Below are 139,593 nucleotides of genomic sequence, written 5' to 3'. Positions count from 1 at the left end.
TTTTCCTAAAGGTTTTAGCGGTCCTTTTTGGTACTTTCTTTTTTAATGGAACTATGTGGTCAACGAAACTATAAAAACCAGTTAGCAACATGAAAGTTTAATAACTTGTTTCAACCATGGAATTGGTTTTTATAATTTAGTAACAAAGCCATGAATTATAAAGAATAAAAGCAAAAGAATTAAAACAAGCTTGGTTATCTAAATAATTCTATTGTTTCTGTTTATTACAATAAGATGTTGTCCGACAAATTATTTCAGTCTTTGTTAGATTTCTTTGCATCTTAATGAACCTCTGGTTATGTAAATCATTATATTGTGTTTGTTTCTGTATATTGCACTGAGATTTTGTCGGACAATTTATTTCAATCTTTGCTAGATTTCTTTGCCGATATAGTTGGTTATTTATTTTTTTTACACTGCAGCTGTGTTTTTCAATGCACATATGTATTGTGATCATCGACATCTCGCAAAAATTCCACTAAAACAGAGTTACCGCCTGGAACTTGTACTTAGATGTTAGCGTTTGTTCAATCATATTAATATGTTGTTGTTTTTATTCCGAATGTGCTGTTGTTCTGAGTCATTAAAGGATGCAACATATACTTTCTTTTAATTATTGAACATACTGATCCAAGATTTCTTCATTTTTTTTCCGACCAAGATAAAGCTTTTTTTTTATAAAAAAGTAAAATCACAAAAATACTGAACTCCGAGGAAAATTCAATCGGAAAGTCCCTAATCACATGGCAAAATCAAATGACAAAACATATCAAACGAATGGACAACAACTGTCATATTCCTGACTTGGTACAGGCATTTTCAAATGTAGAAAATGGTGGATTGAACCTGTCATTTCAACGAACATGGAAAGTTTATAAAAACTGTTTATTTCAGTGTCCACATGACCACATTTTGAACGCATTGATATGTTATTAAAGAACCCTGGTTTCTTGATCAGTGTGATTTGCTTCGCTAATGAGCTAGCTATAATACCAAACAAACTATGCTAACTAATTGATTACCTTGATTTAGATCCTTGTTGCGGAAATCCGAATGAACATTTCTTTTTTTCGTTACTAATTAATTTTTGTTTCAAGGTAAAATTAGTGTTTGATTTTTGCTTTTACCTAATATGTAAAAAAAATTAGTTCGAATGAACAATCCTTAGTCATATTAAATTTGCTTGAATTATAAACGCAGCTGTGCGACAAATGACGGACTAACAATTATGTTGAATATAACCGTGATGGTTTTATTCCCAGAAAGGAGAAGAAACGGATAATGTAAAGTTTTGGTAAAGCTTTTATTCGGCTCAATGCAGTGATATTCAGTATACGTTGTTCCGATACTTTATTGACAATTTGTATATTTTATCAACTAATAATTTAAATCACGTGATATTATTTGAGGCAATTTTAAACACAAAATGCCGATATATTTTGATAATAACTCAATGCAAGAGTTGAGGTCTATTAAACACAAAAATAAAGTTATTAGAGCTTGCACATTTACACACCAAAATGGTGTTTTATATACAGGGAGCAACTTCAGCCATTTAAAGAAATTATCAGAAATTAAGAACTGTTAGTGGAAGCATAATTTGATTCCTTTTTTTTTGCATCGACTGCATCGATTGTTACTAGAGCGAAACATGGTTAGTCCTTCGTGGTGTCGTTGTCATCATTAAGATGAAAGTTCAGCGTGGAGTTAAAACAAAAATCTAAACAATAAAATATAAAATATTTCATTTTCATATTTTCAAAAATAAATGGATTGAATTGGTTTTTTTTTAATATGTATCCTCATGTTTATGTATAGTCTCCTTTTAAAGTTTTACTTCATCAATAACTTGGCAAATCTTCGTTGAAATTACAAAGTTTGGAAAAAATATTCTTTATGGTCAAGAGATATGTCCTTTGATTATTCGTTTTTTTGGAGGTTTTGACTGATAAATGGCTCATTTATTTATTATAAGTCATCATTACACTTTAATCTTTACTGTTTAGTCCATTGTTGGTAATGTATTTTTGGCGTGGCTCGCTTTGTACACATCCCGTCCTTGTCTTATTGTGCTATGGTCTTTTTCGTATTCTTGTTTTTCATGTTTGCTAGTGTGCTTTGTCTATCATGTCTATAGAGTATCTATATGCCATTGTTTTGTTGTTGTTGACATATTTATTTATTTTATAGTGATTCAGATTATAACACAATGTTGACATTTTTACCTACACAGCTACTTTAGTTCAAACAATCTTGATGTACATTTCAAAGGATGCATATAAACTGTACATTACCAAAGATGTATACAAAATGTACATCTGCAAAGTTGTATATAAACTGCACATCTGTATAGATGTATATAAACTATAAATTTTTAAAGAGGTATATAAACTACATTTTGAAAGCTTTATACAAACCTCACCTCTGTGAAAATGTACATTAACTGCACATTTTAAAGCTGTGTATAAACTGTACATTTTAAAGATGTGTATAAACTGCACACGCCTCTGCTGGTGGACTAATAGTCCCCGAGGGTATCACCAGCCCAGTAGCCAGTACTTCGGTACTTGCATGAAAAGACGGATTTTGAAATTTCCTGTTACAAAATTTTGGAAATTATTTAAAATTAAGGAATGTATCTCCCTCATGCAAAGCTCTGATTCCTTGCCCGGCTTTGGATATACTTTTTGTCTTTTTTGGTTTATAGCTCTTCAACTTTTTAATAAACTTTGGATTTTCAAATATTTTAGCCTCGAGCTTCACCGAGGAGACATTGATTGTCGAAATGAGCATCATCTGGTGCAGAAAAATTGGTACCGTTTATGTTATTAAAGCTGTGTATAAACTGTACATCTGTTTATATTTGTGAAAACGTTACATTAACTGCATTTGATGAGATATATGTATTATGTATTTGGGATAAGATGCTTAAATATGTAGATCTTATGAACAGATGTGCAGTTTATATACAGCTTTTAAAATGTAAAGTTTATATGCATTGTAACAGATGTTCAGTTTATTTACAACTTTACAGATATACAGTTTTACAAATGTATAGATTATATACAGTTTTACAGATATACCAGCGTACTGATTCGTGATAATTTGTATAACGATCAAGATTATTATTTCAGTTTGACTACCACATGTCAAGATAAGATTCATTTGACATCTTACTGATGAAGGATATTAGTTATCCGAAATATTTAACATTTGCTCATGATTTTATTTTTTTTTTGGTGATATTGTACCCTTTTAGACTTGTTATACATTTTATATATATATCTTTAGAAATGTACATCAAGATTGCTTGTACTAAAGTAGCTGTGTATTATGTCTGTTTGTTTTGTTCACGCATTGTTGTCATTATAATGAAATTTTATGCGACTGTCATTCAAGTGAGAGGTTAAGCAAGTTATTAAACCAGGTTTAATCCACAATCTTTTACATAAGAAAATGCATGCCTGTTCCAAGTCAGGGATATTACAGTTGTTACACATTCGTTTGATGTGGTTGAGCTTTTTGTTTTCCCATTTGATAAGGGACTTTCCTTCTGAATTTTCCTTGGAGTTCGGTATTTTATTTATGTTACTTTTTACACTGTGAGCGACAGTTACAGGCGAGCAAGAGACTGTGGCGGAAATCAATTCAACTCAATTCGACATTTCATTTATTATATCATATCTGAACAACATATTAGTACATTGTTAAAATAAGTGAGGACTGATAAGCAAAGGTTCTTGTTAGATCAGCAAAAAGAATTTTGGCCTTTTTATTCCAAACGATATATAAATCAAATCAAATCAAATAAAAAATAGATATAGAAAAGTACCAAAATGAATGTGAAAGGTTGAGTAACGAAAAGTTGCTTAATTTTCATTTCTTCTAAAGATGTTAAATATGGTAAGTTAAAAGATTGCACAGATGATAAATAGGTGATTAATGCGCAAACCTTTTCGAAATAGAGCAAACCTTTGCGAGATAACGCGAATAAACTTCTCATAGATACCAGGATTACAATTTTGTCCTCCAGGCGCGCGTTTCATCAACAAAAGGCTCATCACTGACGCTCGTATCAACAATTTCAAAAAGACCTAACAGCACAGTGTTAAAAGAAAATTAAGGACTAAAAAATCCGAACGGTTTGTCAAAATACAGCTGAGGTTATCTATTCCTGGTGTAGCAAACACGTTTAACCTCGCCTCATGATATATGTGCCGTCTCCGTGTAATTCAGTGGTTGTCGTTTTTTGCTATTTAACATACTTCTTTTCGTTTATAGATTTGTACATAATAAGGACGTTGGTTTTTCTTGTTTGAATTGGTCTTAATAGCTGGCTATGTGTTGTTGGCATTGACGGTCGGACAGACGATCGAACGGACTGGTTACCGTATACCATAATACGTCCCTTCTTTCGTATAGATACAAGTGTTGTAATTTTACGAGGTTATGACATCTTATATCTAATCTATGATTGGTTAAAAACTATCTGAAAAGAATTAACTTATTTCTCGAAAAAGGTCAATGAAGGAACGATCAGACGAAAATACCGTCGAAGGATCAAAACCAAAATTTAGTACTTGCTAAGTAAATATAAACAGATGTCAATAAAAACAACAACACATGCATATCAACAACCAATATATTCAACAAACTGCGACAAAAATAAGACTTTGTTACATGTGAATCCACATGATCCAGTACTAGTGTTAATTTTTTTACATACTAGTAATGACAAATTGAAACACACCTGTCTATAGTTGAAACTTATCAAAGATACCAGGCTCATAATTTGATACGCTTGAACCAAAGTTTCACATGAACTATATCTCCTCTGAAACAACTACTCCAATTGGAACCACACAGTCATCATTTACATGGGTATCTAGTTTTAAAATGTGACTGATGATCCAGTCTACCAACCATCATGGTCGACACGGCTAAACATAGAACATGAGGGTAAAATGTGACTGATGATCCAGTCTACCAACCATTATGGTCGACACGGCTAAACATAGAACATGAGGGTAAAATGTGACTGATGATCCAGTCTATCAACCATCATGGTAGACACGGCTTAACATAGAATATGAGGGTAAAATGTTACTGATGATCCAGTCTACCAACCATCATGGTCGACACGGATAAACATAGAACATGAGGATAAAATGTGACTGATGATCCAGTCTACCAACCATCATGGTCGACACGGCTAAACATAGAACATGAGGGTAAAATGCAAGCTTTGTCTATTATATTTAAAATTGCTATAGATAGATAATGGGCCAGGGTTTTGTTTAAGAACATCTCGTCCGTTTCTTCATAAAGTGTTTAGGAAAGTATCAAGCCCTTAAAGATACATGACCGAAACCCTGGGTGGAATTTTTATAGGAGATATTTGCCGCCCCTGATGACGACGGCCAAAACTTAAATAAGGAAAATTTGTAAACAACGAAAGTGTTAGCAAATTCTGCTAATTTATCAGCATGGTAAAAATTGTCAGTCGATTCCTTATATGAGTTATTGTCTTTTAATGATATTTTTATCCCATATATAAACAAAACTTGAAGAGCAAAGATTATCGACAAGAAAAGATCTGCAAGTAAGTCAACATTGCCGAAATTGTCAGTTTACTCCTTTAAGCAGTTATTTTCCTTAATTGACGATTTTTTACGGGTTATATGTGTTAGGGCAAATGGGTCTAGATATACAATTAATTTCAGGTAGGCGACAATGGTAGTCTTTGCATCCATTTCTCTGTCCTTATCATAAACTTTGATATATATGATGGCTCGTTTCGAAGCTGAGACATTTTAACAGATGTAGTTAAATTTTCGGACACAAAGTAAGATTAAATTTTTCACAAATTGAGCAACCCCGAAATGCCCCACGTGATGCCGCTTCAGCAAGTGAAAAGTCCCTATTTTCACACAGTTAAATTCCTGAAAATGCAGTTCTTTACAAACATTAAATAACTCCAAAATGTTTACATCTTTATTGCACAGTCTTCCGCTTTTCAAATACCGCACATGGTTAAGCTATGTCAATTACTTAAAATAGCATCATGTTCAATGTCATTGCATACAGGTTTTTTAATTTCTGTTAATAGTTAAGTACCTCACTATGCGGCGCATTAGGGATATTGACCCAAATCTATAGAAGATAAAGAAAAAACTGTAAATAGCGAAAATCAAACCCCTGACCTTTGTCCATGATGATACTATGGCAAATTTTGAATATAAAATAGATATCTCGTTGAAGAAGTGTAGATATTTCTTCTGCACTTCAGTTCGCGCTAGTACTGAAACGGATATCTGTCCATCTACTTAAATAATTTACTATTTTAAGGATGTTACGCAAAAGATTCCCGAGTCGCGCGTTGCTTTCAAATGGGCCAAGACTATTCGAGAGAAGGTGTATTGCATTGGTATGTTTGTGAGTGGAACTCTTCTGGCATGTGCTTGTTGTTTTACTCTTTGGCAAAGATCACACCCTCTGATACAGTCTAAAACGGTTAGAAAAATACCCGGAAGACATATGGTGACTCATATTTCACTTGGCCAAATACTCGGTGTAAAATGTCCTTCTAATGTCATACATGTCAATTTAAACATATCCTGACATCGAAGTAACATCATAACTGCCATTTGTGTTCTGTTTAAGTGTCCAGATTAAATCATCCTTTTTTACTCTAAGGGACTATGCACTATGTGTGCATACCTTCCAAAATTAAGATATTAAAAGAAATATCGGGTTCAGATTATATGTCTGTTTTTTTTTGTGATTGATTGCTTCAAAACGTCATTTCAATGAAAAATGATTTTGTACTCATTAAACGTTATAACAATCCGATAACTAAATAGTTTGCATTATTTTAATATCAAAATAGGGTAAAATATCAGTTAATCAGGCATAACACTTCAATTCATTAATACTTCATTTATGGTATTCATTAGTGAAAATAACTTATATAAAAGGCATATGATGTATATGAACGCACACTTTCTTTGAAAAGTCCTATAGAGGATGCATTTACTTGGAAGTTTTATAATTTCTTTAATATTTTATGGTTAGTATTTTTTAGTCTAAAACATTTTTACTAAGACCTTTAAATTCATTTGTATATGTCTATTATATGATTATTTCTGTTGTCACTGTACATTTTATACAGTTATAGTATTACTCTTATTATTGTCATCTTTAACATGTAATAATTTTATTTAAAAGTAATTCTAATTATAGCAATGATTTTTTTATATCTTTATCATTTTTTATTTTACTATTTATTATTTATCAAGTTAATTGTTTATTTTCATTGCTAGTTCATTCATGAAAACAATTATCTCCAATATGTATAGCTAAAATATGTTAAACAAATTGTCAAATAGTAAAAATCTGTATTATTAATAAATCTAAAGTCTTCTTAAATTATTATTTCACAGAACTATATGGAGAATTACGGAATGATTTATGTGCTAACACCTTGACATCTCTTAGACGCTGTGACAGTGATGCAATGGGAGTCTATAACAAAAGATCTAATCCCGCACCGATTTACATTTTTCAAAGTTATGTTTATGAAGAAGTGTGCGAAATAAGGTAATAGCATTTTCTCTTTTTTGAATTGATGGTCTTATTATTTGTTCGTATGTTTAAAGTATATATGTGAATATTTTGTTCTCGTCTATTCCATTATACCTGAAAATGATATTTCGAAATCGCATTTCAGGGTCGATTAGGAATCAAACTTTACGACAGACATTTATGTTTATTGTTAAAGTTCAATTGTTACAGTATTTACATCCTGATCTCAGAGAAAACCATGCAAAAATTCAAAATATGTCCAGAAGCAACTTTTAATATTTGTTTTTTTTTTATGTTTTTTTGTTGGAAGGTCCAATGACTAAGCACCACTTTGAAAGTGTTTCTATTTATATCTTATATCTGTTTGTGCTATTTTTAGAAACAGGTGTTTCTGTTTTTAGCAAATGGGACATCCGAACATCTTTGAAATTTCATTATAATTGCACAATTTTGAAACTTAGAAAAAAATATTCTGTCATTATATAATGATATATTCTATGATAGAATCACAAAATATATGTTACAAATTATAGAAAAATCTCTTTATATTGTCTTTTGTGTGAAAATTGGAATTCTGTCAATATTTTAAAGTTGTGTCAGTTAAGAGAAATGCATATGAGACGTGTTTTCTAAGACTTATGACTTTCAAAATAACGGTTAATACTTTTTGATAAAAGGGATTATTGTGTAATAAATTATTGATGTTTAATAGCTTTTACTGGTGATGTGATTATAGGCTGTAATTGTACGAATTTGATGCAAAATACATGAAAGTTAAAGAATTTATTTAACACATTTTGTAATATAGGTTAATATTTTTTAGCCATATGTTTCAAAATGTTGAAATAAATAATCCCATAAAAATTTTACAAGAATTAATTGAAATTCATATCAGAATTTGTTTTTAAGGTAAACAATAACTATTAACATTTTACTGTTTGTGGTATAAACACATTTTTCTTTAAATGAATAAATATATCATTGCTTTTCTATATAGTTAAATTACAGTGAAGTTGTCATATTTAATTATACTGATATACATGTGTAATAAGAGATGTGTTATACAGTCAAAAAATAGATAATGGTATCCTACTCATATAATATGTCACAACAATGTTCCTTCAAACATAATTCTTCTTGTGGGAGTTCCCAATATCCCATCATCTGAGGATGTCATACACATTTTCAAATGTGAGAAGCCAGTTTCACAGCATATTCGTGGGGTAGCCTGTGATACAGATTTACAAATACCAGAGGGCCTTCTTATCTTGTATAGATTTGGGAAGTTTTCACTTGATTCTTCACCTCTCGATACGTATATGTGTCCAAGACATAGAGACAATATTGGGATATATTTGAGACGATAACAAAGGAGATGCCAGTCAACATTCCATCCAACTAATGGCACTGCGTAATTTGAAAGAGGTATCCAGGTAGAAACAACAAAACAAGTATGGATGGAAAGTGGAGTGTATATTCTAGTTGGTGCAGGTAAGCATATGGAGTTTCATGTTTATAACAACAGTGACAGCGTTTTTGTCTCTAATATAAATAACATGCAAACTATAATCGTATATACATTTATAGGCCAAACACAAAAGTATACATATGTAAATACTTTCTCCAAGTGTTGTTATCTTTCTTCTTTTGCATTTTGTTTATATGGCAAGTGTATGGAGTATAGCAAGTGAATTGGCAGACCTACACTCTTGTCATGCGTTGCTAATTGCTATAAAAAGTGCCAACAATAAAACTTTTAACATAACATGCTAGATTTGAAAAGTAATTCCTATATGATTATTTTAATGTAATCTTCAATTTAATTTGGGAATAGGATACTGTCAATCTAGTTTGTTCCAGATGAAAGAGATGAGCTAACCTTATTGTGTCAGGTCATTTTAGTTGAATGTTTAAGAAAATAGCTTGAGAGAAATTTGTTATCACAGTGCCCACTATCTAAACGAACAGAGCAAAGGGAAACTACTAATCTCACAAAAATGTCCAATATCTTAGTGTTAGAAGGTTTATTTTAAACAAAAACAAAAAAAAATCTTTTAATTGTTAATTTCTGTGTCATTTGGTCTCTTTTGAAGAGTTGTCTCATTGGCAATCATACCACATCTTTTTTTATATGTAGATTGCATTTTGATAAATTTGATATAAGTGTACTTGTATCATCCATGATTGTATATATTCCGTTCATACATTCTAAATTTTCATGCTGTAGTTGTAATATATCATACAATAAAAATGCTTGAATTGAACTGATTTTGATAATTATTTTTAATTTCAATATACTAACGATAAAAATGATAAAGGGACGACCATTCGATCCTTTATGGATTGGGGTTTTGGGGATTGGCGCTGCAGGATATTTTGAAAATGGAATATTCCTTTTTGAAACTACAGCTTAATAATAATATGTAAACATGTACATATATTTTAAGTAGCAATGCCAACCACAAATTATTTCCATGCTTGTATAAACTTCCTTCCCTTTTTTTTAAGTCCCCTCTTCCTCCAATATCAAATTGTACAACTGTATTAATTAGAAATAATATAATATAATTTTGTTTGAATTAACTCTGATTAATGTAGAAAACCAGTATTGTACATGTTAATATATATATATATATTTATCATATCTAAATAAAAATTGAAAAATAAAAATAAAAAAATAAAAAACTGGTTTTTATCTTTTTCAGGAATTTGTAATGCATGCAGGCGAAAGCATTAACCAACATTTGAATAAAGCCAAAATTGATTTGTAAGAATTTTAATACATGTATTTCGAATGGAAATATAACAATTATTAATAAAGATATTCACCCAAAACGTGTTTGATTGTGAAGAGGACAGTACATTCCTTCGCGATTGATGAATAAAAGTCAATTTATCACAATTAGAGTTACTTCGGGTGCCGTTTAAGTAAGTACCGTGTATGACCAATTATCGATCCTAAGACTGCTACGCGTCTCCTCGGCCTTGATGCTATCAATGTTATAATGTTGTTGCTTGGAATTGCTCGCCATTCTGGTTGCAACATTTGTCGGAGCTGATCAAGGGTCTGATCTGGGTGTTAACGCTTGCTCACACGTTTATCCAGTTGGTCCCATAAATGCTCAATAGGATTCAAGCCCGGTGATTTGGAAGGCCAAGGTAGCACATTGATGTTATTCTGCTCAATTTAGTCCATTCTTTAACGCGCTGTTGGAGGCCTAGCATTGTCCTACTGGAATAACTTCCTCGGTCAATAACATGCATAAGGTGAGGTTGGAGTATTTCGTCTCTGTACCCACATAATGACTCTTTCTCCACCGAAGCTGTCTACTTCTTGGACACACGAGGAAGCAATGCCTTTGAAGACACGATTTCTTCCATCACGTTTCTGAAGCATAAAACGGGACTCATCACTGAACCAGATTTTGCGCCAGTCGCGGAATGTCCAGCCCTCAATCTATTACACCATCGGATTCTATTCCGTCTGAGTAATGGCCTCAAAACGGATCCAAAATACGGCCTCCTTGGTTTAATGCATGTTGTCGCAGTCGATTGCAGACTGTTTGTGAGTTGATATTATCAATCCTGGTATCTCACCTGCAGTAGCTTTTGCTGCAATGGTTCGAATCCGAAGCTGAAATACCCCGATGTAGCGATCTTGTCCAGGATTCGTTAGGCGAGGTCGTTCACTCCTCGGGCAGTCCTAAGTACAGCCATTCTGCTGGTATATGTTCAAAAGTCGCGAAATTGTGCTCTGGTTAACACTCTCAATTCTTGCTACTTCACTTTGGGACACTACGGCCTAATCACGATGACGATATTTCGAATAGCAGGGTCCAACCTTGACATGGCAGCGTTTCAACGTTGTGATAAATTAAATCTTCAAACCTAGTCCTTATATGCGCAAAAATGTAAAAGATGAGTTGACCACAAAATTCTCTTGAAAAACGTTCTCAAAATTTCGAGGCGAAACGGGTTCTATGCACTCTTAGTGAGCCTCAAAATGCATGTAGCAGAGAGCCAAATCAAAAGAACGGACATTAAAACTTACCTGTAAAAATTCGAAGATGCAATTGCCCGTTTCATTTTACCTTGTAAAATATATGTTTTGCAGTGTGAAAAATTCATCCGAGCTATGCGTGTCTATTTTTGAACAGTATTTATTTTCCAGTATTTTATGTTATTCTTTTATGGACCATTTGTAGATAATGATATGTTAATTATAGAATTATGTTTTTATATAACACAATTATTAATGAAAAGGAAATATTTCCAGAATTTGTTTGCCTTTTCTGATCTATGTACTGTTCACACAAACCAAGGGTATATTGTCAAGATAAAACATGTACAATGTTTTCATCTTAAAGATTTTTAATTGACTTTCATTTTAACTATGATATATTTTGCCTTGACGTTTTTTTTTTTTAAATATGTGGCTGGATGAAAGTATTATGTTGGTTCTTTTTTTAAATTTCAGTAGCAGTTCATATTGAATAAGTACCGTCTAAACTTTTAATGCTCTTTAATATGATTACTAAGACTTGATTGATTGGGATATTAATGGTATTACTGAAATTGTAACTTAATATATAGTAAGTATCAGATTAATAATAATTCAAATGCTATTTTAATGCCCTTTGAAAATTATCAACAAAATCTCGGTTTTCCCTGAAGTTTAGCTATGTTTTTTTCTCGATCTGTGCTTGTAAAATACAACCTGATAACTGTACCACATATTTTTTAATTAATTTCTAACAACAGAAATCTTTTATTTGAAAAATACTCTTAAATTGAAGTAGGTGCCCAATACAGAAAATGCACGTATATTCCTCCGCCCCCTTTTCCCCCTTAAATAGGTATTCAGAAAAAATCATATCGAATGGAACATAAACTTGCTGGCATACATTAAACATTCTTTATTAAGGCACTATTTAAGTTAAGGCCAGGTATACGTAAATGCATACCTCTAGCGAAATTTGGGATAAAAACGTGCGTCGTTAGTTACGCGAGTTATCTCCCCTACTCCAAGAAAGGAAATTGGGCACATGAAAGAGAAATGACTTCGAACGGTCTATCATGAATCCAAACAAGTATTCCTGTGCAATCTCAAAACTTCAAAGAATTTATCAGCATGACTCCAATCAGAAATCTGAGTATCCTATTGTGAGTAAGTCTGATTCCATTACCACTGTTTTTGTTTTAGACACACAAGAGCAGGTACACAATACGACTCGTGTTTATTTCAAAAGAAAGTAAAACCGTCGAAACAACAAAATTATAACCAAATAAACCAGTGAAAGTTTTGCTTCTAGTCGTATCAAACTCGTTCAAATCATACCAGAATTGACTCCACAATATTTTTTGAAAAAAAAAATTTTTTTGGAATGAAATTTACAGTGAAGCGTAAGATTGTAGGTAACGAATAATTATATTGCATGTAAATTTTTGTTTTGAACTAGAAAGATGTTGGCATGTCCAATTTTTATGCAATAGAAAATTTAGGATGATTTATATTTATGTGAAAAGTATAAAAGATACTAAGGGTTAATCGACCACTAGTGCAACATTTTTAAGTCGAAGAACAAAACCAACAGTAAAAAAAAACATTACACATACACTAAGAATTGAGCACTATAACATTAATCTCAGAATAAGTAAATTCTATGTCATCCAAATCTCATTTCTCAAGGTGCAGAAAATAAACAGGTGTCTTCTATTCCGTCTGCTATTTTTTGGGGAAAGTAAAATCTTAATTAAGAACCATGGTTGAAACTGAAACTACAAATGTATTGAGAACATGTTGTTTTTTCTTTATCGAATTCCAATTTCGATGGGATAGCGAAATTTGTATTCTATTGTAATCATTTTGTGTATCATTCGGAAGTAGTGAATACAATTTGAAGTAAAATTTTTCTTCTCAAGTCTCAATTGAAGATTATGATAGAATAGAGTATAAGAGTATAAGGTAGATGAAGAAAGGGGAGGGGTGAAGAAAATAATGTTACAATGTCGGGGCCTTTAATAACTGACTATAAGTTATGCATTTTTTCTCATTATTGAAGGCCGTATGGTTACCTATAATAATTGCTTACATCCACTTAATTCAGTAAAGTAGCGGGGGTAGCCGGGGTGTCTGAATGTCCGATGATAGATAATTCGTAAACTTCTGTTAAAGACTTCTCGGTCAATGTAATTTCAAATTTCAATATAAAAATTCCCCCAAAATTTTAGATATACTTTAAGACACTTAACTCGTTGATAGGTCAATCTTTAAATTTCAAGTTTCAGGTATTTTTTTGTATATTGAATGATACTTGGTAAAATATTTTTGAAACAAAAAAAGTATTTTTGAAACGAGACCAAAACGAACGCTCAGAAAAAAAACACCCGATCTACCTTAAACTGTCGCAGATAGTTGTCTCCTTTTCAATCATACCACATCTCCTTATTTTTATATCTATAACAAGTCTAAACGGGTACAACATCACCAAAAAAAAAAAAAAAAAATCATGAACAAATGTTTAATATTTCGGATAACCATGGATGTATTATATTGACAGGAACTCCAACGAAAAATTAGCACATTCCCATCCCACTGATTTCTTTGAGAAAATAAAAGGTTCCGACTCAGTTTGTCAAGCACGTGCTAACTCCTTTGTGGGGTATCTGTGATGCCGCCTTCGCCTGTTCCGTTTACTGAAGCTGATCTTATCACGTGATTTGTTATCGAATGTCTTATTTACCTACCAATGTAAATAAACACGGAAACTCCCATGGTTATTTGTGGATCGCCACATGAATGATGACACCTGTTCCCGTTCAATTAATGAAGGCGAAAGCTGAAAAGATCTAAAAAATCGGTCCATATTTAACAGAATGACATAAGAAAATTAATTGCTTTCGGAAAGAAGTCAAGATTATTTTTCGTTTTGTTTAATATGTTTTAATCATTGGAACTTGGAAATCGGGAAATATTCGGTTATAAAAAGTACATGTACCTGAAGAAGGGTGTTTGCATACAATAATGTGATGCGCATGTAGTGTGGAGGATGGCGAATGATGACTCAAATTTCAAGTTAAAGGTTGTGAATTTTTATCGAGTGCTACAAAAGTATTTATAATTTTCTCTATCGTCTCAATTAATGTAGAAGAATGTATTTTGATATAACAAATCTATGGCTTCCATGAATTATTTCTTAAATCAAACGTATTTATCGAACATGTTTTAAAAACTAATAAAGATTAATAATTATACACACGTGATGAACTCTACATAGCATATATCAGGTTACGAGACAGATACCATATTACACATTTTGTAATAATTCAAAAGATAAAAACAATGTTCAACCAAGTCCGAGATTGCTCTCACGTCTGACGAATTTTTTTTAAGAATAGCTCAACTTCAAATATGTCTTGGTGCATTTAAAGAACGATCAAGCAGTTTAATATTTTTTTGTTCTTTAAAAGATTATATCATGGGAACCAAATTAGAAATTTTGTATGTGAAATGCTTAAAAGTTCTAAAACATCTTACCACGTATGTTAAACAATTCATGTTTTTGTTTCTTGTTGAAATGCATGAAATATTTGCCATTGGACTTTCAGTAAACAATTAATCAAAATATTTGTCAAAGTAAGCAGTAAACATCAATTATAGATGCAGGTTGCAACTTTTTTTTCCTTGCACAAGACATTTATTGTTATTCAAGCCAATATCAAAATAAGGAGATATGGTATGATTGCCCATGCGCTATTTCATTATGCCAAAATATGATATTTTTTCCGATCAAAGCACTTAAACACACCACCATACAGGGAACCAAATTTTGAATTAAAATTTTTGTTGAAAATTCATGAAATATTTTGGCATTTTACATTCAGTAAACACTTAATCAAATTATCTGTCAAAGTTAGCAGTAATCTTCATGTTTATAAGCATGTTCGGCCAGCGGACCTCTCATGAATAAAAATCTTACGATTAAAATTGATTGTAAATAAAACTGAAATGTTCATTCATGACTTGTGAGTATTTTAACCCTTCAGATTTTTTGTGAAAACAGTCGCGGGGTTTTCTTTTCTTTCTCTTTATTTGTTTTAACGCAGCAAAACCCATAGAAACTGACATATTTCCTTGACAATTAAATACACACCCGGTTATTCGGTATATTCCGTAATTACGATCAATGACGAAGTTCCAAAAATTTTATTGAACCCATGCATCCCGATATGACATGTCGAGTCAATTAACAGATAGTTAACGAATTTGCGGCATCGCACTATAAACGTTTGAAGTCGGTTTTTTGAGTTCCTGTCAATATAATACTTCCATGGGATAACTAATATCCTTCATCAGGAAGATGTAAAATGATCTTGACATGTGGTAGTCAAACTGAAATTATAATCTTGAACGTTATACAAATTTAAGAATCAATACGCTGGTACACATGTAAATTTTTTAAAAACTCTGTGGAGTAGTTAATTACGTACGCTTCGCATTAAGACATTTTCACTAGAGCAGTTAAGGTATAAATATTGAAGTGTTTATAAGCCCACCCCTTTATGAAAAATATAAACTTTTCCAAATCAGCAAACTTTGACGTGGTATAATTTTTTTTTTGTTCCTCAAAACCCTAAGCACAGTAATTTATGAATCCAGTATTGGTTAGAAGTTTTATCAATTCATGATATTCATTTTAAAAAATTAAGTGTTATTTCAGGAGCCATACACTCTTAAAATTTCAGAATTTTGGGAATTTTCATTTTATTGGCATAATTTTAAAAAGTTATTGACCGTAAACACCGACAAGTCTGTTTCATACCTTGACCAACACGTAAACATTGACAATAAAAGTAGCTTAGAAACGAAAACTTTGCGTAAAGAGAATTGATAGCACAAAATAGTTGGTTTCAGTTTATGTAAAACATGGCTTTTAATAGTTTTCTTCACATTTTGCCATAAAAGGGCGCGGCCAAAATATAGTTTTGCCAGTTGCTTATCCTAGTAGAGAGCAGGGAGTAATTACCGGAACTGCCCTTCTTTTAGACCACCACATACCTAACATTTCCTTTGAATTTAATGGATTATGATTATAAGGAGAAAGGTTCCTTAAGCTCAATATAGTTCTCCCCAAAATATTTAAATTAAATAACATTTCAAAATCAATGAAACTCGAAATTCAACCTTTGCCTAATATTTTATAACCCCCAGAAATTTTGTTAGGAAATCGAGGATTCTTTATATTTCTCATTGAATAATTTTTGTCTTGCAATATTTTTTTCTCAGAATCATGACCAAACTTTTAGAATGTTGGAGCAATGTCACAAACATGTGTCCAGATTACCGGGATGACAATCCTCTCATATGGAACGAAGAATCATTCAAATCATTTATAATTGGCACGTGTTTAAACAGAAATGGTAAGCTCAAGACCTGAAATTACTTACTATTTTTGGATACAGGTAAATAAGCAAAAAAACAAAAAACAAAAAACAAAAAACAAAAAACTAAAAAAAAAAAAACATGAGGTTTATCGATTTTAGAATTTTGCAGTCAATGAATCTATAACATATTTCATAAATAATGATGCATTGGGTTCAATTTAGTGTCATTGTTTGTAATACTTATTTTTTCTCCTTCTATCAGTTAGTTTATCAAAATTGTTAGGCAACCGACCAGAATTATTTGCAACATGTAAACATCATTTCCTAAGAAGTTTTCAGTAATGTATCTTAGTATACATAAGGGTACTTGTATTGTTTCTGTACTGAGATAGCCGAATTATATATGATTTTTTTTGTTATATTTATTAGCCGTTGATAATTGATGTTTATTTCTCCTCATCTGTGTTCTTCAATGTAACAAGATCGACATCAAAGAATTCCTCTGAAATCAATGCAAGTGACCGCCTTGAACATGTATTGAGATGTTCCATGATGAAGGCATCATTGTGACTATTTGATGAAGAAAATCAATTGTTCCTTCGCTTTAACTTATTTGTTCAAAAGTGTGTAGTAGTTTTTACTCTTTGGTGAATACACCATATCCTTTCTTTTCATTTTTTATACTAATGAATTAACAATATATTTAATAATTTCCGACCGAGATCATGCATACCGAAACGAAATTAAATATTATCAATAAAAAAATAATTCTAAATTGTATATTTCAGTGTTAGAAGATGGAATGACGTGCCTTCGTCCAAAACTATATGATGTGAAACTTTATGTCAACGAGAACTGCATTTCTAACGAATTATTAATGAATGCAACGGACGGCTATAAAAACACTTCAGGATGGACATGGCAACAGTATTGTAGGTTTGTACTGTTTACCGTTAATCTGTATTAATCTAAATAAAGTAAATTTTTGAAAGCCATTTAAAACATTCAAAACACAGAATGAAAATGAAAAATGAAAATACCACTTGATGATTTTTACCTCTAGAAGAGCGCAAAGCAAATGTGAATTTCCAATCGCTTCTTGGCATTCATATAGTTGAAAAATATATAACGTTTGTGTATATTTTCACATCATGCAAAACCGACGCTGTCAATATTTTTTTCTTCTTCAGCCGTATGATTACTGGAATCCAATGTTCTGTTAACAAAACACAAGAATTCGGATGTTCCGATGAGTTTTATGATTTCTTATTACATTCTTCATATGTCCGTCTGCCAGTAGAGTGTCTTGAACCTAATTCAAGTAAGTTTAAATGGCTTGTTATGTACACAGAAATACCAACAAAGCTCCCAGAAAGACAGAACAGAAAAGATAAAGAGGAACCGAATACCACTACTGATGATACTGTTAGTTCTGCAACTTGCAATTACATGTCACATGTTTCAATAATAGCACTGAATTTGATTTATACTTGTTACAAGCTGTATAAAGTAACGATTAAAAATTAACTTTCTGATTTAAAGATCACGAAGAACAACATTCGTGCACCTTTTTAATAGGCAGTTTTTGCTTTTGTTGCTCCCACATGACCACATTTTGAACGAATATATATTTAGAGTACCCTGGTTCCTGTCTAGTTTGCTTTACTTCATCAATGAGCTAAGAAGACTGTTAAGCTGTGCTGACCGATTGATAACCTTGATTTAGATCCCTAGTCGATGGGAAATCCAAAAGAACAATTTTTGGGTTTTTTTTCATTGCCATTTCATATTTGTTTCAAAATAAAATCAATGTATGTATTTTTTTTTTATCTCAAATAAATTTAAAAAAAAAGCAGTTACCTCGAATCAACAATCGTTAAAGAATTCTTATCAAATTGGCTATAATTGAAAACGCATCTGTCCGCAAAGAAAAGAAAAACGTTTAGTAAGATTAAAATTTTACCCGAAATTTACCACATTTTCATCAACAGCAAAATTATTGCGTGTATCATCACGATATTTTATCACTCGGATTAACGCTATAAGACGCAGTGCATTTGTGTGCCAAATGCCCTGTGTGAAATATAAGTGGTTTTGAAGAAATTAGCAATTAAAATCACAAATTAAGTCAACATTTTTGCATTGATCAAACACGGATTATCTCGTGCCATTAATAATTTTGTTGCTTACATTATGAGATCATTAACAAGAACAGTTGTAACTCAATACATTTCTCGTTTTGCTTGTTGTGTTGTTGATTTATTTGTGTTGAATGGCCAGTTAACTCTGTAGATTGTTATTTTGTTCGGAGGAATATGTTTTATGTCGGTTTTGCAAAACTTTACACTTTGTATTGCATGTATTTTTTGTTATAATTGTGGTATAATAATCGGTCGGTTTCATTTCACACCCGGAATATGGCAGATCAAGTCTATGTTATGGTCTTGCATGATGTTTTCTACCTAAATCACCCTCAGTATGATGACAACAAAAATGAACCACCGTTCATGCTATAATTTATACACCAGCAGGCACAACTACAGTAATTTCAAAGCTGAATATGTCTGTTCAATCCATCTACCACGTTTCAAATAGGAATGTTTGGGTTTTTTTTTCTGTGAAAATAATACATGTAAAAAAGAACAATATATCAAATTATATAATCAGCTATAAAAGGCGCCGACAAAACGAATTGTGAAACAATCCAAACAAAAAAATAACGGTATCATTTATGACAACAACAAAAACCAATTAATTTCAATGTTAAAGTATTTGCATTGTTAGTTTTTACTACTGATGTTCTCTTTCGCTAAGCTCACTCTAATAAAAACTGTCCTTGTTTATTTATAAATGAAAATTTGAAAACAAAGCAGTTAGAATAAATAAATCATGATAGCATGTACAGCGATACTAATATAGAAAGACAGTCAAATAAACTCATCAAGGAAACGAGGCTTATAGTGTTCCTCGCCAGACGCGCGTCTCGTCTACAAAAGACAATTAGCAACACAATTATATTATCACAACCTACAATACAGATATTATATCAGAGAAGAAAACACTAAAATGTTTTATAAGTCCACTTTATATATAAGACAATGCCCATGAATGATGATTTTTACACGTTTTGACAAAAACCATAGTGATTAGAGATAATCTGTAACCAAAAACAATGATCTAAGTCAAGAATTATTTTCTAGTTTTCAATGTTGGAAATGCACATAGATCCAGGTGATCGAAAGAGGCCCTTTTGAATATTTAGTTGTTTGTTTATACGACTGTTTATTTACTTCATAATGTGGTACTAAATCACCAAACGTAGCAAAAGCTTTTAAACAACTATTAAATTGTATTTCAGCGTGTTAATTCATCGCACTTTACCTCTTATCATCGTACATTAGTTTAAACATCGTATGTTAGCGTCCACTCCCCACTTTATAATATTAATACTGTTACATAATGCCACCAAATATAAAGTTGTTATGTGCCCATACTTTTCCAATCCAATATATACTCAAATGATAATACAGAACAAGGAAATTAAATACAAAATATCAAATTTGGCAGAATGTTTTTACATGATAACTCCTCAAATATGGAATGTGTTGTTATTTTCTTAACAACTTTTACCTGAGATCATGTATGGTATAATTTAGATTTTTTTCCTAAACATTTTGGACAAAAGTTACCCCTATTGTTCTTCTCCTTGTCTCTTTTAAAAAACTGTTTTTTTATTATAATGCAGTTACATGTTACAACAGTTCTCGTGCTCTCGTTTTATGATAACGACTTTTTTAAAATCATTCAAAAGAGTTTTGCTTGATTTCAATAAGAAAACAAAATGGTATGTATTTTCCCTAAACTAATATTCAGACTGTTCCAAATCGTCGGGTGGATATACGTTTGGATGGTGTTTTTAATATGAGGGTTAGGCAAAGGTCTTTCGATTGAGTTGTTTTGTAAATTATATTGATAATTTGTTAAACATAAAAGACAGGCGAAAGATACAATGGGACATCCAAACTCAAAAGTCGAAAAACAAACTGGCAATGCCATGACAAATCGACAATAAACAAACAACAGTACATAAAATAGAATATAGAAAACTAAAGACTGAGTAACACGAACCCCAACACAAACCGGGGATGATCTCAGGTGCTTCGATTAAGTAAGAAGATCGTGCTCCACTAGGCACATCCGTCTTGTTTCTCATGTAAGTACTATTAACTTTCTTTGTAAATAAAATGTTCATCAACAGGTTCTTGGCATTAATGTCCTAGATTCTAGAATGAACAAGGTATGATAAAAGCCATTTTTTGGCCCCTAAAATAATTGCAAAAATGATATTTTGTTTCATTCCTTTCAAATAAAATTGAGAATGGAAATGGGGAATATGTCAAAGAGACAACAACCCGACCAAAGAGCAGACAACAGCTGAAGGCCACAATGGGTCTTCAACGCAGCGAGAAAATCCCGCACCTGGAGGTGGTCCTCAGCTGGCCCCTCAATATAATTGTGTACTAGTTCAGTGAAAATGGACGTCACACTAAACTCCAAAACATATAAATGAACTAAAATTAAAAAAACATACAAGACTAACAACGGCCAGAGGCTCCTGACTTGGGACAGGCGCAAAAATGCGGCGGGGTTAAACATGTTTTGTGAGATCTCAACCCTCCCCTATACCTCTAGCGAATGTAGAATAAAGAAACACAAAACACTTTTATTCAAAAGCATTACCAGAAATAAAATCTTAGTGCAATCGTATATCTCGCTTGGATATTTGACTCAATAAAAGTGAAAAGATTCCATAAGAATTTTACAAAGGTCAGAAACCGAATTACAGTGTTATTTCTCAAAGAAGATATAAAGAGATGTATGAAATTTTGTAGATAGTAATAATATTAATATGTATAGAAAGATTCACCAAAACAGTTAGATAGAACACGAAAATAAAAGACATAAATGCATCACTGTGATTATTTGTGTATGTCTTTAGCTTAATATTTTCTTCATCAACACCGTTTTATTATCTTTCATGCAAGCTGCTTGTTAAATAAAGGCAACAGTAGTATACCGCTGTTCAACAGTCATAAATTGATTAAGCGAAAACAAATCCGGGTTACAAACTAAAACCGAGAGAAACACATCAACTATAAGAGGAAAACAACGGAACAACAGCAACACTGAACTGCAACAAAAACAAACGCCAAAATACATAGAAACGGACTATTTGATAAAACTGACATATTCCTGACTTGGTACAGGACATTTTAAGACAAAATGGTGGGTTGAGCCTGGTTTTAGGGCTTGCCAAACCTCCCGCTTATATGGCAATGTTAAAAATACCGCTAAAATGACAATATTACGTGACAGGAATACAGTTCAAATAAATGCAAGAACACCCAGGACAGAGAAATACATAAATAAACAATAATATAGTACATTTCAACATGTAAACCACAGAATAACCACGGACACCTCTCATGAGTTTACTACAGTAAACCAGTCCACCACAAGCGAGGTATAAACTGCGCGTCACACGAATGTATCAACGCCACAAAAAGTAACGTATTTTTATGGACGTTTGTATTATCACAGGTAAATTTCTAAAAATAGAATAAATTTGTTTTATTTTTACAAGAATATAAAATTTGGATTGAATTTGTTATGGTGTTATTTTATTTATTTTCTAACCATGACAAGAATATCAATATGGACTTGTGTTTGTTATGGTGTTATTATTTGTATTTTCTAACCATGTCGGTTTTTCTTTTTAATCAAAACTGTGCATAAACAAAAAAATCCTCTGCATAAAGTAGCTTTAAACTTAAAATTATATAAATGAATTAGCTGATTTATTATGTTAACTTTTATATACATGCATATAATTAATAAAATTAAAATAACTGTTATATAAGGCAAGATAATGTAAGACCAAGCAGTAAACACACTTGAAAACAAACAACATGAAACAAAAACACAGTAGACGAACCAAAAGTAACTCGACTATACTGACAAATAAGACAATATGTGGAAGATACCGAAAATACAGAATTTATACCACAAACGATAAGAAATAACACAAAATCGAACCGGACTTACAAAGAAACATCATAACTAAATACATGTATGTTGAAAGTATAAATACCGAGACACGACGTATAGCAATGCGAATTCACACTCGGGAAAACAGTCATATTCGGGAATAGGTCACGTTCGGTTCTTGGCAGACCAGACGACGTAGATGGTAAACAGCAATCTAAGACGTGGTTAAAATGTCGTTAGATAGTTTAAACACAGACATATCGTATAGATCAACCAATTCGTGATGGTGTCCATAAAATTTACGGAGTTATTTTTAAATCTTTCCTCTTCATGACTCTGTTGGAGCAGTTTTTGCGTAAGGAGCACATTCTTGTATATGAAGTCAGTTTGGTGTGAACATACACGAGCATAACGTATCAATTAAGATGTGTAAACATCATACAATTAAACCAGATTCTGATTTTATTTTGTAATCCAACGAATACTGTGCATTAAGTAGATATAAGAAGATGTGGTATGAGTGCCAATGAGACAACTCTCCATCCAAGTCAAATTTTATAAAAGTAAACCATTATAGGTCACAGTACGGTCTTCAACACGGAGCCTTGGCTCACACCGAACAGTAAGCTATAAAGGGCCCCAAAAATTACTAGTGTAAAACCATTCAAACGGGAAAACCAACGGTCTAATCTATATAAAAAACGAGAAACGAGAAACACTTATGAACCACATCAACAAACGACAACTACTGAACATCAGATTAAGGCCAGTTTTGGTATAAGACAATGATGTTTTTTAGAAATACTTCTTTCCTGATATTATGGGAAATACATAATATAAAGAAATATAAATGAAAAATTTACTTTTGATTTGATGACTTTTTGATATGCTCACACAGCCAAATAATTTTAGTGAAGCTTTCCTACATATAAAGGAATAAAGAAAGGAAATGTTACTCTAAAGTGTGATGGTAATGTTTTTGTTGCCGTTTGTCTTAAGTATGATATTATGACTTTTAGAATTGCAGCAGTGATTTGTTTTCTCGTTTGTATTGTTTCACATTTGTCATTTCGGGGCCTTTTATAGCTGACTATGCGGTATGGGCTTTGCTCATTGTTGAAGGCCGTACGGTGACCTATAGTTGTTAATTTCTGTGTCATTTGGTCTCTTGAGAAGAGTTGTCTCATTGACAATCATACCACATCTTCTTTTCTATATTCAATACAAAGCTGAGTCTCAACTCACTTGTGATATATTTTCGCAGTGACATAGCTAGGTAGGTCTATGGATACTTGTCTCATTGGCAAGTCTTGTGTTATTTTGGGAGTCAATACATATTGGGAACATTCTGATGTTCAGTTTCAGCCTTAGGTAGTATTACCATTGTTCTTAAGTCAAGCAATGACAAGATGGTTGGCTGGAACAGACGCACAATACGTTATAAAATATATAAATTCACTTTTCAGCCTTTGTATCTTTGTACTTTAGTACTATAGTGTATCCTGAAGATAAAAAAACGCAGCAAATCTATCTTATTCACATAAAGTTTTAAATGTTCTGTTCCTTATCATTTTTAAAATGTGTTTTTAGAATTCCCATACAAAAGTCCATTTTAGCATTGATGACTCAATTGATTAAATCAATATTCAGCAACATGCAAATAAGACCGTTGAGTGTAGTTGATTGACATTTAATACATTTCAACATTCAATTACATGTACATATATTTTAGTGGATTGGATATATGGTGATCACAATTGCTAACAGTGGTGACAGAAGATACATTCGAATCAGGGGCATAAAAAAGAACAAAGAAAGTTTACCACAAATACCAACTATCAAGGAACGTACATCTGGTACACCGAAAACCTATCTCTGAACATGAAGATGAAAGAGTTTTAGCCAATTTGCATTCATCATGCTTTTGAGCTCTTTGTCGTTCCTACATCTCATAAGTTTGTCACTGTGATACAGACCTTTAGATGCAATGTTAAATAATGTCAATCAAATGTTCACTTTAGCTTTGTGGACAATCCTTTTGGGTACCTTTGGTGTATGTGATAAAACCGCATCGAGTAAGCTAACGTTCTCTGTTACTATAAGTTTTGGGCTTTTGAGGTCGTCAATAATTTTAAATATGCTTATTCATGTTGGGTTTATAGATGTTGATTTTATCATATACTTGTAGAAAATAATGGTATAATTGTACCCCTTGAGAAAACTAAAAAATTGAAAACAACAAGTTTAATAATTTCATGCGTCCGAAGCGCTTTTCTGGATTTACCTTCATCAGGAACGCTCAAAGCCAAACATTTGAAATTTCGAGGGATGTATAATTACCGAAACAGTTTAAGAGCTATATGACAAAAATACATAAAACAAATAGCCAAATTCATCTAAGGTCAACTTTGCCTGAGGGAGTTAATTTATACATATATTTATTAAATAAATTTGAAGAATTGTCTTAGCCGTGTGATATGACTTTTGTTATCAACTGCTTCTTGTATATATCAACTGTTTCCGGTTAATATCAACTGCTTCCGGTTATTATATGTCAATTTAGACACGTTTATGACATCGAAGTAACATTATAACTGCCATTTGTGTTCATATTAAGTGTCCAGATTAAGTCATTTTTTTTTAAATTCTAATGTACTAAAAATGGGTGGTGTCATACCTACCAAATTAAGATATTAAAAGAAATATTGGAGTCAGATCATATGTCAGTTTTTTTTTTATTAATTGCAAAAACTTAAAATGTGATTTCAGAGAAAAACTATTTTTTAGTATTTGATCGTTATGACAATCCGATAACTGATTAATTTCAGTTATTTTCACATTAAAATGAGGGAAAATAACAATTAATGAGGTATAACACTTCAATTCATTAATACTTCAATTATGATATTCATTATTGAGAATAATTGATAGAAAAGGAAATATGATGTATGTGAACGAACACTTTCTTTGGAAAGCACTATAGAGAATGCATTTACTTGGAAGTCTTTCTATTTCTTTAATACTTTCGGTTGGTATTTTAGTTATAAGCATTTTCACTGAGACATTCATATCAATTTTTATATACTTTTTATATAAATATCATTATTGTAACTGTTCAGTATATACTATTATAGTATTATTCTGATTATTGATATCTTTGACATGTAATAATAAAATTAAAAGTAAATATAATAAAAGGAATGCATTTTACCTTGTTTTTAATTAATTTTTACTTAAATGTTATTAACTTGTACGGTTACTTTTATTTAGTACTGTTATTTTCATTCCTGAAAACAATTATCTCTGATTTTCAATATGTATAAAATTGAGAATGGAATGTCAAAGAGACAACAAAGCGACTAAAGAGCATATAACAGCCGAAGGCCAGCAAATGGGTCTTCAACGCAGCGAGAAAATCCCGCACCCGGAGGTGGGCCTCAGCTGGCCCCTAAATAATGTGTACTAGTTCAGTGAAAATGGACGTCATACTAAACTCCAAAACATATAAATGAACTAAAATAAAAAAAAAACATACAAGACAAACAAAGGCCAGAGGCTCATGACTTGGGACAGGCGCAAAAATGCGGCGGGGTTAAACATGTTTTGTGAGATATCAACCCTCCCCTATACCTCTAGCCAATGTAGAATAAAGAAAGACACAGCAATACGCATAGTAAAACCCAGTTTAGAAGAAGTCCGAGTCCGATGTCAGAATAGGTAAAAAAAGAAACTAAGCAAAATGACAATGATACATAAATGAACAAAGGACTACTAGCAGTAACTGACATGCCAGCTCCAGACCTCAATTAAACTGATTGAAAGATTATGTCTTCATCATATGAAATTCAAGCACAATCCCTCCCGTTAGGGGTTTAGTATCATACCATCATAAAATGTATGAGAAGAACATTACCCGTATCATGCCAACAACTTGTTTTAGAATAAATGTGTTTATTTCCGATGCAAAGACCCTATGAGCGAATAAATATTAATACCAAAATATGCAATCCTTAATGACCTGACATTAGTATCGTAACTATACCCCTTCTGAATAAGTCTGTTTGAAGGTTTGGTTAGCTTTTGAGGTGAATACCGACATTTTTGTGCTTTGTAAAGAATATTACCATAAAAGATTGGATGTGAAATACCTGAATGTATAAGATGTCTGCATGTTGATTTATATTTACGAATGATGTCCGTGTACCGATGATAAAATTTAGTAAATGTTTTGACTAGTTTGTGATATCGAAAACCCTGGTGTAACAATTTTTCAGTAATACAGAGATTTCTTTAGTTAAAATCAAATACGCTGTTATATATACGAGCGAATCGAACAAGTTGAGATATATAAACACCATAAGATGGTGACAAGGGAACATCACCAACTAAAAATGGATAATTAACAATAGGAAATGAAAAATCATCTCTTTTATCATAAATTTTGGTATTAAGCTTCCCGTTAAAGATAAAGATATAGTTAAAATAGTTTAAGCTATTTCTCAAATAGTAATTATCCGTATAAGTAATAAGTCAAAAGACTTCTTAAATAATTATTTCACAAAGCTATACAGTGGATTACGGAATGATCTATGTAATGGAGACTCAGTATCCATTTACAACTGGATAGTTGATGCAGTGGGCAAATCTATAATATACGAGCATTCTCCACCGTCCTACATTTTTCATAGTCCGGTTTTTACCTCATTGTATGAAATAAGGTAAGAACATGTCCTCCTTCTTTAAATCATTGATCTTTAGACTATCTATCCGTATGTTTATATTATATCGAAATAGTACCTTAATCGCAGCAGTCGGGGTCGGTTAATTAAACTTTACGACAAACACCACATTCAAGAAGTATGTCGTATTATATCCCGTTGATACGGAACTTCAGCGTTTGCATGTTATATCATGATTCGTGGAAAACGTGTTGCCACTGACAGGGAAACTATTGAATCAAGGGTTCGTAATGATAAGATTGAAGGCATATAACTTGGTTGATCATTTCCCACCTAATTTTCTCGTTTATTGTATCACCGACTTACAGGTGATGTATGTACATCAGGAGACGCGTACTCTGTCGACACACCTGGTCGATCTCCTGTTTTAATTCATTTTCCTCGTTATTATTTAGGTCTTTCCACTTTTCCCTGGAAAGACCTTTTGATTTTGCTTTTGATTTTGTTCTGATTATTATTTTTCTTCTTCTTCCTCCATATCCTTTTCTGGTGGTATAAAGTTGTTTCGCAAAATGTCACGTAGATATTTTAGATATTATATCGAACAGTTATTGCGCTTTTGAAACTCACCCTGTCAAACCGAATATTCTTTTTATTGTAAGAGTTATCTCCCCTAACAATGTTTTTCTTGTTAGTGTATCTACTCCATAACCAAAAAAGATAACAAAATAGTTCTTTGTCCTATATGTTCGTTACATTCTCAGAAATTTTTGGCTGATTTGGATCGAAGCAATCCTGTGTGGTCTTATAGGAGTTATCTACATTTACCAAATTAATTTGTCGTTATGTTTTTGAAACTCATAAACCGTTAGCCGTATAAACAAAGGGTCTTTTTACTTGAGGTCCTTGGGTCCTAACTTAGAAAATGAAGTCAAGGTCAAAGGTCAAGGTCATGTTCTCAATTTTGACATTGTTTTTGCATATTCTCTGAAACTTTTAAAGATATATATAAAAGAACTGGTGCAAAATATGTGCTTTATTGTGATAAAGATATGATACATTTGGTCTGAAACAATCCAATGACATCTAAAAAGGAGTAATTATCCCTGAAATGTTTTATTGTTTGGTAAATTGATTATTACGTCAATTTGGTACATGATAGAGCCATAAGGTCTTTACCAAAATGTTTGGTGACATATGACCTTGAAAAACATCCACCGGAATAAACCAGTAGTAGCCATTTTTGCACTTATTTCAAGGAAAAGTACCTAAAAATTATATATTTTTAAATTAGGCATACATAAACCTATCATACATAAACCTTATATGGCAATGTTAAAAAATATCACTAAAATGACAACACGCGACAGGAATACAGTACAAACAATCGCAAGAACACTCAACACAGAGAAACTCATAAATAAATAATATAATAGTACATTTCAACATGTAACCGCAGAATAACAACGGACATCTTCCTTTAACAACAGCACAGCACAGCACAAACAGGGACGTATTTTTGTGACGTAAATGTATATATAATATATAGAAACCATATATTTCTGGAATCAGTGTGAATAAAGCTGTTATATGAGACTGGAAGTAACATTTTTTTAAACCGGAAGTTGACAATTATCTCGTATATTTTAAGTCCAAAGTATATAGAAATCATACATTGTATTAATCAGTATGAAGAAACTTATGATTGGACGCCAATAGTAACTTTGAGTAAATTTAAAGAAGCTTCTTATCAGTTATTTAGAAATGTAACGTGGAAAGACCTTCAACTATTCTCTGAACAACTGGTCTTTAATTTTTACCGTGATTTGTTTCGTCTTAATGGTTTTATGAGGTTTATGGGTTTCGAGATTGCATGTTAGTAACGTAAGCGCGTCACTGTTTTTGATATCCTGTGGTGTTTTTCGTTTATGGAAAATGTTCGTTGTTGTTCTGTGGTTTGCATGTTGTGTCGACTATTATATTTTTTGTTTGTGGGTTTCTCTGTTATGAATGTTCTTGCGTGTGTTTGTGCTGTTTCCTGTCACGTAGTGTTTAAGCGATATTTTTTAACATTGTCATAAAGCGGGAGGTTTAGCATCCGATGAAACCAGGTTCAACCCACCATTTTTTCTTAAAAAGTCCTGTACCAAGTCAGGAACATGGCAGTTGTTATCAAATAGTTCGTTTCTATGTGTGTTGGCGTCTGTTTTTGTTGCATTTCGGTGTTCCTTTTGATGCGACTGTCATTCAAGTGAGAGGTTTAGCTAGCTATAAAACCAGGTTCAGTCCACCATTTTCTACATAAGAAAATGCCTATTCCAAGTCAGGAACATGACAGTTGTTATCCATTCGTTTGATGTGTTTGAGCTTTTGATTTTGCCATTTGATTAGGGACTTTCCTTTTTGAATTTTCCTCGGAGTTCAGTATTTTTGTGATTTTATTTTTTCCTGTTGTTCCTTTGTTTTCCTCTTATAGTTAATGTGTTTCCCTCGGTTTTAGTTTGCAACCCGGATTTGTTTTCTCTCAATCGATTTATGACTTTTGAACACCGGTATACTACTGTTGCCTTTATTTCTGAGATTTGAACATCGGAAAACTATTGTTGCCACTAATTTATAACGAAAGGTTTGCCTGTAGTGAGTAACACGACGGACGCCAATGGTGGAACAGAGTCTATTTACCTTTCCATAGCACCTGAGTTCAACCCAAGTTTGTTACGGGTTTTAAGTACATGTTATGATTGTGTCAATTTATTTTCTTGAGGAACTGAGTTTTATTTCAATCTTTCACATTTAGTCAGGTTTTAGGCTTCAATAATTAACGGATGGTTAATATATTTGGTAATGTCTTAGGGTTCAGAAAAGTCGCCTATGTCAAGCCGCTGCTATGTGATGCTTGATCATGCTCATTTTTCCTCAATCTTTAGAATTCTATGTTGTGTTTAGTAAACTGTTGTTTGTCTCTTGATCGTTGTTCATTTTTTGCCATGGCATTGTAAGTTTGTTTTCGACTTTTTGTCTTATTTTTCGTATGAAACCGGATGTAACGTACTATGATTTGGTGGTATCACACCTTGAAAACGAAGTAAAAAAATAGTTAGTAGGAAATATTTACCCTTACTGTCCTTCCTTTAGACCACCACATAAATTACATTTCCTTGGAATTTATTGTACCATGCTTGTAAGGAGAAATGATCCAAATGGTCAATATGAATCTTCCAAAACACTTATGGTAAATTTTTGTATTCTTGTCTTTCATTTTTTTCTAATGTGCTTTGTCTATATGTCTTTTTGTGTTTCTTTGTTGACATATTTGTTTGTTTTATAGTGATTAAGGTTATAACACAATGTTAACTGCTGTACCGTTTGAGCTTTTGATTTTGCTATTTGATTAGGGACTTTCCGTTTTGAATTTCCTCGGAGTTGAGTCGGTATTTTTGTTATTTCACTTTTTACACTTAAATTGGGTAACCTTTCAATATCAAGGATTTTCGGCACTCGAATTGTAACCTTTGCTTAATAATTTATAACCTTCAGAAATTTTGTCAATATGCTGTCAATATTTCATTTTATCCTACAGCCGTATGATTAGTGGAATCCAATTTTCTGTTAACAAAACACAAGAGTTCAGATGTTCCGATGAGTTTTATGATTTCTTGTCATTTTTCCTACGTCCGTCTGCCAGTAGAATGTCTTGAACCTAATTCAAGTAAGTTTAAATGGCTTGATATGTACACAGAAATACCAACAAAGCTCCCAGAAAACCAGAACAAAACAGATAAAAAGGAACCGAATACCATTATTGATGAAATCGTATACGTTTCTTTAGCAACTTGTAACTACATGTCACATGTTTCAATAATAGCACTGAATCTGATTTTCACTGGTAACAAGCAGCATGGATTCACCATCGAAACTTTATTGTCTGATTTAAGACTCACGAAGAACAACAATTGTGCACATATTTAGAGGTAGTTATTGCTTTAATTGATGTTGCTTGACCACATTTTGCATTTTTTAACACATTTTTATATTGTTGGAGTACCCTGTGTTCCTGACCAGTCTTATTTGCGTCGTTAGTGAGCTATATTACTCTGCTGAGTAATTAATCACCTTGATAAAGATCCTTGTTCATGTGGAATCCCGAATAGTGCCGTTGATGTTGTCCATATGTAGGTTCACTTTAAGGTTAATGTTTTTTTAAACAATATGTTATTTTCATTTTTTTTTCTCATATTTTCGTAATAAATGAATCTAATTTATTGTTTTATTTTTGCTCTTATATTTATATGCAGTCTTGTTTTAACGTTTTAGGACATCGATAAATGTGTCAAATCTTCATTGAATTTACAAAGTGTTGGGATAAAAGCTTCTTCTTTATAAAGAGATGAAATCTTAACAGCATTCGTTTTTTATGGGTTTTCTTTACTGGTAAATGGACCAAGTTATTTTTTAATGGTCATCACTACACTTTTATAATGTCAGCTACAATGACGGGCGAGAAACAGCTTTCCGAGAAATCCTTTGAATATTTTATTCACCCCCAGTTTTTGGTGGGGTTCGTGTTGCTTAGTCTTTAGTTTTCTATGTTCTCTCATCTGTACTATTATTTGTCTGTTTGTCTTTTTATTTTTGGTCATGGCGTTGTCAGTTTGTTTTCGATCTATGAGTTTGACTGTCCCTCTGGTATCTTTCGTCCCTCTTTTATTTTGTTTAGATAGATGCTATATATCTAACACATCCGTTTTGTGATCACCTCGATCCCACGATAACGAAAAAGTTCAATTCAACTCAATTCAACATTTTAATACAATTCCTTATCAAAACAAACTTATTAGTGCATTATATAACTTTACAATGAATGAACAATATACATGTATGTGCATATCAACAAGAAGGTCATTATTTTGAAGTATAAAACAAAATATAACGTCAGATCATTAAAAACGATTCGTTTATCATGAAAGCTGTTATTATTTACAGTATATTTCATTTCTACGACGTATACGTGAGTTAAGATAATAAGCACATCTTACAATCAAATGAGGAGTAAAAACAAAGCATTGATATCTGCTGTAATAAAGAGACATAAAAATAACTTTCAAGTGCTGAACTTTTTAAGATAGATATTGTCTATCATCCTAATATAATGCACATTTTAAATAATTATACGGCATTCATCTTCTATTAAGATTTGACAAATATCACACACTCAATCTCGTAAAAAACCCCATTTCGATGAGTTTTATTAACCATAATTGATTTTCAAATCTTAAAATATTTGAAAAAAACAGCGATTTTCAGCCAAACTACAAAACCAGTCAATTTCCGAATTTGATATTAATTTTCAATTTATTGAGTTCAACTCTATGTTGAAAAGGGTAATTGACATGTCAAAAAAATACCAACAGTGCTCCCACAAACGACTATATTTTTTATGTTATTATTGTCTTTATTTTGTGATGTTGATGTTAATGTGATGGTTTTTGTGTCGTTGTACCAGGGTTAGTTGATTAAACGTGCATTGGCCTATAGAACACTAACATTAAAATTAACTGTCTATCCAGATTGAACAAGTAAAGGCAACAGTAGTATACCGCTGTTCGAAACTCATAAATCGATAGAGATAAAAACAAATCCGGGTTACAAACTAAAACTGAGGGAAACGCATCAAATATAAGGGGAGAACAACGACACAAAAAAAAACACAACATTAAAATGTAACACACACAGAAACGAACTATAATATAACAATGGCCATTTTCCTGACTTGGTACAGGACATTTTAAGAAAAAAATGGTGGGTTGAACCTGGTTTTGTGGCATGCCAAACCTCCCGCTTTTATGGCAACGTCAAACACAACACCAAAACGACAACATCACATGACAGGACCACACTACAAATAAATGGGAGAACATATGGGACAAAGCAACACACGAATAATAGCTAACAAAAGGTACTAGGCTTAAAATTCAATACGCCAGACGTGCGTTTCGTCCACACAAGACCAACCAGTGACGCTCAGATGAAAAAAGTTTGAAAGCCAAAACAAGTACAAAGCTGAAGAGCACCGAGGACCAAAACTTCCAAAAAGTAGCGCCTAACACGGCCAGGGTTTTCTGCCTGGGACAAGAACATCCTTATTATTTAGAATAATTTATAATTTTGCAAACAGTAAATTTTATAAAATGACTATATAATAGATATACATGATAAAACCGAAGTGGGGACTAACTACAGAATAAAAACGGATACATTACATAAAACAACTTAATCCAACACATAAAAATACACAGCCGAGTTAGCCAAAGCTTCAACGCACAAAGTGACGTCACATTTGAAATTCTAAAAAACCACACAATGTGACGTCACATTTGAATTTGTAAAAACATTTCCCAAAAATAAGATAGGATTAGGATTAATTCAAGATTAGATTTGTAATACTGACATTACATTTACAATGAAAATTACAATACTTATTAATATCAAATTGTGGAAGTAATTAGATAATTAATTGTATTATCTAGCTATGTCGGTGTTTCTTCTGAATCAAACTGTAAACAAAATATATCGTATAAATTTCGTTGAACCAAACTAAAATCTAATAAATGAAGGGGTGATTAATTATCTTTACCATAACACACGAATATAACAGAAAAGACGTTAAGACATTTGACAAAATCCGACGAGAATAACAAATATAACATCAAAATTAAATAAATGAATTTGGGATAGAAAAGTACCGTGACACGTCTTATAGCAATGCGGTTTCACACTCAGCAAAACAGTCACAATCGGGAATAAGTCACGTTCGGTTATTAAAAGATCAGACGACGTAATGACAAACCACAATCTAACACGTGGTAAAAATGTCCTTAGTTAGTTTGGACAAAGACACATCGTATGGATCAACCAATTCGTGATGGTGTCCGTAAAATTTACGGAGTGTCATTTTTAATCTGTCCTCCTCATGACTTTGTTGGAGCAGTTTCTGCGTAAGGAGCACACTCCTGTATATGAAGTCCGTATAGTATGAACAAGCACGAGAATAACGTATCAATTGAGATATGTAAACACCATACGAAGGGGCAGAGGGTATGTTACTGCTGAGAAATGGGAAATTGATAATTGGGAAGTTGAAATCGTCCCGTTTATTATAGATTTTCGTGTGAAGTCATCCATCTGTGTCAATATTGAGGAAAAGATCATATGAAGATAATGACCGATCAGACGATAAGAAGTAAACTATTTATTAACACCATGTGTTTTCTTTGGACGTTTGACTTTGAAACTTTTAAACAGACGTGTATAGGTAATAATCACTTTTCAGATACATTCATTGACATTTGCGGAATAAAAAAACATGTTGTAAAAGCTTTGCATCAATGTTATAGAGTGTTAAGCTGATCTTAAACGTATATGATAATATTTTTAACGCATATATAGACTGAGATGTACACCTTTTACTTATGTAAAACAGTTATCATTGACATATGGTTGAAAAGGAGGAGGAATGTAGGTTTTAAAAAAGCTAAACTGGTTTTAGCAATTAAGTTCTTGTTCGACATATAATAGTAGTGATACACCTCTAGAATTTTTTTGTTATTTTTCTTTTATATAACAGAAAGAACTTTTGACTAGAAAAATCATAAAGCATTCTGAAAACATTACTGCATACTCAAATTATTAGAAGGATATGTCTTTCGATCGGAGAACAAACATAGTAGGAAACGTTTACACAAAATGTATATTTACAGTGATTGGTGTATTTTTTGTAAATTTGCTAAGAAATATTTTTTTCTAAATAAACGAATTAATCAAATACATGAAAAGATGATAATGTAGAGACTTTTCACATTGTCAATTGGAAGTATTTCTCCACATTTGTGCATAATTGCAATGTAAATATTTTCGTGATCTGCAGAAAAAATAGGTTTACCAAAATTACGGAACTCCAAGGTAAATTGAAAAAGGCGAAGTCAATAAAAACTGAAAAATCAAACGTTTGACTTTATTAACCAACGGAACGATTGGAAACAACTGTTATAATCCTGACTTGTTACAGTCATTTTCCGAAGTAAAAGTTTGGGTTAAATCTGGTTTTAACGCAAGGTAATGACAAGGGTTTATAGCTCCGTTATATTGACAATATTAAGTGAGCAACACAAACAGACATAATTGGAAAACGTGACGATAATTGGGATCCACCAGCCAATACAGTGTAAAATACACCACATACATTCAAACGTAAAATACACCACATACATTCAAACGTAAAATACACCACATACATTCAAACGTAAAATACACCACATACATTCAAACGTAAAATACACCACATACATTCAAACGTAAAATACACCACATACATTCAAACGTAAAATACACCACATACATTCAAACGTAAAATACACCACATACATTCAAACGTAAAATACACCACATACATTCAAACGTAAAATACACCACACATATTCAAACGTAAAATACACCACATACATTCAAACGTAAAATACACCACATACATTCAAACACAACAGATTTAAGCATTCAAACAAACAGGCAAATGTACTAAAGAAAACAGTCAATTAAGTGGATAAGTTGTTATAAATTTTGAAATTATTTTAAAACTTAAAACTTTCTCTGCAGTGGTGTTTGCAGGTGATGTTAGTACTTACACTTTGTTTCATTGATTAATTTATTTTATTTTAAAGACACAAAATATTTTTCAAATGTCAATAATAGAATTCTCTGTAATTATAAATTCTATATTTGAATTATTTTGACTTAAAAAACAAATCATATTACAATAATCAACAAAAACAATACCAAAATCATAAAAATCATAATGAAGAATGCCTTATACATCGTGACAACGTCGTCAGAGTATTACAATGTATGTACAAAACTTTGAAACTTCAAATTAGACATCGGTGATATGAAGTTGTTTGCTTCCTCGTTTGCTTCTTTGGCCGATAGTCGTCTCCTTGACAATAATAACATATCTCCTCTTTTTGAAAAGAATAGTGTATTGGAATATATCTCCCACTCGCCTTTCTTTCGTATGCAGATTTGATGCTCGTTGTTTTTTCGCAAGTCTGGGAATATAAAGAAAGTTATTTGGCGGGAAGATTATTCACATTTTGGTCAGAGTCTGTACACTGCCATCGCAACTTGTTTAAGTTAGTGTTCATAGTTTATCAAAGCCTTTCTTGTTACCCAATTGGCCTAAATAGTTGTTTAAATCTGAAAATTGATTGGTTTACCATATCGAAATAGAAGAACCAATATAAAAGATTTAACTAATTGTGAACGTGGATGCCTAGTACAATTTAATTTTCAGAATGTTAATGTTTTGTCATTCGGAATTAATCTGTATATATTGTCCAAATATATTTTTATATTCTTTATAATTGTTGATGAATTCAAAAAATAAATTCCAGGGTAAAACTGTTCAGGTACATACGGGAAATTCACACAAATGGCGTTATTAATATTTCTCTGCCATTCGTCTGATCGATCATTATCGTTATATTTCATTGCTCTTTAGGGAGAAATACGTAAGTATCGTTAGCTGTCATTCATTACCTATAATAAACTTTCAACTGTATGCCAAAAAGAATATTAATTGCTTCTTTTCATCAATTGTTCCATAGGTCAAATCACGAGTTAATTAACAGAGGTTCAACATAACTAACAAACACTAATATCAACACAATCATTAATAATAATAATAATAATAATAACACCAAGGAAGATATGATGTGACTGTCAAGAAGACAGGTATCCATAGACCAAACGACAAAGATGTGAACAATAACAAATCACCTTCGAACAAAACCAATACCCGAATAGTTAACTATGTTTTTCAAAATGTACAACAATTCAACCAAAATAACACTTTAAGATAATAGTTCGTTCGACGCGCTTTATGGATCTATCTTCATTAGGAACGAAAAAAAAACTAGAAATTCAAAAATGTATAAATTCTTAAATAGTTGAGAAACTGTATGACCAAATAGCCTAAGCGAATATCAAAAAAGTAGCTAAGATTAAATTTTCTGCTATTCATGACGACTTCAGTATGTACACTTAAGAGATTTATCCTACCGAACTGACCTTAAATAAAGCTAATGCTAGCAATGAACACTGCCCTTTCCTGGATCTTGATGTCTATATCTTTAACGGGAAGCTTAATACCAAAATTTATGACAAAAGAGATGATTTTTCATTTCCTATTGTTAATTATCCATTTTTAGTTGGTGACGTTCCCTTGTCACCATCTTATGGTGTTTATATATCTCAACTTGTTCGATTCGCTCGTGTATGTAACAACGTATTTGATTTTAACGAAAGAAATCTCTATATTACTGAAAAATTATATAATTATTACACCAGGGTTTTCGATATCACAAACTAGTCAAAACATTTACTAAATTTTATCATCGGTACAAGGACATCATTCGGAAATATAAATTAACATGCAGACATCTTATACGTTCAGGTATTTCACATCCAATATTTTATGGTAATATTCTTTACAAAGCACAAAAATGTCGGCATTCACCTCAAAAGCTAACCAAACCTTTAGACAGACTTATTCGGATGGGATATAGTTACAATACTGTTGTCAAGTCATTAAGGATTGCATATTTTGGTAATAATATTGATTCACTCATAGGGTCTTTGCATCGGAAATAAACACATTTATTCTAAAACCAGTTGTTGGCATGATACGGGTTATGTTCTTCTCATGTATTTTATGATGGTATGATACTAAACCCCTAATGGGAGGGATTGTACTTGATTTTCATATGATGAAGACATAATTTTTCAATCAGTTTAATTGAGGTCTGGAGCTGGCATGTCAGTAACTGATAGTAGTCCTTTGTTAATTTATGTATCATTGTCATTTTGCTTAGTTTCTTTTGTTACCGATTCTGACATCGGACTCGGACTTCTTTTAAACTGAGTTTTACTGTGCGTATTGCTGTGTGTTTCTTTATTCTACATGGGCTAGAGGTATAGGGGGGATTGAGATCCACAAAACATGTTTAACCCCGCCGCATTTTTGCGCCTGTCCCAAGTCAGGAGCCTCTGGCCTTTGTTAGTTTTGTATGTTTTTTAATTTTAGTTCATTTATATGTTTTGGAGTTTAGTATGACGTCTATTTTCACTGAACTAGTACACATTTTTATTTAGGGGCCAGCTGAGGACCACCTCCGGGTGCGGGATTTTCTCGCTGCGTTGAAGACCCATTGGTAGCCTTCGGCTGTTATCTGCTCTTTGGTCGGGTTGTTGTCTCTTTGGCATATTCCCCATTTCCATTCTCAATTTTATTAACTGTCATTCGAAACAACACTCCAGTCAAAATGCCACAATTGGAAAAACATGTAGTACACAACCGCTAAAATTACAGAAAAGATGACTATTTGTTATCTTAAGTCTTAACTCTGCAAAAATATGTCGTTAGTGAGTTGAGAAGAAGACATATTGTACCAGTCAACCAGTAAGTGTCGATATCAGTCGTTATTCGTCATAACTCGAATGAAGTCTCTATAGTGTCATCATGCACATGTAAGGTGTCAATTTAGATATGTGAAAGTCATATTAGGGTACGTCACTTTTGAGAAATGGAAGGTTGAAATCATCACATCTGTTATAAATTCTAATTTAAAGTCGTCTATTTGTGATAATACGGAGAAATATATCAAGATATGAATGAGACCTTCTAGTTTAAGTAGTATCATTAACATCAAGTTCAGTGGGATACATGAGATGAAAGCACTCACTGACACGCTGGTTCCCGAGTGACAGAACGCAATCAATATATCTCAAAATGAAATTAAAGAAAAATTGCAAGAAGGATTTTTTTTTTGTCTTTGAGAAGATTATGTATGAATTGTGTTGCATAACCGCGTTGGTACTACGAACCAAGATGGTCACGCTGAAGTGCGATGGTTTGACGCTGAATATAAAAAAGAAGATGTGGTATGATTGCCAAGGAGACAACTCTCCACAAGACACAAAATAACACAGAAATTAACAACTATAGGTCACCGTATGGCCTTCAACAATGGGAAAGCCAATACCTCATAGTCAGCTATAAAAAGCCCCGAAATGACAAATGTAAAACAATTCAAACGAGAAGACTAACGAGAAGTCCGTTGATATCTACGCCGAAATGCGATGGGTCACATCAACTATATTTTCAATGTTTTTCATGTTCACATGCCGATGTAGCCTAAGTAGTCAATTTGTTTTTTAAGTAGTTTTTTAAGCATCGTGAATATCCGTATCCGTTCAATTTAAAACAGCCATGATAAATTGTCATTGCATTTCCAGTGGAAAGAGATTCATGAGAGAAACAAAGTGAAGATAAACTTTTAACACAGAATTATGTCTAAGTACAGCAAAATTAAAGAGGAAGAAACGTAACTAAGCACATGACTATAATGAAATTTATTTTTATATTTCTAATTCTAACACTGTTTAAAATATATTGTAACAGGCTTGCTACAGGATAATCATTCTTTCATTTCAACCATACCCATACATATAATCGATACCGAAACGCCATAAATGTTTTATAAATGTATCAAATGTATATACTAACTAATAAAAAATCTACTTTTTAAGAACATTGCACATCTGTATATTTAAAACTTTTATATAGACCGTCGCACATCAGCGAAAAGACCATCACACTTTGGCGAAAACCATCACACTTCAGCGTGACTACCACTCTTCAGAGTCCCAATTGCACATCCGACCCTTACATATGTACAAAAAAGAAGTCGCCCCGATGGGAACCACAATTGGAACCCATTGGAAAACCACAATTAGAGGCTATTGGAAAAAACAAGTTGTATTTAAGTGTTTTATAATCATTTAAGGACGAAAACAAACATCTTCACACGAAGACATATTCTATAAATCACAAATATCCTCTATCTTACCTGAGATGTGTAGCATTAATTGTGGTTATTAACAATGGACTGCTAGGGAAGTTCAATTTTTCTACTTGCTAGTCAAGTTAACACTTGGTAGTCAAGGTATATAACTCAATGTCACAAGTTGACCATAATATTTCATATTGTGTACTTGCAAAGGTTCATGTTTACGATTGTTTTACATGTAATTTTGAAAAATCCATAAATCAGGAAACGAAAAAAAAAATCTTTTAGAACTCCAGAAGATGACTTTGTAATTTTCAAAATTTCATAAATTTATACAGCGTTAATCATATAAATACAATTAAGCTGTTGGATATTATGAAAACTATCATCAATTAAATCGTATTCATTTTATAGTTGATTTCTAAAGGAAGGTGTAAGGGTAATGGTTAAATTGTAAAGACCAGTCGAATGAAAGGTACAGGTGCTGCCCGTGTAACAAGAGCAATGAATTCAACAAAAATAAAGGTACTGCTGTTATGTTTGATAGGCCGTGTACATCATATTCAGGAGAACCATCTGAAGTCAAATATGTCAACCGTCAATGGAAGTCTACTCTCAGTCAGATACTGCGGCTGAAAAGAAGAATGACTCCATTTATTACTACTGAAACTCTAAATGCCTAAGTTTTACAATCAAGAAAGCAGTTAAGAAGCAGAAAAGATTATTTATGATTCACAAGATCAGAATAATGAATTTAAAAACCTTTTATGTTGGAAGTCTATAAAAACAATTTTACACTTTTAAAAATGATACTTTGCAAGCTGATGCTTTTATTTTCAAAACAAGTAATTTCTAGCGGTTACTTTAGAACTACTTATTTTTTTAAACCCATCTTCAGTTCATTTAAGTAGAAAGTTATCAGCTTTAAAGCATACATCTTTTGATAAATAGCGACCAATGAATTACTGGACCGAGGAGCAGCACGTGGTTAATATATCAACGATCTCCGTCAACAGTGGAAAATCCAGGGGGTAAAAAATTACCCCTAGCAAATCCTAAGACTTGAGTGTTTAGCACTCTCGAGCTCTCCGCTAGCACTTTTTTTTTGCATGTTCACAATAATACGTTCTGGTGAATACATTTAGTTAAAATTCAAAAGATGATAAAATGATAACAGAACTAAATCAAGTTATGATTTCCCTCTTTTTCTTGAGCAAATGTGCACGTTATTAAATACGGATAGTTATTATGTCATAGGTTATTCAAGAAATAATTCTTTCATGCCATGATCTATGCTCATTTTAACATGGGTAGTCTAGGCATTATTTTTGTCAATATTTTAAAACCGAGCGTTAGCGAGGTGTTAAATGTTGACAAATATAATGTCTACCCATGGTAAAATGAGCATAGAGCATGGCATGATAGAATTATTTCGATTCTAATAGGAAAATTTTGAGCTTTTGTACTTCGAAGTGGACATTAATACACACTCGAAAAGGCAGTCATTTTGATTTGATGAACCAAAAATGTCATAGAAAATCAACAGTTTATCGATAAAAACAGATAATTTAAACTTACTTTTAGAATGATTTTATTTTATTTCCTAGCAAGCAACACCAACACAATTGTCCATATTGATCTCCTGCGTTGTTCAAAATCCAACTGACGTTGCAATTTCCATTGTGACGTCAATCACGTGCAGCCCATATTTTTGATATTGGAATAAGAACATGGCTTTGTATCGAAAACCAAAGAAGAACGTCATATTAGAATTCTATATAAAACGTAAAGGACAAAACTGACATAGCATTCAGTATAATTAATTTCATAATACACAGCGAAGAGGGTGATAAAGCATATTTGTTACCCCTAGAAAACTTTGTCATATTTTCCCATATTAACATGTTATATTTATTGAAAAATGAACATATATTTTTTTCAGTAAACATTTATAAGCAGATCTTAGTCTTTTCCGTTTTTAAAACATAATTAATCTGATTCAAACCATCATTGAATTCCAGGAAACTTTTACTGTAGCTTCCTTATAGCTATTTAGATTAAATTTTAAAATCATGATAAATGTACATGTATTTAAATCCTTTTTGTTTGTACTCAACATGAACATTAGCATGTAGGTATAGCCTGTGATTATAATAAATGTCAATACACATGTCAAACCTCTGGATATTTTACAAAGCTTGGACAGAAGTTTCTTGAAAGTGATAATATCCTGAGCAACTGTTGTTTTCATATGCATTATATTTAATTTTACTGATGAACATGTAATATAGACTTAAATATAACAATACAAAGATGTGGTATGATTGTCAATGAGACAACTCTCCACAAGAGACCAAATTAACAACTATGGGTCACCGGTGACGGTACGGCATTCAACAAAAAGCAAAACTCAAACCGCATAGTCAGCTATAAACGGCCCCGAAATGACAAATGTCACTATTAAACTAATGAAAACTAAGGGCCTGATTTATGTACAAAATAATGACAAAAAAAATATTATATACAGCAAAAACGACTATCACTAAATTACATGCTCCTAACTTGGGACAGGCACATACAGAATGTGACGGGGCTAAACTAGTTTCAAGGCGCTAACCGTTTGTTGGAGTCTGATATTACTCTTTATACTGACAGTTTCAGTCTCAGGCAAAACAAAGGGTTATGAGGAACCCTTTACATTCCAGCCAGTTTTTTCATATTTCGGAGAAATCTAATATTCAAAAAGGGGAAGAGAGTACATTAACTGTCATCAATCATTGGAAGACATGTATCCTTAAATGCTAAGAATGGAAGCACAATGAAGTATCACACTGTTTTTAATTTTTCTGATTTTCCAAAAAGGGGGATGCGGCATTTTTTGAAGAATTTTTTTTTTTTTATTCTGTACCCAAATAACTTCAGAAATCATATATTCTCATACCAGACTCAAGCAAGCGATCAATTCCAGCGACCAATCAAGCTAGCGACCAATTCTATAGACCACTAAAGTAAGCAATGAGAATCAACTTGTCAAAGAATCATAATGCGGTATGTGGGAAAACCACAAAACCCCATTATGAAAAAACGTTCTGTTAAAAAGAAATTCTAGCTACCTGTACGGTAAATATTGTTTTTTAATGTTTAAATGACCAGAGATGTCCAGCATTTGAAGTGAAAGTGGGACACGTTATTCTCATTTATAGTTAATTCATGTCAGAAATGCACAATTATATGGAAGATTTCGGCTTATTAAATTCAAGAAGATTGACTATTCATATGTATGGCAATGTAGATTTTTGTCAAAACTGAAATTTCCTTAGATTTCTTAAAGAAGAAAAAACACGCCAGTTTCTTTTTTTTTTTATATAAGAATAACTGAATTGTTGTCTTTGAAAAGTTACCAGAGACATGTTAGCATTATTGTTGGTCTTGGGTGATAAACAGAAAAAAAAATGTGCCAATTTTTGATTTTTTCATTATAGAACTTTAACATACACTACAAACCAGTAAAAGTCTGAAATGACCTATATTTGTACTCGACTGTACTGATTTTTACTCGACCAGTCTGAATTGGTCTGCAATTTACTTGATAATACTCGACTGTAGTCTGAACCATACTTAACAGTCTGAACTTGTACTCGACCTTTACTCGACCAGTACTTAACCATTTTATTTTCGTCTGAACCATGCTCGACATAGTCTGAACCATGCTCGACCTAGTCTGAACCATACTCGACCTAGTCTGAACCATACTCGACCTAGTCTGAACCATACTCGACTAAGTCTTAACCTATCTAGACCTAATTTTTGTATCTATCTATTGTATTTCATCAATTTAGGATCTGTTTTAACAGCTATTTCCTCTGGCTAGAAATTTGAACAACAATTTGAAATTTAAAATGTATTCAGTATGGCATTGAAACCAAGATTTCACAATAAACATAATATAAATTCAACACCATATTTATCAACACTTGCATATATATATCACCTTCAAATTAAAAATAAAACAAGCTGATCAAATAATCTCAAAACTGAATTGTGACTTATATTTTCAATGCTATTCAATTTTTTTTTTTTTTTTAAATGTTTCAGATATATTTTATGGTTACTGGACAATTTTCACCATTTACTCCTTGTATAGATTTATTGTGTCGGTTGAGTTTAGTGAATAATGCAGTGAACATTTTATTTTTTAAAATATATTTAAAATAGTATATATAACTACTTAATAAATTTTAAAAATCACACCTTTGTTTTGTAAAACCAAGAACTTAATATAATCATGATAATAGAACTTCCATAGCAATCCTTGATAACCATTTAAAAAAGGAAATGTGTTCCAAAGTTGCAGAAAAAATTTATTTCAATTAAATTTAAATAAGTTTTGTCAAAATTAAAGACATGGCATACAAGAAGCACTTTAATAAGGTTTAATTACCTCAGTACATGTGTGTTTTACAGGTAAAAAGAAAGCCCTTTTTTTCTTAAACTCGTGTATTACTTATCTAGTGAATTCAAAAGGCCTTGTGATTTAAGTTTTACAGGATGTTGCAATTTTTAATGAATGTTAATTAGAAATTAATACCCTCTGACCAGGTGTGATCTTTTTAATGAGTTTGCCCCAAGCAGGAGGTATTACTTTATACTTTACCACTAATCAGAAAAAAAAATATATCTATTTCTAATTTTTTTATCCGTTTTTGATATATATTATATATATATAATATATCCCAAATTATAATAAGAATAGATATATTTCTAATATAAAGTTAAACAATTTCAGTGATTTTTTGGCTGTTGTTACCTCATTAAAAAGATAATTATATAACTATTGTATGTAACCATGAAACCTATATAGTTTTTCTTTAGGAATTTAGGAAAATTAAGTTTAAAAAAAAAACACACATGCCAAACAAGAAGCACCTTAATAAGGTTTTATTACCCTCAGTAAAGGTGTGGTTTTTTAGTTAAAAGAAAATCTTTTTTTAACTCTAAAACTTTAAAATTAATATAATTAAATTATTATATAAGATAATTTAATTTAACTATCTCTATTTGATAGTTCTGAGAATCATGTAAGGATGTAAAAATATGTTTTTATATATATCTTTATTTCATTGTGGCTGTTGTCATGTCAGAAAAAAAGAAATTAATTTTAACAGCTAAAATTAAAAAAAAGTATAGGTTTTCTGGTCAAGTATGGTTCAGACTGCTCGAGTATTGTTCAGACCTTTGGTCGAGTATGGTTTAGACTGAAAAAATTGGTCGAGTACAGGTCGAGAATGGATTAGGACTGTTTCAGACTGGTCGAGTGATAGTTCAAACTATTTTCAATGGCAAAGATAAGGGTAAAGTACAAATCAGTACGGTCGAGTATGGTTAAGACTGGGGTCGAGTAATGTCGAGTAAAATTCAGACCAATTCAGACTGGTCGAGTAAAAATCAGTACAGTCGAGTACAGATATAGGCCATTTCAGACTTTTACTGGTTTGTAGTGATATTATTGAATGGTTGCTTTGGAAATAACATTTAATACGATACATACGATACAGTTTTGATCCCACGGTGATTTGTTTACGAAAATTTGCATACAAGCTATTTTTCACTTAGTAATTCAAATATGTAATAAAAGATATACCTTCATGTGCTAAGTATAGAGATAAATGGGGTCGAAATTTTAGCAATTTATTTAAAATTTCGGTTTCTTTGACATTTCTGTCCTTGAACAGACATACTCAACTTTTTTGTTTCAAAAGATAAACACATGCGAATTTTGAAAAATGATTTAGAATATCTTCTTGACAAAAGTCTGATCTTAATTTGTTTAACAATTCTTTGAAAATAATTTATTTTTATTAAAATTTCATGATTTTAGTGAAAAATTGCATTTTTTTGCTGCATATTTATCTAATAAAAAAAATGCATCGGTGATTTTTTCATGAAAATTGGAACAAGTAATCTTCATACAGTATCAAGTTATTTGTCATTTAAAAAAATAGGGGTCCATGTACTCGTTTTCAAGCTTATCATCAAAGTCCCAAAAGTGCATCTTTTCCCGATATGTCGCAGTTTGACGTCGCGAAAAAGAACATATTAGTACGTTAGCAACGTCATTACCTCCCCTGTAACTGTATCGTATGCCCTTAAAGTAAATCTAAATGTTAGCATTTTGAATAGTTTGGTGATTTGTTTTTTAACTTGGTTAAAATTCCTATAGTATTTATTAAATAACTTAATTTCCATAGTGTTTGAACTTTTCCTTTTTTCAATTTTCAGAGTTTTTTTTACCACGTAGGTAGGCAACATTTGCTTCGAAGATTTCCTGGGCAACAAAGGGTCAAAAGAAAAAAATAGATATATGAAACTTAATTTCATACCATATCTTCTTCAAAAACAAAATAAAATGAAATTTGGATAAGGGTAATGAATCATGAATCAACATGAACCTTTACAAATTAAAGTGCTTAATATAGTAAGCGATAAGTAAGCAGTGTAAAAGAGTTTCGTTTAAAATTTGTTTAAAGTACTTCTATGGGAATTAATTCCTCACGTGTCAATGGCCTTGATTGCTATATGTAGTGTCTGAAAACGTCACTTGAGCATGCCAATTTTCCGCATAATCAGTAGTTCGTCGAGAGAGCTTCAGTAAAAAACAACAAAATCCATTGATATGGAAAAAACTAATACTTTTGAATTAGTCATATCAAAACTGATCTTCAAAGAAAACACTTGACGTATTCACGCGATGGTTGAAGGTTGTCATATGGACATTTTAAACTTTTCCCGAGTTAACTATGTTCGCTTTTCCCGAATGTGTAGATATGTCCTATTTTCGGTGCAAACTATAGTTAGCATGCATTTTCTAGATGGATGTGTCCGGTGCCTACGAAATACGAATTCACAGTATAATTTGTGTTCCATAAAATTTTATCTAATTAAAATTAACATTTGTGGCATTTTACATTAGAACACGGTCTTCCAATCTTCCTAAAGACAGGGATTCTTACACCAATCCTAAAGAAAGAAAAAGACAAAACATTACCATCTAGCTATAGAGGAATAACTGTGACTAAAACCTTTGCAAAAATATTACAAAGTATACTGAAGGATAGAGTTGACTCTGTATTTAATAACATACAAAACTCCTTGCAAAGAGGCTTTACAGAAGGAGTATCATCACTATGCGCAGCTTTCCTCACATCAGAAGCAATCGAAGAAAGTAAGAAATTAAAGATACTGATGATTTTAATAACTCTTGATGCAGAAAAAGCATTTGACAAACTAAACCATGAAATACTATTCAACAAGTTGTACCATTATGGAACAAAAGGAAAACTCTGGATACTACTGAGAAATTGTATAAAGGCATGAGCATTAAGGTTAAATGGGAAGGTCAATGTACAGAAGATGTAATGGTGTTACAAGGAATTCAACAAGGTGCAAACTATCTACGACGCTATATAAAAAGGTACAACAACGTCATACTGGATAGCATTTTAAAAAGTGGACTTGGAGCATGTATTGGTAATATACAAGTCCTTGCACCCACATGTGCCGATGACATTGCTGTCCTGGCAAATAGTACTGCAGACGCACAAGGAATATTAGACATAGTACAGCACCATACAAGCAGAGATCTAGTTAAAATCAATCCAACTAAATCTGAAGCTGTTTTATATACTGCAAAAGGCTCAAACATAACAACACTGCAATTCGAAGACGATGACATCAATATAACCAATGAAACCAAACATCTAAGTATCAAAAGAAACGAGCAAAACCGGGCAAATATCTCTGAAAGAATAAGAACCGGCAGGGCAACAATATACAGCCTTCTCGTAGCCGGTTTACATGTCAGAAGGGGATTCTCACCCATGGTCGCATACAAGCTATGGAGAACATATGCAGTACCAAGAAGCATCTACGGACTTGAAGTGATGAACTTAATTGCAAAAGAAAAGGATATGCTAGAACTGGCAGAGAGAAAAATCCTCCGACAAATCCAAGGGCTTCCAAATAATACAGCAAATATGGCTGTCTATACCCTGGTAGGAGCAGAACCTATTGCCATCACATTAGACAAAAATCTACTTACCTTCTTCATGAATATTGCTCGAAATTCAGGAACCATAGAATGTGAAATTCTGCGTCGACAAATAGCATTCTCAGACCAAAGAGGAAAAGACTTTATCAACAGAGTGGAAAAAACTCTATCAAAATACAATTTGAAATCTAGTAGTTACTACATAGAAAAACCACTTAAGAAAATCGAATGGAAAAGAATAGTAGGAATAAAGATCAAGGAATACTGGAAAAATGAATGTCATTATGAAAAAATGGAAAAAACATCACTTAAATACATAGAGATACAAAACAATCCATTAAATGAAGCACACAATATATGGAAAAGCGTAAAAAACAATAGTAAAGATGTAAAGGCAGGAGAAATAAAAGCAAGAATAAGTACTCAAACGTACATATTACAAGCCAAAAGAGCTAAGTTCGATCCAAAAGTTAACCCGATATGTACAATCTGTGAACAGGAAAATGAAGATCTAGAACATTTTATTCTACGCTGCAAAGAATTGGAGCAAATAAGATCTAAATATTGCTCAAAAATAGAACAGACAATGGATGAAATTGATACCTCAACATACAAGAAGATCATACGAGAAGGGAATTTACTGCAGCTCATAATGGACTGTACTAGCAAGGACATAAACTGTTACTCAACTGTGTATGAAAACATTGAAACTCTGGCTAGAAATATGTGCTACGAGATGCACATGCTGCGCACAAAAAGGATAAAAAACTTGAACACAAGTACAGTATAAGTAAACTTTTTTTTTTAAATAAAATAGTTCCCTACTTTACCATCTTACTATTTTATTACTTATTAGGACCTAAATTAAATAAAAAAATTTTGCAAAGTTTTAAGATATCCAGTTACCTTTAAAAAATAATGATAAGATCCGAAATAAGGTAACTTTAAACTGTGAAGGAAAACTTATGTATATATGATGAATTGTTCTAAACCCCAACCCTTTTACATAAGTCCTATAAAATAACCTTCTCATTATAAATTCTGATGTATGTATAGCACCTTTAACTAACAATTATAAGAAAGTTTAATTTAAGACCACTTAAATTCTAAATTCTTATTTGTAAATATATCCAATTCTTACTAAACTTATTCTTACACCTCAGCACATTATGAATATTATTTTTAAAATTTTATGATGACAATCCTATGAATTAGTTATAATATTAATTATTTAGTAATTATTATTGCCTAAATTCAGTCATCTGTACATAATAAAATGTTTCCTTATGTTCTAAGGTGTATATAGTTGCTACAATTATACCCTATGGGTAGTGCTCCACAATTAATGGAGGAATATACAAGAAACTGAACTGAACTTCCAAGTGCTCCACGAAACCTCTTTCTAAATTATTAACATCTATTTTATCAGCAATCAAAGCCGGGCTTCAAAGTTATTGTGAAACTGCCTATTCTAGAGGTGGCGTGAATCAGATGTGGATACTAAAAAATTCCAAAGATCTTTTAGAGTACATACAATCTCTCTCTCATTTTGCAATAGTATTAAAACATTTGACTTTTCTACACTTTACACAAGTATTCCCCATTCCAAACTAAAAGACAAATTGAAAGAGTTGGTATTGCTTTGTTTCATAAAAAAGAATGGCGAACGTAGAAACAAGTATCTTGTCTTGGGGAGGGATAAATCCTACTTTGTAAAGAATCACTCTGATTCAAACAAAAAATTCTCTGAAACAGACATTATCAAGATGTATGATTTCTTGATTGACAACTTAATTTGTTACGTTTGGAGGACGTGTTTTTCAACAGACTGTCGGCATTCCAATGGGAACCAATTGTGCACCTCTTCTTGCCGACTTGTTTCTTTATTATTATGAGGCTGACTTCATACAGGAACTTCTTAGGAAGAAAGATAAGAAGTAAGCAATATCCTTTAACTTTACTTTCCGCTATATAGATAATGTTCTCTCACTAAATAATTCAAAATTTGGTGACTATGTTGAATGCATCTATCACATAAAGATGAGATAAAGGATACAACAGATACAGTAAAGTCTGCCTCATATCTTGACATACATCTAGAAATTGACAATGAGGGTCGGTTGAAAACAAAACTTTACGACAAAAGAGATGATTTCAGCTTCACAATTGTGAACTTTCCATTTCTATGTAGCAACATTCCAGCAGCGCCTGCATACGGAGTATATATCTCCCAATTGATACGATATTTCCGGGCTTGTATTTCTTATCATGATTTCCTTGATAGAGGGTTGCTGCTCACAAGGAAGCTATTAAACCAAGAGTTCCAAATGGTGAAGTTGAAATCATCCCTTCGTAAATTTTACGGACGCCATCACGAGTTGGTTGACCGTTATGGAATAACCGTTTCACAGATGATATCGGATATGTTCCTTATGTCGTAATTACAATCCACTTCCTTTTTCACCACGAATATGACCTACCGAATTAGACTATTTACCGGATTTGTAATAACATGAGCAACACGATGGGTGCCACATGTGGAGCAGGATCTGCTTAACCTCCCGGAGCACCTGAGATCACCCCCAGTTTTTGGTGGGGTTCGTGTTGCTTAGTCTTTAGTTTTCTATGTTGTGTCTTGTATACTATTATTTGCCTGTTTGTCTTTTTATTTTTTAGCCATGGCGTTGTCAGTTTATTTTCGATCTATGAGTTTGACTGTCCCTCTGGTTTCTTTCGCCCCTCTTTTGTATTAACAGGGAAAAAACTTAACGGTCGCCCAGTCGCCCATGGCGACCAGAAATTGACCTGGGCGATCTTTTTATTCAGTTGTGGTAGCCCAGGTGGCGAATTGAAAACAAAGTACTCAACAGACGGAAATCCGCTGTTTACCGTGGCTCCAAGTGTCGGATACTTCACTGACAAAAATATAAATTCAAAAAGAAAAAAAAATCTTTTTAAAATGTATACAGGCAAGTGTCGAGAGTCGTATTGTCGCAAAGTCGCGATAAACAAGGATGTAAAATCAGTGTTTACTTTTGACTAAATATAGTTCACGTTAATTCAGGTCACTGATTGGTCGTCTAATTAAAGTCCGGAAAGTATCGTATGTTTGCAAGGATAACAAGAGAGACGTTCCGATGGTCATTTACAATATGAAGCGATCAAATACCCTGTTTGGTTTTGGCTTCAAGAAAGCGAAGAAATTCAGAGAAGATGACAATAGCATGTTATGAAATAATATCAGTCAAATAAAAGAACGTATAATATATAATGTTGTTAAGAATCTGGAAAAAAGTACCTTTTGTTGTTCCCTTTTCAAAGCCCACGTGGTGTCCAGAGAATGAAGGTCAAAAACGAAAGTAGAATATTGTCGACCACAAATAAATAACATTAGTTCAAAATGATTTTAGTTTCCTACTTACTGAACAGTTTACAAAAAAGAGAAAATCAGAGGGGATATCAATTTTATGACAATGCTTTTGAAATACGTGTACAAGTCTTTTGAGAAAAAAGGGGGGTCATTTGTTAACATATGTACGTAGTTACGCAAAATAAATCGATCCAGATATCTATAAATTAGATTATTAAAAAAATAAAATTAAATATTTCATCTATCTTCTAGATGTATTTAAGGACAGAGAATTCTTTAGTTGTCTTAAAAAGATATTTTTAAAAAAAACTGGTACACAGGGTATGAAGATTCCCGTTTTGTAAATGATTTTTTTTTTTTATTAAATTTGATTGAAGTCAACAACAAAAATAAGACAAAATTTACATTTTCCCAAGCATCTAAATCACCTCCAGGAATGCTCAGAATGCAGGGTTTTGAGTCTAAAATTTCAAAATTTTCTTGGGGGGGCATGCCCCCAAACCCCCCTAGCAACTTCAGCCCGCTTCGCGGGCTTCACCGGTGATACTCATAGTGAAATAAAGTGGACTACTAACTTTTTGTCTGGGCTAACTGATTTTCAAGTCTAGTAGCCCAGCTGGCTACTGGCCTTACAAAGTTAAGTTTCACCCCTGATTAATTTAAGCCTTTAAACTGAATTAGTATATTCAATATTTATAATTTATCGTTGTGTCCGTGTGTCAGGCTACAAAATGCATGTCAACTATTTTTTGCACTGGAACCTTGCCACTAAGGAACCTTGCCACTAATGCGAATGTGACCTAGCGAATTAGACTTATTACCGGGTTTGTTAGTAAATGGTCAAAATAGTAACTGATATAAAGTAATTGGATTTTTTGGTTACGAGATTCACTGACAGACATTTTGGTACCGTTTATGTTATATTCTGAAGTCCTAAACTTTCCATACCTTCTATGAACGCAAACGCCAGACAAGCTTTTTAAAAAGCTAACAGTTGCATTGTTTTTATACTGGAAATTATGTCGATAGGAAACTCGGATCTTTCAAAAGGAAACCAGTCTTCAAAACGGAAACGTTTACACCACAATAGATTCCCTAGTGATTGTACTATTGAGATGTTGAGTTACCACTTTCCAATAAAATAGTATAGCAACTTTCATAATCAAATAATAACTGTTGATCTTTTTCCAATACATTTTTCTAACACGGCCGCAAAGAAATTGACAGGCAGGTAAATAGTGTGCAATGATATTTAGTAGTAGTGATTTGGTCAAAATGGAGACCACAAGTCGACGTGTACTTCTGTTTTTATTATTAAGTGTTTTCATTGTCCCTGTCTTTTGTCAGGATCATGACAACCTACACGGAAATCATGCACAGAATGGCGAACGAGTCAACCCCAAATTCAAACCCATACTAGAGCACCATGGTGCACAATTAGGTACCGACAAGGATGCTCCTGGTGTTCACCAGGTTGGAGTGAATCAAGAACTTTTGAGACAACAGAGACCTTTAGGATCTGGAAAGGTGCAGGAAGGCCAGTTACCTAAAGGAAGACCAAAACATTTTCCACAGTTCAAACTGTCGGAACAACTACAGTGTAGAGAGGACATCAAGAAATTCTGCAACCCCAAAATAGCTGATAACAACTTCGAAGTCATTGACTGTCTACAAAGTGATGAAAAGGTACATGATCATAGACATAGTTGCCAACTACACAGTGGATATCACACTTTTATTTTTAATATGACAAATGCTGCCTGGGATCATCTGACAATGATCTGTTCATGTGTTCCATACACTTTCGCGCAATGTCAATGACAATAATTACACAATACACCTTATCGCTATTTGGAAATCTGTCCCGCTTGAACTTTTGATGTCATACAACAATCACTTTTCCATTGTGGCATCAGATATTTTCTATTATGATGTCAAAATTATACAGGAACTTTTGTGATGTCCAGTAATGGCGGACAAATAGCGATAAAGTGTATGAGTTCAACATGTTATTGAAATTCCTCATGATTGGGTATTATAGCCATTTATGGCAGAAACATACATATTGATGGGACATGACACTTCCTAACTATAGCCGATTTTAATTGTCTCGTCATGGTTAATAAATTAACATGAATGACAGTACGGAAACTGACATGTGTAAAACACGTACTCGCTATTATCTTAATAATCTCTGATAATACACCTTATCGCTGTTTGTCCGTCATTACTGGACATCACAAAGGTTCCAGTAAAATTTTGACGTCATATTAGAAAACATTTGACCCTACAATGAAATAGTGATTGTTGTATGATGTCAATAGTTCAAGAGGCGCAGATTTCCTAATAGCGATAAGGGAGGGTTGTAATGGGGTACTTTTATGACGAATAACGATAATTTTTGGTGCATGACGATAAAATGTACACTTTCTTTTAGACGATAAAAAAAACGACTGATTTTGACAAATCACGTTAATTTTCTTCCAAAAATAACAGAATCGATAATTATTTGAGACTTCTGATGAATCACGATAAGGATATTTTGACAAATCACGGTATAAATTTAACTAATTTGATGCTAATGGTAGCCGAAAATGACCGTAAAAGGCATTCATACCCTCATAATGTCTATATCAATAAACATGATAAAATGTCATTCAAACTAAGTAATAAGTGACGCCAGTGTATCTTACTTGTAATCTGTCACTTCAATTTGGTCATAATCCCATTCATTTCATCACAGAAGGGTACAGAATGCAAACAGGGTAATAAAAAAAATCACAGAAGCATACCTGCCAACTGTCACTATTTGTGGGGGATTTCCCCCCTGAAAGCTAAATGGAAATTTTGAAAGAACAATTTTGTCCACAATTTAAAACAAAACAATTAATTTTACAATGGCTCTAGGATTGCAAAAGTAGGAAGAAGCAAAAAATCAACATTAGACTACATTTGAAGGCCCCATTGAAGGTTTTGTAGGACTATAACAGTGTTCTCCCCAGGATTTTTAGATAGCCCTGTGTTAACTGCACTATATTAGATTGATTGACCTTTTGCATTTGCGTTGTGATGTTACATTTATTTATAACTGCCATATTGGTTATATTATATTAAATAGACAAAGACCTACATTTTTTTTACATACTGTAAATTCAGAAATTATTGCGATGTTTTTATTATTGCGAAAAATGCGACAGGGTTATAATTGCAATAATTTAAACTCGCATTTTGAAATTTTTTTATACATGTATGAATTAAACAGGATTTTTCTCAATATGGCAAAAATTAAAATCGCATTTTAGTCTAAAATGACAAAATCGCAATAATAAATGCACGCAATAATTTCTGAATTTACAGTATGCATTAACAGAAATGAAAATAAGTTTTATTTTTATTATTATGCTTTAAAAATTAAAATGAAAGGGTATAACTTTAATTAAATATTTTGGGAATGACATACCTGTCAACCTCTGAAACTGAAAATGCAGGTCATGACCTGCATTGAAGAAGAAAATGTCAGGTCATAATGCGTACAAACTTTTTCGGTCCAATTTTAGTATTGAGAAATAAGAAATCAATCATAGCTAATGTGCTATACACAAGAGGAAGATAAATAGAAAGAAAATGTGTTTCCTTTCAGTGTAATATCTAGAGCATATGGATTTCATTTTGATTTAAAGCTTTTACATTTAAGTGATAACAACATAATTCTCTCCAACAGAAATGTATTAAAAGGTTCAAATTGTTTTAAAATGATTTTTACAGGATATTTGATATTTGCAAACGGCAAATCTTTTAATCAGGACATAAAATTGTATGTCAAGCTTGACTGGCTTCAACTTTCTGGGGTACCATTAACAAACAATCTATGAATTGTTACTTTTCAATCAAATGAAATGTTTTAATAGCTGTAAATAAGCAAATTCTAATTTCAATTGTTTACCTTTTCAAAGGAAAAACGCAGAGAAAACCAAATGTATATTTTACTTCTAAATACCGGTCAGAAATACGGGTGAAAACAGGTCATGTTTTGACATCCCGGGTTATTTGAATGTCCGGCGGGTATTTAAAAAATCCCATGTGAAGGAGGAAATTCTCGGGTGTAACCCGCAGAATGCAGGTCAGTTGACAGCTATGGTCGTATGGAATGTTTTATTGAGCACTATCCATCCCTTTAATGAAGTTTGTGCATCTTTTTATTCTTAAAAGTGAAAAACTCCAGAAAGAAATAGGTCTTTTTGACAGTAACAGTTCTGCCAATGGCGCCATTTTTTTCTTTTCATTGAACTGGCCCCTCCGATATTTGGCTTCGTTTGATGAATAAACGATCTCTTGACAAATCAACCAAATGATCATGTGATCGTAATTATACAGATAAACACTGGAAATTTGAAAATTGAAAAACAATAGAGCTAATATTTGATTGGATATCGCTACTGTCTGCCCAATAGCACATCACTGAAATACAATAGTGCCGAATACCGCATGGGGAGAACTCTGTAATAGAGCCATCTTGCACATAAAACCCCCATGGGCATTTTGAATTTTGAAATGTTGGCAGGTATGCCAGTCTGAGATATAACTCTATAGGGTTATTACAGAAAATAACTTGCGTGTGTTATTACAGATACTTTCATGAGTAGTCTACTCTTTATTCCTTTAATTTTCTAAATCTGCAATAACATATGTTTGTTATTTGTAAAATAAATCAAAAATATTTTAAATAATAATGGGCTCTAGGGAACTCTTGAGACTTTGCGCAGAAACTAAATGCATAGCCTTGATAATTAATTCTTTAATTATATTAATACATTTTTGATTAACCATGTTGATTAACCATGGTAAATCAATGAGACGAGGCTTTTAAGGGATAAAATTAGCTGTAATAACATAGCTTAGTTATTAAAGGAATATAACCTACAATATGAGACACTTGGGAATTACTGGGAAGCTTGCGCAGAACCTCATTACATGCTCTGATCATTATTTCTTACAATAAATTAAAAAAAATTGTAATAAAGCATGATGTATGTCTGAGAAAATGCTTTGGAATGATATAGAGAAGCTGTGATAACACCCTTTAGTTATTACAGGCATATTTTTTCTGTAATAACATATAGGTGTACTATGCAAAATTGGCGAACTATGAACTGTTATATCTTTCTATAGTTAAGTATACATAAAGACAATAGTAATATCAATAGAACTTGTATGCATTTTAACTAAACTAGTGATGTATATTGTCCCTTTGAAACATGTAACATACATATGTTATCACAGTTCTTTGATTTTTGAGTCCACAATAACAAATGTATGTTATTTTTCTGTAATAACCCTATAGAGTTATATCCCTGACTGTATGCAGAAGGGTACAAAATGGAAACGGGGTAATAAAAAAATGGAGCTGATGGCATTCCCAGTAACCGCGAATTTCACAAACCATTATAAAACACTTCAAATAAATCACACTAATATTCATCATTTTATATGACAAAATATATCTACTTTTAACTTTACGATAAAACTTACCAATTTATTGTATTTGATGAACATTTGGAATTATATGGTTAATTCATTGAGCAGTCGAAAGTTTTTCAGTCAGACGCTTCCAAAATCCAAAAATCTTGCAAGGTCTTGTAAAGTTCGGAATTTTATCAATTTTATACTGAAAAGCCTATCAGATTCATTTTCAGTTAGATATACTGTTCCCAGTTTATGGTTATAATAGACCTTATTGCTATTTGGGAATCTGCAACACTTGACATGAGGGTCTGCAACACTTGGAACTATTTTATACTTCATACAACTATCACTTTTCTTTTGTGAGGTCAGAAATTTTCTATTGTGACATCATTAAGGGAACCTTTGTGATGTTCAACTTCGGTAATTGAAGACAAATAGCGATATGTTGTATACCTAATTTCTAATTCCCTTTTTATGAATAAGTTTAAGTCATATGAAACTTCAAATTAAAAAAAAATGTTAAACATGTTTTATATACTTGAACATGTTGAATGGCTAAGTTTTACTCTAACGGAAGTGAATGTGAACTTTTTTTTTTAAAGAAAATCCTTTATATTATCAAAATCTTTATAAATGTACCTATATTGAATCATTGACTTCCCAGACACTAATTCGCTGATATTTTCCCGTATGCAGTGACCTTAACTACGAGGTCTCTCGTTATAACTTTGGCCACTGCACAGCGCAAGTGTGAGGGGGAAACCGTTATGAAAAAATGTAAACACACATGCTCTTGAAGGTAAATAGAAAGAACAGATTCTTAAAGAACAAATTTAATACAAGAATCATGTAACAACTGTTAAGGAATAGTTTAATTAACAAATGGGAACACATGGAAAATATGAAAACAAATGTCATGGCTCTCCCAATTCCCTTATCCCTCACGCCATTCACGCGCTCTGTTTTTATTGTTTATCAATGACACGATCCAGTAAACTTCAGCAACAAACTCGAAAGTTAATAAACTTGCGATCAACAACCACTGAATGAAATATTATTTGTTGATTATACGTTATATATGTGTAATAAATATAAAAAAAAGGTGCATGCAAGACTTAGTTTAGTATATGCATGCATTGGTTCAATAATTTCAATAACATTAAAATTTCAAGAAACTCGTTTCATATGACTTTAATGCTGCACTGGTTGATTGAACGTCAGTCTGTGTAAATGACATCATTGAACAATCAACACTTACTGTGACGTTTTAACACATTGTGACATTGGAAATGTATGGGAAAATATCCAAAATATTAAAAGTTGTCTTTTCTTCAAATCAGGGATGGGTTTACAGTGATGTAAAATAGAGTTTTTATTTTCACGATAATGGCTGTGTATGCATGGTAAGTGTTATCATGGTTATGGAACACATATTCCTGAAAATGAAAACATTTTCCCTTTAATATCACTGTATGCCAACTGACTGAATCAGGAGCTGTACTAAATTAAAATAAGAGTATAGCCACCACAAACTTTAAGCTGGACAGCAGGAATACCACTTCACTAAATATATGCGGACCTACCTGGTTTTTGATTATCAGAACCAACAAAGACCGCCAGTTTTCTAGATCACTGGAATTTATGTATATACCGAACTCAGGGGTCAGATGGTGTTTGGGCTGGGCTTCAAATTGGTATTTTTATACACCCGTTTACGGGACTTATTATGGTATACTGTTTCCCTCTGTCCGTCCGTCGTCAACATGTCGGACATTAACTCAAAAACGTCACTGAATTGTTCATATCTATTGATGTGAGCTCCCTTTCGTTTTTTATAAAATTTAGATTTTATGTTTCCGAGTTGTGGAGTTTTATTCCTTAAAAAAAAGGGTGATTTTCCAGTTTCAGATAATAACTCAAAAATACTTTCAGCAGTTTTCATGAAACTTTGGAGAATTGTTTATATCTATTGATGTAGGCTCCCTTTCAATTTTTATAAATTTTAAATTTTACACTTCCGAGTTATGGGATTTTATTCATAAAAAAGGGGTGATTTTCTAGTTTTCGGACAATACCTTTAAAGAGCTTTGAGCACTTTTCATTAAACTTTGGTGACTGGTTAATATCAATTAAGATAACCTCCCTTTAGTTTTCCGTTAATTTCTGATATGACATTGAGAAGTTATTGAACTTTATTCGTAAAAAATGCGGCGGGTGTATCATGCGCTCATGGCGCAGCTGTTTATTGTATTTCTTCTGGGGACAAAAAAATTAGTCTGTTCAGTGGTATATACTTCATTGATAATATAAGTACATGTAACAATTCAAAACGCCTTTTCCATAAGTTAAAAAAACCAAATATATATAGATTCTACCACTGCATTGAGTGTGATACGATATTTATCCACTCGAGACAGTTAAATTTTCAAATTTAAAATGCGAGGCTCGCCAAGCGTTTTAAATAGTTAAATTTTAACTGTCGAGAGTGGATAAATATCGTATTACACAAGATTTGGTGGTGGAATCTGTTTCTCTAATGATTTTCAAACAATACGCAGGCAAATTTATTCCTTCTTTTTGAATGATCTGCAAGAAGATGTGCTCTTTCTATGTGACGTCATCAGGCATGGTCGCCTTTTTTCATGCCGTCACAATAGGAAATTCAGAGGAAAGCGAGAAAATAATCGGATTTTAACCAATGAAGAACTAAGATCAAACGAACAACACGTTGATTAAATTTTTTTTATACAATGGGTGCAGAAAGGGATAAATTGACGAAGAATTAGAGAAATATTGGTACACATGACATAAGTTTGTTTTCCTGGCATAAAGACAGGTATATAAGGGGAAAGTTTGATTTTTTCGTTTTCTTTTTCTTATAAACAGAATCCAGGCCTAGGTAAATCACATGTTTTCCAATTCCAATATACACTACTTACCTCAAGTTATTAAAGCATGAACAATGAAACTTTTGCAGTTTGCAATGTTTTGACAACTTTTTCACTCAATTTTGGGCAATTTATTAGTTGTCTATTAAGTTAGCATAAATTCTATTAGCAATTTTGTCTCGCCTTGACTGAGTCAAAAAGTGAGACATAGGTATGCTGTTTCCGGCGGCAGCGGCGTCAACAATGTATTAGTTTGTGATTGGGTCGAGTTCATGGTGAACCACTAGTGGTAGGTCAGTGATATTTGGTCTGCAGTTGTATTAGCATTGGCACATCTCATTACCATGGAGATTATTTGGCCCCGCCCCCTCAGTCAAGGTCTATTGATTTTGAAACTTTGCTTAGTTTACATGTATTAGTTTGTGATAAGGTCAGTTTATGGGGAACCACTAGTGGTAGGTCAATGATATTTGGTATGCAGTTTTATTAGCATTGGCACATCTCATTTCCATGGAGATTTTTTGGCCCCGCCCCCTCAGTCAAGGTCTATTGACTTTGAAACTTTGCTTAGTTTTCATGTATTAGTTCGTGATTAGGTCAGTTTATGAGAAACCACTAGTGGTAGGTCAATGATAATCGGTATGCAGTTGTATAAGCATTAGCACATCTCATTTCCATGGAGAATATTTGGTCCTTACCCCTCAGTCATGGTCTATTGACTTTGAAACTTTTACTTAGTTTAAATGTATTAGTTTGTGATTAGGTCAGTTTAAGATGAACCACTAATGTTAAGTCAATTATATTCGGTATGCAAATGTATTGGCATTTGCAAGTTTCATTTCCATGGAGATTTTATAACCCCACCACCAAATTATGGTTCATTGACTTTGAAACTTTTACATAGTTTACAAGTTAATGTTTGTGTTTAGGTTTGTTTAAAGGGAACGACTTATGAAAAGTCAATGGTATTTGGTTTGCAGTCAGTGATATTGTTTGCCTCAAATTACAGCCGAAATTCGGCTTTTTCCCCTACAGAAAATTCCCAATTATTAAAAAATATGGCTAAAAATTCCTCCCAAAACGTTTTACATTTCCCCCCGAACAGTGATGGCATTGGTAGCAATGTTTGTAAATATCGTATTCATGTATTTTGATATTAGAAAGCACTTTTAAGATCTGGTTTTCTGATCAAAATCATCATGGTGTTTGTAACACATGTGTATTCAATGCATTAAGTACCATCATTGCTTCTATTTCTTTCCCCTCTCCGAAAAGTACCTTTCAGGTTGAGGAAAATGTCTGACAACCAAAATATACATGAAAAAAACAGTGCAAAAAAGACAGCAAAGGTCAGCAAAAAATGGGAGATGTGTTTAGAATAAAATATACAAATTTCCCAATTTCAATAAAAAATATGCATTTTTCCCAATAAAAAACGGTAGAGGTAGTTTTGAAAAAGACAACAATATCTCTGGCAGCTGTATTAGCATTGGCACATCTCATTTCCATGCAGATTGTTTAGCCCTGTACCTTCAGTCATGGTTCACTGACTTTGAATATTTGCATAACTTACATGTTAAAGTATTGCTATTTTAATTTCAACATTTGCATTATCAAAATAACAAATAGGCGAGACATATCTCTGTGTTAACAGTTTATTAGTCTTAAAACACAAAATGCGATTTCATGAATAGATTTTTGGAAAAGTAATGAAATATTGAAGGGTCAATTTTCAAACATACATTTGTAGGGTCATCTGAAGGGAGGAAACCAACATATATTTTTTGGGGACTCATGGTGAAAACTGATCAAACACCAGGGCAAATGATGAAATGTTTCGGTGTATTGTTTTCATCAGAAAAGGTTAATTACTGTAAATTCAGAAATTATTGCGAGGTTTTTATTATTGCGACAAATGCGACCGAGTTGTAAACCCAATAATTTAAACTCGCATTTTGAAATATTTTGTATGAACTAAACAGGATTTTTCTCAAAATCTTAAAAATTAAAATCGCATTTAAGTCTAAAATGACAAAATCGCAATAATAATTGCACACAATAATTTCTGAATTTACAGTAATTAAAGGTGCCAGTAAAATTGCCAGCAGTATTTCTTTGCTGCCAGGTTAAATAAAAATTGTAAATTAGGACATCGCCAATGGTCAGCAGCTGGTCAGTGTAATGCTTGATAGCTATACCAATTATAAATTGATATTTCTCACAAAATTGAGCAATTTTTCAATAACATGTATTTGTAATTCAGGTACTAAGAAAAAAAATATACATGAAAAAAAATCTATTCTGATATGTTTAATACAGATAGATTTTCCTAATTCTAAATAAAACAGGAGAATAGCATTATTGATGTCTATATGGTAATACCTAAACTTTTGAAATAATATAAACATAATTCATTTCTAGTATTTAATTTAACTTTCAACTTAGCACAATGAACTTATTATGGTCACTCACATAATAATGAGTCCTTGACTTCTCTTTATTTTAGGTCTTTTCATTTCATTTTATTTTGTTGATTTAAAGAAATTTAAACACCTAATGTCTGATTATTTTTGACAATGTAGAGGATAATTTAATAATGTATGGCTTCTTAAATCCTATTCACAAACTTAAATCTTGGGGACATTAATTAAGGCGGTCAAATCCCCAGTGGTGTGAATTTCCATTGAATTGAGAATTGTCCAAAACATTTGCACTTTTGTTTCTGAAAAGAAATAATAACATCTTTTGTTATATTTCACCATTTTGATATTTTAAAATATACATGTTTTTCAAATAACAGCACATTTTGGTGTCTTTGGTGTCCAAAGGGTCCAATATAAAACTTTTGATATGGTGAATCTAACCATGTATTTTATAGATTTTGGATATTGGACCATAATAGGTAAATGTCCACTTTAAAATTTTTAAGTTCTTAGACCACATTTATTCTGTGTCAGAAACCTATGCTGTGTCAAATATTTAATTACAATCCAAATTCAGAGCTGTATAAGCTTGAATGTTATGTCCATACTTGCCCCAACTGATCAGGATTTGACCTCTGTGGTCATATCAAGCTGCATTCTGTGGATTATTTTATTTTGTAATGTGAAATACTCACTTATTATGAGTAATAGGATAAATATATTTGGTATATGGAATCCTTGCAAGATTTAGATGACTGTCAGGCAGGGTTTACCTGACCTCGACCTCATTTCTCATTTCAGTAATCTGACAGGTTTAGTCTTCATTGTCAAGTCAGTATCTCATATCTCATATATTATAAGCAATAGGTTAACACTATTTGGTGTATGGAATGATTGTGGTAAACATGTCAGACTGGCAGGTTTCATCTGACCTTGACCTTTATTTCATGGTTCATTGAACTATGTTGATTTTTGTAGTTTTGATATTATAAGCTATAGATCAACTATATTTGGTGTATGGAATGATTGTAAGCTTAAGGTGTTCATGTCCAACTAGCAGGTTTTATCTGACCTTAGCCTTTATTTCATGGTTCATTGATGAGTTAACTTTTTGTGGTTTTGTCAGATTATCAGATACTATTAGCAATAGATCAACCATATTTGGTTATGGAATCAATGATTATAAGGTGTACATGTCTTACTGGCCAGGTTCATCTGACCTTGTCCTCATTTCATAGTTCATTGGTCGATGTTAAGTTTCACAATTTTGTCAGTTTCATATACTATAATGAATAATTCAACTATATTTGGTGTATGAAATGATTATAAGGTGTACATGTCAGTTTGGCAGGGTTCATCTGACCTTGACCTATTACAAATTGGCTTACAATGTATAAATATTGCAAAGTGGCTAACAATGTATACATATTACATAGTTGATTGCAATGCATTTTATTAATGTTTTATATATGTTTATTTCAGATTGCAGATGAAGTATCTATAGATTGCCAACATGTAAGTTTTATTTTTTTTGATAGTTTTGAAGGTACAATGTAGGTATAATTTATCAATATTTGAAGTATTGTACAGAAGTTTAAAAGCACTCAGTAATCTCAATGTTGATATGCTCTGATTTAAAGGCAAAATCATTTATAAAAGAATTCCTTTTTAGCTCACCTGGCCCAATGGACCATTGTGAACTTATAAATCCAATTACTTGGCATCCTTCATCTGTCGTGGATGTCTGTCAGAAATCCCTGTATCAACAAAATATTGGTTTTTTTTTAAATCTATGAATTAGTAATTGGAGATTTGATGATTTTAAGACAAATTTGAGAACTTTTTGTCCAATTTCATGTTCTTTCTATACAAATGTTTATAATTTACCTATTTTGAAAGAAATCATTAAGTAATATTTCAGTAAATAAAAGATATAAATGCAATATTTATTCCATCTAAAGATTAAGTTCAACAAGCCAAAGTTGTATACAAAGTTTTACCAAAATCTGTGACAGTTCATTTACGGTACCTTGACATAATATGACGAATTTTACCATTTTGTTCATTTTTGCCTTATATCTTAAAATGCTTAGTATATAAAAGTTTAAAATAAAGAGAAAGTTTAAATAAATAGCAAAAATAATCAACAATACAAGAACTACAATTAAAGATAGTTGAAATTGTTAGTCCACTCCTTACTGAAATAACTGCCCTTTAAAGATGATTTTACCAACTTTTGTCTCGCCTGCAACAAAAGTCAGGGAAAGCTAGACATAGGGATTCAACAATTGTTAAGTTTTCTGCTTAATTTAGTTTGATAGGAACTACTTGTGATAGATCATTGATATATTAATATAAAGTTGCATTACTATCAGTACATATCAGTGTGACAACTGTTTCGAGGACCTGCCTCCTAGGTCATGGTCCAGCAACTTTGAATTAATTAGCAATTTTCAATGTTAAGTTTTCTGCTTAAGTTAATTTGATAGGAACTACTTGTGATAGATCATTGATTTTTAATATGAAGTTGCATTACTATCAGTAAATATCAGTTTGCTGACTATTTCGAGGCCCTGCCCCCTGCAGCCGGTTGTATGAATGTGTCATTAGTCTAATGAGTCATTAAGTCTTCATTAGCCTAATGCATCATAAAGGCTTAATGAAGACTTAATGACTCATTAGGCTAATGTTTCACGTTCTTACAACCGGCTGCTGGTCATGATCCAGTGACTTTGTATTAACAATTTTCAATGTTAAGTTTTCTGCTTAAGTTAAGTTAATTTGATAGGAACTACTTGTGATAGATCATTGATATTTTGTATAAAGTTGCATTACAACCAGTACATATCAGTTTGATGATCATTTTTCGACCCTGCCCACTAGATCTATAAATAAGTCAATAGCAGAAGTTGTTAGTTGATTCCCTTTAGGAGTTATTGCCCTTAAATGACAATTTTTACTGTTCCCTTTAGGAGTTATTGCCCTTAAATGACAATTTTGACTATTCCCTTTAGGAGTTATTGCCCTTAAATGACAATTTTTATTCTTTTTTCATGTTTAGCAAAAACTATAGAAGATAAAAACTGTAAACATTAAAAACTATCAGTAGAACATGATCAACTAAAAAATTATATTCTAGTCTACAAGTGTTGAAGAGGAGAGTGGCCATTATTGTTAAAGATGCTCATATATCTAGGTTAGCAACACAGGCTCTTAAAGAGCTTTAAGTTTGTTATCTTTGTCTTAGGTTGCTGTCTCATTGCATATGCAGCACGAAATACTTGCCACTGGATGATAAATAATTAAATCAAATCATTGATGTATAACCCACATTTCTTTTTCATGCATATTCCAAAAAAAAGCATACTGTAAATTCAGAAATTGTTGCATGCATTTATTATTTTGATTTTTCAAGAATGGACACAAAAGCGAGATTAACTATTGCGATTTCAGAAAAATCTGCATACATATATATTTAACAGATTTCAGAATGCTAGTTCTTATTATTGCAATACTAAAATATTTGCATTATTCCCATTAATAAAACCCTCCCAATAATTTCTGAATTTACATTTATTCATTAATTAGTAAGTTCTTGCAGAATTGAGCCTGCCTCTATGTTTCATCTATTGAGATTTTTTGTTATGTTCTATTCTTAACATTTTTGTAGTAAAAATGGCACATGTGACATGTGTGTTTACTGAACTGATAAAAACAACTCTACGAACTCTACGACCTGAAAGACAAGGCATCCCAAAAAATGAGGCAATGCCTAGAAAATAATTACATCAATGTAAAATGTAAATTACAAATATGAAATACAAAACATATAAAAAAATTCAAATGGAATATATATATAATAAGTTATACTAAAGAAAAAACTACCAAATCCTGGTACAAGGATAATTATAGCTATCATTAATCAAGTAAAAAATTTCCCTTACATTTCCTTAACTTTTATTAATGTTGATATATTATGTGTCATATCTGAAATTTATTGTTGACATCAAATTAAATGTTGTAAATACAAATAACAAAAAGACTACTTGATAACGTTTTCAGTTAGCTTGTCCTTTAATTTGAGACTGTCACAGTATATTAGTCTGTACACATCCTGGATACAGAATGAAAGATTCATGTATCAGGGGAGAAAAATAAAAGAAAACAAATGTAAGGATAAAAAAAGCAAAATACATGTAGTCATGTTAGATTTAAGTACATGTATGGATATATTAGTACATTGTAAACAAGTCATTACAATAAAAAAAAAAACAGTTGAACCAGTTCATGGTGTTAGCACTTCCTTTTCATGTGACTTCTCCATTTCAGCCACAAAAAGAGATATACATTTCTGCCTGTGATTCTGAAATAGTGTTAGTCCTGGAGAGACATAAAGTACCCACAGTTGATGGAAGCTAGTTGAAACTTCAATAAAAAAATAAGGAAATGTGGTATCATTGCCAATGAGACAACTGCCCACCAGAGTTCAAATGAAGTGGATGTAAGCAATTATAGGCAATCGTACAGCCTTCAACAATGAGAAAAACCCACACTATTTAGTTGTCTATAACAGTCCCCGACATGAAAAATATAAAACAGTTCAATTGAGAAAACTAACAGCCTAATTTATAAAAAAATAATTTATGAAAAACAAATATGACAGACATGAACTAACTAACGACAACCAACTACAGGATCCTGACTTGGGACAGGCACATAAAGAAACATGGTGGGGTTAATACATGTTTGTCAGTGATGTAGTCCAACTGAAACATTGTAAATAGATCACATTTTCAATGACTGGTCAATAAATTAAGTATGAATATATCATTAAAATTGTAAAGATAGCTTGACCTTGTGTAATTGGAAACATTGTTGTTTGTAGGATGTAGAGCCATAAGTGATAATAAACCAGAATAGTATAAAACATTTAATTCTGCATTAAACTATCTACAACAGAGGGATCACTACTGGCCATGATGTCATGACCTGCTATTTTAATTTTTGATCTGTGATTTTGGAATTTCCCATACCAAAACATGGACTTAGATCAACTCCTTTAAAAGTGCTGGACATAATTCAACCAAACTTGCACTGAGTATTCTAGAGGACAGGAAATTGTGCATCTGCTACTTGAATTTTTTATTTATTTGATTTTTTGGTTTTTTCCAGACCAAAACATGGGCATTGCTATTTCAGCTTACATTGGTATGTATGGAGATCTCAGGTGACACAAGTCTTTCTTGGAAGACACAACTTTTTTTTTAAGAAAGGGACATGGATGGTAACATACATTAGATAAGTTCACATATACATAAAGATATATATTCCTTAAATTTATTTTACATTTCTTTTCAGCTTCTTTGGAACTATAAGAAAAATTTGACCAAAGATGACAGATTTGAAATGGTTGCAAATGATGTCTGTAAGGATGATCTGCCACAGGTAACCTCCAGTAACCAAATTTTAAATGAATAGAGAACAAATATTGAATTAGTAATAAGCAATTTTTATGTGTGAACTCCTATAACACAAAAAAACCCTAAATGATCTTATCATACATTTAGCATGCTTGCCTTACGAAGGGGAGAGTGTTGTTGCGATCCCAGGCAGGGATCAGATCTGCAAAATGTTATTTGACACTAAGCGTGTAGCATTTAGGAATAAGATCAAAAGAATGGTCAGCTTGGAGTAATTATACATGTAATAATGTGATGTGTCTTGTTGATGACTGTAACCAGTGTGTTTTAGTACATATAGTACAAAGCAGGGTCCATATTCATATCCTGTAAACATGTTCTCTCCCTGAATATGCAAGTAAATTTCTCTCTGGATGTTAAACAGCAAACCATCCATCCTAGTGCTCCAGGGCTATTACTGGAATGTGGTGCTCCAGGGCTATTACTGGAATGTGGTGCTCCAGGGCTATTACTGAAATGTGGTGCTCCAGGTCTATTACTGGAATGTGATGCTCCAGGGCTATTACTGAAATTTGATGCTCCAGGGCTATTACTGGAATGTGGTGCTCCAGGGCTATTACTGAAATGTGGTGCTCCAGGGCTATTACTGGAATGTGGTGCTCCAGGGCTATTTCTGAAATGTGGTGCTCCAGGGCTATTACTGGAATGTGGTGCTCCAGGGCTATTACTGGAATGTGGTGCTCCAGGGCTATTACTGAAATGTGGTGCTCCAGGCCTAGGCTATTACTGGAATGTTGTGCTCCAGGGCTATTCCAGTGTGGAATGTGGTGCTCAAAGGCTATTACTGGAATGTGATGCTCCAGGGCTATTACTCCAGGGCTATTACTGGAATGTAGTGCTCCAGGGCTATTACTGGAATGTCATGCTCCAGAGCTATTACTGAAATGTGGTGCTCCAGGGCTATACTGAAATGTGGTGCTCCATGGCTATTACTGGAATGTAGTGCTCCAGGGCTATTACTGGAATGTCATGCTATGTGATTTTTTTCCCTTAAAAAATGGTGATGCTATAATTTCTTGAAACAAAATGGTATTTCAAAGTCTGTATTTATCAGGATGCTGTATATGAAATATTTGTGGAGAACGCTTCTATGTAAAACACAGATCAAATCTTATCAAATTAAAATAATATATTTATGATAAAAACACTGTTAATTCTTGGTAGAAACGGGGGGCAAGGGATGGGGTACAGGACACTAATCAGATCACTTTTTTGCAGTTACCATTTTTACAACAGATTTTGTCTAACACAATAAAAATATATAAGAAGCCTTCTGTTTTCTATTTCCTTTCATAACTTCCTTTCTACCGTGATATATGATTGGAGAATTGTTATGCATAAATGCAGAAAAAAGTTTCTTTCCACTATTTTGTTGTTATCAATTAAGGGATAAGTCAGATTGAAAACAAGGTCAAAGTCTCGGTCATTTATAGTTTGATTTCTGTAAAAAATGAAACAACAGCTGGGAATTATAAATTTGTATAAAATTGCGGGATAAATGTTTTTTAATACATATGTACATGAGTTAAAACCACATACAGGAAAATGTTGGAAGAGCATATGTAAACTATGATAACAACAACAGTCAATCAATAATTGTTTTCCTAGTATTTTAACAGCAGATGGTATAAAATTGTTTGTTAGGACTGTTCTCTAATTGACCCACTACTTATTGATCATACATGGAACAATTGTTACGTGTACATCGCAGGGTTCAATTGTCAAAGTTCAATTTTAGTGGCTAGGTCTGTTGCTCAGATATTATAAACAATAAGTCAGCTTTATTTAGTGTATGGATGATTGTAAAGTGTATATCTTCATCTGACTGACCTTAGTTATATTAATCATCAATAATTTTAAGTTATTATGATACTTATAGTAAAACCTTTATTGTCCTCTGCACGAAGCATTGCGGATGACATAACAATACAAGGTGTCCCTCTGTCTGCTAGTTCAGTCATGAAGGCACTCTCACATGTAAAATTCATGCCAGATTTTTATGAAATTCTAATCAAATGTTTATATCAGCAATTTCTCATATAAGTTTGAAAATCAGTTCCAAACAAGTATTTTTAAAGAAGTTATGCCCCTTCAAATTATTTATTACTGAGAATTCGTTTATATTCATAGGGACCAATTTTAATGGATTGAAGAAAAATTGTATTTTTGTGAATATTTGATTTCTTGGCTTTGACAAAGTCTGCATTCAAACGTACAGAATTTTTAACTTCCTTAAACATTCAAATTCGTGGTTTACCTAGGCCTATACCCATGAAATCCACAAAAATTTTGACTAACACTAATAAAAATGAATCACAGAAAATTTTGTTGTAAGCGCGCTCAAGCCTACATTTCATGTACTAAGGATTGTTATGAAATTTAAATTTAAGGTTTATATCAACAATGTCTCGAACAATTTTGAAAATCAGCTCTGATCAATTTTTTTACTGGAATTATGTCCCTTAGAAATGAAAGTTCTATAGAAAATTGCATTGTAAGTGCTCTCAAATGTAAAATTCTTGCTAGATATTTATGAAATTTAAATCAAAGGTTCATATCAGCAATGAAAATTCACCACCAGGAATAATTTTCAATTAAATCAACTTGTTTGTACTTTAGCTGACATTTTGATACTTTCTTCATCAATTCCTGTATATAATCCTGCTAATACATTTGTAATATGAATACACAATTTTGTTTATTTCAGTTGAACAAATGCAACAGATTGTTAATTTTAAATCCATGATTTTGTGTATTGCATCAACAGATTGCATTGTTAAACAAGAATTTATGATTATACCCCTGCTTTAAAAAAGTAGGGTAATCTGTTTAACCTCTGTCCGTCCATCCGTCAGTCTGTCCGTCCGTCCCATGAATATTTTTCGTCCCATCTTTCTCAGAAACTACATTACAAGGATTTCTGAAATTTGGTTTCAGGGTTTATATGAGTCAGCTACACAGTGTGATGCGTTTTCAGATTTATCACTCAACAACTTTCTGTTTACCTTATACTTTTGGCAGGGCGGGGGTATCATTAGTGAGCAGTAGCTCACAAATTCACTTGTTTTTATTATACGACGGCAAAATCGTATATTGGTATGACGTTGGCGTCATCGTTTTCGTCGTCCGAAGACACATTGGTTTTCCCACTCTAACTTTAGTTTAAGTAAATGGATCTCTATGAAATTTTACCATAAGGTTCAATATCACAAAAGGAAGGTTGGGGTTGATTTTGGGGGGTTATGGTACCAACATTTGAGGAATTAGGGGCCAAAAATAAGCATTTTTGTAACTTCCAGACATAACTTGTGTGTTAGTGTATGGATCTCTCTGACATTATACCACAAGGTTCCATATCACAAAGGGAATGCTGGGATTAATTTTGGGGGTAATTACCTCAAAATTTTAGGAATTAGGGGCCTAAAAAGGGGCAAAAAACAAGCAATTTTCTAGTTTCAGAACAATAACTTGTGTGTAAGTGTATGGATCTTTATGAAATTGTACTACAAGGTTCCATATCACAAAGGGAAAGCTGGAATTGATTTTGGGGGTAATTGCCTAAAACGTTTAGGAATAAGGGTCCAAAAATAAGCATTTTTCTAGTTTCCAGACAATAACTTGTGTTCAAGTGTATGGATCTCTCTGAAATTGTACTGCAAGGTACCATGCCACAAAGGGAAGGCTGGGATTGAGTTTGGGGGTGATGAATCATAAGGGGGTTCCAAAAATTGGAGGGGGGATTTTTTTTTCCTTTTTTTCTTTAATATTTTCCATTTAAAATTGGTTATTTCTAATTTATATATAAAAGCAAATAATAATGATATGGTTTGAATAGGTTAATTAAAAATTTTAAGTTCTTAGACCACATTCATTCTGTGTCAGAAACCTATGCTGTGTCAAATATTTAATCACAAACCAAATTCAGTGCTGTATCAAGCTTGAATGTTGTGTCCATACTTGCCCCAACTGTTCAGGATTCGACCTCTGCGTTTGTATCAAGCTGCCCCCAGCGGAGCATTTTATTTATATTTCAGCTGCAAGAGTGCAACAGATTATTGAATAAGAATCTATGATTTTTTATATTTCAGCTACAAGAGTGCAATCAATTGCCAAAGGGTAGCGGACAAATAATTCCATGTCTGGTTGACAATTATCAGTCAGTTCAAGCAAAAGAATGTCGCAGATACCTAGAAAAAATGTCTAAAATTGTCTTCAGCGACTATTCGTTGATATATAAGTTCGCTGATGCATGTCATGATGATATCCAGAGATTTACATGTGGAAGATTAGAAACTGTAGAAAAAGAGGTAAAATTTATAGAATACCAGGAACAGAATTATAGATAGAACATGACAAAAAGACAAACTATTTCACAAATGAACATAAAACATATAAAGTGAACAAAAACTTTTTGATAGTAACTCAAAAGTTGTAGAAATTCAATTAAGTAGTTGTTTTATAAATGAAAAACTGTTTTGTTTTACAACTTTTTTACCCTTGCTGATTTTGATCATTGGTGTGTTCAGATTGATAAAAATCAAAACAACAAAAAAACAGCTAAAGTAATCTATTCCTGGGGTAGAAAACAGCTAAAGTAATCTATTCCTGGGGTAGAAAACAGCTAAAGTAATCTATTCCTGGGGTAGAAAACAGCTAAAGTAATCTATTCCTGGGGTAGAAAATCTAGTATTATATATAGAATTTAGTTCATCATGAATTCTTGGTTTTTTTCTTCTTAATTCAGTATGTTTTGTATATTTTAAACAAATATTCACAGATTGTTTTTTTTCGAATAAAGATGAATTAATATTGTTTTGTTCCAGTAAATAATCAGTAAAATATTTTAATTAAAAGGACTCTGTACACAGGCAAGGAGCAGTTCTTGAATGTCTCGTGAGGAACATAACTAAACTGTCACAACAATGTAAACATCAGCTTCTACGAGTGGCCGAACTACAGTCAGATGACTATCACATGGATAGACCTTTATATTATGCATGTCGGGATGCCAGGGAACATTTCTGTCAAAAGACACCGTCTGGCAATGGAAGAGTTTATGAATGTTTGTTTAAACATAAGATGGATCCAGATATGCCAATACAGGTAAATAGATTTAGTCTGTGTTTACTGAGTTTATCCAGATATGCCAATACAGGTAAATAGATTCATTCTGTGTTTACAGAGTTTATTCAGATATGCCAATACAGGTAAATAGATTCATTCTGTGTTTACTGAGTTTATCCAGATATGCCAATACAGGTAAATAGATTTAGTCTGTGTTTACTGAGTTTATCCAGATATGCCAATACAGGTAAATAGATTCATTCTGTGTTTACTGAGTTTATCCAGATATGCCAATACAGGTAAATAGATTCAGTCTGTGTTTACAAAGTTTATCCAGATATGCCAACACAGGTAAATAGATTCAGTCTGTGTTTACTGTAGGGATGTCAACTCGGTAAACAATTACTAATCAAGTACTCGTTGGATTTATCAAGCGATACTCGAGTACTTGCTCGGGAAATATCTACAACACGGAAACACATATTTACATTCTGTGGTTTGTTGTTCAACGGATGAAAAACCATCTACATAAGAAAATGGGACAAGGAATTACACACCTTAATTAATAGCTCATTAGCTACAAGTACTAATTAAGAAAACCAACAATAATCTAATCAAATAATTTAATGAGCACCTATTTAGAAATCACAAGGAAAAACCATATCAAACAATAGTATTTGGTAATCGTTAAGAAAACACATTTACTGCTTACAAAGTTGTAAGGATTAGAAGTTTAACTATTCACTGAGGGTCATCAGACGATGCAACGAATTTATTCTATTTGGAAATATTATCTTGTCAACTATTATTGGGGACAGTCGGTTTTGCAACTTTGTAAATTACAGTCTTTCAGACAAAAATGTTTTCTCTGACGATACCGATGTGACGGAATGGCTAAGACATGTTTAGTTTAAAGTGTTAGCCTAGGTATAGCCAACGTATTTTCGGAGGCATTTTAAATGATAATTTAGCGCAAGCATTTGAAACAAAATGTTTTTATTTACTAGTATGATTATTCAGTGATGCCTATTTAATTTTCCGAAAGAAGTTCTCAAGAAGACTAATTTTGTATAAAGAAGACAGCAACATTCTAACAGGAAACCGATTAGTCAAGTATCGTTTTTGTATTCCATACTCGGTACTACCGAGCGATACTCGAATACTCGAGTACTCGTTGACATCCCTAGTTTACTGAGTTTATTCAGATATGCCAATACAGGTAAATAGATTCAGTCTGTGTTAATTGATTTATCCAGACATGCCAATACAGGTAAATAGATTCAGTCTGTGTTTACTGAGTTTATCCAGATATGCCAATACAGGTAAATAGATTCATTCTGTGTTTACAGAGTTTATCCAGATATGCCAATACAGGTAAATAGATTCATTCTGTGTTTACTGAGTTTATCCAGATATGCCAATACAGGTAAATAGATTTAGTCTGTGTTTACTGAGTTTATCCAGATATGCCAATACAGGTAAATAGATTCATTCTGTGTTTACTGAGTTTATCCAGATATGCCAATACAGGTAAATAGATTTAGTATGTGTTTACAGAGTTTATCCAGATATGCCAACACAGGTAAATAGATTCATTCTGTGTTTACTGAGTTTATCCAGATATGCCAATACAGGTAAATAGATTTAGTCTGTGTTTACTGAGTTTATCCAGATATGCCAATACAGGTAAATAGATTTAGTCTGTGTTTACTGAGTTTATCCAGATATGCCAATACAGGTAAATAGATTCAGTCTGTGTTTACAAAGTTTATCCAGATATGCCAACACAGGTAAATAGATTCAGTCTGTGTTTACTGTAGGGATGTCAACTCGGTAAACAATTACTAATCAAGTACTCGTTGGATTTATCAAGCGATACTCGAGTACTTGCTCGGGAAATATCTACAACACGGAAACACGTATTTACATTCTGTGGTTTGTTGTTCAACGGATGAAAAACCATCTACATAAGAAAATGGGACAAGGAATTACACACCTTAATTAATAGCTCATTAGCTACAAGTACTAATTAAGAAAACCAACAATAATCTAATCAAATAATTTAATGAGCACCTATTTAGAAATCACAAGGAAAAACCATATCAAACAATAGTATTTGGTAATCGTTAAGAAAACACATTTACTGCTTACAAAGGTGTAAGGATTAGAAGTTTAACTATTCACTGAGGGTCATCAGACGATGCAACGAATTTATTCTATTTGGAAATATTATCTTGTCAACTATTATTGGGGACAGTCGGTTTTGCAACTTTGTAAATTACAGTCTTTCAGACAAAAATGTTTTCTCTGACGATACCGATGTGACGGAATGGCTAAGACATGTTTAGTTTAAAGTGTTAGCCTAGGTATAGCCAACGTATTTTCGGAGGCATTTTAAATGATAATTTAGCGCAAGCATTTGAAACAAAATGTTTTTATTTACTAGTATGATTATTCAGTGATGCCTATTTAATTTTCCGAAAGAAGTTCTCAAGAAGACTAATTTTGTATAAAGAAGACAGCAACATTCTAACAGGAAACCGATTAGTCAAGTATCGTTTTTGTATTCCATACTCGGTACTACCGAGCGATACTCGAATACTCGAGTACTCGTTGACATCCCTAGTTTACTGAGTTTATTCAGATATGCCAATACAGGTAAATAGATTCAGTCTGTGTTAATTGATTTATCCAGACATGCCAATACAGGTAAATAGATTCAGTCTGTGTTTACTGATTTATCCATATATGTCAATATAGGTAAATAGATTCAGTCTGTGTTTACTGATTTATCCATATATGTCAATACAGGTAAATAGATTCAGTCTTGTGTTAACTGATTTATCAAGATATGTCAATACAGGTAAATAGATTCAGTCTGTGTTTACTGAATTTAATCTGTATTATCAATTGTAATACCACATACTGCTGTTATCTTCATACAAATACTTTAGCTTCATTTGTTAAAATAATTTGATAACAGTCCCATTCATATGAGGCAAACAGATCAGTGTTACAATATTTGTAAAAAGTAATGTTCAATATCAATGTTCCTCTGATTTGATTTTGTAAATACATACAATATGAAACGTGGCTAATTAGTCCCCTACGTACGAAGTCGAAGGGGACTTAAGATTTGCACTCTGTCTGTCTGTCTGTCTGTCCCTCTGTCAATCCGTCCAGCAAATCAGTTTTCCACACTTTTGTTCTTTTTTTATTGATTTGATATTTGGTGTATTGTTTAATCATGACAAGTTATCGATCAAGATCGAATTTTGTTCCGGTCTGACAATTTTGTGCAGAGTTATGGTCCTTGGACTTAGAAAATTCACTCAAATAATCAGTTTTCCGCACCTTTTTTTTTGTCATGCTTGAAGATATTGATTTGATGATTGGTATATAGTTTTATCATGACAAGTTACAGATCAAGTTTAAATTTTGTTCCGGTGTGATAATTTTGTGCAGAGTTATGGTCCTTGGACTTAGAAAATTCACTCAAATCAATTTTCCACATTTTTTTTTGTCATGCTTGAAGATATTGACTTGATATTTGTTATATAGTTTACACCAGGACAAGTTATAGATCAAGTTAGCATTTTGTTCCAATACAATGAATTTTTAACTGGTAGGGGACTATGTATTGCCAGGCAATACTCACAGAATGCTTGTTTGATTTTGTTATGGTTCACAAAATAGTGAATGCTTCACCATAATCATTTGATAATGTTACGGATGAGCATGAACTCAATTAAAATATAAGTGACAGTGCTAATGCTGTAAAAGTCACTAAAATGACGTTGCTGAAAGAATCTATTTGATTATAATTATAACAGAAATATTTAACAAAAACTATGAAATGCGAATTAATTTCACCGACATTCATAGATATGAAACCATTTTGGATGGTTATATCAGTTTTTGATTATTTCATTCATATCATTGATATATTTGTTCAATCTTATTAAATCCTGAACATAATTTACTGTGAAAGATTAAAAAACAAACATTATATAATATATACTAGGAAAAACAAGAAAAAACAAATATTATTTACATCAAGGTAAGTCATAATCATAAGCTGTTACATGTAAAATAATGGAAATCAAATGATTGTTTTCATGTTTACATATGTTTACATATGCAGTTTATGTACATTTAAGGTACATGTGCATGTAGGAGTAATCTATGTTTTAGTCAATACATGACTGGTACAAATATTCAAAATTGTGTGTCCCTAAAATGTAACAACAGAAGGTCATCATGGTCATATTCACCATTCATCCTCAAAAAAATAAAATAAAAATCTGATTTTGACGTGGAGGAATGGCCGGTTTTTCTATTTTTAATGCATCACAAGAAGATACACATCTCAGACGTAACATCATTACTTTATGGTGTCCTTGATTTTGTAAAAACTTTTCCCTTTTCAGACAAAACAATAAATAAGATTTGCTTTAGAATACAAGTTGCTTTCAAAAGAATTAAAAAAGATACATAAATTTCAAAATTAAACTCTCGTCCTGAATATGCATGAAATATTTGCCACTGGACGTTAAGCAACCAACAATCAATCAATCAATCAAAATTAAAATCTTTTCTCATCTTCAGTGTAATTTGTTGATTTCAAGTGATATAAACTCCTGATAAGTTCAAATTAAGAGAAGGGAGAAGACATTTCAAATTAATGGCCTGGATGGAGATGTGTTTGGTTCATATGCTCTTGCTACACAACTAATGTCCCAATCAAATTGAAATTTAATTATTTGTTGCTAACTATTCAAAGTTCAAATCTGTGTTGCTAAATCTTTAAATCTTTTACTAGTTACCCTTTAATGTAACAATAAGACAAATTTAGAATTCTATTTTTTCAGTGTAAAGAAAAGTTACAAAGAAGACAGAGAGAAATAGCTGAAGATGTCAAAGTAGAAAAAAAGTTCTATGTTGCTTGCCGCAAAGACATACAAAAATATGAATGTTTTAAACATGGTCAAACTAAGGATCCTGATACAAAGAGGGCAACTGTACTTATCTGTCTGGAGGATAATATGAAACAAGGTAAGATAAAGGTCAAAGGTTTTTGGAGGATGCTATGAAATAAGATAAGATAAAGGTCAAAAGTTGGAGAATGCTATGAAACAAGGTTAGATTATCTGTCTGGAGGATGCTATGAAGCAAATAGACAAAGGTCAAAGGTTGTAGGATGATATGAAACATGATAAGATAAATGTCAAATCATAAAAAAAATGGGCAACTTCCTTTTAAAAAGTTTGTTCACGCCGGTAATCTGATAATTTTGTCATGTGCACAAGGGCAGCACTGTTGTTTATTTAAGTAAAAATATAAACCCCAACTCTCCCACTTTTGCATGTTAGTGCTTTTGAACATTATGGTCAGATCCTATGTTTTCGTAAGTCATGTGAATTCGTACTATGCATGCTTTTTCAATGGAAATTGTGACGTCACAATGCATTCTTAATAGCACGAAAACCCATTATACGAGGATAACTTTTTAATGGCATTGAAAAAAGGGTGGAAAAATTGCTTGAAATATGTTAGAATAAGAATAAGGAGCATTTTAAAGTTCAATCTGATTAAAATAAAGATCCTGTGTCCAAGTTAAAATGTTATCATCCAGGGTTAACAAAACGATAACAATGTTTTTCATTTTTCTGTAATTTACTAATACATGTAATAAATGGTCTTATTTTTGGTCTTTATCAACATTACACTTTTACACTGACAGCTGCAATGGCAAAAGAGACGCATGGTTCCACAGAACCCTTTACATTTTTTTAGGTAAATAGTAAATACCTGACCCCAGATTTTTAAGAATCACACATATGTATAGGTATTTTATATCTTACCAACAACATTTAGGGAAAGTATTATATAGTTGGCTTATATTGTGTTAAATGTACATTGATTAAACAAGTTTGAATGCTACATTAAATTTTGAATGAAACAAATTTTTCATGTAACATTTTGCAGCATCGATTTATAATAGATTTATTCACATTATGCAAAAATATAAATGTGTACATTTGAAATGTAACTACTCTTCTTTTGTGATAAAGGAAGTTGATTTAACCCAACTGATCTTAAATTTGTCAGAACAGACAAACATTTTCTCAATAAACCTATAAAAAGGATTTGCAAAATTCAGTAAGACTTATTGGGTGCTGATTTCATTTTTCAGATGCAGAAATTACACCAGAATGTTTAGCAGAAATGAATGAAGTTAGACAAACATTATTGAGTGATTATAAGATTAATCCAGAACTAATTGCTAATTGCGAACATGAAATTAAAGCTTGTTTAAGCCAAGACAATGATGACAAGCTGGAGGAAGGACAAGTAGTCCATTGTCTAATGGATAAGGCACGGACCAAATCGAGGAAGAAGGCCCCTGATAATAGCGAACCAATGTCTCCACAATGTCAACGTGCTGTAAGTTGGATCATAGCATATCCTTTATGCCATCCCATTTAGATTTGTCCTTTATACTTCTTTTTTGTTGTGAGTTATATATTTTTGGCAGTAGAAGCCATCTTTAATGGTTGTCTGTGTATAAATGCACAAAACTAAGTTGAGATGGTACTTTGAATTATAAGTGAGGGAATGCTAAGCTTAGGATCTGATAGACACCTACCTCCTGTTTTTCCAATACTTTAAATTACAATTTAGGGTATGCTTAGCCAGACAACATGTATATTCCATACATTTACAAAATGGTGTTAAAATGTTAAACTTATCAAACAGATTTGAAAAATGAAGCTAGTGTTCACTATTTGGCATACATTTTTAATATTTCAAATAAGAGTCCTGTGAATATACTTTTATTAAGAATTGAATGCTTCTTTTATAATGTAATTGGGATGTTAAAGCATTGTCCAAAGGACATGTTGTATGAAGCACGGATTAAAAATGTGTGCACGATCAATTTTTTATTCCATGACCATGAAAATATATCAAGCTTTTCATTTGTTTTTCAATGCATTATTTTAACATTGCCACTGATAGCACATGCAGTCATAGCTGTTGTATTTTATACAGAAATAAAATTTGATATGGGAGTACCTCGCGATTGTTGTCAGCCATTCAAAGTTAAGGATTCCATTTAAACATACATGTACATACAATGTAATTATTTCAAAATAGATCTCATTTGAAATTTCCCTTGGAATGTATCCATATATATTGAATACATTGAATAATAATCAAGTTCACACATTGTTTTTACAGGTAGAAGATTTATTGTTAGAGGCTGATGTAGGCAGTAACTTCCAGATGGACAAAGTTCTCATGAAAGCTTGTATGCCAGTTGTACAGACAGCATGTAGAAATATTCAGGCAGGAGATGCCAGGTTGGGGTTATATATATATATATTTATGGATATTTTCTTAAGCACTTTTAATTCTGATTCTAAACAAAAATTGAATCATTTTTTTTGAAATGCATTATGAAAACCAGCTCATATACAAATAGTTGAATAATTACAATACTGTAACCTTTTTAAAACCGCCCAACAAAGCCATTTTGGGGGCAATTTATATGAAAATTCAGTCCAAGTTCTTAAATAAAACAGTACTACTGACATGTAATTGTATTTTTATACTCCCGTTTACGGGACGTATTATTTCCTAATGCACACTTATCAGAGCTTTTAAAAGTCAAAACCTCTTTGGGTATTTGTTGCCAAAAATGTTAGTTTTTGAAACCTTACCAAAAAATCTCATGTTGAACATTTATGTGTGTTTTACATCAGTGTGTTAGTCAATTATCTAACTTTAAGTAGTAAGTTATCTTTTGTTAACTTATCGTGTTGATTGGAAGATAAGTTTGGATTTTGATATACACAATTTTATTTAGGGGCCAGCTGAGGACCATCTCCGGGTGCGGGATTTTCTCGCTGTGTTGAAGACCCATTGGTGGCCTTCGTCTGTTGTCTGCTCTGTGGTCGGGTTGTTGCCTCTTTGACATATTCCCCATTTCCATTCTTAATTTTATTAGAAAGATTGGTTTTATTGTGGAACAAAATCAGCTGAAAAATCTTTATTTATAAGCAGGGTGATTAAAAATGTGTACATAGAATGTTTCATTTATAGAATATTGAATTGTCTGATGGAAAAGATAGACGATGATGTGATGACCGATGAATGTGAAGAGAGACTCATGGAAATACAATACTTTGTTATGAGAGATTGGAGGTAAGAAAAATTTTCCTATTTTTTACTCTGTTGTATATGTTCCGTGAAAAAAAACCCATGACCAACAGAAATTAAAAAGCCTCGTGATTGTGTTGATTATGTCTCGTCACAATCTGATTAAAATACTGATCCGGTATCCACGCTTTGCTTACAAGGATCTGACAACACTCAGTTATACTTTCTGTTTTAGAAACATTTTGTGCTTCTTTTCTTTGTCTTAATGATACAAAAATTTGAAGCTTAAATTTCATTGACTGATGTAAAAATTACCAGAACAGAAAATAGATAGAAGTGGTGTCAGATCCTTGTTAGCAAAACATGGACACATGCTCTGTATTTAAATCAGATTGGTATTATCACTAAAAACCTCATAAGACAGCCTTTAAATGTCAATGAAACTTCCAAGACAAAACAAATCAAACAAACGCCACCTAGTGCATCTGTTGTTACATGATTAACATTACAAGTCATTGGCATCTTCATAAAAAAAAGTCCTACACATAAAGTATTGTTTTTTTTTTTGTACATGGAAAATGATAGCATTGTGGAGAGATTTGTTATAATTTTTGTGCACATAGGAACTAAGAAAATGGTTCTTTACCATAGTAGAAAGAAAGTAATGGAAGAAAGGTTTAATAAGAACTTAAAAGATATCTCTTCATTTGAAATTATCATGGACTAAGCCTATGAAAAAAGAAAAAGTTACTGTAATGGAAAAAAAATACTGTCGGAGAAAAGTGATATATGGTACAGAATTTTACTGAAAACAAGGCTAAGATGACTATTTATTTATAAATAGGTATAAATGATTTCTGATTTATATTAATAGGTTTTATTAATAAAAGTTTTAATTATGACATAGAAGATCATATCATCACAATGTCATATTACAGAATTAAATAGAAACGGTTTTAAACTCATTTTAAGTTGATATGGATGGCTGTTACAAGTTGGTTTATGACCAGATTAGGTCTTTCAAAGATTATTTACAAATTGCAGGGCTGTAGGTTGTAGTTAGTAAAAAATTCCTCAGTGTTCTTGTCAGTGTCCAATTCACCAAGTTATCTGTTAAATTCAACAATTATGTCAATAATGAAAATTTATGCAAATTTACCAGCTGTTAAACCCTTCTGAACTTGACGTGTACACATGTTAAACAATTATAATTAATTAAATGCACATAATCTTAATAATCTAGAACTTGGTATCACAGATCTTCTGTATCAGCCTGTGAAATTCATGAGTTTGACCTTGTGGTCAAATTGGATTTCCCACACTGATTTGCATATAGGTATATAATTAATTAATGCATTAGGATAATGACAGAAAGCATAAAAGTTTAAAATGAAAAAAAAATATTATAATATACATTTTGCTTTTTTCTTGCAATAAAGCATCATTTTCAATTAAATATGACAAAAATTTAATTTCTTTTAAATATATTTTAATTTATTTGTGTACCTGAATGTACAACTTGAATATACCAATAAGCATACAGTTGATTTTGATTTATTGCAGTGGGTTGATAAGGCCATTGTAAAAATATTCCTAGATTTACATCCTACCAATGCTGCATTATACTTTACACCCTGTGTTTAATGCTCTGAAACAAATTTAGCTGAGGCATTTAAATTTATTCATGTTCCTCCATATATGGCAGTGTATCTTGATTGGGTTATAAAGTTCGTCTCATAAAGCCTTCACTCATTTTATACAGAGCATCAATTAATATTATATATTTACATTCATATGAATATATGATTCCCCTTGACCAATATGTTATAATTTATTCTTTTTAGGTCATCTATTGACAATTTTTTGTATAAAAATATGTTTATGATCAGACTTCCTATCATTAAGAAAAGTAAGATGCAAATCTAGGAATACTGTTGATTCATTATCATTCTGGGATATAAATTTTCATTGATTTGGTGGGTAATGGTAAACCACAAATTTAGATGTTCAACGAAGTTCAAATTTTCTGTAGGCTTGTATGCAGACTGGCAAAACCATGAAATCAAATATCATAAAAAAAATACAAGTTTTCTTCAATCTTCAAAAAATGGTATCCATGAAAATAAATGAATCCACAGTAAGCTATAATGACCTCATTTGAATTAAATAATTACATATCTAGCATATAATAAATAATAGTCATTTAGTTTAATCCATCGAGAGTCTCCTTGATTCAGCTGTGTTATCAGGAATAAAGATATTGCAAATGGTAGTATTGATAAAATCAATTATTTTCTCAAACTAGATATGACTGGAAACACACGTGTATCACCTTTTTTACAATACATGTATTATACACACCATTGGCACACCCTGATTACCACTATATTATTAATATAAAGTGCTTTCACATCCCCCACCCCATACAATTAATTCTGAAATAGCACTATTGGTTTTCTGAGGAACAATACCATATCTGAAAGGAAACTTTTTTCATAGAAAACAACTCAAATTAGCATACTTACTATGTGTGTTTTTAATGTTGAAATGTCATTCAATTTATTTTTTACTAATGTAAAAATCTATTAAATGGTATTTTATTGTTATGATTTATTTCAGAATTATTTTTATACACATTCATTTCTGTAAAACTTTAAAGTAGTGAGCTGCAGCAAGCTTTGGAGGAAATATATTTCTTCTTTGGAATATGCTTTTTTTGCTTCCATTATTCCAGTGTTGAAGATTTAGGCAGTTTCATTTTATTAAGTTGCACTAGATGCACATCTTTGAAAGGCAAATTCTGAAACACTATATTGACGAAATTAATTTAATTTCATAAACCTTCATACTAGTTTGAGCTTGTACATAGTTGAGAATATCACTTGAGTCCTTTCAGCTAGTATGAATGACTTTTTTTAATTAAGAAATTCAGACAATAGTTATAGAGGCACAGCTTGATGCTGGAAAATGCAAAATGCACAAATTTTGATAGTATTGTAAATTTTCAACTTTTGGTCACAATTTGCCTTTTTCTGTAATTAACTTTATATGTGTTAATAATGGTCTTTAGTATTAAGATGCTTTCTGTCAGAGTAAAATGGTATTTCAAAAACACACACACACAATGATTATCAACATTCAATTCAGTGTGAAATTGATGATTAAATTCAAAATTAAATTTTCAAATTTCAGTTTGACCTATTATTTTATTTTAAGGATGACATATCTATCTAGATATAAAAACAAAATAAGTCCACCTACAAATTTAGCTTTATGCGACGCTGCAAGGGGATATTACAAACTCTGGTACTAGCAACATTTGGAATGTATATCTTGCTTATTAGAGAAACCTGAAAGCCCTTTCATTACAGATTAGATGCTAACCTTTTCAAACACTGTCATGAAAATGCCAAGACCCATTGCAACGCCTCTCCTCATTGGAACGATATGAAATCCACTAATGTTGACAACTGGGGATTAGTTTTACCCTGTCTATATCGACACATGAAATCTGAAGACCCACATACCCAGGTGAGACTCAAAAGTTCATAACCATTTCCTCCTCGTGTTCTGTCCGCAAAGAAAATCAGTGTTGATAAATATAGTACATCAAAAGCTGTCCCAAATTATCAAATCTAGATTGAAGCAGAGGCTATTTAAAGTTTTTTCACAGTTTTGATGGCGAAATAAAAAAATTATTTAGAAACAGATGAGTTTTCACAGCTTATGTTTACATTTGTAATTTTGATTTCAAAATCTAATTTCATTAATTAATTTGTCAGCCAGTTGGAAGAGAGTAAATATATACTAAGACTTTTTGGCAATGGTATTCAGGATTATATATTTCTCCTTCAGATAAGTTAAACTTAAAAATTATTGATAATTCATGTACAACTGTACTTTATACTAAGACACTGATATTTCTTTGCATGCTTTGTGCTAGTCTCTGTTAAAATGCATGATTTCTTTGGCTTGTACATGTTAATCCTTCACAAAATATATCCTTTTCTATTCATTATTGGTGAAGAGAAACTAATTGTAGCTTAAGAAAATCTATGTGTTTATTTTATTGTACATGTTGTATGAGTTTTTCTTGGATTAGATAAACAAAAACTGCAATGTTTAGACATTCTTATAAAAATTAATCAGTCAGGTGTTGCAAGATACCAAACCTTATTCAGTCTCAAAATGTTGCCTGATAGAAGGTTTCAGTTTTCATGAATATCCTTTAGTGACCCCAAATTGGAATTTGTTAACAACAAAGGCACTTCTTTGGTACTCAAAAAATCGAACAACTATTTATCATTGATTAAACATTTATTTTTTTAAGTGCTATATATCAAAAGGACTGTTTGATAAAAATGCCTAAGCATTGCTGCCTCTTTTAACTGTTTTCACCAGCATGAGAAACCTGTGTACATGTCTAACTTGTTAAAACCTTGTTAACCTACTTGTATAGATAGTCCTAGTTATGGTAAAGTTTAATCAAGAAAAGGGAAGAAGGTTTACCAATAATTCCACAGGCTAGAGTTCCAAATGACATCCCATCCTACAAGAAAACACATTGACATCGTACAGTTTTTCCATGGGGTATCCATATGGAACTCTTTCCTTTCGACATTAAATTTTTTGGCATGTTATGCAGTTTTGGTACTTGGTATCTGATGCCATTTCAGCATTCTTAACTGGAGAATTTTTGGTCTTAAGTCATAATCGTGACAGCGTGGGGCAATGTAACAGCATGGGCAGATAGCATTTGATGGTTGTATAGCATAAGTTAGCATGTGCTTTTGGTATAATTGTACATTTAGAATCAAGAACATTTAGCAATTCACTGTTTCAGAATTTAATGCATTCTGGGTAATATTTTCAAAAGTGTTCGCAAAATGTCGTGATTGGTTAAAAATTGTCCCAAACAATGGAAATTTAACCAATGACGTGACGTTATTTTCATTTTGGGGTACGAACAATAAAATTACCCATAGTTCTTTAGCTTCTGAAACGGCCAATTCAGGAATTGGACTATAATACCTGCAAGTTTTAAAAGATAAAATTGACAATTTTTGAGCTGTATTTGATGGAAAATGTTAAATTTAGCAGATTTTGAATGCAAATTTGAAGAAAATATTAAAGTCTTACAAATGCATAATATGAACATCCCAGTACAAAGATAACTGTTTTCGGAGCTTTGCTAAATACAGAATGAAATGTTGTAATTGTAACTTGCAGGTGTTGACAGTATTCCTACATTCCTAATGGTTGTATATTTTTAGATAAATTCATTTTAGGTGAGGAAGATAAAATTAACAATTTGAAAATGTTAATGTATTTTAACTAATTAGATTAGACAATCAGCTGTATCAGAAGTGTCGACGATATGCTAAGGACTACTGTGGCTATAAAGGCAAATGGCTTGAGAAAACTTCCAAAAATGACACAACTGGACAGCACGTCATGTCTTGCTTATATAGACACATGAGAGACCAAAAACAACAACAGGTTTGGATGACAGGGGACAAAATAGAGTAGCTTCTTACAAAACAAAAAATGTGGTATGAGGTCTGTCATGGAAAAGGTTTTTTTCTCCTTCGATAAAGTTTTCAAAAAAATCTTTGGTCTTTTCAATTTATTTTCATAGAGAAATATACATGTAACAATTTTACTGTTTGAAGAGATCTCAATTTAATTCTTGAGAAAACAAAAATTGGTTGAAGAACTGGGCTAAAGTATAGACCATATAATACTGTCCTTGTACTTATGTTATTTGGTATATTTGTCTTAATTTCTTTCAAGGATGGTAAAAAAAAATTTTTAACAAGTACCTGTTAATTTAGAAAGAAAAGAAAACACATTGACATCGTACAGTTTTTATACTCATATACTATTATAGACATCGAATAATTCAAACCTAATCAATATTATTAGTAATGAGGTTTAAAATTCTATTAATAAATCAACAGTAAATGTTCCTTTTTCAATCCTCTAAACAGAAAAATAACTGTACAGCTATATGATTTAATGTAACTTGAAATGAATGTTTTTAAATGTATGATACTGGCTTGGGCTAAAACCTTTGTTCCTTAGATTGGAGAAAGCAGTGTTCCCATTCTGTGTCAGTTTTTAACAGGTAAAAATCAGGCAGATTATGACTTCTTTGTTTAGGGCTATTCCGTTAAAATGTATGTGGGAGGGTAGGAAGGAAAGTTTAATTATTGAATGTGGGTCATGGGTCTTTTTTCCGTATGTGTCCATTACCATTGTGCAAAATTATCTAAAAAATGGTTCTTGGTTGTAGGGATATTTTGAAAGTCCCTTCCTACCCTCCCACATACATTTTAATGGAATAGCCCTTAGATACATTGCAGTATTTATTTATATTTTGGTGTAAATTACATTTATGCAATTTTATTACCAATTCGATTACTTAATCATGTTAGTACAAATGTACAAACCTTAGCTGTATTACTAAAACTAAAACAAATAAAGAATGGGAATACTGTGAAAAATCTCCTATAGAAAATTGGGAAATCTATGATAATCTTCGGGATAATAAAGGAGGGACAACTTTGTAGAATGGTAACTGTATAGGGAATCTGCAGTAAATTCATACTCCTTGTCAAAGGATCCTGGTTCTATGAATTGTCGATTGTTCATTGGATCGGTAATTTTGTTAGTTGAGTATATTCTACATGATATAATGTTGGATATGAGTTCAATTTAATGCTGATTTATAAACCTTTTAAAATTCCAGCATCATTTTTTATTTTATATAAACCAAAAGAGGGTACGCTTAAATGTATTTTGAAAGTCAGTTTGTGAATGGGAATATTTGTTTTATTGTAGCTTTCACTTGTTTATAAATGGGAATCTTTTTCATATTGTAGCTTTCACGAGCATGTAAACATGAGATGAAGAGGGTGATGAGGAATAGAGCTAGAAAGATAGAACTTGACCCTGAAATAGAGGAAAATTGTGTCACAGATCTAGGAAGATTGTGTTCGGACCAGGAAAAAGACATTGCCAAAGGAGATGTGAGTATGACTGTTGTAGATTTTCTCTTGTGTATTTACATGTTTGATACTGATTTCATTGAGGACCAGATATTTTTCTGAGAGATGGGATTTTATTCATAAATAAAATGGGGATTTTCCAGTTTTCTGACTTTTACTCAAAATTGCTTTGGTGAATTGTTTATATATTGACATAAGTTTCCCTGTCGATTTATAAAAATTTCTGATTTTATGTTTTGCAGTAATGGGACTTTATTCATAAAAAAGGGGGGATTTTCCAGTTTTCGGACAATAACTCAAAAATGCTTTGAACAGTTTACATGAAATTTTGGTGACTTTTTATACGATCGCAAAAATATTTTGTGGTCGTATATTGGTATGACGTTGGCGTCGTTGTCGTCGTCCGAAGACACATTGGTTTTCGCACTCTAACTTTAGTTTAAGTGAATGGATCTTTTTGAAATTTGACCATAAGGTTAAATACCACAAAAGGAAGGTTGGGATTGATTTTGGGGGTTATGGTACCAACAGTTAAGGAATTAGGGGCCAAAAATAAGCATTTTCTAGTTTCCAGACAATAACTGTGGAACGGTGTATGGATCTCTCTGAAATTATACTACAAGTTTCCATACCACAAAGGGATGGTTAGGATTTGCTTTGGGGGGTTATGGCTCAAACCGTTTAGGAATTAGGGGCAAAAAAGGGGGAAAAACAAGGTTGTCCTGGTTAATGGACAAATACTTTAGTACAAAACATAATTTAAAGCAGTGTAAGGGAGATAAATCAAATACATCATTGAAATTATCTCCCTTACACTGCTTTTAAATTATGTATAAAGTAATGGTTAATGAACAATAAAGATAATTTAAAACAGTGTAAGGGAGGTAATTCAAATACAACGTTTTGGTTACTTCCCTTACACTGCTTTTAAATTATGTTTAAAGAAATGCATATTTATAAAGGAAGACCAGTAAAAATATCTGCAAATGTTGCATCTTTTTTTTTTTACAAAAAAATCCATATGAAAGATTTGACACTATATTTTTAATTCTATTATAAAATAGATTAAGTTAGCACTATGGTAAATTTAAATGGGTAATTATGGTTGCCAACTCCATTGGAAATTTGAATTGAGATTATGACCAAACGTGAGGGAAAGAATTTTTTGGGGGAAAAAAGGGGGGGGGGGGGGGGGGGGGATAAAAAAAAATTGTGGGAGGTCAATTTTTTCTCATTTCAGATTTCAGAAATTAAAAAGAATTATTCTTCAAATATTATTTTTTTTTCAAATTTCAAATATTGAAAAATTTCCAAGAAGTAATCTTTAATTGCACAGTATGGCGCATTAGATTTGTAAAATCTTTGATCACATTTATTTATTTGTTATGCCGAATCTAACAGTGTATTTAGATTTTTAATTTTGGGTCCAGTTTTCAAATTGGTCTACATTAAGGTCCAAAGGGTCCAAAATTAAACTTTGTTTGATTTCAACAAAAATTGAATATATGGGGTTCTTTGATATGCTGAATCTAACCATGTATTTAGATTTTTTATTTGTGGACCCCGTTATCAAATTGGTTCATATTAAGGTCAAAAGGGTCCAAAATTAAACTTTGTTTGATTTCATCTAAAATTGAATTATTGGGGTTCTTTGATATTCCAAATCTAACCGTGTATTTAGATTTTTAATTTTGGGTCCTGTTTTTTAAATTGGTCTACATTAAGGTCCAAAGGGTCCAAAATTAAACTTAGTTTGATTTTAACAAAAATTGAATTTTTGGGGTTCTTTGATATGCTGAATCTAAACATGTGTTTAGATTTTTGATTATGGGCCCAGTTTTCAAGTTGGTCCAAGATAGGATCCAGTATTTAAACTTTGTTTGATTTCAACAAAAATTGAATATATGGGGTTCTTTGATATGCTGAATCTAAACATGTATTTAGATTTTTGATTATGAGCCCATTTTTCAAGTTGGTCCAAATTGGGGTCCAAAATTAAACTTTGTTTGATTTCAACAAAAATTGAATATATGAGGTTCTTTGATATGCTGAATCTAACCATGTATTTAGATTTTTTATTTTTGGGCCCCGCTATCAAATTGGTTCATATTGAGGTCAAAAGGGTCCAAAATTAAACTTTGTTTGATTTCATCAAAAATTGAATTATTGGGGTTCTTTGATATGCCAAATCTAACCGTGTTTTTAGATTTTTAATTTGGGTCCCGTTTTTTAAATTGGTCTTTATTGAGGTCCAAAGGGTCCAAAATTAAACTTAGTTTGATTTTAACAAAAATTGAATTCTTGGGGTTCTTTGATATGCTGAATCTAAACATGTGTTTAGATTTTTTATTATGGGCCCAGTTTTCAAGTTGGTCCAAGTTGGGGTCCAAAATTAAACTTTTTTTGATTTCAACAAAAATTGAATATATGGGGTTCTTTGATATGCTGAATCTAACCATGTATTTTGATTTTGGACATTGGACCATAATAGGTAAATTAAAAAAATTCAAGTTCTTAGACCACATTCTTTCTGTGTCAGAAACCTATGCTGTGTCAAATATTTAATAACAATCCAAATTCAGAGCTGTATCAAGCTTCAATGTTGTGTCCATACTTGCCCCAACTGTTCAGGGTTCGACCTCTGCGGTCGTATCAAGCTGCGCCCCAGCGAAGCATTTTATTAAAATTTATTGAAATAAGCTCCCTTTTGTTTTTTGTATAAATTTCTGATATGATATTATTGAGCTTTATTCGATGAAAATTTGTTGAAAACTGTCCATTTTTCACACTTTGGACAGTTATAGTCAAAAATAGAGGCCACAAACTTGGTTTAGCTTGAGGTTGCCTTAATAGTGCCAAATTATTCATGTGTTGCGTCAATGGGTACCACTGTGTGTGCACATCTTTTTTTTTTTTTTTTGGGGGGGGGGGGGGGGGGGTGTCCATTTGAGCAGTGCTCACAGTATTTCTAGTTGATCATATAAATTTATTTATTGCATAAGGAGGAGCAAAAAGGGCGAATAGCCCAGCTCTATTTATACTGCTTCATGTTTTTTAGCAAAAGGCATTTTGGAAATAATCTAATCTCTATCACAAGTTTCAACAGCCAAGTTTTTGAGTTTCTTGGTAAAGACACTTAACAAAACACAACCTGTATTTGCTTTGTTAATTTCGCAAGGGTGTTGTTTTCTATACTGACATTCGTTTGTACAATAATTATAGGAACTATCATGTTTACAAGACAACTATGATGAGTTAACAGAAGCATGTGCTAATGTAGTTGGTAACATTACAGAAGATGAGGACACTTACCTTGACCTTGATGTTGTCTTAGTCAAATCTTGTACACCAATGTTGAAGCTCTTCTGTTCAGAGGTTAGTCACTTTTTTTTGGAGAAGAATTTCCTTGAAGAAAAGTATGCATTGTTGTGTAAAATACTTTCAACTTTTATTTATAGAACTTGATTATAAAACCCTTCTTTATACTAATGAAAATGCATAGAGTCAACAGAGTTATGGTCCTTGATTGATAGGAAAATGGTACTTTATGTCATTTCCTTGCAACAAGTTGAGAACTGTTCAACCAATACTTTTCAAATTTTGATATGTTGTTGTTGATGATTAAATTGTGGTCAAATTGGATGTTGACCACTTTCACTTGATGATTAAATTGTGGTCAAATTGGATGTTGACCACTTTCACTTTTGTTGTTGAGGAGTTATGGTCCTCAATTGCTTTAACAATGCTGCTTATAAAAGTAATCAAAATCTTGTTTGCTATCATTATGTCAGCCTCTTGTTAATTTATGAAAATTAAAAGAATTTATGAGTAAGGTGGCTAAGAAGCTAAGAGTTTGCTTATTGTGTGAATGTCTTTTCAGTGAAATTTCTTTTTGATAATATCTTTTAGTGATTTGCTTATTCAGATATAACAATATGGCAGTAGTGAAATTAATATATTAATAACACCATTTACATCCAAATTCTATCTCTAAGCAGAATCCAAATGCTTAATAGAAATGAAATAAAACTGAAAGATAAATGCTAGTTACACCACTGAACAGGTCTTTATGACAAATACTCCACATATACTTTTATTCATAATTATGACTTAATTTCAGCATTAATTTGAATTTTATAATTTATCGGGGAAAATTAATTTCTTTAGGTTGAAGGCAAAGGGTTTAAGGTAATTTACATCAATATTAACAGAACATATTTAGTCATTTGAAAACTTTTAACATTAAAGTATAATTTGTCCAATCTTGGAAAAGAAACCTTAATTACTCCATACAAAGGACAAGATATTTTTAATCTGCATATGAAAACAGTATATCAGATACAACCAAAAATACAGAAAAACCCACATTTGCAGTAATTTTCTCTTTTCCTTTTCTGCTTGGAAATGTTTCCTGCAGTTTTAATATTTATAGCATTTATTAGTCATAATAATACTTTTACTCCGGATCAAGCAATAATGCTCACAGCTTCAGTCCCTTTAGAGTTGTACACTATATTTTTTGCCTAAGCCTTTCTTTGCCTAGTCCCAGTGTGATTGTTTAGGTAGTTTCCTGTATTTGAAGTAGTCATAGAATCAAAATCTTCTTGCATTCTTTTGTTCATTCTTGTTAATTAATACCAAATATACCTTATACATGTATATCTTCATTAACACCTTTTTTCATTATGTTCAGATTTTCTAACTGTTAAAATAATTTAAAAACATTTTAATTTACTCTTGTAAAGATTTAAAATACTTAAGTAGTTCAATAGACCTTTGGTTAGTATCAGTTTAATTACCATAAAATTTGATACTTTGATTCAGCAAGAGAATTTTTTTTTATAAAAACTATAATTCAATCATTTTAATTTTCAAACTGACTGACTATTTAGAACTTAACGGACATTAATCTATTGTACATTGTGAACAGGTCAGTATTGTATAAGTTATGTATTGCTAAGTAGTATTTATAATTAATTCCATTGGAGGACCATAATTCAATACTTGTTGACAATGTACCAGTTGTTACTAGATCCAGTGTATTTATGATCATACCAAATGGCCATACATAGGCTTGATGTATTTTACCATTAATTGTAGGAGTTAGAAGAAGAAGAAGATGAAGATGTGGTCATGCAATGTTTGATACAACATAAACATCATCAGAAAATGGATCCTAAATGTTACGCAGGAATAGAACATCACCAACTTGTAAGTAATGTATAAATGCAGAAATTTTTGGGATATTTTTATTAATGAGAAAATTGCAACAGGGTTGGTTCTGCAAAATGAAAAACTCGCATTTTAGATTTTGATGACATCATTTTTATGCAGCATTTCCTGAAATCCCATTAAATAAATTCACATTTTTGTCAATTGTTCAACGATCACAATAATAAATGCACACACACATTTCTGAATTTACAGTATATGATATCAGATTCATCAAATGTCTTAACTGTGTATTTTACATGATGAAATATAAGTAAAAAATGCCTTTTAAATGTTTATGATGGAAAATTTTCGAACTCGATCCCCAATTTTACAATTGCTGTCTTTCCTCTATAGAATTCTCTGTAGACTATCATTGAAAATAATATTAATGAAACAAAAAATGTCTTGAAAGTAATTTTTTTATTTCAGATATCTATGAAGAATTATGAATTCTCACATAAATTTAAAGAAGCATGCAAAAAATCTGTGAAGCAGTTCTGTCCAAATGTAAAAAGAAAGTGAGTAATCATCTATATGTGAAAAATGTAAATTGTATTCAGATAAACTACAGTTCTTCTTGACGTTGTACATACCATCTTTTTTGTGAGTTAATTTACATCAATTTCAAGTTCCAGGACTTTTAAACAGACCTTATTTTTATACGACCGCAAAAAAATTTTTGTGGTCGTATATTGGTATGACGTTGGCGTCGTCGTCCGAATACACATTAGTTTTCGCACTCTAACTTTAGTTTAAGTGAATGGATCTCAATGAAATTTTACCATAAGGTTCAATACGACAAAAGGAAGGTGGGGATTGATTTTGGGGGTTATGGTACTAACAGTTAAGGAATTAGGGGCCAAAAAGGGGCCAAAAATAAGCATTTTTGTAACTTCCAGACATTACTTGTGTGTAAGTATATGGATCTCTCTGACATTGTACCACAAGGTTCCATATCACAAAGGGAATGCTGGGATTGATTTTGGGGGTAATTGCCTCCAAATTTTAGGAATTAGGGGCCAAAAAGGGGCAAAAAACAAGCATTTTTCTAGTTTCATGACAATAACTTGTGTGTAAGTGTATGGATCTCTCTGACATTGTATCACAAGGTTCCATATCACAAAGGGAATACTGGGATTGATTTTTGGGGGTAATTTCCTCCAAATTTTGGGAATTAGGGGCCAAAAAGGGGCAAAAAACAAGCATTTTTCTAGTTTCAGGACAATAACTTGTTTGTAAGTGTATGGATCTTTATGAAATTGTACTGCAAGGTTCCCTATCACAAAGGGAAAGCTGGGTTGGAGTTTGGGGGTAATTGCCCTAAACGTTTAGGAATTAGGGGCCAAAAAGGGCCAAAAAAACAAGCATTTTTCTAGTTTCCAGACAATAACTTGTGTTCAAGTGAATGGATCTCTCTAAAATTGTACTGCAAGGTACCATACCACAAAGGGAAAGCTGGGATTGAGTGTGGGGGCGATGAATCATAAGGGGGTTCAAAAAATTTGGGGGGGGGGATTTTTTTTTCCTTTTTTTTCTTTAAAATTTTCCATTTTAAATTGGTTATTTCTGATTTATATATAAAAGCAAATAATAATGATATGGTTTGAATAGCATACATGTGAACCTCCCGACAGGTGTACAATAATCCTGTTTTCAGGAGTCTCCTCCTGACCTCCGGTTGAAGAGGAAAATTATAATCCCGTGTATGAAATTTTTCATGAATGAAAAATTTCTGCCCAACATATCATCTCAGGCATCTGGTGTAACTCACATTACCTGAAGTTATATTTTACCTGTAAATCAATTAACATGCATAATTATATGGCTTCACTTGTCAGCTTGGGTGTCAAACATACTGGTAATCAATGACTTTTTACCTCAGGCTAACTGCCGTTGTGTAACAAAAACTGTGTATTTATTGGGTTACTTCCCTTGATTTATCCTGTTTTAAGTTACTTTCCTTTTAATAATGAAAATTTTTAAAAGAATATAAATAAAATATAAATTGAACAAATAATCATAAAAGGATGGTAAATAAATGATTTTAAATGTCTTAGGACAAATAAAAAAATAATAATTTGAAAATTATTTGAGGATTCTATACTTCCTTTCAAGGCTTAAATTGAAATTTATATAATAACTATGACCCTTGTTTTACAGTTAGAATGACTTTCTGAGTATGCAAACAAAAGCTATTTGCAGATAGATAAACAAATGTTCTGGTTGCAATAAATGTTTTATAGAATATGAAGTAAAAAATTTAAAGAACATACTGAAAAAAAAAAATGTTAGATTGAACATGTAAAATATAAAGATGGAGAAACTTTATAAGTACAAGGGTACTATAAACATAATAAATTGGATGGAAAGTTGAAGAAAACACACTTTAAAAGACCATTTTTACAGCACACGGTTACATTTACGACAAAATTTATGTCGATTAAAAACCTCCTGATCTGAGTCCTAATCTCCTGACCAAAATTTCCCAATCTCCTGATCTGAGTTTCACAGTCCATCACATGTATGAATAGGTAAATTAAAAAATTATAAGTTCTTAGACCACTTTCATTCTGTGTCAGAAACCTATGCTGTGTCAAATATTTAATTACAATCCAAATTCAGTGCTGTATCAAGCTTGAATGTTGTGTCCATACTTGCCCCAACTGTTCAGGGTTTGACCTCTGCGGTCGTATCAAGCTGCGCCCCAGCGGAGCATTTTATTGCTTCTGTTAACCTTATCACTTTGGCAAAACAATCTCGGACACAGATCTAAACAGTGCATCTCAAATGATACAACAATTCTCTACTCATGACAGTTGAACTCAGTAGTGAAGTAAAACCACCCATAATTTAATTGTGATTTTATATTACATTGTTCATTTTGTATGATTTGCATGAATAAAAAACACTGTCATTAATGACTTGATTCACTGTGCTTGTTACTTTGAATATCGGAAATCTCTGAATTTGAATGAACCTTAAATATTTTTCAATGATTATTTTAGTACATTAAAAAATAGCTGTAAATATGTTATTTCAGAGGTGATGTTGTGACCTGTTTAAGTGAACATGTAAGAAATGATACACTGAGAGAATCTGAGCACAGAATTGATAAAAGTTGTAGAAGACAACTTAGATTTGAATCTATGCAGAGGGTAGGTTTTTACAATGTGGTATAATATCAGTTTGTTAATCCATAACTACTTGAAAAAAAACCTGACAGAATTCAACCACACTTTAAACAAATTTTTGTACAGGACATGAAGTTGTGCATCCGCTATTTTGATTTTTGATTTGGGTGATTTTTAGGTTTTCCCATACCAAAACATGGACTTCAACATTTCTGATTACATCATTTTGGAGACAGCAGGCAACATGTGTTTTCTTTGTAAGACTCACACTCTTTTATTTATATAATATTGTTTGCATCTTGAGGCTGACATGTGTTATTGGAAGTAGATCTTCACATGACCCATATTTCAGTTTATTTATATCCAAATTAGCTTTTTTTGAGTTTAAGGTTTTGGTTCATTTACCATTAACTAAATGGCCTACAACCAAATTACAAAGAGGAATCTTGTGAAGTTTAACCCTCCAACCATATGTAGGTTGCACTGACCTAAATTTCAGGCTTCATTGGCTTGTATTATGTTTCACATGTGAGTTCAAATTTCATTTACTTAGTGCTTTATAGAGAAGGTGAAATTTTTATAGAAAAATTAAAAACAATGCTGATAATCAATTTCCTTTGCATTTGGTCCAGTGTGATCATATTTGAATGAAAAAAATGACTTGACCCCTGAGGGACTAATCACAATTTTCTGAACAGGAAAAATTTGATGAAGGACCAAATTGATAGAATGTAGTAAGTTATTTGAGAAATGCATCGAAAGAAATTTTTTGTAATATTATTATAAAAGGGACCAAAGGGGGCATGGAAAATGATGTGTTGTGTTTCTATAGGCACTCAGTATATTTCTTATCACTTTTTTTGTTTATAAACAAGTCTTAATAAGTGAAAATCATCCATTTTGACATGGCTTGATGAAATAGAAACAGTTAAAGGTGACATGTGTAAACAAGTAGACTTATTTTTTACAGGGTGAAGATATTAAATTGGATGAAAAATTAGATAAAGCATGTACTGATGATGTTCAGAATTTCTGCTCCAAGGTTAAACATGGTAATGCTAAGGTAAGAAATTCTCTGCAATAGCTGTAAGTTTGATGATTGAAATTTTAACAATCTTGATTTAATTAGCTTATAGTCATAGATTTGTTTTAAATAAATTTAAAAATATAAGCTATAATATGCCTCTTTTTGACCTCCGATGAATTCATTATGCTGGAGAATATAAAAATAAGATGTGGTAATATTGCCAATGAGACAACTCTCCACTAGAGACCAAATGACATAGAAGTTAACAACTATAGGTCACACTCAACGGAGCTGCTTGTCTCGGAGAAAATTTCTTTGAATCTGGCTGATAAGAACCTGTTAATTATTTTAAAGAACCATTTAGTGATCAAGTTGTTCATTCACTATGTTACAAATTATTTCCATTTTATACCTTTTGAACAACATTGAGTTTAAAGGTTTATCACAATTTGTATCACTCACTACCTTCAAGGTAAAGGTTCTGAGCTTTGTACATACACAACTTACAAAGACATTGTTATGGTATATGAATTTTGAATCCCTTGAAGCATATTATATGTGACATGACAGGTGGCCACTATGAGAAATGTTTCATGAACAATATCTAAATGTTTTGCTGAAAGGTCAAGGTCAAATATCTTACATTTAGCCTTTTAATATCTATATGAATGATGAGGATACTAGATAGCTTTGACCAAAGCCATCAAAGAGTGTATAATGTGTAATATTGCAGTTTTAAATGGAAAGGTCAAGGTCACGAATGCACCTATTTCTTATCACGTTCTTTTGAAAGGGCAAACATGATAAGATTCTTCCTTATAAAATATAAATGCAGGTTGCAACAAATCAACTTCAGATGTTTGTTTGCAAGATCAAGGTATTGAAAAGGAAATGTTGTGAGCCATCATACTAATCACTTGGGTCTTTCTTTTTGCGCCTGTCCCAAGTCAGTAGCTTCTGGCCTTTGTTAGTCTTGTATGTTTTTTATGCCCCCGCCGTAGTGGAGGGGGCATTAAGTTTTACCCTTGTCCGTCTATACGTACATTCATACGTCCGTCCGTACGTCCCAAAGTTGGTTTCCGTTCTCTAACTTTAGTTTGCCTCAACCAAATGAAACTTATACACAATACTTATTACCACAAAATACAGATCAAATTTGAATTTTAGTGGTGTCACTTTAACCGTTCTAGAGTTGTGCCTCTTTACAAATGGAAAAGTTGCTGAATTTTTCGTTTCTGTTCTTCAAATTTAGTTTGCCTCAACCAAATGCTATGAAACTTATACACAATACTTATTACCACAAAACTCAGATCAAGTTCAAATTTGGGTAGGGTCACTTTTACCGTTCTTCAGTTATGTCCATTTATAATTTTATATGATATGCCATCGGGGGCACCATCTGTGTCCCATGGACACATTCCACATTTATTTAATTTTAGTTCCTTTATATGTTTTGGAGTTTAGTGTGACATCCATTTTCACTGAACCAGTACACAATTTTATTTAGGGGCCAGCTGAGGACCACCTCCGGGTGCGAGATTTTCTCGCTGCATTGGTGGCCTTCGGCTGTTATCTGCTCTTTGGTCGGGGTTGTTGTCTCTTTGACATATTCCCCATTTCCATTCTCAATTTTTATACGCCCGTTTACAGGACGTATTATGGTATACTGTTGTCTGTCTGTCCGTCTGTCCGTCTGTCATCAACATGTCGGACATTAACTCAAAAACGCTTTAACCAATTTGCATAAAACTTTGGTGATTTGTTTATATCTATTGATGTAAGCTCCCTTTACATTTTCATAAATTTCTAATATGACATTGAGAATTAATTGAACTTCATTTGTTTATAGTCTGACAACAGATTTACTAAGTATTGCACAACAGCACAGTGTATTGCACAACAGCAAGAAATCTTTAATTGAATATAAATTCAATTCATATAACCAATTTCAAGTTCTTTGACTACATTTATTCAGAAACCTATAATATGTCAAATATTTAATTACAATCCAAATTCAGACCTGTATCAAGCTTGAATATTGTGTCCATTTTTTCCCAAACTGTTCAGGGTTGGACCTCTGTGGGCGTATCCAGCTGTGCTCAGCGAAGCAGTTTATTGTCTTTGTCAAGAAAAAAAATCTTTTGTGCATTAAAACACTGCCTAGTAAAAGACCCAATTTCCTAAACTATATATTTTATTTTTGTCTAGGTTATTGAATGTTTGAAAGCACATCAACAAAAGCTGTCGAAGAGGTGTCATAAAGTTTTGTTTAAAAGAGAAGTAAGTATATAGATAGCGATAAGGAGGAGGGAGCATCTACTTATTTGTATAAAAAAAGGATATGGAATGGATATATGCCAGTGGATAAAAATCTTATCAAATCAAAAGGTCAAGTCATATATTTCAATGAACTATGATTTTATTCATTTGACCAGTACCACAAAAGTGTTTACTGATTGGCTAGATTACTCAGCCCTTATAATTTCAGTCAAACCTTCTTAAGTCAAAGGGAAATTAAAAGGAAATGTTTTGGACCACTAACCACAGGTTTACTTGGACTATGTCGTTTTCACTTTTACCCTTCCAGAGTTATGGTACTTGATTGTTTCAAAATTTTGTGGTTTCCAGATAGTGAATGGAGAACTTCTTTTTGAAATGGATTGAAATTTTGATGGAATGAGTTGGATCGCTTAACAAATCATGATTTCTCAGTTGCTGGATGATTTCTGTGATCACTAAATCACGTCTTTAGTTATTATGGCCAATAATAATGTACATGCTAATCTGATTGTTATACAAACAAATTGACTGACATCAGACTAATTGAGAATACCCATTTAAAAGAACAATAAAAACATACAATTTGAATATTTATAGGTAAATTATTACAAGTTTGAATGTTTTTTATGCCCCCGCCGTAGCCATTAAGTTTTACCCTTGTCCGTCTGTACGTACGTACGCCCCAAAATTGGTTTCCGTTGTCTAACTTGAGTTTGCTTCAACCAAATGTTATGAAACTTATACACAATGCTTATTACCACAAAACACAGATCAAGTTTGAATTTTGGTGGTGTCACTTTAACTGTTCTAGAGTTATGCCCCTTTATAAATGGAAAAATTGCAAAATTTTTAGTTTCCGTTCTCTAACTTAATTTTTAATTAATAATATGTTTAATTGTTTGTTTTCAGAAAGAAGAAGTAAAATTGGATGCTGATTATAAACTGCACCATGTTTGTAAAGGGATGATAAAGGTAGGGAAAAATTTCCTTTCATGAAGTGTTTATTCAAAGGGATTATTTCACTTGATTATAAGCTGAATACAAACAAGCAATTTTAGTAAATTTATGTATATATCCCTTCTTGAAGGAATAACATTTTGTTTTTGTCATTTTGGCTGTCAGACTTAAATTATTTATATAAATCTTAGACAGAATATTATGAAGATTTGGGCCATGTCTTGCTTTTGAATGTAATGCCCTTCATTGCCCCCCTCCCAAAAAAAGTTTATTCAGGTTAGTCTTGTAATATGTAGATTGTAAAAAATAAATGCTGATATATCGGTTACCACTACAAGAAAAACACCCAGTGATAAACACAAGTCAAATTTTGCACTTCATACATTTATTTATAGAAGAGGTTCTATTGTTTACTTTGTTATTTTAACAGCAATACTGTACAGATGGGGATCCTGATATAGTAACATGTTTAGTTGGTCATAAACATGATCCTAACTTTGATGCAAGCTGTCGGGAGATACTGGTCAGAAGACAGATCACTAAAAATAGAGGTAGCTATCTTATCTTGTTACTAATGCCAATAGATATACTAGTTTTTTTGTTTGTTTTTTTCTTTGTTCTGAGGCACTTACTGACCAGTTTATTTGGGGGATACTTAAAGAGATAAACAAGGCTGCCAAGTTTGCAATACAGTCCCCTGTAAATCTCTATAAAAATAAGAAGATGAGGTATAACTGCCAATGAGACAACTCTCCACCAAAGACCAAATGACATAGAAGTTAATAGGTATAGGTCACTGTAAGGTCTTCAACAATGAGCAAAACCCATAGTTTGGTATGTACTGGATTTTCAAAGTGTCTCCATATTATTTTCTTGAAGTGCATTCTCACATGTAATTTGTAGAAAGGAAAAACTATGTTTAATATAAGACTTTTTGTTTTTAGATTACAGACTAAATCCTACTTTACGGAAGGAATGCAGTATGGATATCAGAAAGTTCTGTACTGATATTGTAGAGAGAGCTGCACCAGACCAAGAAATGAGTGGTCAAGTTATTTTATGTTTAAGAAGACAATTTGTTAAAAAGGTAGGAATGCTGTAAATTTAGAAATTATTGTGAGGTTTTTTATAAAGCAAATAGTGCAACTGGGTGAGTATTGCAGTAATAAGAACTTGCATTCTGATAACTGATACATATATCTGTATGCAGATTTTGTTTTTGTATAAGTCAGCCCTTTGGAAGGAACACACACTCTGTATAAACAAAAACATCTATGATTATTTTGTATCTAATTCATCAGGACTTTTTTCAGTAACTCAGGAGTATTGGCCTCATATAAAATATTTGTGATAGTACTGTTTGTCAACGGTTCTTTTATGAAATCGAATAGTGGAAGACTTTTTCATGCATTTTGATGACTTTGAAATATATTGAAATTTCTTCATTGAATATTTTCTAAAGGGAATCAACTAAAGTGAATTGATTTTTATCTGTTTCAGAATTTGTCTGGTAGATGTACAGATGTAATAAGAGATGTCATTAAAGAATCAGCAATGAATTATATGGAGGATGTAGCATTGGCTAATGCTTGTGAGAGTGAGGTAAATTGTATATCAAAACTAAGTATTTAAATATGTGTCAGAAGGAGACAGATTAAAAGTAGGTTTAAGAATAAGGTAAATTCTACATCAGATAATAGATCAGTTATTCTCCCAACATATCATCCTGATTCATGGACCAATCTAACTATCTACTGTGTCATAACACCAGTAAATTTCTATGTTAGTTATATTTGTTCTCAAGTTATTCTTATGTCTTTAATACTTAGAGGAGATTTTAACATCAAGCTGTTATGGTATTGCTATATCAGTCTCTGTTGTAAATTTGAAAAGTTTGGAAGATTTTTGGAAGTAATGAAAATATATGTTTGGTGATTAGAAAAATCCTACAATATATAAGTTTGTTCATTTCTGTAGTAAAAGAGTTACAGGGGGGGATACAAATAGTTCTGTTTGTAAGGTGAATTATATATGATGGACCTTATTTTTTATGCCCCACCTACGATAGTAGAGGGGCATTATGTTTTTCGGTCTGTGCGTCCGTTCGTTCGTCCGTTAGTCTGTCTGTCCCGCTTCAGGTTAAAGTTTTTGTTCAAGGTAGTTTTTGATGAAGTTGAAGTCCAATCAACTTGAAACTTAGTACACATGTTCCCTATGATATGATCTTTCTAATTTTAATGCCAAATTAGAGTTTTGACCCCAATTTGACTGTCCACTGAACATAGAAAATGATAGTGGGAGTGGGGCATCCGTGTACTATGGACACATTCTTGTTTTTAAATGTTTTTAGTAAACTCCTTAGATTTAATAATTCATACAATAACTTTTGTAATACATTTATATGTGATACTTGGATAATGAAAAAAATTGTGGTTTTTATGGATCAGGCCATAAATTAGGATTTTTGTAAGGTAGCTCAAATAAGTATTCTGTTAATTTCAGATAAAACAACACTGTGATCCTGAGCATCAGAAGGCATTACAAGGAGCTGGAGAAAGAGACTCTAATAGTGTTCTCCAAATGTCTCAAGACGACAGTAAAGGAGAAGTTCAGCAATGTTTAATGAACAAATTTAAAGAGCGATTAATAAAAAATACAGAATGTAAACAGGTGAGAACGATGCTCTGTGTAAATAGAATAAAGGTTATTGTGGCTTCTGACATTTTCATCTTTTCCTAAATATTGTTGTTACCTCTTTTTTCCCAAGGCAATGTATTAAAAAGATTTGGCCCAGTAAACCATAGATTAGTCAATATTTATTTAAAGCATACATCTATATTTTGCAACAACCTTTTACATGTTTTAAGATGCTTGTCTTACATTGAACATTTCACAGTAACAATTTCTGCCTACTATGCTCAACTTAAAATGTCCTACCAGTATGAATAAATTCCCTTATTTACCATGAATTACACACAGTACACAACTAATGTATGTTCATCATTTAAAGGCTTAGCTATGGAAGGAAAGCAACTTTTAGAAAAGATAAATGAAAGAACAAAATAAAGTTGATTTTGTCAACTCTGATATTGACAGATAAATATGTGGTTTTTGTCGAGCCTGCGACTTTTGTCGCAGAAAGCTCGACATAGGGATAGTGATCCGGCGGCGGCGGCGTTAGCTAACTTCTTAAAAGCTTTATATTTTAGAAGGTGAAAGGTCTGGATGCTTCATACTTTGTATATGGATGCCTCATGTTACGAAGTTTCCGTCAGTCACATGTCCAATGTCCTTGACCTCATTTTCATGGTTCAGTGACTACTTGAAAAAAAAGTTAAGATTTTTTGTAATGTTAGATTCTCTCTTATTATAAGTAATAGGATAACTATATTTGGTATGTGCGTACCTTGCAAGGTCCTCATGCCCGTCAGACAGTTTTCACTTGACCTCGACCTCATTTCATGGATCAATGAACAAGGTTAAGTTTTGGTGGTCAAGTCCATATCTCAGATACTATAAGCAATAGGTCTAGTATATTTGGTGTATGAAAGGACTGTAAGGTGTACATGTCCAACTGGCAGGTGTCATCTGACCTTGACCTCATTTTCATGGTTCAGTGGTTATAGTTAAGTTTTTGTGTTTTGGTCTGTTTTTCTTATACTGTATGCCATAGGTCTACTATATTTGGTGTATGGAATTATTGTAAGGTGTACATGTCTAGCGGGCAGGTGTCATCTGACCTTGACCTCATTTTCATGGTTCAGTGGTCAAAGTTAAGTTTTTTGAGTTTTGGTCTTTTTTTCTAATACTATATGCAATAGTTCAACTATATTTGGTGTATGGAAATATTTTATGATCTATTTGGCAGTCACGCAGGTTTTATTTGACCTTGACCTCATTTTCAAGGTTCATTGCTCAGTGTTAAGTTTTTGTGTTTTGGTCTGTTTTTTATCTTAAACTATAAGCAATAGGTCAACTATATTTGTTGTATGGAAGAATTGTTAGCTGTACATGCCTGCCTAGCATGGTTCATCTGACCTTGACCTCATTTTCATGGTTCACTGGTCAATGTTTAGTTTACTTGGTTAATGTTAAGTTTATGTGACAGTTGTAATAAAGCTTTATATTTAGGACTATCAACATAATATCAATGATTAGTAAAGAAGGCGAGACATTTCAGCGTGTGCACTCTTGTTTTCTGAAACTAGACGATCTTTGATATTGCCTATAAATTTTATATAATTGTTTTTTTTTAGACATGGAGTTAGTTAGAGCTTGACATACTATATTGGGGAAAAAATCTTGTTTAAGACCAAATGTTTTCTATAAGTCTAGGTTTTATGTGTTGCTGGGTTGCTGTCTCATTGACACATTTCTCACATCTTTTATTCATATAAACCTCTTAAAACTTAGGAAAGTTCCTTTTTTTTTTTTTTGCAGCAAATTGCGAGAATTATCCAGGAATCTGAGATAGATATTAACATAGATCCAATATTACATACTGCTTGTCAGAAAGATTTACATAAATTTTGTACAGATGTAGAGGCTGGTGAAGGTAGAAGTGAGTATTTGACAATTTACTTTATCTTTTGATATACAAGTAAATATATCACTTCTAAAGCAATTAAATACATAAAAATGTCAGATAGTAAACAAGATTTTTTACAAAAGTTGATTTTACATCCTAACAAGGAAATGTATTAACTTATCCATCTAAAGTATATCTAACCATCACAGAAAAATACTTGAATTTTTTGTTTTAAAGAATAAACCAACTTTGAACTTGTATTCAGTTCAAAAGTAAATCTTTTACATTTTCAATAAACTGTTTTATCTTTATGTATAGCAAGCAAAGGAAAGGAAACTATTTTTGATTTATCATTGAAATTCAGTTAATTTGTAAAAATTAATATGTACATTTTCAATCTTTTCAACTTCAGAAATGACATGCCTTTTACAAGAATATGAAGACCATCCCAATAGACTGGATAAAAGATGCCATGAACAATTAAAACGTAGAAAAGATTTGTGGGAAATGTCAGTGCAGGTGGGTTAATTTTATTGACAATTATGTGACATGGAGAGGTGATTTACTGGTGACTAGAGACCAAATCAGACATACCTTTAATGCCTGTCTGCTTTGAATAGGCTGCAAATAAAATGCATTCCCTCTGAATGTTGTCTTAAATCATTAAATAAATAACACATAGCTGAGAGGGTGATAGAGCAGATTGTTACCCCGAGAAAACATTGTCAACTGAGGCGAAGCCAAGGTTGACAATGTCTTTTCAAGGGGTAACAATCTGCTCTATCACCCTCTCAGCTATGTGTTATTTAATTTATTATACTGAATGTTCTGTTATTACTGTCGATTAAATTTCAAATTCAAAGTAATAAACTATGACGTCTTGTACATAACAACCATCCGTATTTAATAAAGCGCACACTTGATCAAGCGTCTCCGTGAAGGGTAATAGAGTATTTGCCATAGGATAGAGTCGTATTTTATAAAGCGCACAATTGATCAAGCGTCTCCGTGAAGGGTAATAGAGTAAATTAACACCCTCGTATTAGCCAATCAAAATATGGCATTTTAACGTGAAGTATAATAATATTATTTGTCATCTGTCATTTTGCTTCACAGTTTGTACATCATAAGCTGCTGAACTTGTGTATCTAATTATGTCTGAATTCTTGGCAAAATATTTCCTACTGATTGCATTGGAAAACCAAAACTTCTTAATCACAATAAGCAGATTTAAAAAATATTGATTGGTACACAGGCAAATTTTGTTCACGTGAATTTCACGTGAGTCTCATTTCACGTTAATTTCATGTGAAAAATTTCACGTGAATATCATGTGAAAGCTCGATTCACGTGAAATTCACGTAAATAAAACGTGAGTTTCATGTATAAGCTCGTTTGAGGTGAATCTCACGTGAAAAATTTCATGTGAAATTCACGTGATTTTCACGTGAAATTTACGTGAACAAAATTTGCCTGTGTATGGTAATATATATGTCTGATAATGATGAATGTCTGCAGTTAATTTTATTGAAAATATGAATTCATTGAAATGAGCAGTTTTCACCTTATAAAACAAATTACGGAAGAAGTGACCACTTGCAAAATAGTAGTGCTTTAACACGTGTAATTTTGACTTTAAAAGGTTAATGTTGGTGATAGGATGATTACCGTTCCTACTCGCTTATTAGTCGGAAAATTGAGAGTAAAATTCATAATCCAGAGAGGGGGGCCGACTAATAGACGAGATCTAGCGACCAGAGGAAAAATCCAAGCTTGAGAAAAGTGGTCAGGAGTGAATTTCCTGGTCAAAACTACGTTTTTGATTGCCAAACCTACATAAATCAATAAATAAAAAGTTTTTGTTGAAAATAAATGACTTCAATACTGTCTTTGTGTTTTATTTGTTCTTTGGTAAACATTTTCTGCAAATTCGTGTTGAAATTCTACTGTTTCCGGTTTGTGTATTGATTTTCATGGTCACATGGTTTTCCTATAAACCCAAAAGAAGAGCCAAGAACCAAAAATGAAAAGGAGATAACAATGTACCAAATATGTGAAAGGATGTTTTCAGCGGAGTTATTGTGTCATTATTGTGATATCATGATATCAATTCAATGCTTATAAATCATATAATAATCAAAAAATAATTTTAAGATTCATTCCCAAAATCAAAATATTATTCATTATAGTGTCTCAGGTAAACAAAAATTACAAAATTGATTGACAAGCCAATATAATCCATTGATAACCCCAATTAAGAGACAAAGAGTTGTATTCACTAAAGGTGTGAAAACTATCAGTGATAGGTAAACAGATGACACTAATGAGTTGGAGTTAGTTATTTTAATATATTGATTAGCTTCACTTAATTTTTTTAATCCTTTAATCATCACAATATAATAAGAATTATGAAGTGTACATGCTCATTTAACACAGAGTTATGTATGCTGTGAAAAATATTTTCATCAAGTGTTGATTGACTTTAAATTTTTCAGGTTCATATTGGTTTATATTCGCTTTTCTCAAACAATAGGTTGTTAGTCATACCCTACAAAATCATTGATGCATTACGTAAACAACACATGGCTAATCTAACATTTGAACAGTGAACAAAACAAGAGAAATGAATACATCTTTATTATTAACAGCAATATAAATTATCATGATGAGCATCAACTAAATTCAAACCAAACAAACATTAATGCAGAAATGAATATTATTCCTGGATTTGCATTGGTTTTACCGGCGTTCAGTTACTGTCAGCTGAAAATGCCCAAATTTTGTCCGACTTATACGAGGGTCAAGACTAAATCCTTAGAATTTGGAGCTGAAAAGGGACCCCGACTTATAGTAGGATCGACTATTAGGCGAGTATCTACGGTAATGTTCAATAACCCTTCCTTTTTTTCACGTAAAAATGAGATCTTGTGTTATTAGAAAGTTTTTCTATTTATTTATTTTTTTGGTATAAAATCTCTTAATATGACAAAATATTTGGTGGTATGAAAAAGATAAAATCTTGAATATACATCTTTTTGTTAAATTCAAATCTAGTTTTTTTTCTTTAAACTCAACAATATGAATTGTTTAAATTCTAACACTAATATTGAGTAAAAAAAATAGTAACATAGCGATAAGGATATGTAGATTATTGACACTGCCAAGTAGCTGCCTTTCTAAACATAGTACAAATTAGATACCAGATGATTTATCCTTTACTTATTATATTAAAAAAAAAAAAAAAAAAAACAATAGATGTGGATCACCATTAGACCTTCATTTTTCTCAAACAATGAACAACTAATGTTACAATAGTTTGCACGAAACTAACGGTCAAGTGAGCTCAAACAAGACCATGTACAGTTTTCATATTTGAGATGTAAAACAAACTTTCATTTATCAGGTTAACACTTAGAACATTACAAGGTATTTTGAGTGTTTTATCAAACTTTTGCTCAGCTTAATATAAATGCTATAAGAAAAGTTTACACCAAAAAAACAAGCAAACCTCTTTCTGATACGGTTTAAATGTAATAATCAAAGAGACCTTCATGCAACAATAAGGTTCAAATGTAATAATCAAACAGACCTACATGCAACAATAAGGTTTAAATGTAATATTCAAAAAGACCTACATGCAACAATAAGGTTTAAATTTTATATTCAAACAGACCTACATGCAATGATAAGGTTTAAATGTTGTATTCAAACAGACCTACATACAATGATAAGTTTTAAATGTAATAATCAAACAGACCTACATGCAACAATAAGGTTTAAATGTTATATTCAAACAGACCTACATATGATGATAAGGTTTAAATGTAATAATCAAACAGACCTACATGCAACAATAAGGTTAAAATGTAATAATCAAACAGACCTACATACAATGATAAGGTTAAAATGTAATAATTAAACAGACTTACATGCAATGATAAGGTTTAAATGTAATAATCAAACAGACCTACATGCAACGATAATGTTTAAATAATTATCAAACAGACCTATATACAATGATAAGGTTTAAATGTAATATTCAAACAGACCTACATACAATGGTAAGGTTTAAATGTAATCATCAAACAGACCTACAAACAATGATAAGTTTTAAATGTAATCATCAAACAGACCTACATGCAACACTAAGGTTTAAATGTTATATTGAAACAGACCTACATGCAATGATAAGGTTTAAATGTTATACTGAAACAGACCTACATGCAATGATAAGGTTTAAATGTAATAATCAAACAGACCTACATGCAACAATAAGGTTTAAATGTAATAATCAAACAGACCTACATGCAATGATAAGGTTTAAATGTAATATTCAAACAGACCTACATACAATGATAAGGTTTAAATGTAATCATCAAACAGACGTGCATGCAACAATAAGGTTTAAATGTAATAATCAAACAGATCTACATGCAATGATAAGGTTTAAATGTAATATTCAAACAGACCTACAAACAATGATAAGTTTTAAATGTAATAATCAAACAGAACTACATGCAACAATAAGGTTTAAATTTTATATTGAAACAGACCTACATGCAATGATAAGGTTTAAATGTAATAATCAAACAGACCTACATGCAACAATAAGGTTAAAATGTAATAATCAAACAGACCTACATACAATGATAAGGTTAAAATGTAATAATTAAACAGACTTACATGCAATGATAAGGTTTAAATGTAATAATCAAACAGACCTACATGCAACGATAATGTTTAAATAATTATCAAACAGACCTATATACAATGATAAGGTTTAAATGTAATATTCAAACAGACCTACATACAATGGTAAGGTTTAAATGTAATCATCAAACAGACCTACAAACAATGATAAGTTTTAAATGTAATCATCAAACAGACCTACATGCAACACTAAGGTTTAAATGTTATATTGAAACAGACCTACATGCAATGATAAGGTTTAAATGTTATACTGAAACAGACCTACATGCAATGATAAGGTTTAAATGTAATAATCAAACAGACCTACATGCAACAATAAGGTTTAAATGTAATAATCAAACAGACCTACATGCAATGATAAGGTTTAAATGTAATATTCAAACAGACCTACATACAATGATAAGGTTTAAATGTAATCATCAAACAGACGTGCATGCAACAATAAGGTTTAAATGTAATAATCAAACAGATCTACATGCAATGATAAGGTTTAAATGTAATATTCAAACAGACCTACAAACAATGATAAGTTTTAAATGTAATAATCAAACAGAACTACATGCAACAATAAGGTTTAAATTTTATATTGAAACAGACCTACATGCAATGATAAGGTTTAAATGTAATAATCAAACAGACCTACATGCAACAATAAGGTTTAAATGTAATAATCTAACAGACCTACATGCAATGATAAGGTTTAAATGTAATATTCAAACAGACCTACATACAATGATAAGGTTTAAATGTAATCATCAAACAGACCTACATGCAATGATAAGGTTTTAATGTAATATTCAAACAAACCTACAAGCAATAATTTAATTATGTCATTATTCAGTCATTGAAACAGTAGTTGTTTATTAGCAATACAAGACGCTTCTTGCATTGCTTCAAACTGACATCCTTAGGAAGTTACTCTGTAGACTAACACGTTAGTTACACCATTAATCTTTACTGGAGGAACAGCAACAAATCTGGTGTGAACATGGTCAGTGAAAATATGGGCTTGAAACCTTTAATTTGCTGTTCCTTCAGTAAAGATTACTATCACTATAGGTGATTGGAAATTTCAATTATTACAGACATCACTTCTCTATAAATGATACTTATCAGTAAAAGAATAAAACCGTATTTGATTGTTCCCTTGTTTAATTTTGTATTTTTAACATGTAACTAGCAACAGTTTTAAAATTCTGGTTTATGAATTATGGAGACCCAAAAAAGGTGGCTTCGTGTTGCTGTTACAGACTTTTTTCTTCTTTGTCAAGGAAAACTGTTTTCTGAATGATGATTAACGTACATTTTATACCTCTGAACCAAATCTTTTGAAATTTTAACATAATGTCGTGGACCATAAAATACAGGTCAAGTTCAATTTTTAATGATTTTGACATTTACAGTTTAAGAGTTGTGCCTAAGTTACCTTAAAAGAAGCGTTTTCTTTGGTTTCCAGATGATCGTGAAAATATCGCTTAACCATCTCTTGAAGCTTGACCACAATGTCATTGATAGTTTTGACATTTACTGCTCAAGAGTCATGTCCTTAGTTACCTTAAATTTAAATTTATTTTGGATTCCAGATGATATTTAAAGTACCACTTCACCAGCTCTTTAGAAACTTGAACACAATGTCGTTGATTATAAAATGTGGGACAAGTTTCATTTTGATTGTTTTTTCATTTAACTTTATAGAGTTATCCCCCAAGTAATAAAAAAAAATTGGAATTGTTAGGTTTCCAGGTAAAAATGAAAGTATTGTATGACAAAATCATTTTGGATTTTAACACAATATTATAAAACATAAAGTACAAGTCACATTTAATTTTAATTTTGCTTTTTGGGATTTACTGGTAAATATTCTGCAAGCATCTGTATCTGTAATCTTAGATCACCTTATTCTAGTTTCTTCATTAAGATATAAACTGCAATATGTATATATATATATATATATATATATAATCAACACATGTTTCATGGCTAATATATGTATGAATTAACATTCAAGATTTTTACACAAAAAAAAGACAGTTAATGGTTTCTCCTTTCAGAATAGAACCAAGTATTACTTAAGTTTAAAAAGTAATAAAAAATAATGTTGTTTTTTTGTTGTTGAAGATTTGAATTGTTGGACTGCATATAAAATGACATTGTTATTTATTGTAAACAGATGGGGATTTTCTTATTTAAGAATACTAATTTATAGACAACATTTTGTATATTAATAAGTATTTATTTTCTCTTTTTTTTAGGTTGCTCCAGTTGAAAGTGTAAATGAATTAGTAGCACAAATTTCATCTTCACCTGCAAAAACCTATCTTCTTGGAGTTATTTGTTCAATAATAGGTGTTATATTTCTAATAGGAATTACCTGTGGACGAGTGACTAAACGTGTATCAAAAGAAAATAAAATGAAATAAAATTACCATTGTTATACTATAATTAAAAATACCATGAAAATAAGTTAAAAAATTGTAGGGTTTGGGCTTTATCTCATTCTTCATTCTGAACAAATACCATGCACAGATAAAATTTCAGGCATATGCTCTTTTTCAACTTGGAATATTGGTGATGTGGGCAATTTCAGATAAACATGTGAAGTACTCAACAAAGCACTAAAAAAAAATTCAAATTATTTGGTATTTTTTATATTTATTGAAAATAGCATTTATAAGTAAAGATGTTCAATCCACCCTTTGTTATATTTGACATTTTCCTAATACTTTGCATGATTAATTGAACAGCTCTGATGGTCATGTACATGCTGGTATATTGTTTTTCATGAAATCTTATTTTTCATTATTTTGACAGCAGTTTTTAAAACTTTTCCATCCTTTTTATTCTGCTAAAACATTCCATCAGATCACCTGGGTACTTTCCATTATATAACATTACAGTACATCCAATAGAATTATTATCATGGTATTTTTATGTAAATTTCATTAAATTTTATTTTTTTATGTCTTTCCATGGGTATATAAATTTCATATTTTTTCTGTATTGCATTAATTTGTTAGTGGGAAATTATTTATAATATTTATTGTGGCATAAGACAGTGCTCTTTTTTTAATTTGAAACCAGAAAACTACTAAATTTGACAAATTTAGAATTTCGATTATAATTTATAACTTCATACAAGGATATTTCCAGTTGACTAAACAGAAGAATATTTATAATCCATTATATTTGCTTAAATCATGTTGGTTTCAAAGTGTAGTCTGTTTTGTATAAATATCATGTCCAGATTATACTACTATGTTGACTGGTTATTTCAGTATATAGTCTGTGCATTTAACTTTTTCCTAACATCACAAACACTTATTTTAAGATAATATTATTGGACCTCATTATGATATAGACAGATTTGAATTATGTTGATGATAGTTAAAATAAAAATTATTAGTAAGAACAAAACTCATAAATTTTGATTCATTTGCATTATTTTGCTGATCCAATGGTAATGCTTTGCTTTGATATTTAATCTTTTGAAGTATGTTCATTAATAAATGTTAATTTTTAGTAGAGATTTTCATATAAACTTTGAATTAGTTGCTGTATGTCAATGATATTTGGTATGATGATTATAACTACAGGCTGAATTGTGAATAGTTGGTAGTTTTGGTATTTCTAGTTACTGATACTCTTGAAACAGTTGTAATATGTTGATGATATTTCATATGAATAAGAGTGACACTGAGGAAATTTGAATTACTTGAAATGTGTGGATGATTTTTGGTATGATGTTGGTCTATAACTAGATAATGATGGAAATTTAGAATCTCTTGAAGTATGTTAATGATATGTGGTATAGGGATTGTTATGTGAATGATTCATATAAATGTGATATCAGCATAGTCCAGAATTAGTTGGTATTAACTGGTGTTATTTCTGAACCCCCGAATAATACTTCATTATATAGTACTTGCCATAACTGTAAACCACCAGAGTAGTGTAAATAAGTCAAGGTCTCAAAATTTATATATTTCTCTAAGCATATCTCTGTATGAACAAAATAAAATTTATCAAAACCTTTTAAACCAAAGTTGTAAAACCAAATAACCTTTTTATTAGGTATTGTGGTAGTTTTAGTGATATGTAATATGTATTGTACAGATTCAGAAATACTTGTATTTGTGTGAAATGGAACAGTTAGTCAGATTCTGTTAATTTTGACAATTTTTGAGTTTTAAGGGTAATGCATAATATTTTGTAATTATTTTCACTGCTTTTTTTATATCCCAATTTAAGTCAAGGGTATTTCCCAGACTGGAATTAATTATTTCCATGAATTTTTAAATGCCATGAATTTACTATTATTGCAAATAGATTATCAGTTAATCTTGCATTTTGTGATTGATTAGTCTTTTGCAATTAATAGTTCATATAAAGTTTATAAAAAAAATGATTTAAAGTTTTGATTACAAAATGAAATCCCATGAGATAGTTGTACTGTGAATAATAATAGGTAGAATTATACTCCTAAACATGAACTGCTAAATATCAATAAGAAGTGAGCTTTATTTGCTTAGGAAAAAGGAAAAATTGCACATTTCAAAAATATTTTGAGAAGAAATAAATAGAAATTGGGCATTCCATTAATCATGTTTGAACAGCTGATGACAGGTTTTATTTTTATGATAAATGAGTCTTTTTGTTGAAGAAATTGCAGAAATATTTGTATAGGGGAAGGGTAATTAAGTCCTTTTTTTATAAAAAATTGATTGGTGCTTGGTATTTCTTTAGAGCAGCCCTCAGGGGAACATGAAAGTGATTAATTTAAATTTTATGCAGAGTGAAATGAAATAAAATTCTTTTTCTATACCCTTCTATATTTATTTCTGGAACAACCTAAACACAATAAAGAGATATTGAAACTGAAATTTTGAGACCACTACAAATTTTGAAAATAAATGATAAAAAAAAAATAATCAGAACTTGCCTCCCTTATAAAACCAGTCACAAGTAGTTGCAGAGATTGCTAGATACTTTAAAATTGGTAGATAATTTGTACGTTACATTATTTTCTTTCCTTGTGGTGAATAAACCAATGTTTGATATATGAAAGCTTAATTTAATGCTGTTTGAGTGACAAGGTTGGATGGGAGTATATATTGTAAGGAAGAAGGAATGGAAGGTTTGAGATAACTAAAATCTATAAGGATGTATGACTTGTATCAGAATGGATGAGTTTACTTGATTTATTTTAAGGAGGTTACCTTTATTAACATTTTGTTCCTTGATTATATGTGTAGGGTTCATAATAGATGTGTTTTAACCTGTTCATTTATTGTATGTGTTATATTAAAATTTTGTCTTTGGCAATGTTTTAACCTGTTTATATTATTGTTTGTTTTTCTTTATAACATTGAATCAATGAAGACGTTCTTGATTCAATGTGTATTGGACATGATAATTTAGAGATTTTGTAACACATAGAGATTATTAGATATCGTTTATAGAGATTTTTGTTATTAATTAATTATAGAATATAATTATACTAAATCATTTATAGAGTTGTAACTGCTTGTTGATGAAAAAAACAAAAATATCAAACAATATTCTGAAATAACTTGAAATTCTTCATGTACATTTTCGGTATCCAGATATATTCTGCTTGGATTCATACACAAACATCATTGAGATGCAGTATACATATTTTTCTCGAGGGTATTTGCTACCATAATGTACCCCAATATATAAATAGCCCGTACACGAAGGCAAAGCTACTGTTATGATGTTCAGTGTGTAGAAGGATTAATGATTTTGTTATGTTCAAAATAGGTTCTATTTTCTATGGAAAGATAATGTTTATTATATATAGTGTTGAGTGTAATTCTGTTGCAGTGCTCTAAGAGTTGTATAAATATTTATATATGGGAGAGTGGTAATAGTATATATAAACCCCACTGATATGTAGAAATGTCATGAAATATCAGTCCTATTTAACTATAACTTGTTATTGCATAATTTGTCCTATAATATTGATAAGTTCATATTTCTGATGTTAACATAGTATAGATGGCAGCACATAAATTCTGCCATTCCACTGTTTTTGATCAATGATTTTTTGCCAGTTATATACAATGACCATTCAGAAGATCATTTTCAGTCTGCACAGTAAATTACCTTATTTGTATAAATGTTTGCCAAATGACCTTATTTATTACTAAAAGACCTGGGACCAATTTCATTTCCTTTTTCTGTATTTTTTCCATGAAGAAATATATAGCTGTGAATTACACAAGTTCTGTTGCAAAAGTCTTAGATCCTCTAGTGTAGTTCAGAATTTCAAGCATATAAACGGCTAAATATTAATCACGGAGAACTTTTTCTTTGACACACTAGCTAAAACTACTGTATCATATACATTCATGAAAAGAAAAAATGAATATACATGCAAAGTTTGTTGCTGGATGGAATGCACTCCACAATTTGGTTCAACATAAGCACAACATTACTGTAGTTTAGACAGATGCTTATGAGCAAACAAGTCTTATACTCTGTGGTCAGCATAAAAGTAAATGAAATAAGGTTTTTTGGCAAGTGTAAGCTTCATATAGTAGTATATTTATGTAAAATAGATTACCTATACTCCCATTTTGTACTTTTGATAACTATTCTGTTTTTATGTGTATAAATTACTAGTAAGCATCACAAAAATCTTCCAAAATATGTTTTATGCCAAAACTTTGTACTATAAAATCTCTGTTTTTGAGTTTATTTTCAGTTTAAATCTTTATGGGAAGGTTTCTATGACTATTTTCCTTAGGTTTTGCGTGCTTATAATATTACTTTTGTATGAGCAGTAAGAACAAAGACTGATATTTCTAGAGGTCCATTTTGATATTACCCTTAGGTTATAGATAATATACGAAAAATAAAAGAGTTATAGATTTATTAACAGATGAGGCATGCTGATGAGTTTAAAACTCTTTCAGACATCATCCTTTACTGTACCGTAACAATAGACCATTTCATTACAATATGGGCATTTGCTAAGAAGCCATCTTTGAATGGTAAAATGTTACATATTCCTTGAAAAATTTGAGTAACTTTTACTGTTTTTAACTATTACATACTAAGTTAAATTTTATTGCATATTATTGAGAAAAGGTCTGTTTTGTTTATTTTCTAGCAAACCAATTACGTATGAAATATTGAAGATGACTAGTGTTGACTATTTTTATCTTACCGTTGAGAGTATTTGTTTTGATGTAATCTCATGTAATCTCATGTGTGTTATTTTGGTCTTTTGTTATGTATAAGTGATGTTAAAGGAATAAATGAAATTGCCTTGTTTGTTCTCTTGTGTATTGTTCCCAATGGCAACACCGATGTGTAGTATATATCATATATAGATATAAGAAGATGTGGTATGAGTGCCAATGAGACAACTCTCCATCCAAGTCAAAATTTATAAAAGTAAACCATTATACGTCAAAGTACGGTCTTCAAATCGGAGCCTTGGCTCACACCGAACAGTAAGCTATAAAGGGCCCCAAAAATGACTTGTGTAAAACCATTCAAACGGGAAAACTAACGGTCTAATCTATATAAAAAACGAGAAACAAGAAACACTTATGAACCACATCAACAAACAACAACTACTGATCTTTTTTTTCAGTCATTTTACTTGTATTATTTTGGTCTTTAATTTTCTGTTTTTGTTATGTTCTTGTTCCATTATTCTGTGATTTGGTGTTTTCAAACAATATAACAGAATTAGAGATGCATCTTATAATATGTAGGTCTCTGAACTGTGATGGTACTCCAAACGGCAATGGTCATGCTGAGGTGCGATGTTTTGACTGTGAAGTGCATTTTTGATCACACTGAAGTGCAATAGTGGCTTTGTGACGCAATCTTGTTGATAGCAACACCGAAGTGCAATGGTGGTAACGCTGAAGTGTGATGTAGAAGTCAATTTGTATGTTAGAAGCAGTTTTCCAGGTTTTTGGTGGAAGAAGACTTCAAGTCTTCTGAAAGCCTTTACTGCCGGTTGTAAAATCATTGAACCATTACCAGGTTGTATGCCGTATCCCTTTCTGTGTATTACAATTTCATTACAACTTCCGTGCCATTTCGTGACACCGATTTTTACACATGATTAAGCATCTGCATCATTTAATTTATAAGTTAGGCTTGAAAAACAATCACTATCGTAAGTGTTATAGTTTCTCATGTTTTAATGTAAAAATATATACCCTTTTATTTATGTAAATTATTAGATTTCATCTCATCTTACATGAACGTTATTTGTTTACTTGTAACCGGATGTTTTTAATGTAGATTATTGCAGTACGCATTCGTGAATTTGGTATCGGGTTGGTTCGCCCTTTTTAAAAGTTCGCCCTTGGTCTGTTCGTCCTATGTTCTTCCGCCCATAGAGTACGTTCGCCCTAAGTTCCTTCTACTTACTTTTATCAATGACGTTTTATACGTCCTTTCATTTATTTAAAATATTAATATTAAGGATATTCAATTTTAATTAAACTTATTCAGTTATATATATGGTATAAATTCTCGAAATTCATGAAAACACATGAAAAAAAAATTAAATGTTGATGGCTTGTCTTGGAGCATTAATAGGTCATGATAATAATTCTCTGATTTTGGAGCATTAATAGGTCATGATAATAATTCTCTGATTGGTGTAATAATTGTCATTAGTAGATTAATTATTGGAATTATCGGAATGAAACAACTGGATTATTCGGGTTAATCTTAACCATGTTGGTTACATATCTGCGCATGTGCACAAATGGGAAATTTGTGTCTGTTTGTTTTGTTCACGCATCGTTGTTAATATAATGGAATTTGATGCGACTGTCATACAAGTGAGAGGTTAAGGTAGCTATAAAACCAGGTTCAATCCACCATTTTCGACATAAGAAAATGCCTGTACCAAGTCAGGAATATGACAGTTGTTATCCATTCGTTTGATGTGTTTGTTTTTTTGATTTTGCCATTTGATTGGGGACTTTCTTTTTTGAATTTCCCTCGGAGTTCAGTATTTTTGTGATTTTACTTTTTAATTGACAATTTGTGCGTACGAAAGTTTCAAAATATTGATAAACAGAATTGCATATATTCATACAATCCATCTTGTGTTGAAGTCAAGTATCTTCGTGGAGAGTACGACTTCAAATCAATGATCCTTGAAAAAATACACGGATTGGGTTGTTCCGTCTACGTTTAGATCTTTAATGCAATCAAGTCATATTCCAGTTTTAGACAACATGTGTTTTTTAATACGAAAGTTAGCATATTTTAGTATGTTATGGCGATGATAAAGAGTCAAGCGCACACGTGAATCTGCTGGTGTGTTGCACATCAAACGATGCACCGTCGGTCATTGTCGAAATGTCCCCAATAATTGACTTTATTCCCTTACGATTCAAAGTTTTATAAGTGACCAAAAACGGGATCTTAACAACTAAATAGTCCAGCTCTGTACCGTTATTCGTCATTTAGGTACACCCATTATCGAGGCTCGAGTACGGAACCAGTTTGAAATGCTGATAAGTGCTCAAACCCCAATTCTTGGCCTGGCACATATCTGCATTGGATATATTTACTGAACCATTAAAATTTTTCAATATCTGTTTATATTGAAAACCCTAGTTTAAACAAACTTGACTAAAATCTTGACTAAAAAATTTTTAAGGTCAACTATCTACCTTTGACAGAAAACTTTTAAGTGAAACCAAATCAATTAATGTTATAATTGCTTGGCGAATTTGCATTGCATCAAGTGGACCTTTCCGAGACAAATGTATGGAATCTAGTTATAGAAAAATTAATTTGAATCAACGGTATTTGCAGATTTTAATGTTAAGTATAGTGAGTTTTGGTTGAGTTATGAGTCTAACTAAATTTTGAAGAAAAAAAAATACGTCAAAAGCAATAATGGGACAAAGCAGACTGGTTTGGTGGGGCTGCTCTTTTGGTAATTCAAGTTACCTTTTATGCATCTTCTTCCACCTCAGAGCAATCCGCTCTTTGATTAATTTCATAAGAGGATTACAAACTTTAAATACTACGAGAAATTGGGAGGATTGGTGTAAAAGGGAAAGTTTACCTTTTGTAGCGATTTTTTTTCGAAATCTATAAAGGTTCATTTTTACGTACAATAGAGCTTGACATTCTGTAAATACATACGAGTCCGCAGACAGACTCTTCATATTTAAATATTATGGTAAACGAGATAGAAAGTAAAGATAAAATGTTAATGCAGAATTATTTATGTCCACATGTAGAAATTCAAAGAGGACTAACTCTCATTTAGTATAAACTGTATAGACCGACCTAGACAATAATGAATGTAAATTTGAATACTATTAAAATAATATATATGTATGTACTTTTCATAACAATTGTACATTTGTAGATTTTAAACTAGCCAACATGCGTCAAATAGACCATCGTATATCAGCGAACGGACCATTGCACTTAAGCGTGACCATCACACATCATCTTCCCAATCACACCTCTGAGTCCTACATAAATATTGCAAATGCACTGATTTCAGTATGGTAGCTGAGAAACTAAATTATATTGTGGTTCCTCTTAGTTCTTAGATAGTTTTTCAACATCGAAATAAACGTAGTAAAGTATGTGTCAGCATGGCTTGTTCCATTTATTACATGGTGATACATACAATTTCAAAGGTACATGTATTTGTTGATTGGATCGGCTACAGCATATTTGGTTTGCTCTAGTCATTTCCTTGGTATAAGGTGTAGAAGCCTTGATGTCTGGCTGTAGTCTCATTGAATAGTGGCTTAAAGCCTTGAGCCTTGATGGCGAATGTGGGCAACTTGCATGATCCTGATTGGATACTTATCTTGGACTATAATGCAAATAATATATAAATGATCTATTTTTTTTTTATTCTGCTTTTTTGTAGATATGTGTAGCATATGCAGTGTTGTTTACACTTAAGGAATTACTTGGAGTAACTTGTATATATATTTGATTTCCATTTCATATTTTGATTAGATATAAACAATGTTTGATAGAGTGTTTGTGATAATTTAATTTCCTTTGTATATAGCATATATGAGTTATGTTACGCAAAGAAAGTAATGCTTATTTATTTTTTTTTCTACCTCCAAAGAAACTCAATATATTAAGATAGAGGCAGCCTGTAAATAAATTTTACGTTCTGTCTACTTCTATCAAGCCTTTTATAATACATAACCTTTATTTTATAAAATATATTGAAAAATAAATAGCCACAAAATCGGACGGAGTTCTGTTTATGACAAATCAGTTTTGAATAACAATCAATGGAGAATGATAGTTTTTCTGTATGTTTCTAAAATTCCAGTCTTGGAAGTTCCAGTTATTCCAATAAAAAGCTCCTTTATGTCTTCGGGTATATAAACCCTAATGGTAGTTGCTTTTGTCACAGTTGACATTAGTATGTCACTGCTTCCTGCGATAGATCCAATGAATACCTCGTACAATTCTAAAGGGTGCACATCAGTAAACGTATTTGTCCATTTCACGTTGTAATCATTGTCGCTTAGATGTTCAATTTACAAGTGATTACCTTAATTAATTATACTAACAATGAATAAAGCAGTTCACAGTGCATAAGTTTCATCATAATTATTATAATCACATATTTCACATTTAAAAAAAGTAACTTGACGAGACAACATTTAATCAAGAATGATTTGTTTTTTTTTCTTGCTTAGAAGCCGCAGTATGCAGTGCTTACCTAGTGTTAATTGATAGACTGCATACTTTACTAACACTAGTAATGAAATTTAGTCTATTACGACCATTTTGATCATAAGTTTTGACTTATTAATAGAGAAATCAATTAAAATCTTAGTATATATTCATATTGTTCATTTTACGCACCAGCCTATAAGGGATTGGAAAGAGGATATCCTCTACATAGCTGACACAATCTCATTGCCAGGAATTTCGTCAGCTGTTATGATCCCATTGTAGCATGCTCACTTCGAGTGTGAGAAGTTGCGGGTCTCTTAAATCTTTTCGCAGCTTTTTTAGACTCAGTCCGATTTAGAATTTAACAAATTGTAAAGACAACTGTCTATAGTTGAAAACCTTATGGTGACCTCTTAATTTCTTTCGATTTTTTGTTTTGTTAATTGCTGTCTCATTGACGTTATGTACCATTTTCTACCCCAGAAATAGATTACCTGAGCTGTATTTGGCAAAACCTTTCGGACTTTTGGGTTCTCAGTCCTTTTAACTTGGTTGAATCGAGCGCCACTGATGAGTCTTAATAGACGAAACGCGCGTTTGATGTACACAACTTTAATCCTGCTTTCCATGATGATTTTACCAAAGTATCCTTTATTCTAACTTGTTCGAGTTTGGGCAGTCTTTACTATCTTACCTTTCAGGGCTGGTCTCTTTTTGTCGATTGTTATTGTGTTGCTAATCAAGTTACTTTCCATTCCGCCAATGTATCTTCCTTTAACAAATACAGTGTAGTTTCCATTATTCTTCATATCCATATCGAAAATTCGAAGATAGTTTTTGTTTGGAACGACTGTCCATTCAAAAAGCTCAGAGGAAATATCCGTAACTTGAACGCTGTAAGTTATCTTATCCCAATAGTCTTCGAAATTGTCCCAACAAAAAGTGATAGAGCGAACATCTCGTTGTACAATAGAGTTAGCACTTCTATCTGTTATAAAGTGTATCTCAGAGGTAGCACTATCTGGTGGCAAGTAGGAAACAATGAATGGCCCAAAATGATTGTACCTTATTGATACACTGGACAGTAATATATATCCTACTACCATGTTTTGCAGCAAACGGTTTTGTTTTAAATGATTTTAGATTTAAAGCACGATCAATTTTTGCAATATCGCATGACGTGGCCGACACACCTATAAATAGATTAATCTAAAGTTAGTGACAGAAGTTACAGAGAAATAAGACACTTTGTCAATAATTATGTATTTGCACAGAACGTCAGCGATTATTCGACGAGAATATTGAAGCTATTCATCTGTCCGTCATCTGTGAATTTTTTGAACTTAAACTCTATTCACTTGTTTGGTTCTTGCCTTATAGAGTAATATTAACACTAATATGTGAAAAGCATTAAATTGAGAAGGAGGTTTGGTGAATTTTCAATTCTTATTTGGAAATTATATCAAACTGTGCAAAATTAACTACACCACATGCTCATTCTGACAATTAATGTCTGTTCAGTGATGATCAAGGCAAAATATTTAAAAATCCAATACATAAAAGAATTGCTGAAGTGCTGATCGAAAATGTCAAAAGGTATTGCTAAATCCGGACAAAAAATCAAATCTAGGGGGAGATATAAGTCTTTTTTCAAATGATTTCCTATAAAGAAAAAAAAAGAAGGAAACCGAATGTCTATGTTTAAAATAATTTGGAGTCACATTGACAGATAATGAATAAGCTAAAGTATAATAAGCAAGTAATTTAAATTCAATTTACTTAGTTACCATAAAATCTGGAAATAACGTTCGAAATTAAAATGGATTTGGTTAGGTACTCGAATAAGGATAGGTTAGGTCACCTTTAAATTGAATATATTAGCTAAATTATCTTATTTCATCATTGTTATTCAGGTTTGTTATGAGCATAGGGGATAACTAAATACATTGTTAGAGGACCGGTGTTATGAGCATGGGGATAACTAAATACATTGTTGGAGGACCGGTGTTATGAGCATTGGGGATAACTAAATACATTGATGGAGGACCGGTGTTATGAGCATGGAGGACAACTAAATACATTGTTGGAGGACCGGTGTTATGAGCATGGGGAATAACTAAATACATTGTTGGAGGACCGGTGTTATGAGCATGGGGGATAACTAAATACATTGTTGGAGGACCGGTGTTATGAGCATGGGGATAACTAAATACATTGTCGGAGGACCGGTGTTATGAAACATATCGGATGACTTCCATGTCATAAAAGACAACTGCAATTAAATTATTTAAAAGACTAAACATATATTCGTCACTGATTCAAACATTATCACGTAATCGTTTCCATTACCTATAAATAGATTAATCTAAAGTTAGTGACAGAAGTTACAGAGAAATAAGACACTTTGTCAATAATTATGTATTTGCACAGAACGTCAGCGATTATTCGACGAGAATATTGAAGCTATTCATCTGTCCGTCATCTGTGAATTTTTTGAACTTAAACTCTATTCACTTGTTTGGTTCTTGCCTTATAGAGTAATATTAACACTAATATGTGAAAAGCATTAAATTGAGAAGGAGGTTTGGTGAATTTTCAATTCTTATTTGGAAATTATATCAAACTGTGCAAAATTAACTACACCACATGCTCATTCTGACAATTAATGTCTGTTCAGTGATGATCAAGGCAAAATATTTAAAAATCCAATACATAAAAGAATTGCTGAAGTGCTGATCGAAAATGTCAAAAGGTATTGCTAAATCCGGACAAAAAATCAAATCTAGGGGGAGATATAAGTCTTTTTTCAAATGATTTCCTATAAAGAAAAAAAAAGAAGGAAACCGAATGTCTATGTTTAAAATAATTTGGAGTCACATTGACAGATAATGAATAAGCTAAAGTATAATAAGCAAGTAATTTAAATTCAATTTACTTAGTTACCATAAAATCTGGAAATAACGTTCGAAATTAAAATGGATTTGGTTAGGTACTCGAATAAGGATAGGTTAGGTCACCTTTAAATTGAATATATTAGCTAAATTATCTTATTTCATCATTGTTATTCAGGTTTGTTATGAGCATAGGGGATAACTAAATACATTGTTAGAGGACCGGTGTTATGAGCATGGGGATAACTAAATACATTGTTGGAGGACCGGTGTTATGAGCATTGGGGATAACTAAATACATTGATGGAGGACCGGTGTTATGAGCATGGAGGACAACTAAATACATTGTTGGAGGACCGGTGTTATGAGCATGGGGAATAACTAAATACATTGTTGGAGGACCGGTGTTATGAGCATGGGGGATAACTAAATACATTGTTGGAGGACCGGTGTTATGAGCATGGGGATAACTAAATACATTGTCGGAGGACCGGTGTTATGAAACATATCGGATGACTTCCATGTCATAAAAGACAACTGCAATTAAATTATTTAAAAGACTAAACATATATTCGTCACTGATTCAAACATTATCACGTAATCGTTTCCATTTAGAATTAAAAATTGTTCCAAAAAAATATCAAACCTTGTATTAGAATAATGATGTCATAGACCTTTGAAGAATCAGCTTTGTCGTTACCGATTTCTTGTCTTAACACCATGTCATGTTTTATTAATACACTCTTTTCTTTTTTTACTATTTTTACATTTTCTGCTACGGAGTCATTCGTAAGCCATCGTTAAATAAAACACAAACATCTCTTCACATAATGACTGTAGTTGCTAGAAGCGATAAACTAATTGCTATGATTGTTAACTTGAGTTGCTTTGACCGATCGTTCCAAAAGTTGTACATAATTTATGTATACATATTATACAAATACGATCTCTTTCGTGTTTATATTTCATACTTTGATAAAACTGGACAATTTTAAGATGTTTGATTGCAACTCAAGTTCGTTTGGCATTTCAATTTAATACTCAAATGAAATTTTTCTTCTTTAAATATTACGATTCTGACTTTTGCCCATTTACAAAAACTTACCAATGCAACATTCACAAAACAATATTTCGCTCTCTTCATCTGTAACTTCCCACATGGACTTTAATATGACGAATATTTCATTATTAGCAAAAAGATACTCCAGGGTTGTACTTTGTTCTCTGATGAGTGGAGGAGTTTTGTCAAAAATGAAAGGTCGGGAAGTATATATCGTTTTTAAGCCGGCGTGATTTTCAGCCTCTGCTTTAATATAAAGTTTCATTTTGTGACTAAAATTCGCTTGTACCACCTCGTGTAAATGCGATTGAATTGGATATAAACTTTTAATTTCTAGTCCATCAACTATGCTTCCAACTCCAACAGAAATTTGTTTAATACCACTTTCGATATCTATTGTTTGAACCCAAATTGAAATTGCATTTTGGGATATATTTGCTGGGCTAATATAATCTCAGTCCTGTTGTCCACATATTTGATACTTGAACATTGAGACATCGTGATTTCCAAGGTTGTATTTGGTTCCACGCTATATATACATACTGAAGTATTTGTTCTCCTATTTTCTTGGAATATGTATGTGTATTCAGTGATCAGTGAATTATCGGCATTGAGGGCAAATGGTAAAAGTATCGACATTTCATGTATCATTAGATATTCATGGAAATCGATCCGTGGATGATTTATTTGCACTTTAATTTGGTATACATCGAGAAAAATACCATTGACAGTCGCACACCAAAGGTATTCATTTGTGCTAGCTGTTATAATCTGATGTTTAACATAACTGATATTATTACAAGTAAAAGAGACTGGAGGTGTTGCATCGATTTGCAAGGGTTTTGACATTGCAACTTTGCTGTCATGACCAGCTTTGTCTCTTGCTTTTATATATGCTGTAATTATGTCATTGTGTTTGGGGATTTCTCTAAATAAGACACTGTTTGCCATCCCGACATTTGAAAAGTCTTTTGAGGAATTTTCATTCCCATTTGTATTGCTGATTTCAAATGCTACAAAATACGAATCTATAAACGAATGCTGATCATCAAAACCATGCCATGAAAATTGTATCGGCTCATTTTCCGTCTGGTAAATGACGTCACTTTGATGTTTGGTATTGTAAACTATTCCAGTCGGTGGCGGAATGGTATCAATAATAAAACCATCTGAACTAACCTCTGATTGAAGTCCTATGTAGTTAATAGCACGAACTGTTGCATAATATCTAGTTCCTTGTTCTAATTTAACATTTTCCCATTTAGTATATGTTGATTGACCGACTTCTTTCATTTGTACAATGTCATCCACTAAAAAGGAATGTAAAAAATATTTGAGATAAACTAGTAATTGTATAGATAAGACATTCATTATCATGATCTCTTTTTGAAGTAATATTTCTCTGTATAATCTTGCGTATTTGCCTTTATATTACTGTATAAGCATGAGCATAAACTAAAACCAGGTAAGTCTCATCATAACTAAAAAACAGATATATGACAAACCAAATTTAAAATCATTTCATAGCTAAGCAAAAACAGATTTCATTTATTTTGTGAAGTTAAGGTCATACAAAAGAGAGATAGTAAGATTGAAATTGATTTCAATTACTGGTAGATTGAAAAAACTGCTTTACACTAATAGGAATTTCATTGACAACGAATTAAGTCGATTAAAAGTAAAATCTAGTTAACACATACCAGATGGCAAGGTTCCAAGTGAAACCATAAACTTTTCTATTCTGCTTTCATCATCAGAAAACACTCCCTGCCAACATGCTGTTACAGTCTCATCTAGTGTCACATAATCTACATCATTGTCGCACGCCTGAAAGGAGTCCAATGCAACATGTGTTTTGCTAATACTGGGTGGTGTATGATCAACAATTACAGATGGCTATTGGAGTATTGCGTATTCATACAACGATGTCCAAGCTCTTACGTATGCAACATATTGTGAATTGTGTTCAAATTGTTTTACTGACATACAATGGAACGATTTGTTTTTCTTTCCAACATCATTCCAAATATTTCCATAGCTTAAATTATATACTCCATGTCCGATCTTTGCATCCTTTATTCCAAAACTATATTCAAACCTTATAATATTTCCGGTAAAATTAAACTTCCAAAAAGCACCAAGGCATTTAGAGGAGCCAATAACATCATGCTTATCGGTGTCTGTTTTCATAAAAACAACAGACACATTGGGTGAGATCTGACGAGACACATTGGGTGAGATCTGACGAGAAAAAACATCAACAGACACATTGGGTGAGATCTGACGAGAATAAACATCAACAGACACATTGGGTGAGATCTGACGAGAAAAAACATCAACAGACACATTGGGTGAGATCTGACGAGAAAAAACATCAACAGACACATTGGGTGAGATCTGACGAGAAAAAACATCAACAGACACATTGGGTGAGATCTGACGAGAAAAAACATCAACAGACACATTGGGTGAGATCTGACGAGAAAAAACATCAACAGACACATTGGGTGAGATCTGACGAGAAAAAACATCAACAGACATATTGGGTGAGATCTGACGTGAATCATTTGTGCAAACATTGTTTTCACCTATACATTTTCTCCCATGGACACCACACGTACAGTCGCACCTGCAGCCATCTTCACAGAAATATGTCCGACACGAATAATTTTGAATAAGGAGCTTTCCTTACGATCACTAGTAACAGCAAGAATATCCACAGTTACCTTAGCTTCGGCAGTCAATAGTTCAGCATTATTCTCTGCCCATATAGTTAAAACTAGATTCTCCGGCATTGAACTTGATATGTTTGTAATTATCTGTTCTTGTTGTAACGCGTTGGTTGTATTTGGTGTAATTTTGTAGCTGTCTACAAGTTGTGATTCGCTATAAGTATGACCAACTGTAACATAATATGACATTATGTCCGACTCTACGTCAACAAATCCATACCAGCAGAGATTTAAATTGAGTGTCTCAGTATCTTTTTCTATTACATATTCCATTGGTGATCTAAATCCACCTATTTGTGGTGGTGTTGTGTCAACTAAAAACTCATTACTCATTGTTGTTATGCATATTGATGCCGCGTTGCATGACGTTATTTTAACGGTATATATATCCCCTTGCCGCAGCAAATTTTTCTGTGATAAATGAATTGAATATTCTCCTTCATTTGAAATGATTGTATCTTCAACAGAGATATAGGAATCAATGTTGCTCTGTATGGATAGCATTGTTCTTGTGATTGGACTCTCATTGTCACGATATTCCCAAAAGACTTTAATAAAGAAAGGATCTGAAATTATTTGCAACGAATTTGAATGAACTTGATGGATACTTGAAATATATATCACGACAGGAGCTGTGTCTTTTAATGTAAAGATTTACTTTATTGCAAGCAGTAACCGATACGAAATAGCTGACGCCAACAGACATGTTAAGCGTTGTTTTGGTAAACGAGGCAGTAAGCTGTACATTTAATGGTTTTAAAATGTCACAAGTTTCAGTAGAAGTACCAATACACACATTAAAATGGTCTATACTGGAATGTGGATCTTGAAACCCAATCCAAGATGAATGTATTGTGTGTCTGTAATAATACAATTTAAGAACCTTATGACGTATTTATTCAATTTTTATATATATATACCTCTTAAAAGTGTACAACACCAAAATTTAAAAAAAAAAGTTAATGAATATAAATATCAATAAATATTTCGGATAACAAATATCATCCATGAGTATGAACAGTCCAATGTAAAATGGCGTCTTAATCTATGCTAATTAAAACAATTCCTGAATGTAATACAAATGTAAAACCCGAACATAATATATATATTTATATATATAACGTATCTTTTTTGGGTAAATATGCTCAAAACAAAGTATCATGTGTCTGTAAAAGCATGGTAAAATAAAGGATTTACATATATACGCGACTGTACGTGTTTTTGAATTTTAGTAATTGATGCTCTTCAAATTTGTAACAGATTTGGTTTTCGGGCGTCACTAATGAGACTTATGTAGACAAAACATGCGTCTGATTTATTAAATTATAAATATAATGGTTGTTTGACGATTTTTTCTAATATGGAACTTGGTGGGAAATGTAAAACCACTAAACCCCAATAAATTGCCCTGTAAAAGTGCATTTTTAAACTTCAATTGTTTGAGTAAATTTAATGCGTATGCATTGCTAAATGTATTATTTGTTTTGGAAAGTACGATAAGAAAAATAATATATCTTCTTTATATTAAAAAATATATTAGCATAAAATAGAAATATATTTCATTTAGTCCATTTTTCCAGAAACTTATCATCTATTTCGACCTTTTTTCATGATTTCATATGTGGCGCTACCCATGTTTGTTGAAGAGTAAAAATAAGGTATATAAAGAATATTTCAGCAAAAATTTATGAAGGCGAAAGTTGGCACCACTGTTTATTAAAAAAAACAGTTTTGCCAAATTTGGCAAATAAATCAGGTTTTAACGAAATTCGCCTACATTTATGACGTCACAAATACATCACAAATGACGCAATTGTTTTTTACTGAAAGAATTGGACATTTTAACATATGTTTTGATTAAATCTTCACAACATTATTGCAGTTAAAACAATTCAGATTTTTAGGACCAAAATTGTGAGTTCAAAACGAACTATAAGAATCAACGATATCAATAAATTTTGTTTGCATTTAACTTAAAGAAATATAAATGAATCATATTTTACTCACTTATCGGATATGTATCTTGAATGTTTTTCCGGCGACCCGACAATAACTAAACCAGGGACAGGAAGAGAGTTATCAATGATGACCCCGTTTGATGTCGCAGTGGAACATAATCCTGCTCCATTACATGTTTCAACAGTTGTAAAGTACCTTATTCCTTGCAGGAAATGTATTGTCCAAGATTGATCTAAAATTATTTAAGTTTTGAGCTTTTGTAGATTTCAATGATATACAATGATGTCTATGTATACAATGATAACTTATTAACAGATATATATAAAACAACACTAAATTAACAGTTTATTTTAAGATATAGTTTTGCATCTGTCCAATTAGACATCAGCTTAAACACAGTTCAAATTAATCAATTTTAAATTCTAGAAAATGTAGTTCTACTGTCAATTTTTTGGGGTACGCTTTGGTTTGTATTTGTAGCCATTTTATTAAGTTGTTCTGAAATCTCATGGGGAAATAACAGAAAAACTTTTGTATGAAAACGATGTTTTTGGAAGAGTACACAAATTTTTGCACTATCTGAAACTGAGTCGCTTTTCCATTTATTTTTGTATAGTGTAAATACGGGATTTCCTTATTCTTGACCTACCTTTATATATTTGTTGATGATTGTATTATATTGTTTTAATCTCTATATATAATTATATTCAGTGGATTAGTTAACCTGGTCAAGTTTCTAGAGACTCAGAGTCTCTGTTTTTCTGTGTAATGTCCGCCATGTTTACGTGAGTCGCTTACCATAAACCAGTCTAAGTGCACTGTCGTGAACGGCGATATTACGTCGAAATAGAGTCTTTTGAGTCGCTTTTGACGTCAAAATGAAGTCTTTCGAGTCTTTTTCATTGTATATATATTGGACTGCTATTGAAAGCGTTAGTCGTGATCGGACTACCGTGGCAAAAGGTTGCTTACAATCACAAGCCTAAATATTAAAATCCTTTCGTCACTGTAGCTAACAATTTAAGCTTGGACTTTAAAAGGTTAGGAAATATTTTCTCAGAGTTATACTTTATGTAAAACATAGATTTATAAGTTTCATATTATAAGAGACTCTAAAGAGTAGACGTACAAATTATATACTGAAAAGTACACAAAAAGTCGGAAAGATAACATATTTCATATTTTATACAGAGACTCAACGACGCAGACTCGAGTCTTGAAGTCGCTATTCAAATAAGACATCAACATAGTTTTTTTCTTCAAAGAAAGTTACAGTTAAATAAAAGTGATTTTTATATTATTCACTTGAAATACAACTAAAGTATAGAAATTATTATTATTAATTTCCAACGATTCTTTACACATATTACGAAGTTGAATCTTCACAAAAGTACAGTAAAATCAGGAGTCGCAACTTATACATTTGAAAAGTCGACATAGCTTATATATTTATAGAGATTTCTATAATTACTTGTGATTAAGATAGTTTATTTAAATACATGTGTATATAGTACTTGACCAGAGTTACTCACTAGCTTGCATACTATTTAAAATGTTATTCATTGTATGTTGATCTCATGTAAAAAGATATAGATTGACTTAATATTGAAATTGTCTAAATTACATATCTATAATAGATCATGATATTTCATTAAATCATTAACTTTATACGAATTGATTATTTTTGTCTACTGAAACAACGCATCTTTAATCATATCACTTGGAGTACGGGGTTGAGTTGACTCAAGGGAGCAGTCATTGGAAAGAGTAATTGCGGGTTATAAGTTTGTCTGACGAGTAGTATAGTTTTTGCCAGTGAGTCATATTTTCACTTCAGGGTAACGAAAACGCTATAGCAACACAGAGCGAAAACTTTACAATATAGATGTGATATAATTGCCTTTGAAACATCTTTTCACCAGAGACCAACTGTAGTGTATGTTAGTAACTATATATGTCACCAGTTCAACAGTTAGCAATATCCATACGATATAGTAATGCAAACACGCTACCGACCAACGGCTTGGTTACGTTAAACAATAAACACACACACATATGACAGACAGCGGCTAACGACAGCCACTGAATTACAGGCTCCTGACTCAGAACCACATGATTACAGGTTTCTGACAAATTTGAATTTATTAAGTAAAGGTTATAAGCTTAACATTTAAAAACTTTTGAGTTTTGAATAACAGCAATATTCCTGTTTAACAAACATGTATCTGTGAATAATACGAACTTTGGATTTTGGATAACTTTTTTTCAACTTGGACCTGGACTTGGTAACTTTGTCTAACTCAGGGGTAAACAAGGTGACATTAACATACCTTGTCCTTTAAGATAAATGAAAATGATAATTATATTCAATTGATTTCATGGTTTAGTTCTTGTTCGTCATTGTTCGATGTTTGATTCTTTTAGTTTTATTAATGAAGGTAAAGTATGAAAGGAAAATGAGCAAACGTCATAAAACTGTTCAAATATATGTATGAAGCAACGAAAGGGTAAAACATGTCTGATATCTTGGAGAAGTAAAACAAATAAATGATTATTGTCTTGGAGAATTTCGTCTGTCGTACATTGGTTGGTGTTATCTTATTATAGACCATAATTAATTGTAGATATAAATAATATTCGGGTACGGCAAATCTTTCCACTTGTATATAGCTTGTTGATTTTGCAAATTTAAAAACCCTTACACCTGTCAATGAACCATTTCGGTGTCTAAATGTAAGACTAATATTCACGAATATCGCCAGCCTTTCAACATTTGACTCACGGTTCCATTGAAACAATGACTCTTCACTGACGGCAGAGTTTATACTCGCCATATGGAGAAATGTTTCTTGGTGGAAAAAACTTCCAAAATTACTGTAATAAGTTTCACTGGATACCTGTATAAATAAACTCATCAATAGATTGTCTACAAAAGACTAATGAGTGACGCTCGAATCAAAACAGTTACAGAGAGGCTAATTAAAGTACGAAGTTTAAGAGGACTGAGGATCCAAAATTACGGAAGGTTTTGCCAAATACAGCTAAAGTTATCTATTCCTGGGGGCAAAAGAGCTTAGCAGAGAATGGTTATATTATCGATAGTTTTTTTACTCATAAAAGTAAAATAGATAAATGTTAATTCGAGATTTAAATCAATACGAGAAAGAAATCCAATGACAAAACCAATGTTTCGTATTTGGTAGTCAGCACTTCTGCGTTGACTGAAAATATCATTGATAAAGTCGTATTTAAAAATTAATTGTTCAAAAACTTTTAATTGTTCGAAATACTAAGCATTTTCTACCCCATAAAAAGATTATCTTACGTGTGTTTGAAAAATTCATTCCGAATGTTGCGTCCTCAATACTTTTCAACTTTGGACTTTATTTGGCCTTTTTACTTTTTTTGATTCGAGCGTCACTGATGAGTCTTTTGTAGACGAAACGCGCGTCTGACGTAGAAAAAGTATAAGCCTAAGTTTGTTTTCCAATTTTGCTCAACAAATTAGTAAACAAGCTACTTGCCTGATTTGTCAATTGGTTAATTTCCTGAAATTATGTTTCTTTATGGACGCCGTTAAACAAATTATTTATATTAACATGAAACGAGAAAGTTACAATTTGTACCTAAACCATAACAACTTTCTGACACTTTATTGAACCATATCAATCTCATAACTATATCGTAAAAATTCTAAATACTGTGCTTTACCTGCGTTCTGTTCAACAATAATTTCAACGTAGACCTTTTGACTAAAAAGAATTTGTTCAAATTGTTGTTTGTTTTTAAACTATGGCAAACGTTCGGAAATCAATTTGCTAATGCATGACCCACTACACAAAAAAAACCTAAGATAAATCACAATCTTGGTACTCGTGTGAGCGACAATAGAATGTTCATTATGCCCAACTGTTATTAATAAAACCTTGCGGGAGTAAACTACACAAGCATCATAACGATATAGATTGGACGTAAAAATGGACATAAAAATATAAATTGAAAACCAATGTAAGGACGTAACGATACAACATATACGCAGGGAAATCCCAGCTATCTTTTCGTTTACAAAACGGGTGATTTTGCTTGAATTGAATTTCGATATACTAGTAACATATAACATATAACTTTACAAACGAGAGATCTAAAAAAATCAAAACAATTTATCAATAAACTCATAAACAATCCGTACCTGCAGACCACTATAGATGTATTTCTGGTTTTTACAGTACTCCGTACACTTCTTTATAGTCATAGAACCGTCCGTCCATCCATCGTTATAAGGTACATTTGGAAAATCATACATTCGATCGGTATCATCATTGAATCAGCCCACATATATTGCTTTAAGTAAATATCAATATCATTAACGGCACCAATTTTTCTGCAACAGATGCGCATTTCGACAATAAATCTCTCTTCAGTAATGCTCGAGCTCAAAACATTTGAAAATCCAAAAAACAGAATGAGGAGCTAGTCAGTCCAAATATTTATTTCGAATAAACATTTTAATTGCGTGATTAGTATTTTGCATATGACACATTCCTATAACATCAGTAGAACAACCTGGAGCATTTTAAATATGGTATAAGATTACTAACATTTCAGCGTTATGTTCAAAACTTATGATTATTTTTCTCGTCTGCTGTGGCGTTTTTGGTCTAAATGTGTCTAACGATTTATGCGTATGTTTTCCCTATAAACTGTTGGCATTAAGCATCAACATTGAAAATATTTTGCATCAAATTTAGTATAAAAATAATACAATTTTCAATAATAGTTGTTGGAGAAATTTATAATTTTGGTTTATAAACCTGCTCCTACACTTCACAAGATGCATCCTTACGATACAGTTTATGATTGCAGGAATAGTGTCTGATTTTTAAAAAAAATAACGTAAACCTTATTCAAATATTATTAACTTTAAAATACAAGTTAGAGTACCCTAAACTGATTTACTTTTCAAATTTCTCAGCAGTCTGCTCAATCTATGGCGTTTACATATCTCACTTAATACGTTATTCTCGTGCATGTTCACTCTATACGGATTTAATTAACAGGGGTGTGCTCCTTACACAAAACTAATCCAACAGAGTAATGAGGAAGAACAACTGAAATCGACACTAAATAAGTTTAACGGTCAGAATTACGAATTAATTGACGAATACGACGTGTCGGTGTATCAACTCACTAGCGACATGGTTTCGCGGTCAGATCTTTGGTTACCAGTGAAGTCGTCCGATCTGTAAACTAACCGATTGTGTCTTACTCCCGATTATGACACTTTGACTGAGTGTGAATTTACATGGCGGGTGATGCATGCATAGACGGAGATTATTACGCTCTCGACTCTCCCGGTCTCTTTCATTTCGAAGTTCATGCGATTCACTCATTTTTTGTTTGTTACATTGATTTGCCTCTTCCTAATCGATTTACGAGATTTGGACATCGGTAAACTACGCCTTAATTAAACTTGAACGTGTAGATTTGTAAATCACGGTATGAGTTATTGATCACGGAATGTTTTGACTGCATAAATTTAATTCTAATGTAATTATTTTGTATCAATGGTTTTCATGGGATGACAATAAGCGTAAAATTATCTAACTCCCTGTCTGTAACTAAGGAAGCCGACATTTAGAATTCTGGAATGTATTGACATGTAAATTCTCCAATAATACGCAAAACACTTTTGCACCTAGAAATTTTATTACATTTTGAGGCGGACAAGAAGCCAGAAAACGCCCGGTGTTTACGTTTGACGCCGGAAGCATACATATGACGTCACCTAGTTTAGGCGCCAAAGAAGATAACATCATTTCGCGGAATTTTCGTTTATTGAAAATTTTACAATGAAATATTGACTAAAATTGAATGATTTGTTTATTTTGCATTAGAATAGAGATGATTGTATTGTATTTGAAGTTTTGTGGACGACCATCGGTAGTTTTACTGTTGCAAATATCCGTTTACCTGGCGACGCGTAGCGTCGCCAGGTAAACTCAATTTGCGACAATAATACTACCGATGGACGTCCGCAAAGCTTCAAATACAATACAGTTATCTCTTAATTAGATTTTTTATTTTATTTGCAGTTTTTCTGTCATGTAGGACTTGCAAATTGATTCTCCATTTGCTATTTAGAGCATAAACTAGACAGAACTATGCAATATTAATAAGCAACAGTCGAGGAGAGGATCTTAATTGTTTTCATCTTTATACATACCTTTGTTTGCTTTTGACTCTTCAACATTGAAACCTTCAAAAGAATTAAAAATTTATATCTCATTTCTAAGTTTAAAATCTGAAAATGCAAAATACAAACTTCAATCGTTTTTAACATATTCTTATTACTTCATTGTAAAAGATTTCATGGAAGTTTTTTTGTCTCAATTTCACAATATAATCAATGTAAGATATTTGATGCTATAATCTTTTATAATAGATTTATTGTTAATGTTGCTTCGTTAATACATAATAATTATTTATCAATGATATTTCTAAACCATCGAAAGACATTTATCATAGACAATTCGCTTGGGAACTCAGCATAAAATCCTACGACACTTACAAAAGAAGCATTCTTGAACAAACATGGGTTTTTTCTATGTTCCACTGGAATCACAACAATAGATAAAAACCTGATCTTCTTTCACTATACTGGATACCAACATTACATAAATGTCCTTTCAAATAACGTAATAATGCTGGATCTGCAAAGTACTACACCTCTTTCCAATTTTTAACATCACTTTTATCAGCAGTTAAAGCTGGGCTTCGGAGTAATTGTAATTACCTACTCTAGGGTGGTGTGAATCAGATATGGATACTTAAAAACCCAAAGATCTGTTGAAATATAATCTATGTCTTTTTCCTATTACAATAGTATAAATATTTGACATCTCTGTCCTCTACATAAGTATTGTAATCTGAAAGACAGGTTTAGTCAAACTTTGTTTTATGTAAAATAATGACCAACTTAGATACAAATATCTTGATTTAGAGAGGAATATATCATACTTTGTAAAAAGGTCGTTCTGATTACTCTGGTCAAACTGTGATTTATCAGGTGGCTATAAGTCATATAATATCAGATTGGTATATGTCTCTTGTCAACCCTACGACATCAAAGCTACAAGATTTTGTTTAGATTTTGAAACTTATTGTATGTTTGAAAATATTTGTATAAACCTACCTGTAATGTAAAGGATACAAATCCACAGTGTTGTAACATACTGAAGCTGTTAAAAGAACCAAGAAAAAATTAGTTTGTGAACAATTTCAAAGTCAAGAAAAGTTTTCTACAAAATTTGAAAAATAAGGAATATTCTGTTAAGAAGTTGAAGGGGTCTATAAAATGCAAAAACAATCTTTAAAAAATGTCATTCAGGAAAACATAGATTCCTAAAAGACCGTCTTAACCATATACAAAATAAGGAGATATGGTATGATTACCAATGAGACAACCATCCACCAATACTCAAATGAAGTGGATGTAAGCAATGATAGGCATTCGTACGGCCTTCAACAATGAGAAAAACCGATAAGTTGATTATAGAGGTATAGCCAAATATTGATTATAGGGGTAATCTTTATATAAAACAACTGACAAATAAACTGTATGTTTTCTACAACTATTAATCCCCACAGTTAAAACACTTTTGAAACCCGATTCTTTCACTCCTGTTTATGTAATCATGTACAAATATCAAAATCCCAATCCTGATGGAAAAAAAACCCAAGCAGAAACATGTTATTTAACAGAAAATTGTTTAATTCCATTGATTATGATTAGGTCAAGTTAGATCAATCACAGAAACTTCCCACATTTAAAACTCATTTAACAATTACGTACTAAAGTCATTGACCCTAATAGAATGAATTTTAACTCAAACGAATTTTGCAAATTTTATTAGAGGTTTCTCTATGTATCAATAATCGTACTAGTACACTGGCTAGTTATTACAGGAAATGCTATAAAAATTAAAATGGTTTCCGGTTACATGAGCGTATACCAATTACTAACATCATCCTTATCATAGACATAATGCTATAAATCTTGGAAAATCTCGTAAAACTACGAGGCACAATGACGAATAAAGAGTGCATTTGTGTGCAACTTTTACAATACAAGCTGCTGGTAAAAAGTAAAATAACAAAAATACCAAACTCCAAGGGAAATTCAACACGGAAAGGCCTTTATAAAATGGCAAAATCAAAAGCTAAAACACATCAAACGAATGGAAAACAACTGTCATATTCCTGACTTGGTACAGTTATTTCCTTGTGTAGAAAATGGTGGATTAAACATGGTTTTATAGCTAGCTAAACCTCTCACTTATATGACAGTAAAAGTTCCATTATATTGACAACAATGTGTGAACAAAACAAACAGACATAATAGGTAAAAATGTAAAAAATTGGGGTACAGCAGTCAACATTGTAATATAATCTTAATCACTATAAAAACAAATAACTATTTCAACAAAGAAAAACAAAATGGCATATATATTTTGCATGGCGAACATTGTATGAGAGATTTTAAATTCACTTACCATGGTACAATCAAACAAACACTTTTTGTACATCATCTTTCACATTTTATATTAAAAAACAAACGTTTTTCTGTCATGTAGGACTTGCAAATTGTTTCTCCATTTCCCGAAAACTTTTTTTAAATACTAAACTGTTAACTTGCGGAAAATTGAAGTTTCGAATGAACAAGATCTCCTATTTTCAAACGTTTTCAAGATTTTATTAAAAGGTCAGACAGATTTCTTGTATCTTCATAAAGAGTTATTGATACTTGCTTTGGCCATCATCATTTTCGACATCATCATCAAAACCTAAATCATTATCACAGAATATGATTTCGCAGTCTCTGCTTCTCCCTTTCTTTTCTTCTTTACATTTATAGTTA

The 139,593-nt window shown here is 32.0% G+C and overlaps 2 protein-coding genes and 1 long non-coding RNA gene across 5 annotated transcripts; 2 read left to right on the top strand and 1 right to left on the bottom strand.

Annotated features, from left to right (window-relative positions):
* Positions 1–53,281: 53,281 nt before the first annotated feature.
* Positions 53,282–114,687, top strand: LOC127700868 (Golgi apparatus protein 1-like). Of its 3 annotated transcripts, XM_052204567.1 has the most exons (26): positions 53,282–53,697; positions 64,268–64,300; positions 68,144–68,230; positions 72,354–72,572; positions 73,120–73,368; positions 78,201–78,384; positions 79,526–79,776; positions 80,572–80,693; positions 81,436–81,537; positions 84,864–85,023; positions 88,377–88,523; positions 91,725–91,877; positions 93,603–93,713; positions 94,146–94,234; positions 96,757–96,871; positions 97,818–97,910; positions 100,083–100,154; positions 101,064–101,126; positions 101,542–101,662; positions 102,056–102,198; positions 102,612–102,713; positions 103,614–103,781; positions 105,552–105,672; positions 106,052–106,158; positions 109,043–109,065; positions 112,602–112,743. In XM_052204567.1, exons 1-25 carry the CDS (start codon positions 53,287–53,289, stop codon positions 109,052–109,054), a joined length of 3,435 nt encoding a protein of 1,144 aa, XP_052060527.1. In that variant the 5' UTR covers positions 53,282–53,286; the 3' UTR covers positions 109,055–109,065; positions 112,602–112,743. The 3 variants fall into 3 exon arrangements, with proteins under 3 accessions (XP_052060527.1, XP_052060526.1, XP_052060525.1); XM_052204566.1 differs by lacking the exons at positions 84,864–85,023; positions 109,043–109,065 and adding an exon at positions 86,835–86,991 and having other exon boundaries at positions 112,602–114,687; XM_052204565.1 differs by lacking the exon at positions 109,043–109,065 and having other exon boundaries at positions 112,602–114,687.
* Positions 109,072–110,177, top strand: LOC127700869 (uncharacterized). Its single transcript, XR_007981749.1, has 3 exons — positions 109,072–109,413; positions 109,456–109,497; positions 109,874–110,177. It is a non-coding gene; the product is annotated as an uncharacterized LOC127700869 (long non-coding RNA).
* An 11,643-nt stretch (positions 114,688–126,330) lies between the features above and the next one.
* On the bottom strand, positions 126,331–133,510 carry LOC127702892 (uncharacterized). The gene is made up of 7 exons (XM_052207198.1): positions 133,459–133,510; positions 130,725–130,908; positions 129,504–129,577; positions 128,712–129,154; positions 127,686–127,812; positions 127,114–127,295; positions 126,331–126,342 (listed from the first exon to the last, which is right to left on the bottom strand). Exons 1-7 carry the CDS (start codon positions 133,508–133,510, stop codon positions 126,331–126,333), a joined length of 1,074 nt encoding a protein of 357 aa, XP_052063158.1.
* Positions 133,511–139,593: the final 6,083 nt, after the last annotated feature.

The sequence above is a fragment of the Mytilus californianus genome, unplaced genomic scaffold, assembly GCF_021869535.1.
Source record: "Mytilus californianus isolate M0D057914Y unplaced genomic scaffold, xbMytCali1.0.p SCAF_5, whole genome shotgun sequence".
Taxonomy (NCBI): Eukaryota; Metazoa; Mollusca; class Bivalvia; order Mytilida; family Mytilidae; genus Mytilus; species Mytilus californianus.
This window is presented reverse-complemented; position numbering and strand designations above follow the sequence as displayed.

Coding starts and splice junctions, on each gene's coding strand:
- LOC127700868 (XM_052204565.1), top strand. CDS start 53,287: ATGGAGACCACAAGTCGACGTGTACTTCTGTTTTTATTATTAAGTGTT. Junction 94,235..96,756: donor TGTCCAAATGTAAAAAGAAA/GTGAGTAATCAT, acceptor ATGTTATTTCAG/AGGTGATGTTGTGACCTGTT. Junction 100,155..101,063: donor AAGTTTTGTTTAAAAGAGAA/GTAAGTATATAG, acceptor GTTTGTTTTCAG/AAAGAAGAAGTAAAATTGGA.
- LOC127702892 (XM_052207198.1), bottom strand. CDS start 133,510: ATGGCGAGTATAAACTCTGCCGTCAGTGAAGAGTCATTGTTTCAATGG. Junction 129,578..130,724: donor TCAAGATACATATCCGATAA/GTGAGTAAAATA, acceptor GTATTATTACAG/ACACACAATACATTCATCTT. Junction 129,155..129,503: donor CCATTTTAATGTGTGTATTG/GTACTTCTACTG, acceptor TTTCAAATGAAG/GAGAATATTCAATTCATTTA.